Source organism: Mytilus galloprovincialis, chromosome 14 (assembly GCF_965363235.1).
Source record: "Mytilus galloprovincialis chromosome 14, xbMytGall1.hap1.1, whole genome shotgun sequence".
Classification (NCBI taxonomy): domain Eukaryota; kingdom Metazoa; phylum Mollusca; class Bivalvia; order Mytilida; family Mytilidae; genus Mytilus; species Mytilus galloprovincialis.
This window is the reverse complement of record NC_134851.1, coordinates 33,029,157-33,173,335: the sequence shown is the minus strand read 5'-3', so window position 1 is coordinate 33,173,335 and position 144,179 is coordinate 33,029,157. Positions and strand designations below refer to the sequence as shown.

Sequence of the window (144,179 nt, the reverse complement as noted above, 5' to 3'; positions counted from 1 at the left end):
AAATTAGGTCAAGGACATTGGACATGTGACTGACGGAATCTTCGTAACATGAAGCATCTATATACAAAGTATGAAGCATCCAGGTGTTCCAACTTCTAAAATATAAAGCTTTAAAGAAGTTAGCTAACGCCGCCGTCGGATCACTATCCCTTTGTCGAGCTCGACAAAAACCAGTTGTTTGCATGACACGGGTTGTGTTCTTTTCATATATGTTATGATGGTATGATACTTAAAACCTAACGGGCAGGGTTGCGCCTGATATTCATATGATGAAGACATAATCTTTCATCAGTTTATTTGAAGTTTGGCCTGTCCCAAGTCAGCCTTTGATAGTCTTGTATTATTTTTAATTTTAGTTTCTTGTGTACAATTTGGAGTTTATTATGGTGTTCATTATCACTTAACTAGTATATATATTCGTTTAGGGGCAAGTTGAAGGGCTTGAAGGACGCCTCCGGGTGCGGATATTTCTCGCTCTATTGAAGACCTGTTGGTGACCTTCTGCTGTTGTCGGTTATGTGGTCGGGTTGTTGTCTCTTAGACACATTCCCCGTTTACATTCTCAATTTTATTATTTATTAGTTTCATTTCTGTTTAAGTTAGGACTGTTGCCCACAACTGATTTAAATCAAAAGAATTGATAAACAAAACGCTATATACAAACCACATGCTACCTGCTATGACATTTCTAGTCTTAACGTAATAAAACATCATAAACTGAAAAACGTCATAAGCTATAAACATAAGGTTAAATTGTGTAAGGGGATTTACACTAAGTCTTATGTTTCTATGTATAGTTCAAGTTTTGGATGCTTTTTGCCATGACATATACATTTCATGTATACATGTAGCTAAAACTTGAGAACTTATCATTCACGTCATGAAAAACATATTGGACATTTGGTATCATTTCCAAAAATAGGTTTTTGGTAATGGAAGAAAAAAGTATGATTGCCAATGACTCAATAGTTAACACACCAGAGTTAATATTAAAGGGAGTGGAAGAAATCAATTTCTTGAATCAAAAGATTTTACACAGCGAAATGTATCCCGTTTTGTAATTTTGATAATGTAAATGTTGAAATTAACTAGAGGCTCTAAAGAGCCTGTGTCGCTCACCTTGGTATATGTGAATATTCAACAAAGGACACAGATGGATTCATGACAAAATTGTGTTTTGGTGATGGTGATGTGTTTGTAGATCTTACTTTACTGAACATTCTTGCTGTGTACAATTATCCCTATCTATAATGATTGGCCCAGTAGTTTCAGTGGAAAATGTTAGTAAAAATTTATAAACTTTATGAAAATTGTTAAAAATTGACTATAAAGGGCAATAACTCCTTAGTGGGTCAATTGACCATTTTGGTCATGTTGACTTATTTTTAGGACTTACTTTGCTGTAAATTATTGCTGTTTACAGTTTTTCTCTATCTATAATAATATTCAAGATAATAACAAAAAACAGCAAAATTTCCTTAAAATTACCAATTCAGGGGCAGCAACATAACAACCAGTTGTCCAATTCATCTGAAACTTTTCGAGCAGATAGATCTTGACCTGATAAACAATATCAACGCCAATCAGATTTGCTCTAAATGCTTTCGTTTTTGAATTATAAACCAAAAACTGCATTTTACCCCTATGTTCTATTTTTAGCCATGGTGGCCATCTTGGTTTATTGGCCGGGTCACCGGACACAATTTTTAAACTAGATACCCCAATGATGATTGTGGCCAAGTATGATTTTATTTGACCAAGTAGTTTCAGGGGAGAATATTTTTGTAAAAGATAACTAAGACTTACAAAAAATTGTAAAAAAATGACTATAAAGAGCAATAACTCCTAAAGTGGTCAACTGACCATTTTGGTCCTGTTGACTTATTTGTAAATCTTACTTTGCTGAAAATTTTTGCGGTTTACAGTTTATCTTACAGGACCAGACAAAATACCAGCACAAATTCTTAAACAACTTGCACCAGAATTTGCACCACATCTCGCTTTCATTTTTAACACATCTTTCTTGAAAGGAGATGTACCAACAGACTGGAGACAGGTAAATGTGATCCCTTTCTTTAAAAAAGGCGAAAAATACCTAGCCAGTAACTACAGACCTGTCTCCCTAACCTGCATTTGCTGCAAACTGCTTGAACACATTGTTGTAAGTTACATACTAAAACATCTGGACACACATAACATCCTTGTGGATAATCAGCATGGCTTCAGCATTGTTCAGATCAAAACGCAGCTGTGAAACACAGCTACTTACTTTAAATCATGAACTACTTAGTAACCTGCATAATGGTGTACAAATTGATCTTATTATTTTAGACTTTTCCAGGGCATTTGACAAGGTACCTCACAAAAGGTTATTAAGGAAGATGGATAACTATGGCATAAGGGGAAATACCTAGAATTGGGTATCAGCCTTCCTTAGTAACAGAACGCAACAGGTTGCCCTTGACGGAGAGGTATCTAGTCAAATGCCTGTGGTAAGTGGGGTGCCCCAAGGTTCAGTTTTGGGTCCACTACTTTTTCTCATCTTCATTAATGACCTACCTGCAGCAGTAACATCAAAAACACGCTTGTTTGCAGATGATTGTATCCTATACAGAAACATAACAAATCAACAAGATTGTACATACTACAAAATGAACTAAACTGCCTAGCCCATTGGGAACAAACTTAGGGTATGCAATTCCATCCAGAAAAATGCAACTCTCTCACTGTGACAAGATCACAGTCACCATTCAAACATGACTATGTATTAAAAGGCCACATCTTAGAATCCGTCAGCACTGCAAAATATCTCGGTATCACCCTTTCTCACAACATGTCTTGGGATACACATATAAATAATATTACTGCAAAAGCAAATAAGATCTTAGGCTTTCTAAAAAGAAACTTAAAAATAAACCAGGAAGAAACTAAAAGTTTGGCATATAAATCCATGGTACGTTCGAATTTAGAATACTGCTCTTCAGTTTGGTCACCTCACACCCAAAAAAAAAAAAAAAAACAACATTGAAAAAGTACAAAGAAGGGCATCACGCTATGTGACCAACAGATACCACAACACCAGTAGTATCACTTCCATGATTGACCGTCTTCAATGGAAGTCACTTGAAACTCGCAGAAACATCAACGGAGTTACTATGCTGTACAAAATCTCACACAATCTCATTGCAGTAGATCCACACCTTTACCTTTTACCACAGCCAGTCAAAAACACCAGATTCACTAATTCATTACAATACCAAACATTTAGCACAAGAACAGACTACTTCAAGTACAGCTTTTTCCCATTTACAGTTGTACTATGGAACTCACTCCCACAAAAAAAGTCATCAGTGTTAACTCCCTGAATCAGTTTAAAATACTGATCCAGAGTCAGTATATTTAGATATCTAACCTGTTTGTAAATAATGTAAATGCGTTAATTTTTGTTTTGTTTTTGCACAAAATTGGCCTTGAATTATTGCACAAAATTAGTTATATTTTATTAATTGTCTGTTTTCGATGCGCCGACGTATATTCATCAATGTGCCGATGGATCGTCGTATGATGTAGATGTAGATGTAGATCTCTATCTATAATAATATTCAAGATAATAACAAAAAACGGCAAAATTTCTTTAAAAATACCAATTCAGGGGCAGCAACCTGACAATCAGTTGTCCAATTCAACTGAAAATTTCAGGGCAGATAGATCTGTACCTGATAAACAATTTCACCCCTGTCAGATTTGCTCTAAATGCTTTTGTTTTTGAGTTATAAGACAAAAACTGCATTTTACCCCTTTCTTCTATTTTTAGCCATTGCGGCCATCTTGGTTGGATCACCGGACACAAGTTTTAAACTTGATACCCCAATGATGATTGTGGCCAAGTTTGATTTTATTTGGCCCAGTAGTTTCAGAGGAGAAGATTTTTGTAAAAGTTAACGACGACGGACGACAGACGACGGGCGACGACGGGCCAGGTGAGCTAAAAAGGAATACTTTAACATGTAATTAATGCAAATATTCAAGGTTAATGAACCATGACTGAAGATACATGGCTAAGAAATTCTATGACTTTACCTAGAAATTAGATGAGTCATTGGTAATACAACTGAATAACAAATATCATTGACCTATCATTAGAAGTCCACCTTTAACTAATCAATAGTCAATAGACCATAAGATGGAAGTGAGATATCCTGATCATTATAAAACTGCATACCAATAACATTGACCTACCACTAGTGATGCCCTTTAAACTGACCTTATTACATATCACAAACTAATAAATGTAAACTAAGCAAATGTTTCAAAGTCAATAGACCACGACTGAGAGGACATGACCAAATTAATTAATATCCGTCGAAATAAGATGTGACAATGCCAATTCAACTACATTCTTATTATAATTGAAATAACACAAGTGGTTCACAACAAACTAGGCCTAATCACAAACTAATACATGTTTGTTTTCAAATATAAGCATTGTATTCTATATATGTTTTTTAATAAATCTCATGCCTTGTACTTAATATTTTCATTTAAACACACACATCTGCGTATTCAATTTTTCACTTCTATTCAACATAAATATACACTTGAAGCATGTTTTTTCATCTAGTTAAGAGTTTGAAATCCTGTATACAGTTTTCATTTTCTCATATCGATAATGGCTAACTTAATAGACAAACAAACGCATTTAATGAATATTAGTATGATGTCTATTCTAAAAAAATATATTCTACAAAATGCTTATTCAGAAATTATTGCGAAGTTATTTTAATGCAATAGACAACTTTCGAGTTCGATGCATTTCCGTCAAAAACTCTGGTTTAGTGAACATCGTGCATGCGTTTAGGAGCATCGTCACTCCTGATCCAATGCTGAGTGAGTGGTTGGAAAACTATAATTAATGCTATATTTCACGAATTTTTCAGCAAATTAAATTCTCATAATTGACAATCAGCACTGCTGTCATTGTGATTAAGTACTTACAAATTACAATAAAACTTTATTTCTAGTTAATTCTGCACAATGAAGACCACTAAGACGCTTGATAAACATAAGAGATCATAAGAAGTGCAGGAATAAGGACAATCCCCTCTATCTAGTAAATGACGTCATAAAGGAGTGCATAATTGACGAGTTTTTCACGGTGACGGATGAACTCAAAAGTGGTCTATTAACGCGACTAGGTGAGCAGCTCAATACTAAGATTTGCATTCTTATACATTGTGTCTCATGCATGTAATGTAATAAAATTTACACTGAAATCGCAATTACTAATCTCCTATTTCAGTTCGTTCTTTAAATTTCGAACGAATTTCTTAATTTAAAGAACTTAAGGGAGTTCGCTTCTCAGTTTCAAAGTAATTAACTTTTCAAAAGACTAGTTTATTTTGATAGGGGGTTAATAAAGGAATCCATAGAGCAAAAAAAAAAAAAATTACAATACAAACTTTATTTCTAGTTAATTCTGCACAATGAAGACCACTAAGACGCTTGATAAATATGCAAATACAGTAAATATCTCTGTCAACCGTGAAGGATTAATCTTTAATCGTGAAAAGAAGTCAGTGAGGTCAAGCTGGAACCGATTATATTTCTTTGACAAAACCACTGCTAAACTTGATTTATCTTTCTTTATCACGTCACCATTAACGTCTTTTGTTTTCAATAAAGCAACATGATATCAAACAGAAAAACAAAGGATATGTGGTATGATCCATCAATAACAAAAACAAATTATTTCCTGCACAGCAAAAAAATTAAAAATTATACCGCTGTTCAATAGTCAAAAATCTTCAAGGAACCAATTACTTACAAAAATGGGTTCGTTCTGGTTAAAACACACTAAAAGCAAAGTAACAGCGTTGTTATTCTTGTTCTTCATCTTAAATCTAAGAACACAAAAAGCAAACAAACAGCGCTGTTATTCTTATTCTTCGTCTAAAATCACAGTGAGGCCTTCAACACGGAGTAAAACACTCTCACATTACTGCAAGTTAATAACGACCCATAGCACCAGCTTGACCGGAAAAAATAATTCGGATATGCTTTGTTAGATGCAAAACCACCAACTCTGGCCGGAGTAAAAAAAAATACTGAAAAGTAATACACATGTATAACAAAATAGTTCCTCCGCATAGGTGTATACTTATCCAACTATGTATTTCAAGTTCATTCCATACTTTAAACAAGTGCTCGAAATGTAAGTTAAAAAATTAGTAGTAGTATTATACAGAGTGAGCTCAATTTTTGAAACGGGAATTTTTCATTAAAATATTACTTTATTGTTATTTTGAAAATAGTAAGACCGTGCAATACAGGATTTAAAAAGGTCAACAAATAATATTCATAAATCAAATACATCCGAAGCCCTTTTCTGGATTCAGATTCATTAGATAAGCTACAACTAAAAAAAAGTCAATGCTGTATTGACGCTTAAAAACTTAAAAGGAAGTATATTCTAAATAATTCAAATAAGGCCGTTGTGACCATGTTAACCTTTTACGAAAACTACAAGACGTTTAATATCTGATCATAATCTTACCTTTCAATATTTAGGACATTTCTTATCAAGCTATATAAGTTCTATAAAAAGATATGTAATCAAACACATGTGACAGGACTTTTAAATTACATAATTAACTATCATGACTATAATTTTATTATAAGTGTATTTATAGCAATTACTTTAAAATATTGAGTTTTTGTTGTAAAAGTATTTATCATATACTTAGACTAAATAACATATAAATTTCACCGTATGATAATAGCATTAAATTGACGTAAATTCCATATTTTTCGAATTGGTGCTTAGCGGGCTGATATGAAAAGTTTATCACATGCTTCGATTGTTATCACATGCCTTTCCGTAACGTTATCACATGGCATTCCGGTAATACTCGGCCAATTCCGGAAAATACACCTTAATGTTACGTTTTCAGTGAAAAACATTACAAAGTAGTGTACAAAACAATTTCTTGAATACTGGAAAGTATATTGTTTAAAATGATAAAAACAAAACAAAAAAACAAAACAAACAAATTATTTAATAAATTCATTGTTTAAGTTTTTCTGAAACATAATTTAGAAAGTTTCTTTAAAAAGTTGACTTTTCCAAACCATGATCATTATGTATATTGTTGACTTATTTTTTTGTCGATTCGTCCATATTAATATGTTTTTTTTTTCTTTCTCTCTTTCTGTTGAGGCATATGATAGAAAGATTTCAGATTGAATGTATCAAATTTTGGGTCCGACGGCCGTGAACTTTTTTACTCTTTAAACTTCGGGAACCACGTAAAAGGATCAATATATGAATCTGTTATTTTTCTCTACTGTTGAAGCATATGATAAAAAGATCATAACATGTCATTTTTCATATCGCATGTATTATCAGCCCTCGGTCAATATCAGCCCTCGAGCCATGCGGCTCTTGGGCTGATATTGAACCTAGGGCTGATAATACATGCGATATGAAAAATGCCATGTAATAATCTGATATTATCACATATTTTGTACTGATATGTACGTTTTTGCATGGCCAATAATAACCGGAAGTCAAGGTTGGTTATCAGCCCTCGGGGCCGATATCGATATCAGCCCTCCAAATCCATATCAAGCCCCCGAGTTTAACTTCCGGTAACCTGTCAATCAAAGACTATTTGTAAACAAGTTGAACACAATGAAAAGAAATTGAGAAAGTTACGAATCTGCTGTAGAAGAAAAAAGTAGAAATCAACAGTGAAAATCACAAAATTGTTCGTAAAACTTTGACGTCATAAAGAATTTAGAAAATATATGAAGCCACACTGGAATGAGTAGCGATTTTAGGATTCTTCTTAAGCAGTTTGTTACATATATTTGCAATTCTTTTATTAATATATTCATTGTTAATTATTTCTGAAACTTTTCACAAAACGTTGTTGACCTACTGTGATACGAACTTTTTTTTAACTCGCAGTGATACATTTTTTATCTTTTTTCGTTAAATATCTTTTTGATTTTTGAAGAAATATCAAACATAATTTGGTGTAAGCTCTTTGTTTTCTCTTGCTTAAAAATATGTGATAAATAGATTATTACATGTCATTTTTCATATGGTATCAGCCAACGACCCATATCAAGCCCTCGGGCTTGATATGGGAGTCTAGGGCTGATACCAGGGCCATATGGAAAATGCCATGTAATAAACTATAAATATATTGCGGTTTTTATCCAACGCACTCATTATTTTGAACGTTGTTTTTAATTAAGACTTGTTTATATATATTAATTATACATATACAGACGCAATATTCAATGTCCGGCAGGATTTCGCAACGTCTTAGATTTTGACTCCTGATTAAGACTTGTTTTCTGTAAAAAAATAACATTTCTTTTCTACTAGATGTTAGTTTTATTTTTAAGGTGTTAATTACTTGATGAATAAATTGTGTAACAGTCTTAGAATTTTTCGAAAAAACTAAGGATTTTCATATCCCAGGAATAGATTACCTTAGCCGTATTTGACACAACTATGACATCTACAGAAACCACCGCAACATGAAACGAGGAGGGGTGTTTATAGCAAAAAATCATGATTATCTAAGCACACTTGTACCTGAGAAACAAAGAATCGCGAGATTGTTTAGCCTAAATCAACTTAGCTGACTTGTATCTTGCCTCAAACTACAACCCCAAAACAGCAAATAAGTAAAGCCTTGGAGAACTTGGGTGAAGTCTTGGAAGAATAAATACTACAAAAAATGTGGCGACTTCAATCTCACAGAGTGGAGTCGGTTAACAAGAACACAGAAACCAGAATCAGCATGTCAGAAAAACCAAAATACGTTTGTAGACATTCTTGACGTCAATAACCTTGTTCAACTAGTGGAGGAACAAGGGCCCTTACAGGCTAGACCTAATGATTACAAACCTAAAACGCTTCACACGAACCAAATTAATACCTGGAGTTTCAGACCAAGACATCGTTTTCAGCGAAATAGACACCAAGCCCTTATCAAGACAACAAAACCCCTGTAATATCCCCTCATACAGAAAGGTAATCTCTGGGAAACCATCAACAACAACGTAAGCCCAATTTTCAAGAAAGGACAGACACAAGGCAGAGAGTTATAGACCAATATCTCTGACATGCATTTGCTGTAAACTCATGAAACACATAATAACATGACATATTTTGAAATTACAAATCTTCACATCATTCTATAACAACACGGATTTAGTAGCAACGGATCATGCGAATGGAATTAAAAACATGAGCGCAGGAAAGCAAACAGATGAATTCATTATGGATTTTTCAAAAGCCTTTGATAAGGTCAGTCACAGTGTCCTGGTGCATAAACTGTAACACTATGGTATCCAAGGAAAGGTCAATAAGTGGATCCTTAGCTCTCTTTCTAATCGAACCAAGCAGTGGTCGTGGATAGAGAAAATTCATCTGATATTGAAATAGAGAATGGAGTACTTGGGCTTTCACTATTCCTGTTTTACATTAACAACATGTCCCACGGAATTTAATGTACAATCCGACTATTTGCCAACGATACAATAGCAAACCATACAATATCATCAGACAACGATTCACATGATTTCAAAAAAAGATCTGGACAAACTTGGTATTTGGGAAACAAAATGAAAAATCTCATTCCACCCTGTTCAATGCAATGTATTCACCATCAGCAGGAAAAACAACACAATTGCAACTTCATACAGCCTACATGGTCATATTCTTACGTCAGTCAACAGTGTAAAATACATAGGCAGTATATTTACATCTAAATCAGAACTCACATTGAATGACCACGTACATAATATATGTAACAGGCCAAATAGAACAATTGGTTTTCTTAAAATAAAATAAAATATAGATCAACTGCAAAAAAGGAGAGTGCATATAAAACATTGGTACGATTGATTGTAGAAATCGCCAGTACAATATGGGACCCGTTCCTTAATCAGATTTAGGAAGTGCCAATGATACAAATCTTCATTCAAGTCACAAATTACAAAAGTAAACCATTATAGGTCAAGGTACGGTCTTCGACACGGAGCCTTGGCTTAATAAAGAGACTGACAGACTTCAGATGAACCTAACAAAAGGAGCTCGCTTCATATCCAACAAAATTTATAAACTCTCTAGCGTTTAATACCACAAAAAAAAGCGGACACGACACATTCCCGACAAATGCTTCGACGTACCATCGGCATCGCAATCACTTATTCTTCCATAGAGCCATCCAAGATTGGAACGCTCTTCCTCCTGATGTCGTATTAGCACCGTCATCTGAGTTTGCTACATGATTTGTTGCATCAGTGACATCTTCCAGACCATGATGGTAATTGAAAGAAAAACAAATTATTTTCAGATATAAAACAAAATCGATGCCTTGTATTCATTACTACCATTAAAATCAAATTACTAAAAGAACTATACTATGGGCCAAATTAAACTTTAAGTTTGTGTTGAGTCTTTATTACACAAAGTTTGTGTTTGAATTACAAACTATCAGATAAAGACAAATCTATCTCTCTTTTAACCAATGATGGTACTCTTGAGATGCAAATCATGACACCCCGCACGACACATAACACTTCAGTGAAAAATTTACTTAAAACAATAAATATTGACTAAGAAGCTGGCATTTGGTTAAATTATATGATCGTAATTTTATTTATATATACACATGGAAAAAAGTATTGCAACATCTTGATTTTTTAAAACTTGAAAAATCAGCCTCTTATTGATAAAATATGTGTAGAATAATATTGAACCGTAGTTAATGATTGACATTGGCATTAAATTGCACAAAAAATGTATGAAAAAAAAAGTATTATCTAACCAAAATGTTTTATTACAAAATGAGTTGTTTTCTGTACAAAAAAAATGCATTTAACAACTTTTACTGTAGTCGAACTGTACATTGTCAGACATTTCAAAATTAATCTTTAGATGCGTGTTCACATCATGGTTGATCGCTATTGGCCAAATAATTAGGACTTTGTGCGCAGTCTCCATTCAAACGGATAACCGCATCTTAACGTCTTCTGATACCTGCCATAAGTCAACTAATGTGTTGCTAAGGTAGCAGCAACCATTCCTGATGAAGGGTATTTTCTATTTCATGACGTGTTTGAACTGAGGTGTCCTTTCGTGCACTTTACGCCCAATAGTAATAATAATAATAATAATATAATAATAATTCTTTATTTAAAGAGGGTTACACAACTTGCTATAAAGCTAATCTTCCCTGAGGCCCTCATGAAATACAATGACATATAACAAACACACATACATACATGAATAATGCAATAAAAAATTGTTATGTAATATACAATTTTCAAAACAGGTAAAAGTTACAAATTCATATATGACATATGTAGTATTGCCATCAACAATATCATAAGTATGAGTAAGTGTGAGAAAATTATAATGCATATACAATCGCACAGCTTCTTAATGTTCCAACAAGAATTTTGTTTATTTTTTTTTAATGAGCTTGTACTTGAGGTTGATTTTTTTTCCAGTGATATTGGTAAGTTATTCCATAAAATAGATCCTGAATATATAAAAGATTTCTTATACAGCTCTGATTTGGCTTTTGGGACTTGTAATTTTTTGCAAGAGGCATTTCTCAAACAATATTGGTTTATTTCTGGCATTTCTTTAAATTTTGCAGTGAGATATACAGGGGCTCCATTCTAAAGGCATTTCTGCTTCAAAACAGATTTGTGGTATGAGATTCTGTTCTATACTGTCATCCATCCAAGCTGTTTAAACAGTGGAGCTGATGATGAAAGTGGATCAGCATCTAAAATAAGTCTTGTAGCCCTTTTCTGTAATTTTATTATTCTGACTAGCTCATTTTTAGCACAACCACTCCAAATAATACAACAATAATCTATCAGTGCCCGATATGGTTCAAATTCGGGCTACGATCGGACCAAGGAAGATAAACAGAATTCCATTGGAACAATGGATCTGCCTCCACGATGCTAATTTCCAACTTTGGCGAGCTCTGCACTTTATTGTAATCGGGCAACTGTGTGTCTGTTCGTAGGCAAAGGTCCCCGAAATGGTCTTTACTTATCGCACGATAACCAGTAGCGATGAGCCGACCTCGAACATTTCTTGTTTAAAGGCTCATGATGTTATAAGGGGTCTTCTTGATCTCGGAAGGTCTTTAACATTGTTTGTTGCCTGATTTGTATTCTTAAAACGACTTATAGTGGAATGGTGATGACCAACAATACGTGCAATTGTCACAGCGACATACCTGATTCTCTCATGCTGGTTATCTGCCATCTTTCTGCAGTTATGAGTTGTTGATGTCCTATTACAAGGTGTCAATCACATAATTTTATAAACTTGGTTATTTAAAGTGTTGAAAACAATGAGGATAAAAACATCTGTTTTGTTGTTTACGAGTACAGTAGCTGCATGTGCATATAAGAACTTATCGAGTCGATATTTATTTATTAAACTCAGGTGATATTTAAATAATTTAAACTAGTTCTATTTCAACAAATCATATCACAAAAAAAGAAAGAGTGATTTTTTATTTGAATTTCAATTTGGTGTTGCTATACTTTTTTCCATGTGTTTATAAATCAAAAGAGAAAAAATCGTCAAAAGATTTTATTTATCATGAATCTTGCATATTAACTAAAGTGTTAATAACTGTAACAAAACAAAAATAGGGAAACTTGTTTGATAAAACAGTTCACTTGAAACATCTGCTTCTGTTTGATGGAAATATGTCATGGCTCGGTTCCTTTAGTGGCCCCGTGCAATACATTTTTGATGCCAACGATTCTCAAAAAAAGACATTTTTGGGTTTTGTTTTTTTTTTCCTTAAAAAATATTCTGATTCCCAATTTGACCTCACAAAAAATATTCTGGTCAAGCAGATGACAACAAAACAATATGTTCCTAATACCTAATAGTGTTAAATATTGAAGAAGAAGAAATTGATTGATAGCGTCATAAAAAGTTGAATGAAAACGTTTTCGCGAAAAAAACATCTGACTCCGAAAAAAAAATAACACGAAGATTCTTTACAAACAAAATAAAAATAACTAAAGCTTGCAGCAAGAGAGAGTGTTAAGATATTAAACAGGTCAAATCGTAGGTCACATGAACCTTTTTGGGGCTAAAAACCGGGTTCATATCATCTAGTTTTACTATGCTCAATAAGGAGTCTAGGTTAACATTTTTATCACAATTACCTGGTTGTGGTCAGTGACACAACAATTTCCAATTATACACCATCTTGCTTAGTTAGTTTTGTCAATCTTAGTTATTATATATGGTACATCAGTAATGCTAAGGGCACGATTCAGACAAAGCTTTCTTTCATAGAGGCCAAAGGTCAAGTTCACAGTCACGTAGCCTTCGCGTGATGCATCAGCATATCAAGTTCGGTTAAAACTCAAGTTCTACGTTGCAACAGCCATGCCCCAGACACAACACAAAATCGGATGGACAGACATAATCGTATATATATGTACATACATAAAAAACACATAGAAACATTTAGAAAAAAAGTATAAAGAACAAAATGAAAATAAACTACTGATAATAAAAATTCTTACAACATCCCGTTATTTCTTTCAGTGACTGTTAAACGCCATTTTTCAATGTCCACTCTTTATCAAAACCGGAACATTGTCAAACCGATTCGACACAAGCGGTTAATCCGGGTGTTTTGTAGATTTTAGAAGGTACATGTACTCATTACCGACGTCGTTTACCATTACGCATATTCTCTTTCAGTGTACAATTATACTTAAATTTATTTGCAAATTTAAACAATCGTGTAATCTAGCCTGGGACATTCGTTCTGAACATGCATGAAATATTTGCCACTGGACGTTAAACAACCAACAACCAATCAATATATATAGGACATTGTCTTAGTATTTATTTAACAGTTAGCAATACAGCTTATAGGTATATCATAAATATGTACATGTATAAAGCTGGCATTTAAGGTAGCGCCTTCCTCATATTAACCAAAAACAGCAAAATTAACTTAAAATTACCGATTCAGGGGCAGCAACCCAACAACGGGTTGTTCGATTCATTTGAAAATTTCAGGGCAGATAGATCTTGTTCTGATAAACAATTTAACCCAGTCAGATTTGCTCTAAATGCTTTGGTTTTTTAGTTATAAGTCAAAAACTGCATTTTACCCTTATGTTCTATTTTTAGCTGTGTCGGCCATCTTGATTTGATGGCCGGGTCACTGGACACATTTTTTAAACAAGATACCCCAAAGACGATTGTTGCCAAGTTTGGATTAATTTGGCCCAGTAGTTTCAGAGGAGAATATTTTTGTAAAAGATAACTAAGATTTACGAAAAATGGTTAAAAAAAGTTGACTATAAAGTGCAATAACTCCTAAAGGGGTCAACTGACCATTTCGGTCATGTTGACTTATTTGTAAATCTTACTTTGCTGAACATTATTGCTGTTTACAGTTTATCTCTATCTATAATAATATTCAAGGTAATAACCAAAAACAGCAAAATTTCCTTAAAATTACCAATTCAGGGGCAGCAACCCAACAACGGGTTGTCCGATTCGTCTGAAAATTTCAGGGCAGATAGATCTTGACCTGATAAACAAGTATACTGCTGTCAGATTAGCTGTAAATGCTTTGGTTTTTGAGTTATAAGCCAAAAACTGTATTTTACCCCAATGTTTTTTTAATAATAGACACCCCAATGATGATTGTGGTCAAGTTTGGTTTAATTTGGCCCTGTAGTTTCAGAGGAGAAGCTATTCGTAAAAACGGACGACGACGGACGCCGGACGCAAAGTGATGGGAAAAGCTCACTTGGCCCTTTGGACCAGGTGAGCTAAAAAGGAGATGTGTTATGATTTTTAATAAGACAATCATCATCTTAAAGTAAAAAATAGATTTCTACAAGAAAGAGTTGATGTGTTAACCTAATAAGTTTAACAAAATAAATTTACGGACTTTGTTGTTGTATAGACCTCCATGTCATCCTTACTTTTTCCGACATAGTCAGTATAGTTTCGGTTTGTGCCCTTTGAACTTAAGGACGCTTAACTATGGCAACAGAATACGTATGCTCGAAAATCCTTTCTGTGATTGGACAAAATGCTGTCATGGTGGGTGATTTGGTTGTGTTTGAAAAAACGTCTCGTTAATTATATCGTGATGGAAAGCAAGTGAAAAACTATAAATATTTGAACTAGATCTTACAAAGATTTATATTTTTATGAAAATAATTGTTTCTCCAATAGCCCTTTGCATCCATGACAGTTGTTTATTCGGGACAATTATATAATTCCAATGTAAACTTTGTTGTACGAACGTACATGACTTTTAGAACGCAACTACGCATGTGAGATTTCCGCGGGGTTTTGGTGAATGTAAACGATAAGGGGTCAACAGCGTAGTCATCGCTGGGGACGTCATCTCTGAGAACGTTAGTCCACGGAGAGAACGCTAAGGAGAGATAACTGTGTCTGTATCATATATGTGAGATGTGTCATAGTTATCTCGCTTTAAATAAGTTTTAGATTGACTGCTCATAACAAGAACTTTTAACATGTTTAGCGTTAATGAATGAATAGAAAAAGATGTAATGTAATATGAAAATTTTAAAGAAAGAAAACAAATATAAAAATTATATGCTGCATTTTAATTCTTAATTTTTATCAAATTCTATCATTATTATAATAAATAGTAGTGATTGCATAGGGTTGTAAAAGAATAGACCGTACGCACAATTTTAGAATGAAGCGCAACAAAATATACTTCGGTCAAAGCTTTTCCACCCCAATTAATTTACAAAAAGAAGCATTCAATTCTAAAATAAATCCACACTTAGAACCATGGCTTCTATGACCATAAATTGACTTTAGATTTCGTTGGACATTAGAATAAAAGAGGGACGACAGATACAAAAGGTACAGTCAAACTCATAGAACAAAACTAAACTAACCACACCATGGCTTAAACTGAAAAAAGACAAACAGACAATTAATAGTACACATGACACAAAATGGAAAACTAAAGACTAAGCAACACGAACCCCACCAAAAACTGGGGATTATCTCAGTTGCTCTGGAAGGGTAAGCAGATCCTGCTCCATATGTGGCACCCGTCGTGTTGCTCGTGTTATCAAAAACCAGGTAAATAGTCTAATTCGGTAGGTCACATTCATGAAAAGGGAAGAGGATTGTAGTTACGACGTAAGGAATATATCCGATTTCATCTTTGAAACGGTTATTCCATAACGGTCAACCAACTCGTGATGGTGTCGGTAAAACTTGATTACGAAGGGATGATCTCAACTTCACCATTTGGAACTCTTAGTTTAATAGCAGCAACCAACTGCAAAGGAAAATCAAATCATGATAGGAAATTCAAGCATGGAAATATCGTATAAAATATGCAAAGGTACTTGAGGACAGGACAATGTTTTTAACCCTCCCCCTTTTTTCAAAATCCGTTATTTTTTTCGTTTTCTACTAATATCAACTATTTTCTCGTTTTTTAATATTAAAATATAATGATACACTTATAATACAGAAAAACGCGAAAATAATTGAAATCAGTAGAAGACAGGGAAAATAACCCGGATTTTGGAAAAAAGGGAAAGGGCAACAAAAAAATGTCCTAACCCCTAGTACATGTGTTAATGTTCTCCATGCTTTCTTTGAATGTACCTAACAACATTAATGTAATTTTTGGTTTCAATCATGTTTACAAAGAAAAATATTTTTCTATAAATAGAAACTTTTATTAAAACCGTTACATTAATTAATACTTTTTGATATTGCAATAATCATGTTCCCGTAGAAATTTCTGTAATTGTTCAAATCAGGTTTTCATTATCTCTCGCCCATGCAATTAAATTAATAAATGCTTCCCTCAATTTTTAAGTTCGCGTATATATATATTTATATATATTTGGATAAGAACTATAGCTAGATCTAAATTGTTTTTACAGAAATAATTTAATTGCGAATTATCAAGATTGTGGTAGGCAAGATAACTCACCTATAAACACGATGATTAATAGACATTTGCGGAAACTAGGTCTATACCTAGGATTACACTTCAGACTTACGATTACAGGTGACAAAAACAAGGGGTCATCTTAAAATACAAAAACAAACCAACAATACAGATACAAAATAGCAAATGGTGTCTTCTATAAAAATTAAAAAAAAAGATTTAAACAACACGTTAAAATTTCATGTGTCCGAAGCACTTTACTGGATTTACCTTCAGGACCGCACAAAGCTGAATATTTGAAGACAATGATTTATAAGGACCGAAGGTGAAGCCAGGGGTAATAGATTTCCCCCGCGAAACGGTACATTTAATGCAATGGTTAGTATACTAAGACCAACAAACATATTATTCAGAGGGTACTGTACAAAATGTTTCATTTAAAATAGTTATATTGGTGTCGTTTTTGTTATGCACGATTACAACTTTGTATCAGCAACTGTTGCCTTGCCGACATAATCAGATTGTGATTTTTTTTAACAATTTCTTTTTGCCTGCTACACTTTTGCATTTTTTTTATCCCTAACAATCAGTTGAATAGATTTGCGTATAAACTTTGTGTGAGATGAACAACGTCGCAGTGAGAGATTACGGGCTGGTCGGGGGCTGGAACACCCCTTTTCTTGCCGATCAATGCTTTTGAATAGGGACATATGGTCGCCCCCTTTTATCTTGGGTTGGAACCCCCGTTTGAAAATGGCTGGATCGACTACTACGTCGTCATTGCATATATATTACAATTTCATGGAAAAAAGTACCATTCTCGGAACAGGGGTGAAATCTCATGTTGAGAGCATACCATTTCCACCCATGTTCTTAGGGGATAATTATCGACATTGCGAAAAAAAAAACGTCCATACTGAATGATTCCCAAGATCTCCATTATAATACTTGCATAAAAGAAAAACAACTTGGAACTTGTTTATCATTTTTTGTTTGTGGCTGTTGAAAACATAGATAGCAAAGTTTTAACTATTTGGGTACATTTCAACTGAGTCTGGCGAACAGTGTAAAATATATTTCCGGCATAGAAAAGTTCGTTGATAACTGTTTTTTTTTGGGGGGGGGGGGGGGGGGGGAGGGGGGGTGTTCTCGAATAGTTTTTTTTTATATTGGAACCATAAACGTAGACAAAAGTGTGTGTCCTATTTAGGAAAAATAAAAGATTGTAAAGTTATACCGAACGGCAAGTGGAATTTCATGAAGAATACATAGCTCAAAAACACCCGTCCGCTGTATTTCACCATTCTCTTTGAAACAAAATAAAAGAGAAAATAAAGTCTGAGCATAAACATGCTAGCATACTCTATGGTTGATTGCACCTTTCCTAACACAAAGTATTCATTGTCGAATTTTTTCAGCAATTGTCCAAATCTAGCTACTGCAACGACAATTGCGATAATTTGTGTGACTCATGTTAAATTTATTTTTAAAATAATGTTAGTTCATTCTATCCTCCTTCGTACAATTACAGCATTTCCAACCTGGATAACACCGTATACAACAATACATGTTAACACATTTTTGCAAATTTATAAGAACAAAAATCGTTGTTCAACCACAAAAAAAATCACTATTATTACATTGTTTTGGATCGACATTTTTTTTTACACTTTGAGAAAGCCCAAGATTTAAATGCTACCCATAAGTGTAATTGTAATCCTAATCGTAGGTGTATGACAGTTTCCGCAAATGTCTATTAGTAGCAAATCGTTAATTTCTTTATTGAATAGAGTTAGTCACGGACCAATCAAATGATGCTTTGTTGAACGTGCCAGTTGTGGACGTACTATCCGTTGATTGTCCTGATCGGAGATCATTAGGCTGTTGACCATTGTTGATGTAAACAGGAAAGATACGAGGACCGAGAATACTGAACCGTGACAAACAGAGAAAACGTTATTTAAATGGTAAATCGAAATGATAGTTTTAAACATATACTCAAATTAAATACGTAGGATATCTTTTTTAAAGATATCATAGTTCTGGTTTACTTTAGGCTACAGTTTAATGTCCGGGGAAGGAGTCAATAGAAGGCAAACAGAATACTTTTGGAAATGAAAATGCATGCCATGCATGGAGAAATAGTACCATGTTTGAACTTTAGGAAATTTAGGAAAACACCTCTGAATGACATGATACGTATTACAAAAGGGAGGTCGTCTTAACGACTGTTAAGAGACATACATAACAGAAGCTTCCAAATTCCAGCTGCATCACCTGATTACCGGAAGTATTCCTCCTTTCCACGAACCATTAAAATATTGGAACACTCTTACTCATGACGTTGTATTAGCACTTTAAGCCTCGGTGACAAAGCTCAACTAAATGTAAACAATACGGGGGAGGTGTTCATGGCAAAATATTTACAGGGCCATAACTAGGGTTCGAATTCATGGGAGGTAGGGGTTTGGGGGGCGCCGATTGAGGCCCCCAAAGAAGGGTAAAATGGCTAAAAATTATCCTTTTTCCTTCGATTTCCTTACCATGCTTACTTTAACATTAGTACTGCTTGAACCTGAACGCAATTTTTATGCAAAAACAAGCTGAGATTGCTGTTCGGGGTGAGCCAAGGCTCCGTCTTGAAGGCCGTATTTTGACCTATAATTATTAACATTGAATACATTGTGACCGCGGATGTTTTTCTCAATAAAATCAGTGGCTAAAAATTACCCTTTTTCCTTCGATTTTCTTACTTTAAGAAACAATAGTATTGCTGGATCCTGGAAGCAATTTTTATACAAACAATTATTATCTGTATTTAAAAATCTTTTTGTTAGAAATCAAACTGGTAAGTTAAAAAAAACAAAACATAAAACAAGAACATATAACGCAAGATATACTTTTTTATCGAGGACCTTGAATTTCAATATTGTTGAAAGCTGAACAGACATGTATATAATTACAAAGAGGGACTTCCTGTCACAACGAACGGGAGTGTTTAACTACTAAGGCATGGTCCATTATGTTCTCTTACGATCTGGAGCGTGGGTATATGATACAGATTTTGTTTTTTACTAAAATATTTAATTTTCCATATTTACAATACGTATCTATCACTTCTGTGCATGTTTCCCCGAGTTTCGAGTGATTTAAACGAGTATATGGATAGTGATTTTTTTCTTCTTTTTCTCTAAGTCATTTCAATCACTAACATTGAATATTTTTATAAAAGAAAAAATTGTATATCATATACCAAAGCGCCTGTGATCGGGAGACGTTAAAAAAATTATCCAACAGCTGATTCAGCCGGTTACGAATTTCCGATATAAAAAAAGATTCACAATACAAAGGGAACTTCCTCTGCTTAATTGATTCCATTAAAAAAATCTGAACAGTTAAGTTTTATTCAAAATTGTCGAAAAGCATTGCTTCATGTGTGTTCTCGTACGAATACTGAATAACAGACAGACGGCCACACAAAAAATAATCAAATCAAATACTGAAACGTTTCACTATCGATCAAAAATCCGGGAAATGACATATATCACGTATCATGATAACACTGTTAAAACTGTAAACTTGTGTTGTTTATAATATAAATTCCAGATATTCGTGTACATATTGTCAATATTTCATGTTATTACTTCAAACAAAAATTGGTGTAGAAAATTCAGGGCAGCAGTTGCTTCCCCTGCCTCATAGGTAGTTAACGGCCCTGTTTCACTTTGTTGATTGTGCTGTTATATCAGAAGTTCGATAGAAGTAGGAATAGAACATGATTGTGTTCATATTTAAACCAAATTGTCGAAATAGGAGAACATATTAACATCAATGCAAAGTCTGTTTCCCTGGTCAGTGTGCATTGTACAGTGATTTCCTACCTTGAAACCGGATTATGCGGATATCAACGGGAAAGGGAAAGTAACGGGGAAATTGTTACAAACCAAATCAAATAATTTTATTGGCGTTAAATCCAGTATTGGATTGTTTAATACCAAGACAAAACAAACATACTTGTGTAACGTGTACACAGGGTAAGCGTGTCTATTTCTATTTAGAATGTGTTCGTTACCAGTTTGATACTGGATCCAAAATTGTTCTATTTACAAAATATATAACAAACAATCTTTATTTATAAATTAACGTCAATGAACCAAAATATGTACAACTGCTCTTTGCAATCTTTAATAAACTATCTTATAAACTATTCTACTTAGAATATATACACTGGTACAAATTTGTACTATTACAAATTTGTCCTGGGTCAGGAACAAACTTGTCCTCCTGGTACAATAATGCACCCTACAAGTTTACACACTTGTCTTTGTTCCGTTGGTACAATTATGTACTTTACAAGGTGGTCACACAGACTCACACTTGTCCTATACGGTACAATACGGTTCCGCTTGTAAATGTACAAGTCCGTATTTATAACAGGCACCGACCTGTTCTTTATTACACTTAGTAATAATATATAATATATACGAGCGAGCGATCTCGAATATCAACGTACCGTGGTCTTAAGTCTACGAAGACTTCTAACAATCGACCCTGAGCTAGGAATCTCTCCTGCTTATATACCCCGACGGGAGCTGTACCATTCTTGAAGGAGGGGTGTTCTACCGAAGTGTCTCGTTACTCGTATCTGAGTTTCCTTTGGAACACCCCTTCACATTTGACCTGACCCAAAGTTTACCCGCGAAACATCTTACTCTTTTCTATGTTTATTAAAGTATTATACAAATATATACAATAAGGCTTCTGTTGAACTGTAACCAATATAAACAATTTAAACATAGATACAAAATCATCACATAACCCACGCCTCAAAAACACATGCGTCCCGCATGTCTAAAACTATCTTTAACATGTTTCAAACGGATAAAACATAGACATACTATATACACATACTTCAAATAAATGTACAAAATCTATTTAACAACATAATCTGTCATCCAAGCTGGTTTTCGCCTTGGACGGCGCCCTTCATCACTAATTTCCTGAGTTTCTTCAACAGGCAACGTTGACTCGTTTACAACAATGTCTTGAGAATAAGGAGTCTCTATAGTGTCATTTTCAGCTATATCATGTTCACTACCTAATGGGAAAAAAGTGTTATTATCCGATTCTGTCCTTAATGTCTGTTTGTTCTTTTTCTTAAGTCTGTCGATATGTATGACTTGTGGTTTCCCCCTGTATCCACAGTCAACTTTATATGTAAGGTCACCATATTTATCGAGAATTTTGAAAGGACCTTTCCAGAAACTAGTCAATTTTGAAGACATCCCAGGTTTCTTTACTGGGAAAAAGACGTATACCTCATCATCTTTTCTGAAATTTTGGTATGACAATTTGAGGTCATGATAGTGTTTCTGTCTTTGCATTTGCCCTTTAATTTTACCTCTGACAAAACTGTGGGAGTGTTCTAACTTCTCTTTAAGCTCCCAAGCCCATTTATGTGCAGGGATATCTTTAACTGATGGTGGCATTTCATACATGATGTCTAAAGGGGTTGATAGTTCCCTACCTAACATGAGACTATTTGGCGTTTGACCAGTCGTCTCGTGCTCTGATGCCCTATATGCCATCATGACAAAAGGAATGTATTCATCCCAGTCTCTCTGGTTCTGTTCCACAAATGAACTTAACATTGTTGCAAGAGTCTTGTTAAACCTTTCCACCATACCATCAGATTTTGGATGATATGGAGTGGTACGTGTTTTCTTAATGTTTAGAATACAACACATCTCTTGAAACAATAAGCTTTCAAATTGCCTGCCTTGATCTGAATGTATCCAATGAGGAACACCAAATCTCACAATAACTTCTTCAACTATAATCTTAGCCACAGTCTTAGCTTCCATATTTGGCATGGCAAAAGATTCCGTCCACTTTGTGTAGTAGTCAGAAACTACCAAGATATATTTATTACCACTCTCTGTTTCTGGCAACTCACCAAGGATATCTGTAGCTATCCTTTCCATTGGCCCATTAGCTTCAACTAAAGCCATTGGAGCTCTTTTGGACTTTTGTGGACTTTTTTTCTTTGCACATTTGTCACATCCGTTTATGTAAGTCCTGACGTCATTTTGTAACCCAGGCCAATAATAGGATTGTCTAATTTTTGCCAAAGTTTTATGGATACCCAAATGAGCAGAACATTTATCATCATGGGAAAATTGTAATACCTTTTTGCGTTCTGATAAAGGAATGATAGCCTGCATTTTAACAATTTTGGTTGCAGGGTCTTCGAACCGTCTGTAGATAAGTCCGTCTCTTAACTCTAAATTGTTCCATTGATTCCAAAGTGATCTCAAGAAAAATCCCTTATCAGAAATATCTTTGTAATCTGGACGTTCGTCTGTTTCTACCCATTTTGTCACTATTTTCAAGTTATGATCATTTTTCTGAATTTCTATTAGAGACAAATCATGATGTTTACTCTCATCATCTTTGTCATTACTATCATCAAAACGGGTGATAGCATTAACAGTGTCATGTTGGTCTTTAGTCTCAGTAGAAACAGTCTCTTTTTCTAAACCGGTATGATAGCCGCATTGTTTACAAGGAATGCGACTAAGTGCGTCTGCATTCCTATGTTGTACTCCTGGTCGATGTTGAATTTGCATCTCAAATGATCCTAATGTCTCTATCCATCTAGCTATCTGTCCTTCTGGGTTCTTAAAGTTAAGCAACCACTTTAATGATCCGTGATCAGTTCTTACCGTGAATTTTCTACCGTAGAGGTATGGTTTGAAATGTTTAACAAAACAAACCACAGCCAGCAACTCCTTGCGTGTCACACAGTACTTTCGTTCTGATTTTGAAAGTGTACGACTAGCATAAGCCACAACATGTTCAAGCCCTTCATCAGATTTCTGAGTCAAGACAGCTCCGACTGCCAAATTGCTTGCATCAGTATCCAAAATGAATTCTTTATTAAAATCTGGATATGCAAGAACTGGTGCGTTTATTAACTTGCCTTTCAATTGATCAAAAGATTCTTGACATTCTAACTTCCAAACAAATTTTGTTTCTTTCTCTGTTATTTTGTGTAATGGTTTAGCAATGTGGGCAAAGTTTTTGATAAATTTTCTGTAGTACCCACAGAGACCTAAAAAGGAACGAACTTCGGTTATATTTGTAGGGGTGGGCCACTCTTTAACAGCTTTGATCTTGTCAGGGTCGGTTGATATTCCTTCCTCAGAGACAATATGTCCTAAGAAACGAACCTTGGTGGTACACAAGGTGCACTTCTTCGCCTTCAGCTTTAAACCAGCCGATTTAAGCCTAGCAAAAACGTCTCTTAAATTATCAAGCATACCATCTAGTGTTTTTCCAAAAACGATTATATCGTCAATGTAAACCAGACATGTTTCCCACTGCAAACCAGCTAGTATGGTTTCCATCAATCGCTCAAATGTCTGTGCAGCGCAACACAACCCAAACGGCATGACCCGAAATTGAAATAAACCCCTTCGCGTTCCAAAAGCGGTTTTGTGTTTGTCATTTTCGGCCAGCTCCACCTGCCAATATCCTGAACAACAGTCCAGAGTACTATACCATTTATTTCCTGCTAAATGATCTAACGAATCGTCAATCCTCGGTAAAGGATACGCGTCTTTATTAAGGGTCACACTGTTTAAGCGTCTATAATCTACGCAAAAGCGATAACTGTCGTCCTTTTTCTTAACTAAGACTATCCCTGCCGCCCAGGGACTGTGGGATGGTTCAATAATCCCTTTTTGTAACATTTTGTCAAGGTTGTCATTTACTACCTTGTTCAAATGATAAGGTGTACGACGAGGTGGTTCTTTAAATGGCCTTGCGTTTCCCGTATTGATTTCGTGTTTTACAAGATTGGTCCTTCCCAAGTCAACATCAGAAGAAGCAAACAAGTTCTGATTTTCTATCAACAAAGATTTTACTTTTTGTTTATCTTTCGAAGTCAATTCATCTGATGTCCTGTCTAACAGATCTTGTAAATCTTGTCTAAGTCCGTCATGTTTCTGTTCATTTGAACTAATATTACCATCTAGTACTTGTTCAACACCAGACATTTGGGCTATAGTTGTACCAGGATAAATTGTCTTAGGATCTAGTTCTGTGTTCATTAATCTAACAGGGACTTTTTCGCCTGACCTTACCAACGCTCTAGCAGTCAAAATGTAGTCTTTCCCTGCATGCTCATTTGCTTCTAACAAAGCAGTGTCAGCAGGTAATTTTTGACCTTCTGCTAAGCAAACCGTGCCATTAATGACAATTTCTGACCTTGGCGGTATAACAACCGCTTCTGAAGCAACCACTCGGTAACAGCCTATTGATCCCTGAAAACACAAATCTACCTTAAAATCCCCAATACAAAAGTGCCCATTCTTAACATCAATTAAACAATTATGTCGTTTCATGAAGTCCAAACCAAGTATACCGTCAACTTGCAGATCAGTCACAACAGCTTCAGATTGCAACATATTTGGACCGAAATGCAGATTGAACCTCCCTTTTCCACGAAGCTCTAGCTTATTGCCACACACTGACCTAACAGTTGTCTTAACTTCACTTAGATATGATTTATCTAATGGAGTCAACATATCGTATAACTTGGAAGATACTAACGTCAAAGTTGCTCCTGTATCAACCACAAACTTGGCTTCAATGTCTCCTACATTTAGTTTGACATACATACCAGCATCTTCAGATGCTGTTGTAACCGCACCTTCCTTTGTCTTACGGTTATGTTGTTTCCTAGTTTTCATTAATGTTTTGACAGTCCCATCCCCCTTATTTCCATTATAATTGTTCTGATTTCTTCGGGGTAGGCGACAATCCCTTGCTAAATGACCAAATTTGCCACAATTGTAACAACCCTTATTTGTCCTCTTACTTTGGGTATATCTCGTTTTAGCATAATAAGGTCCCTCATTTGTACCACTAGATTTTAATTTTGCTATTTCAGTCGTGAGAGTACTTAGACTTTTCTCCATTGTTTGCATCCATGATGCAATGTCTTTCGTTGGCGAGTCACTTTGTGTAATCTTTTCTTCCCTACCTAACTCGTCATCGTTCAAAGTTTGACGTAAATAACCTCGTCCCTCTCTTGCTTTATTTTCGGCTTTATTGTACGCCTCTAATTCAACGGCAAGTCTCACGGCATCATTTAAACCTTTCGGTCGCGATTGTTTTATTCTAAGCCGCATTTCTGAATCTACGAGCGCGTCAATAAACTGCTCTTTCCCGAGAGTTTCACGTACGTCTAATGGGGCAGTAGGATATGCCAAGTTGGACAATCTCCGAATTGACTGGCCTAATTCGGGCAGTGATTCGCTGGCTTTTTGACGTCTCTCCTTAAACTGAACTCTATATAACTCAGTTTGACTAGAAGGCGCGAATCGCTGTTCAAGTGCGCTGACTAAATCAGAAAAGTTTTGTCTTTTCTCACTTGGTAAATCTCCAAGTACAGCTTGTGCTTGTCCCATTAACGATACCGCCAAATATAACCCTTTTTGGTTTTCCGACCAATTATTAACAAGTGCACACATTTCAAAATGAGACAAATAGTCTGTCCATGATGTGCTACCGTTATAGTGACATGGTTTAATTTTCACACCAGAATTATCTGTGTTACCAGTATGTCGGTACTTTGATTTGTCAGTTTTGTCTATTTCCCTAATGTTACTATTATCTATGGGTAAAGGCAAAGTATCCCCTTCCTTTAAATCAATTTGGGAAAATTTTAAAGTTTTGTGCGTATTCGGGTTGTTGAATGTTGGTAAATCAACTTTCACATTATCTCCCTTTCTTGACAATAAGGACCCTCTTGATTCCAGACCCGAATCATTTCTTTTTATAAAAGTATCTTTTGGACGAACACCCTGATCTTTAGGTGTAGACGAAACAAAACTGTGTCTATACCTTGTCTCTTCCATACCTTCAATTTGTTTTGTCAATTCGTCATCAAAAGACATTTTTGTACTTTAATTTGCGATATAACTATGCATTCACAATATAATAATATCAACACAATGTCATAAATGTACAACGTAATAAATGTCAATCAAAATATTGCCTGTACCACTATCGATCGTTAATCCCTAATGTAAATAATAATCGTAACTTAACCGTGGGAAATTTAAAACGTTAACAGGACAATTTTGATCTGTGTAAAAGTGAACAGTTTGAACAAAAACGATATGTGCAAAAGTGAACAGTAAATTCTCACATGACAGTTTGGATATAAGTTTATTAGATGATCAAATTTGGATTTATAATCTTTCAATATGGATATAAAAATGAACAATTCGGATACCACCGCTAGCCACCAAATTATGTAACGTGTACACAGGGTAAGCGTGTCTATTTCTATTTAGAATGTGTTCGTTACCAGTTTGATACTGGATCCAAAATTGTTCTATTTACAAAATATATAACAAACAATCTTTATTTATAAATTAACGTCAATGAACCAAAATATGTACAACTGCTCTTTGCAATCTTTAATAAACTATCTTATAAACTATTCTACTTAGAATATATACACTGGTACAAATTTGTACTATTACAAATTTGTCCTGGGTCAGGAACAAACTTGTCCTCCTGGTACAATAATGCACCCTACAAGTTTACACACTTGTCTTTGTTCCGTTGGTACAATTATGTACTTTACAAGGTGGTCACACAGACTCACACTTGTCCTATACGGTACAATACGGTTCCGCTTGTAAATGTACAAGTCCGTATTTATAACAGGCACCGACCTGTTCTTTATTACACTTAGTAATAATATATAATATATACGAGCGAGCGATCTCGAATATCAACGTACCGTGGTCTTAAGTCTACGAAGACTTCTAACAATCGACCCTGAGCTAGGAATCTCTCCTGCTTATATACCCCGACGGGAGCTGTACCATTCTTGAAGGAGGGGTGTTCTACCGAAGTGTCTCGTTACTCGTATCTGAGTTTCCTTTGGAACACCCCTTCACATTTGACCTGACCCAAAGTTTACCCGCGAAACATCTTACTCTTTTCTATGTTTATTAAAGTATTATACAAATATATACAATAAGGCTTCTGTTGAACTGTAACCAATATAAACAATTTAAACATAGATACAAAATCATCACACTTGTATCGGCTGCATTAGCCTGCACTTTTTCGAAATCTACAAGGGTGTCTTATTTTTGATAAGATAAGATAAGATAGTTTTATTCCAATTAAAGGGCCCATACAGAGTAAAGTAATTTATTACAATGATTTTTACATCAGAGGCCCCTGAGGGGCCTCGGGTGTATTGCCATCGCCTACTTTTCAAAGATCAAAGAGATGCCTGTATAATTAGTTTTGGAATAATAACCGACATTATAGACCCGCGGACCTATATAGTGCAGAATAAAATTGCGTATCGCTTCTTTTAAATTCATGTTTTCAAAGGATACTCAGTTTTTTTAATTTTTCTTAATGCAAATTTATAATATGAAAATGTTTTGTCGTTAGAAATATTTGTATATTAATCAAACGATCTTCAATATCAATGACGTGTCGAAAAATTGTTGTTGCGGATGAATACCACGAATGCATATTCATCAAGTGGGCAAGAGCGAGCTTGAAGATCAATTCACGCAATTATACACAGAAAGGTAATTATAATTCAATTATTTGATTTGGAGTAACCTGTTTAAACTGTTTGTAGCATATATGTCTATAATATTAACGTAGCAAAATCAGAATGTTTAATCTGACACAATATTAAATTAATTTATCAGGCCGCGTCTCCCGCAGCCATTTTGAAAATATCAGTAGATTGGTAGGAGTAACAAGAACCTGCAAGGCCCTTAAAGACAAGGTTACTTTTTGTGCATTCTTTATTGTAACAATTTGTTTTTTTAAAAGATCTCAACAATTTTTAGAGTTAAATTTCTTTTCTTCGTAAATAACAAGTAGATTGATCACTTGGACACACACGTGGAACTATTTTCTGTTTTTAAGGTACTGTTTCGGATTTTTGCTCCTTCTCCGACTTAGTTTGTTGCATTAGTATATTTGATTAATTATGTCCCTTGACTGGAAAAAACGCGGATTTTGTTAATGAATTTGTAAGTAATTCTAATATATAATTATTGGTTGAAACAAGGATTTGAAATTATTGTATTTTATGTAATATTCAGAGAATCTTCGACTTCTTATTCTTCCAAATTATAGAGTTGGACCCTTTCTAAGTGTGTATAATGACTCTTGCTCGTAAAATCAAGTGTCTTATTTTACACTGAAATGTCAGAATTTGGGTAAATCACAATAAGTGGCGTTGTCCGTACCATTTACAAACCTATAGATATATTGGGAGAATCCTTACAGTTTTGGAGATATAAATATAGAGTAACTGTCTGGGTTTTTTTTTAAGTCTTCCATGTAGTATTGTATAATTTTGACCATACTGTACATGACATGTATTGCCAAAATTATATGATAATTCTATGACATGTGCTAATCATACTCTACAGCATTACTTAAATTGTGTAATGAGGGGGGATAGGACCTTTATCGGGACTCCGGGATCGGGTGTTTTAAGCTCGGGATTTACCCCTTCGGGATCCGGGAATTCTTTTTTTCAAATTACGGGATCCGGGATTTAACTTTATTTAGATTCCGGACCTCGTGATTTCGTGTTTTTAAGCCCGGGATTTCGGTATCAGGACCCCTCCTACCCCCCCTGTAATCATATCCATGTGAAATTTTAGTAATTTGAATTAGACATTTGTTCACGCATACAATGTATACATGAGTACTTGAATTGAGCAAATACAATCAGTTAACTTTCACTACGAGCATCCATGAGATCTTAAATTGACCAAATATGATCACTTACATGTATGAGTAAAATTTGAGCTAGATCTACTCAATTGAGTTAGATATATCAATATTGAGACTAATCTAAATGGTTATTTGAGCACACATGAGGCTATTTATACTAATCAGAGCGATATAGGGATTCTGCATGAGCAAACTTAGCAAATCTTCATTGAGACAAACCTATGAGCCATGACTGCAAGAGATATTTTAAAGGTTTTCCAGAACCCCAGATTAAAAGTTGAACTGCAACATTGCAAAGGGTTAGTGTATTATTTTATTTTATCAAAATGTTAAATGTTTAAAATGTTTAAAGTTTTTTGTTTATTTATTATTTTGTGGAAATTTAAATCTCAAGAATCTTTCTGTGAGTTTGCATGAATAATTCCATGTTTTTTAAAATTTGTATCAGAAGCCCAAGTCACGCATATTAAGTTAACAGGGATTTAAAATGTCCACGATCAAAACCACATGTACATACATGTATATTCTAGATAATTTAAACAAAATGTTCAGCAACATTTAAAGAAACCTATCTATTTTTAATTCCCAAACATAACTGTTCTTACTTAAGCAACCTTGTTAACAGTCTAGATTTCTATCAAATCGGATGAGAATCCAGGAGTTTTAAAGGGGGAGGGGTCTACCCAGTCAACATTTCGGGTAAAACTATATAAAAAAAGGACTACGCATTTACCATACATGAAGCTCCTTGAAAAGGGCGTGCCTTCAGCTCCCTCCTCCCCAAAAAAATCTGCCTCAGCAATTTAAAACCCTCTTACGCTGTATATTCACGTAGCTGTACAGTGGACCCTATGGGACTACAATCTATGTAGACATCTGAATCACCGAAAATCAACCGATATTTTCATGTATAATTTGATAATTAAATTTTAACACATTTATACATTTTTTTAAATTTGATCTTGACAATTTTTTGTTCATTTAAAAATATAGGGACAACATATATACGTACAGAGTTGGTGTATGTGGGTTCGATTCCCACCCTAGGCATTCATTTATATTGGCTGGTGCAAAGCGGGCAGTTTAGCTTAGTGGCCCCACACTGACTCTGTTGTTCATATGTCACTTAAAAAAACCAGGCAGCCTCCTTCAGGTCTTGCCATCTTTATTTTTCTTTTTGTAAATCATACACAACAAAACCATTGAATAATTGTGAAAATTATACCACAGATAACTATGGTAAAATTTAATTGTTCTTGGCATAATTAACCTTGGCTGCCATCCAAGATCCAAAAAGTTTTTATATTGATGAATTCTATCAGATTTGGATTCTTTTGGTCACAAAACATTTTGGATGGTAGCTATAGGTGACGGCCAAATCTTTATTCCTAAAGGCTTAATTTCGGGTCTGAAAATTGCCCAAAATCATCTTCTTTTGACAAAATTTGGAACATAAAATGTACTTTTATGAAAAGAACTGATTTATTGAGCGTTAAGACTTTTGAAATAGACCCATTTACGGAACCAAATTGTGAACTTTTTGAAGCTTTATGTTAAAGTTTATATTTAAGGCCATTTTGGGCAATAAGTGAAACTTGTCCTTTGAATCAGTGGTTTCACAATAACCATTATATACTAAGTATCTGTTAGAAGATAGCTCTTTCACAGTACATTGTTCACGTTAAACTTAAAGATAAATATATACCAACAATGACCAATATCAATGATGGAATGAGATTATACATGTATATACTGTTTTATATTGTTACATGTATAGTACATACATAAATGAAAATTAACACCAAACTGTTGTCATTATTCATAAAAAAAGAAGCGAAAAGGGAGGTATGATTGGTAATCAGACATCAGCTCTATACAAAATGATGAAAAAGAAATAGTGCTTACCATACAACACTTTTACAATCAGAAAAAAACTATACATACATCAGTAAGAAAAAGCCATGAAATGACAAATGTTAAACAATATATACAAGAAAACTAACGGCCAAATCAATGTACAAACGGAAAATCAAGATATACACAAAAAATTGGTGGGGTTCGTGTTGCTTGGTCTTAAGTTTTCTATGTTGTTTCTAGTGTTCTTTTATTTGTTTGCATGTCTTTTTTAGTTTTAGTCATGGAATTGTAAGTTTATTTTCGATTTATGAGTTTGCTGTTCATCTGGTATCTTTAGCTCCAATATTACAATTTATCTGTTTCAATATGATTATCTTGAACATCTTTATTATAGTTCAGTGAGTGACTACAAGGCCAAAAATAAAATATTGTTTGTTTCCCCTCACACGACCGACCCGGTAAAATCACCGCGACCCGAAAATTTTTATTGGCCATTCTTGTCCACTATTTTTTTTTTTGCTATGTTGGTTATTGGTGTTATCTTTCCGGCGCTGTAGTCAACGAGCGTTGGTTTTTGGGGATACCTTTCCGATGCTGTAGTCAACGAGCGTTTTAAATCAAGGAAGTTTGCAAGGAAGCGCCTACATGATACGGAATCAAGGAAACAAGCAAAATGCTTTACCACACGATTTGTTTGCAAGGGTCATCTCTTTTGAAAATAAAAAAAAAAACCTGAAGCATCTTTTAACCCGCTAAGTGTATCTTGATTTGCTTTGTGTCTAACCTCTGTTCCTGTTCGAAGACTTTGAGGAAAAATGGTCTGAATCGTGCTTTAAAATGTATCTACTTTGTCTTTGAACAGGTTGGGCACAAGTCAGGAAATGTGGGATACATGTAGGTGTCAGACCACCAATTACTCCCTCCAATTTAGAACGTAAAAGTAGTCCTACTTTGACACAAAATAGTTCTTTTGATGTCATTGTTTACTTAAACTAACCAACAAATTTGCAGAAATGAAACTTTTGGTGAAAGGGAAATATATTTAGACCATTTTGAGCCAAAATTCACTTGTCTATGAGTTTGCATTAAAAATTCAGGATTAATGCGCTACATAGTACACTAATTTAAGATTTCCAGAAAACCGGGAGTTATTTTGGTAGTACCTGTCTTTTCAAAATCAGAAATTTGTTACAAGACTTTAAACATTGGTTGAAAATCGGTATGTAGGAAGGTGATACATGTACGATTCAGGATATACCTGGTTTCCTTGAAGTTAAACTTAAGGTGAAATATTTAGAAAGCTGTGAAAATTGCAAAATTTGGTTGAACAGATAGGGATTTTTAATTGGTGGTCTGACACCTGTAGTCCCTGCTTTCAGGGAACGTCCCTGTTTTCTGGTGTAAAAAAAACCAGTTTAAATGGGATTTCCTTTTTCAATTTATGGCATGAAAATTACAAAAGGGCAAGTTTTAATGTTATAACTGCATCAGTAGAATTCGTAAATACTTATTAAAAGTATTTTAGGAGCCTTGTTTCTTCTAGAACTCGAAAAAAAACATACAAATCTTTGTTTAGGAATCAATTGACCAAGCTACATGATCCAGGTGTAACTGAACATAACTAAATTATGTTCACTTCTATCATGTCTATTGAAAATTTTTATTCATTGAATTTTAATTCCCAAGTGATTATCATACATGTATCTTTTTGTCATCTCATAATTGATGATCAAGGTATGAATTGGTGAACAAAGGAACTGTTTTGTTGTGAGTTAATTATGCATCAAATTAACTAAGACTTGAAATAAGCTTCATTTTTTAACTTAAAAAATACTTGCTATCATTAAGCATTGTTACATGTATCACAAGTAGAATGTGCGCTTTTGTAAATTTCATTTCATTGAATGAATAGGAAAATAAGGAGGTCCCTGTATACTGGTTGGTTTTTTTTTAACACCAGAAAACTGGGGTGTACACTGAATTAGAATACAGGGAATACCCCACTTTTCTTGACTTGAGCCTTACCTGTTGAATTTTATACATATTCAATATAGAAAACCATATCAAGGAATAAAATAAAATAATTTGCCTACCTACCTACCCATACCCTAACAACCTCAGTCGGGTGAGGGGAAACAAAGATATTTTTAATGTTGGCCCAATGTATATAGCTACTCGAAGAATTGTTTGCTAAATTGATTCTCTATTATAAGTTATATGCTAACTATTTTTGTATGTGTGCAACTATATGGTCATACTGCCAATCTAACAGTTCTCATTTGACCACATAATCATTGATAATTCACAAAGTTAAGTTTCCTAGTTCAAGTCAGTATCTCAGATATGATATATATATATATATATATATAGCAAATTATATTATTTGTACTATATTGTAAGATGAACATATCTGTCCGGCAGGTATAATATAAACACCTGTCATTTATCAATAATTGAACATAACTTGAGGTCCTCTGATGTTCAGTACTTCAGTACTTTGATTATGATTGTTACAATATTAATGTTGACATAAATCATAAATATGAATTTAGCTATTTCAATTCTTAGATGTTAAACCACAGCCAGATCAGAGTCATACCCATAACAAGGCATACCAATATATCTATTATTAACAGGCAAATATTCTCAACGTCTCAAATAAAACAATATCAATACTATTTTGATAGTTTTCTAAGTTCCAAACATTTATTAATATAAATAGCAATATTTTTCATTACCTCTAGGTTTTCTTGAATAAAAAGCCAATAAAATTTGGCACTTGTGATTAACTTTTCAAAATTTTTACAACCTATTAAAATATTATCATAATTTTGTTTTCTTAAAAAGTTATAAAGAGGACACTGACATATAAAATATTCTTCATCCTCAACTTTTTCAAAGGGGCATTTGTAACATACAAATTTAATCTTTGTGATTTATCTATATAGGTTTTGGCATATCTACCTATCTCTACTTTGAGAGGGGTGCACTTCTTCTGATATTGCACAGTGCCTGTCTTTCTTTAAATTCTTTAAATTGCAGATATTTTTTCTGTACCAAAAAAAAAGTTAATTGAAAAATAGGTCAAGAATTTACCTCTACCTGATTTAACAGTATTTTCTTTAAATTCTTTCCAATGATTATGCAAACTTGTACATAATTTATTCTTAACTATAGTACATAAACAGCCAACACTTACATTTAAGTTTGGTAAGTCTAGTTCTTTCATTAAATAGTCAATACTAGAAAACCATGTAGTTATATTGTTTGCATGTAACTTTTTATTACAAATAAATGCATCGTATAATAAACCATCCTTTGTGTTCTCTAACCTATGACCATATTTTAACATTGCCAATAAAATTGAAAAATATTCAGGAAATCTTCCTAATTCAGACATAAATGTTTTTGCACCTGTCCTAAGTCAGGAATCTGATGTACAGTAGTTGTCGTTTGTTTATGTAATATATACGTGTTTCTCGTTTCTCGTTATGTTTATATAGATTAGACCGTTGGTTTTCCCGTTTGAATGGTTTTACACTAGTAATTTTGGGGCCCTTTATAGCTTGTTGTTCGGTGTGAGCCAAGGCTCCGTGTTGAAGGCCGTACTTTAACCTATAATGGTTTACTCTTTAAATTGTTATTTGTATGGAGAGTTGTCTCATTGGCACTCACACCACATCTTCCTATATCTATAAATGTTAACAGCAAAATCACTTGCTTTTCTGTTAACCCCAAGAATATACTTCATGAATTTTGTGTGCGACTTTTCAGATATGTTTTTTGAATAAACTTTTTCTAAAATATAATCGTTATTCTTCTTACGTGCCACTGAGGCCTAAATTAAAATATTGTTTGTTTGCCCTTTTCCGACCCTATGTTTTGAAACAGGGTAGGTAGGTAGGTAAAATATTTTATTTTTTTCCCCAAAAAAATAACTTGGCTCGGTATATTATTTGTCATGGGTAGGCAGGTAGGTATAATATTTTATTTTATAGATACAAACTCTGCAATATGTTATTTGTGTCCGTTTTGTTTTTGCAAATAAGTTTTCTGGGACTATTAGTTTAAAAAAAATATCACGTAGAATGTGAAGCTAATTCATATGCACTACTATTTTGTTTTCAAATATAAAAAAAATAGAGCTGTGCCGCATATCTTCAACACGTTTATATGCCTGGAACTTTGAAGAGTTTGGAAATTAGTTTGAACTTGCACTTTTATTCTGTACTACGTACCTTGTATGCTTACCTTAAGATTTTCTGTAAAAGATAACTTTGTACTGATAAGATATATCCGGGCAGACATACATTACTAGTAGAAAAAGTCCCTAGAGTGTTAAAAACATCGTGTGTGCCTTTGTTTCCAATAAAAATGCTACAAGACTTTAAAAAACTCTGACAATTGTCACGTATTTTACATCGCATTCATAAATGATCTGTATGGACAACTTGGCGATTTTACTGCCAGATATTCTCCACTTTACAGGGTTTTGTCACTTTTGGTTCATGTCAGATATAAATAATATAGCGGCATCGTTAACATAATCATCCTGATCTGCGGATAACAAAAGGCCATCCCTACATAGAATACAACATCCGTTACAAATTAGTTTGTACACACGTTGATAATTTTCTATCAAACGAACTTTTTTGAAAATGAACCCTGCTCTTTAAGTATAAAGGTACAGAGAAGCGTTCACATGCTGAACATCGATTTCAAACAAATGCTTTGAAACTTCAAATGCAAGTGTTCATGTCAAACGCTCAGGTGATAGCAAACGGACTGGACCTTATACGTTGAAGATAAAACCCGAGAATTCCGGATAAAATAGTTTTGAGCGGGAAATACAAATATAAGATTTTTGGTAGGAACGAAAAAATAAAATAAAATAAAATCTTGCTGGTAAATACAAATAAAAGATTTTCAGGCGCAACGAATTTATAGGGTCGGTCGGTAAAGGGCAAACAATCAATATTTTAATTTAAGCCTGAAGTGGTTGAAAACACTCCCCATATTTCACTGCCATACACAAAAATAGGTTTAATTGTATGGTCATAAAGGTGCATTAAAGTTGTGACACTGGGATTTGATGATGCTAGGCATTGTTGTAATCCAAAACAAGCTTTTATAGATTTTTTGTATAGCTCATCTTTACACTGTGTAAATTTACCACTAGATATAAAACTAATTCCAAGGTACTTATAACATTTTACACTTTCAAGCTGGTGCCCATTCATTCCGGATTTGTTAAAAATTAACACCACGGCTCGTTTGCATGGTATAAGCAACAATGTGTACCTTACGGAATTAATACCATATTTTTTTTCTTTCTAAACATTATAGAATTTCGACTTAACTTATTATATTACTATATGAATATATTAACCTCATACGTTAAATCTGTAATTAAGCAATACTTGTGACAAAATGAATTAAACAAAATAGTAATGTTGTGCAGTTTGTAATCACTAGAACACACCCGCGAAATCGCGGGCATTCAGAGCGTAGTTTAAAGTATGTAAAGTGTTGTTGGAAGAATTTTGTAAAATATTGAATGACTGGAGAATTTCAGCAAAAGTATCATAAGTCATAGGTTATTGGGGACAGGAAAATGCTTTTTTTATCCCTCCTCCTTTATTTCCAATATTCCAATTTTTTGGTTTTCTATCAATTTCAATATGAACATACATTTAGTATGTTAAAGGAGCCTGTAATTCAGTGGTTGTTGTTTGTTAATGTGTTACATATTTGTTTTTCGTTCATTTTTTTTTTTTTACATAAGGCCGCTAGTTTTCTGGTTTGAATTGTTTTACATTGTCAGTTCGGGGCCTTTTAAAGCTGGGTATGCGGTATGGACTTTGCTCGTTGTTGAAGGTCGTACGGTAACCTATAATTGTTAATATATTTGTCATATTGGTCTCTTGTGGAGTGTTGTCTCAACATGGCAATCCTACCACATCTTCTTTTTTTGTAATCAATGAATTTTGTAAAAGATAAAATGACTGGAGAATTTCAGAAAAGGTATCAAAGTTCACATTAATATTTTTAGCGCTATATAAATCTGTATATTACACTGTGTCTAAACCACACCGGCAAAATTTGCTCGGACTCGATGGTATCTAACATCCGGCACAATGACGGAACACCAATAGACAAAATAAAGGTAGGTTTCTCCTTATTTTTTTATTTTTTTTATGATATCGAAGAATATATATACATATACAACTATTTTCTATTGTGAGATGCAATATTTTCTACAACCGTTCTATATTAACGGAGAAATAAGTCAAAATGCATGTCAAAATGACGAATTGAGTGAACCTTGCCTCGAAATTGTTTAATTTCTCGTTAAATTGTTCACATTGTATGGAAAGAAAGGTACGGGAAGATAGATATTGACACGGAGATTGCAAATTTAGTTATTATGAGCATCTCAATAATTGTATTTCTGTGTATGGAACGAAAGAAAAGGGTCATGTCAAATTAAAATAAACCGGTTTCGTCAATGTTGTTACTTCACAATCACCCGGTTTCGTCTATATATATCACCCGGTTTTTTTTTTTTTTTTTTTTAACAAACAATTTATGAAAAGAAACTTTGGCACGGATCTGAACATTGTCTTTCGAGAATTTAAATATATATTTATTGTAAAGTAAACTTGGCGTGTTAAAATCTATTTTAAACGGGCACTTTTGGACATAGTTAATTATGATAATACACATTTTCCTAATGAAAGGCGTATCCCTTATTTCACTTAACTTCAAACTAATTTTAAATGGAATATAAATACTGAATAGCAAACACTGGTATCTAATTATTTTGTAACATTATTATATTTTCTTTGTTTATAATAGTAGTATGTAAAGATGAAAAATAAAAGGATTTGTTTTGATTGTGCCATAATTTTAATTTACTATACTAGTACTATATTATATACACTTAGTTTACAATATTTACTATCAATTATTAATACATTTATGCATTCAATCATTGACGAACAGTCCCAAACCGACTATAGTCTATACTGTTCTGCACAAATTAATCATGCATGCAGTCCTGCCAGATTTTCTGGTACTATATATACTGTGTTACTTGCGCACTAAAGCGAGTTTTCACACTCAAGCATCCATAACATAGCAGTGAGATTTGTAACTTTCTCCCCGTTTCTGGTAGGTACATTTATTTTCATAGGCATGTTTTTCACATTATTTTTACAGTTCAAATTCATTTTTTGTACAGTTCAAATTCAATTGAAACTTTAAGATAACTTTCGAAAACAATATCTGACAGTTTTGTATTTTCAATGTGAATAAAAGTTGGTTTGCAAAACATGACCGTCATTTATATCTAGGTCTTATTAAGAAGAAGTGACGGTAACCACTTATCCCATAAACATTGACAATGAGACAACTTTCTTTTAGACACAAAAATTATGTTGAATTAATCAAGTTTAGGTCAGCGTATGCCTTAAACAATGAGAAAAACACACAAACTGCATGAAAGCAAGCTACAACAGGGCCCTATATTATAAATGTAAAACAATTCAAACAAGAAAACTACCTGCCTATTTTATGTTCAAAAGGCATATGGTATAAAGCAACCAAAGACACCCATGGAATTACAAGCGTGTGATTCGGGAATGGACTGAGTCAAAGTGTTGTCGCTGACACAAACAGTACAACAAAAGTACAAATAATAACAAATGATGAAAAAACCTTAACTCGTCCGATGACAGAGCCTGTATAGTAAATGCGCAATGTGTGCCAAAACTTGTGTCGTAGTTAAAATTATCCCTTAACTATAATAAATATACATGTATTCGCAGTTTACTATGAAGTCCACTATCACTGAACTAGTATAAATATTTATTAAGGGGCCAGCTAAAGTACGCCACCGGATGCGGGAGTTTCTCGCTTCATTGAAGACCCATTGTGGCCTTCGGCTGTTTTCTGCTCTATGGTCGGGTTGTTGTCGCTTGGAATTTGTATGAACTTTTCATGTTAATAGACATTTTTAAATAATCTGTTGTTTTTTTTATTATTTCAGATGACAGAAAACGTTACAATTGAGACATTAGATGAGTCATTTCATGAACTTATCAATGAAAACTCATCAGCTGTTTCAACTGCAGTCAACAGGACCGATGATCAAAATGTGTTTGTTTGCTGTTTTTGTGGGAAAAAATTAAAAACAAAAAGTGGCCACAGACGTCATGAAATAGGTCACTCTGACACTGAGTAAATTAAAATATTTGTGTTCTATAAGAGTAGAAAAAAAGTTTTTGCTTATTATTTATTTGAATCTGAGACTCATATAAATAATAAGCCGTTGTCCGGTGAACGAACTTGTTTTCCAACGACCCACAAAACTCCTTTTGAACGCTGAAGTTAAATTATCAATTATAATGTAATGCGATTATGATTTTTTTTATTTGACCAAACCGGGTTATGCATTTTGAAATCTATGACGAAACCGGGTTGTATACATTGACGAAACCGGCCAGTTCCATTTTGACATGACCCATTTCTTTCGTTCCATACACAGAGATACAATTATGGAGATGCTCATAATAACTAAATTTGCAATCTCTGTGTCAATATCTATCTTCCCGTACCTTTCTTTCCGTACAATATGAACAATTTAACGAGAAATTAAACAATTTCGAGGCAAGGTTCACTCAATTCGTCATTTTGACATGCATTTTGACTTATTTCTCCATTAATATAGAACGGTTGTAGAAAATATTGCATCTCACACTAGAAAATAGTTGTATATGTATATATATTCTTCGATATCATAAAAAAAATAAAAAAATAAGGAGAAACCTACCTTTATTTTGTCTATTGGTGTTCCGTCATTGTGCCGGACGTTAGATACCATCGAGTCCGAGCAAATTTTGCCGGTGTGGTTTAGACACAGTGTATTATGAACATTCATTACTATATAAATATAGTGTATTTACTTTCAATTCTAAGTTTACTAATCGATCCATAGTGGTCATTGATATAGTATACAGTCCCTCTCTATTTAATTAACTCTGTGACTGTCGTGGATAGTACAACTTGAAAATGATAGCAGATATAATTCTGAAAATACACTTTATTCTTTGTACATATGTATGTTCAAAGTATACAGAAAAACGCAAACCGGAAGTCTAATTTGACTTAAAATTTCGTCCAATGACGGGACAATATCCGGATGTCTTTTTTCTCGTTTTTGTCCAAAAATAACTCAATCTGAATAATCATATGAATGGATGACAAATGGCACTATGCACTGTACTTATAGGACACAGAGGCGTGTTGATCAATTAATTGTGGAAAGAAGAGAAGCGACACCCAAAATGAGGTCTTCTCGTTTAATAGTATACATGTAGATAACGATATACCTACATTTGTAGTACGATCGCCGCTTCTTGGTTGAGTTCGTGTTGTTCAGACTCTAGCTTCCTCTGTTGTGTTTTGTATACTGTTTTTGTTTGCCATGGCGTTATTTGTTTTTGTCATTTCAATATCTACTTATGAGTTTGAACGTCCTTTTGATATATTTCGCCTCTCTTTTACAGAATATCTCCGGGTTATTTCTTTGTCTTACAAAATATTGTTGATTCAGTAATTATAGATACATGTATTCTTCGCATATCGTTTTTTTTTTTTCTTAGGGCTGTGAATTTCTTCGTTAAAGAAGAGATTAAAAAGTGTGGGACTGTGGTGGTACTGTCGGCTTGTTTCAATCCTCTTTCAATGGAAAAAAACCCACTTTATTTTGAAGATGATTAAATAAAGCGTTGTTTCATTATTTGAAATATAAATTACTAATGTTTCCCCCACAAATCTTTGCTAATGTATATCACATTCCTTATAAGACATGTGAGTTTCTTAGATGTGCAAATAATTGTATCTGTCTTACAAATACGAATGCTTGCTATGTGTATAAAAGAAGCCATTTAACATACATTTTGTATGCAAAGATGTTACATGTAAATTGACAATAATAGTGTATTGACTTGAATAACATACATGTACATGTATCAACGATATAAGCAGTGGTGGAACCAGAACGTTTCCTAAGGGGGGCCCTCTGACTGACCTAAAAGAGGGGGGCGGCTCCAGTCATGCTTCAGTGATTCCCTAAATAATCAACCAAATTTTTCCCACAAAAGGGGGGGGGGCGGGCCCCCAACCCCAACCCTGGATCCGCCTATGATAAGGATGACGCTTATAAACGGCAGAGCTCCGCCAGAGGAACATAGCAATCGTTAAACGCGCGTTGCATAAGTTTGAAGTACGTCGAAGTATTACGTTTTACGCTTGGTGACATTTTTAAGCAGCATATGCACGTATGCGTGTGTGCTTGTAACAAACACCCCATAATAGAACGCTCAAGATACGACTGGGACGCGTCTCAAATACGTTCAAGAAACTGTTTTCCTTCGTAGCGTGCATTCCATCTTCGATAGACAAACCCCAGGCATACGCCAACATACTGTTTTAAACCCCGACAAACGCTTCGGTACGCTTATCGTACGCCAAATACACGCTTACAGCTCGTTGTGCACACGTTACAGCTATGACTGACAGGTTGAATGCATCCACAATTAGCATGTTTTTACACGCCCGGCGTATGTCGGAGCTATACCCTGATGTGTGAGGCTAATATATAAGCCTCATCCTAATATCGTTGATATGTCAAGTCAATCCACTATTGTTGTCTTTATAGTTTCGGCTCCTGCCATTAAAATATTCATGAGGCAAAGTGTTATTGGGTCAGTGACTGTATATGACATAGAAATATACAGTCTGAGTCAACGCATTTTGACTGCTAAAATAGAAATAGTGCAGTATAAAGTTGATTTCGTTGGCCAGCTATTAACCCCCCCGTCCCCAAACCACCACCTCACACACACACTTTTTTTAATGGAGGCAGTTGTATGTTTGTTTAAGTTCAAACTGTTTTAAGGTAAAGCATTATACATGTACGACCTTCAAAGAACATTCATAGACATACATGTACATATACAAAAAGATGTGATATGGTAGTAAATGAGACAACTCTCGACAATAGACCAAATGACACATAAAATAACTACGACAGGTCACCGTACGGCCGTCAAAAATGAACAAGACCCATACCACATAGTCAACTATAAAAGGCCCCGAAATGACTAATGCAAAACAATTCAAACAAGAAAACTAACGGCTGAATTTAAAAATATTATAACGTACTGGAGAAACAATCAACCCTTTTTCACTTTTTCAGGGGGAGGGGATAATCAATATAATCACCAAAGATATGGAAAGTTCTTCAAAGGCCATGCGCGAAAATTAAATCTAATGACAAACATACAACATCAAGAAGTCATGCACCATCAATACATATCGTGCACTGATATATTGTACATTCTGTATCTGCTAATACTATAAAAATGCCCCATCTCCAAAAACAATCTTCAATATTTCTATTTTTTAACTTGAGTTGTGTCTTTGTCAGTTTGAGGTTTTGAACCTACATGTATGAAGCTCTGGGGGATAAATCCAATACTAACACGTAACAAATACAATACTTTTGTATGAATAAAAAGAGATAGAATTTTAAATATCTCAATGAGACAGCATCCTGAAGAATCCATGGTACAGAGATATTATAAACATTTATAATATAACATGTAAGTCAGAATTAATACAAACGTGTAATCTTATCGAAACAACAATGTCAGCTTATATACAAACACATAATGTATGTATACAATATGATATAAAAGTTCATATGATATAAACCCATGTTTTCCGTAAGAATTCAGTTGTTTATGATTTATAAGTCTCATAAACTTGCACATTCAAATGGTTCAGCGATTTGATGTTTCTAGTAAAGCGCCACTTTTCAAAACACTATATGACAAAATAGAGACTTGGAGACATAAACGAAATTTTAATATACGTACAATATCAGGAAAACTTTACCATCTGCCCAGATGTTAAAGGCTCTTTCAACACGATATTTGCATAACTTACTAGAACAAAAATGAAACAAATTTAACGCTTACATGAACTAATCATTTCAAAAATTTTGGTTGACCCTATTGATAGTTGACAGTGTTAACAACCTTCTTAGTCCATTGTTTTCCACAATATGGTTTTACCGACTAGTTCTATTTGAAGTGATGATGTAATGGTGGAATTTAAATGCGACTACTGTAAATAGTCTACCGACCCATTAGATTCTAGCAAAGGTCACACTGAATATAGCCTATTGACATTGGTGATATCGAAAAAGACAAAAACTATCATTACTTAAAAGAAAAAAAAATCATTCAAACAATCCAATCCAATACTATTTACATTTACACTTGACAATGAATATTCAAAGAGAAAAATAAATATTTTTAACAAAGAAAAATGTACAAACGCTGATGTCCCGAACTTCGAAGATCCCAAATGAGCAGTATAACATGTACAGTATAAATTTAACGATTTCAGACATCACGGATGAAAAATCTTGTCGAACAGGAGATGTATTTATTATTAATACAGAAAAAAATATTGAGAAGGAAAACAGTTCTTGTTGGATATCAAAGACTTGAATTATGTCTTAAAACTGATGATTAACATACAATGCTACTAACATTGACATACATTTTGTTACAAAAACACTACCATTATATTAAAAGTGTCGCATTGATGATGTAAGATATGGAAAGCCAACGGGGTCAAAATTCTTAATTCGTAACTTGTCAATCAGAAAATGCATAACACTTAAAATTTTACACGGACATACGCTCTTGCTTTTGATTAACTGTTGAATGTATATTTAGACCGTTAACTGTTGTTTATATTTGAAAGTTACAATATGTTTTAAAGATCGGATTTTTTCGTTTCCGAAAACAACTTTTTCCGCATGGAGTGTCTGCATATTTAGAATTCATATTAGACAATATCGCTGTTTGATATTAGAAACTTTTGTGCGATTCGCTTCTTCCATAGACTGATTTAGTCAGCATCTAAATAGAAATAAATTCGAGATAAGACAGAAAAAAAGATTCGATTAAATGTGAACAGTGCATGTAATACACATCATATAGCCGAAAGGGTGATAGAGCAGATTGTTACCCCGAGAAAACATTGTCAACCGCGACAAAGCCAAGGTTGATAATGCTTTGTCGGGGGGTATACCAATCTATCTCTATCACCCTCTCAGCTATGTGTTATTTAATTTATTATACTGAATGTCCTATCATTAGTGTCTGTTACAGATGAATTTTATGTAAAAGTACTTTCTATGACGTCACGTACATAGGGTATTAAAAAAAGAACAATTGTGACAAGATGATGTGAAGCAAGAAGTTTTTTTTTATATTTGATATTAAAGTCAAATAATAGAATCTGAGCCAAAATGTAGAACTTACACCTTGTCTTTCATAACTTAGTGGAAATTCAACTCATTGTGATCTAAATTACCGATTTTTGATTGGTCTTGACGAGAGGGTGACATTCACCAGCTTAGCCATGATATAGAGTAAATTAATACCCTCGTATAAGCCAATCAAAATATATATCATGGCATTTTAACGTGAAGTATAATAAACAGAGTTATTCCTCTTTGTATACTGTATCAGTTCTCATGGTTCATGTTTCTATAGTAAGATTATTTTCAATCAATTTTATATAATGATAACTAGTATATTTTGACGATCATGTATTATATTTTGGAATACCGTGCGAAATATGTGATTAATATTGATTGATATGCTTTACAAGGGCCCTTCAATGAAAATCATAATAAGTTAGGCTAGTACCAAATTATGTTTGTCATTACTTTTGACTACTTTCTATGATTGCCAGTATGTTGTACAGACGTATATATTCGACAATTTGATTTAGTTAAAGAGATGTGTAAGTCGGATTTATATATATATATTACAAATACACGGTTTTCCCGAAGAAAGCAGATACGATCATGACTTTCAAAAGCGACTTACATTGAGATCAGAAAAATTATTAAGTATGACCTAATGTCAAGTGGCGGATATTACAACAATGACATATCAAATGCATGGTTATTAATTAACACAATAGGCGAGGAAAATTTGTTTATACTGCCTTTTTTAGAAACTGAACAAATTAACCTATATTCTGTCCACAAATCAAAATGCAAGTTGGATATTTTTAAGTGTTTGTATTACTATTGTTTTTTAAGGGAAGGAAACGGGAGGGTTTTGAGTGGTAATTAAAATATATTTATTTTAATTGAATAAAAGAAGATTTGTGATAGTCATTAATTGGACAATAACCCAACACTAAAAGTAATTGAAGACACTTTCAGGGCAGCATGAAGTCTGTTTATACAATATCCAAAGATGTCAATAATCTATTTATATTATACATGTATACGAGATACTTATTAATTTTACAGAAACTGTCATAAAACTCCAATCTTCAAAAATTAAAACAATTGAGGTGTTTGAAGTTCCTCACCTGGTGTCACTCACATAAAATGTGGCGGGACTAAACATTTTTAACCGAATTTCCGAAGAAAAAAATCGGTTTTTGTTTTGGGGATGAACAGTTGGTGATAATATGGGCGTGCACCTGCCTAGAATATTCGTGCATTTACTCATGAACCGTTCAACCAAAGCTCTTCAAATTCTATTATGTTGTTTACAGATGACAAAATGAAAGTTTGATAGTGACGTTTTTCACTATCACTGGTCAGGAGTTGTGGTTCTTGATATATATATAAAAAAAAGAGAAAAATTCCAGACGTGTCCGTGCTTTAACTCATAGAATGGTCAAGTTTGATAATTGTTACTTTTACCGATGGGGAGTAACACGGAGGAAAATTCAAAACATTATTAATAAAAGCAGCCTCGTTGAATGTTTGCAATTACTACGGAATCCATAAAAGTAGGAGATACATGTAGTTGTAAATCAGTATTCAAATTTCTGGTACATGTATTTCTCTTAACATTTATTTTTTTAATTGACACATTAGGAAACTTTTTTTTCGTTTTTTATTACTCATATAAAACGGTTGTTTGAAGTAGAGAGAAATAAAACTATGAATACATACACGCGTTATGAATTGCAAAGTTGAGATTACGACACATTTGGCTTTCTGTCAGGAGGTTGTTATTTTTCTTCATTGTTGACATGCATGAAATAATGTACATGTTTCCAATACTTCCATACTGTTTCAATAGATATTACATAAAGATCTAAAAGAATTGTTTTGGTTTTTACAAAATGTTTATTATTTTCGGGAATTCCATTTTGTTTGCGGTTATAATAATCTGTAGTAGATCAGTGTATATAAAGTGCGAATCCAGCTAGTTCATTTTCACTGTCATATGCGGGTATGTCTATTGTAAAATAAAGGATCATGGGAAAACTGTATTTGTTTACGTTTTGAAAATACCAAATTAATTGATTTGAAGGAAAGTTTTTACATATTTTCATTGTGATATGTCTATATTATGTACAAACATAGCATTAAAGTTCAAATAAGTGTTATAAAAGCAACATAATATAGCATATCGATTATTGAAAGCGATCCATTTTAACTATAGATGCGATGAATTATCACTGTTAGTGCAGTCATTTCTGATGTGGAATTTTCGAAGATGCGAGGAATTTTTATTGTAGAATTATGTGATAAATACACTTGAAACAAATAAAAAAACTTAGTTGATGACTTTAGAATTTATGATAAATGTATTTTCAAATTGAAATACAAACTCCTCATTCATTCTTTATCAAATATATAGCTTTTCAAACTTGTAACAAAAACGCTTCTCAAAATGTCATATTGTATTCTTCAAATTACGTTTTTCCTTGATTTATAAAAAAAAATTTAAAAGATATTTCTGTATTTTTTTTTTAAGTCAAAGATTAATATGGCGGAGTTTAAGTACAGTCTGTGTAAAATAGAGACGAGTACATTTGAGGACGTTATCTTCCACGCAATACATACACTTGCGAAATATGCATCTTGAAACGCAATGGTGAAAGAAAAGCTTATAAAAGATTAACTTTCCCAGTTGTACCCTCAACTGCTTCAATTTCCATATTCTGAAAAAGACAGTTTTTGGTAGAATAAATGTTCTTGACTCGATTGTTGCTTGCATGATTTTTACTGTATAAGGTGAAACGGTATGTGACATAAATTATCCAGTCATTAAAACATGAAATGTAAGGTGTGTGGGCGAACTTTTTTGTTTGCATTGGTACGTGACGTAGAGCACCCTTGATACAAAAAAAAAGATCCGTAATGCACAGCTCGATACCAGATGAGGATTTAGGGGGGACAGGGGGTTGCCCCCATTTTGGGAAAACATTTGGTTACTTGTATATGGAATCACTGGAGCGGGCCCCCTCTTAGGCAGTCATTGGTCCCTACTTTTGAAAATTTCTAGATCCGCGAGTGGATACTACCACAGAGGTCAAACAATGCACATTTGGGTAATTGTACACGACATGCATGCTACAATTCATGTTTAATGATCTTAGACCCTTTGGACCTCTATGTGGGCTATTTCGGTAACTTGGCAAAAAATCCCCAAACTGGATACACGGTTAGATTCAGCATGTCAAAGAACCCCAAATATCCATAAGGACTTTTGTCTATAAATTTGGAGACCACAAACTTGAAAAAGGGACCAAAAAATATAAAAATGCATGCATGGGATACATTTGTTTATGAAGGCATGACTGTAACAATAGGATGAAGAAGAATAACTATCGTATTCTGGGGTCTCATTAGGGGGGAGGGGTTTGATACCTGATCCCGCTTACTGCTTTGTCAGATTCCCGTATCCCGCTTATACTCTGCAGTTCTAATTTTTGAAATTTTCCGTGTCCCGCTATACTTTATTTCTCGTTTTCACGACACAATCATTTGACTTTCACATGTCACGCTTACAAAAAAATCGGCAATTTCGCGTCACGCTTATACCTCAACGCGACCCACTATTCTACGCTTTTCTGACTCATATTAAGCCCATTATAAATATATTAAAAAATGTGGTTTTTATCCCTTTTTATCCCGTCTCGTTTCGGTTTGAGCCATAGATAGATAAGATGTCATATGTGACAATGAGACAACTCTCCATCCGAGTCACAATTTATAAAAGTATTCCTTTACACGTCAAAATACAGTCTTCAACATGAAGTCTTGGCTCACACCGAACAGCAAGTTATAAAGGGCCCCAGCGTAAAACCTTTTAAACGGGAAAACCAACGATTCAATCTATATCAAGATGTACGTAATTAGTGGTGAAGTGTCATTGAAATGGATAAAAAAACCAAGGATATGGAAATGGATAAAAAAAACAAGGATAAAGATCCCTATACGATTTATAAGAAATTAAATGGAATACATTTGAAATAAATGTTATTTCTATTGAATTTATTTTATAGTGTTTTAAAACCAAACTTTCCTCCGTAAGTTAAATTTTATCAAATCCGTCACTAACTTTATCTATTGTTTGAGCAAGTCGGCTAAATTAAGGCTTTACAGCTAATTTCCTAATGCATGTAAAGCAAAACTTTGGTTGACTTGCTTGCTTTGTTTGTATAATTGTTTATACAATATTTGTAAATAAGATTGACATCTTTAAACAATATGTATCGGCATAGTTTAACCTGTATTTATATAATTATTATATTTGAATTAAATTGGGTGTTATCATAATGATTGTACAATAAAAAAAAAAACCAAAGCAAGCACGCTAACTAAAGTCTTGCTTTACATGCTTAAAAAAATACGCTGTAATAGATAAAAAAAAATAAAAGAATAATACAGTGAAAATGTTCCGCATATACAATACTAATGAATCGCTCTACAGTGAAAATGAAAGAATAGTATCATGATTCGACAGTAAACATGACTCGCATAAAGAAAGCATCATAGTGGAATTCAGTTCAATATGAAGAAACTGAATGACAAAACCTATTCTACGTTATACAACTTTAATAATTGTGTTGAAATGAATATTCTTGCTGCAACAACATCTTACCTGTTAGTTATAAAACAACTGCACGATCTGTTCATGAAATGTCCTAAATATTAACCTATTTTGGTATATATTTCACAGCTATTTGGTATTAGGCGCGAAAAAACCCGTTTGCATCTCTTACTTTGTTCTATTAGTATTATGTGTTTCTTAACATATACATTTTAACTCATTTTCTTCATTTTCTTCAAAAATAAAAAAAAAAGTCGTCTGCTTATTTATCATTCTACATCAGAAATTTCTGGCATATACAGTGAAAATGATATTTTAGGATCCGCACTTTACATACACTGTAGATGAAGGTATTTTATTTTAACTTGATTACAATGTTATGAAAATTTAATAGCACACGCATACAGTTTTTTTTTCATGTTATCTAATTCCTGTGCCTCCACCATATTATTGTCCTTTCGATTTTTTTTTAAATCTAAGACTTGGAATTGAGTTAAAGGTAACATTCATATCTCTGAATTGAGAAATCAAGTTGAGATAAAGTTATGTGACGAACGTCACAAACAACAAAACAGACGAGCAATCCAGAAAAGGGTGACATGTCAACGTTGAACGAAACAGCAAATCAACAATGAAATGTTTCTGAAAGACATACATGTACATGTAAGAGACAATTACAGAAAAAAAACCGGATATAGACGTACAAACCTTTCCCTTCAATATCACATTCCTATATGATGATAGGCAAAATACAAAGACAGATTAAAAAAACAAGACACAAACAATATTTTAGATGCGAATCAGCAGATAAGAAAAAATGTCCTGTTTATAATATTTTTATGTATATAGCTTGTTGTTCGGTGTGAGCCAAGGCTCCATGTTGAAGGCCGTACATTGACCTATAATGGTTTATTTAAAAAAAATTGTTATTGGGATGGAGAGTTTTCTCATTGGCATGCACACCACATCTTTTTATATCTATGTAAAGTACTACTATCCATGTCATTCCCAGTTTGCACAACATGATATAGTCTTAAGGAGACACAATAACTTAAACTTATATTATATTGTTCTCACTAAGTACACACTCGTTATATATTTTTAAGGAAACACTAAGTACATACTGAGCTCGTCATGTATATTAGTTTTTTTTTATTTGCCAGCACACTATATTCGTCTTTTTCGTAAAATACAGTAGAAACGTTTTCAGTTATGTAGTTATTATACCCCTCACATCATTAAAGTACATTCTTTGCACTTGAACTAGCATCTCTCGTGCTATTACCAATTCTTGCTTTCACAGTTAAAATCGTTGACGGTTTCATCATTTTTTATTGAAAGATTTGTTAAACTTACATAAAAAAGAAGATGTGGTATAATTGCTAATGCAACAACTATCAACAACATATGGTCATTATCTATAAATATGATATCTCTATCAGATGTCACAAAAAATGATATGTCCAATGATTATAATCAGACCAAATCTATATTCACGTTAAACAAATGCCAATCTACACTCTAAAAATTGTGTTTAGAGCTTAAACACTTTCCAATCTAATATGTAGTATAACGTAATCAGAGATCAATATTTTAATTAGATTGAACACTTTCCTAAACACATTTGTGAAACCGATTTTTGACATGTTTTAAAGTGTAGTTCTGAATATGCACAAATAACTTACAATTGAATATTTTATATGCCACAAATATAGGACATCGTTCGGCCTTCCATCATAAGCGAAACTAATACTCCATAGTCAACTGTAAAATGCCCGAAATGACAAACCCAAAACAATTCAGTATCAAAAAAAAATCTAAAATGTTATAAAGCTTACCGTCTTCTTTAGGATTAACATTGTACTAAAAATATTTAGACGTCCTTGAAGCAAAACAACTTAAAGATACTACATAAAGTTATATAGCCATTAACAAAAAAATACCAAGAGCCTGCTTATAGTGCTAATTTGTTTTGATAGTGCATGTGTATGACACCCTCAATAAAATTCACCGTTAATACGCGTAGATACTTTAAGGAAACTAAGTATTTTAAACTATTTTGATTTAAAGTAAGCCTTCAAGTTAGATTTGTTGCAAACCTGCATTACAAAGTCTTATTTCCATATTCAATATTTAAATATGTGTGAACATATGTTTTGGTTATTAGTATTTAGCTAAAAAAATGCCGTGTAATTTCCTGTTTCCGTTATCTATTTTGGCAATTTTACAAATTCAATGTAGTAAAATTATATCCAGGTCAATATCTATAATTGTTATGGTTTTTAAAATCCCCAACTCTCATCAATTACACATTAATTGTTTAAATAAAATACTTCCCGAGTTTTCCATTATTAAAACAAAACATCATTCTTTTTTGTAAAGTCATTTTTTCATGAATAGTTTAGATTGCATCTATTAAAACCACAAGAGCGAAACTAAAGCCAACTATTACATTTCAAAAACTGGCGTTTTTGTGATAAACTGGACAATAAACGTACTAAATATTCAAACAGTCAAAACCGAGAAAATATCTTTTTCTAAGCAACGTTCTGTATTTGATTTAAAGAAACTGGTAATTTAGGTTCACATCTAATGTTTTTCGACCAGTGCATTCCTCAACGATTGACAACTGAGAATATTAAACCTGCAATGTCAAAGATATCAAAGCAAGGTGACCGATAGAAAATAGGTATTCAAACACGGAAACAAACTTAGTGTAAACATACTTTTTCATTGTGGATCGAGAAACAAGTTTTGCAACTTATATTAATCCCTCTCCACTTTGTGGGTGCGAGAGCTGCCTTATAGCGGCATTAGCCTTCTCTTTTTTGAAATCTACAAGGGTGTCTTTAACGTGCAAAAGATATGGTGAAACAAACTTGCAAAGATATGGCAAAACAAAACACGAAAAAAAAAGAAGAACAACGGTACATAAAACACAATATAAAATCATAATGATTTAGGTGGTCTCGGTGGATGACTGGTCTAAGTAGTCGAACTAATGAATCACTAGCCTTTGAATACTGATGTTTTGAATTCGAATACTTCACGGACAGGTGCATTCGACTCCAATCTTAACTAACTAGGATTGTCAGTTTTCCTGGCACACAATGATATCCTTTACAAATATAAGCTGACCTTCACAAATTACACAATAATGTTGAAGGTGGTGTTCAACAACGAATTAATGATTGAGTAACGTAAAATAGTTGTGACGGATTCATATAAGTTGTCCAAACTTGTTTCCGAATCTCATATTTGAACTTTATGTAACATTGTAATATTTTATCTTGTAAATTTTCGTTACTGTTTAAACTAAAATAGTTGCTGATCTAATATGATCTTGAATCGCAGGAAGATTTGTCTTCACATCAGGCATTCACTATCTTGTTTATGTTAGTATCAATTTGTGTTGAATTTGATAGATATAGTGTATGCATTTGATTTAATGCAACATAACACCACTAAACTTATACTTAACTGTAATTTTGATTACAACATTATATGATATTAGACACAGACAGATTGCTTGAAAACTTACAATGTTAACTATATTTAACATGTTGAAGAGTCAATGGGACATTCCAGTTAATTTCTGACAGGTGGGGATGGATGGGGAGATTTTTTTTCAGACGTATCAGAAAAAAAACATAATGAAAAACTACCTATCAGATCTATAAATTAAGACGTATCAGATGTAGAGTTTCTGTTCATATTGGGTGGATGGCTTTCATGGGAAAAAAATGACCTATCAGAATTTTTTACTGCAAGGATTGTACTCATCAGAATTTTAAATACAATACCAGATAATGCATGATACAAAACTGCCTTTATTCCAAAGCACCCCTAAGATCTGACATAGGTATTTTTTGTAACCCCTAAGATGTAACTATTTTTAATCATTTACTGCTGCAAGACACTCGAAAATTTTTGCGTATAAGTGTACGTGTCAGATGAAAAACCCCAAAATTTCACCCAAAGATGTATAAAGTTTTCACCCCTCAGAAAGGACCATCCATCCCCGTTTAGCAGATATTAATTGGCATGACCCAATATACTATAATTACATATGGTTTGATTTTTTGTTTTGTTACGCATTGGTTTATTTGTCATATGATTTCACATATATCTATTTTGACATATTGACTCGACGTTATGAGTCAATACGTTATATATATGAACCTGCTAGATCATATCGAACATCGAACTTCACCTCAGTAAATATAATTCAAACAGGTGTATTGGTCTCATTTTAAGTCCAAAATGAATACACAGTTACTTCAGTACAAGTAATCTTGATGTACAGTTCTAAATATACATATAAAATGTACACCTGTAAAGCTGTATACATATAAACTGTACATCTGTAAAGCTGTATATAAACTATACATCTCTAAATCTGTATTTCAATTGTATAGCTGTAAAGCTGTATATAAACTTTACATCTGTAAAACTGTACATAAACTGTGGATAGATATCGGATTACACAAGATTGAGTGGTAGAACCTATATGTTTAGCCTATACAGATTTAAAAATGTGCAGTTGATGTACATTTTTATAGTTTCAGTTTATATACAGCTTTAAAATTATGCAGTTTTACAGATGTACAGTTTATATACAGCTTAACAGATTTACAGTTTATATACAGCTTTACAGATGTAAAGTATATATACAGCTTAACAGCTGAAAGTTTGATTCCAGCTTTACAGATGTACATTTGATGTGAAGCTTTTAAACTATACATCAAGATAACTTGTACTAAAGTAACTGTGTAAATATGTGACGGGGTTATTATATCTTTCTGAACATTGCATTAGACACCAAAGTGTATAAAATTTATATATTTCATATAACATATTTTAATAGAAACATATATTTATTTTGATACTTATTTACATTTTGATTAAACCAAAAGTACGCATGTGTGTCTATCAGACTCGTCAGTTTTATTAATTTTTTTTCAAGTCAGCTCCTTGCTTCTTTTGTATATAATTACCCAGGGTTTCCTGACGTAATCGACCGAAAGAAGGTCTTCTGTTGTTTTATTCGCTAAACTGTTTGGAAAAATTGTTGTATTTTGATAGTGTTCTGAGACGATTAAACTGTATGAATGCATGTCAATACCTGCAAGATTAATTGGTTCATAAGGATTTTCATAATCTTCATCAGGTGTTTGTCTAAAATCTGACTGCGAACATACAGAGCTTTGATCAGAACTCTCTGTTTCAATACTGATCTGAATATTGTTGTTTTGGGTTATTGCTGATGTGTCGTCAATATTTTCCTCTTCATAATTTGCAGTTGGTTGAAATATCGTATTATTATGGTTTATCGTTCCTATTTCATCGTAAACTTGTCCCGGAAAAATTTCAAGCACCACATTGGATTTCCTCTTGCGTATAAGAACACAAACAATATGTGATCCAATACAACATATTAAAAGTCCTCCAATAACACTGCCAAATATTACCCAGGATGAACCAGCTATGTAACGTAATGTATCAGCACCTGAAAATTTGATGATACAAGAGTGTAAGCAGTTGTTCCTTTATTGTAAACGTAATGATTCAATAATATTAAAATGCAAATTTTAACACAACTGATTGTTCATTATGACAGTTTTCACCATAATGATCTTTTTCAAATTTGACATTTAGACTTAACCATCAGGATTAATATATTTTTTGCAACCTTCTATTATCTTATTCAAAAGAATCTGTAAGTCATTTACATCAGAATAAATATATAGTTTGCATCCCTCAACACTAGATAATCAACCGAATTTTTTTCATAAAAAAGCAAACGACTGACAATGTGATTTTTTAGGGAGGTATTTTGAACAGCAATCATGAACGGTTGTCGTATCTAGGAAAATTTGTCAATTTCTAATTGCAACACATTACAGTCATAATAGATATAGGAAAATGTGTTATGAGTGCCAATAAGAAATCTCTCCATTCAAATAACAATTTATAAAAGTAAACCATTATAGGTCAATGTACGGCCTTCAACACGGAGCCTTGGCTCACACCGAACAACAAGTATAAAGGGCTCCAACATTACAAATGTAAAACCATTCAAACGTGGAAACCAACGGTCTAATCTATATAAAAAACGAGAAACACGTATGAAATACATAAACAAACGACAACTACTGTACATCAGATTCCTGACTTAGGACAGGTGCAAACATTTGCAGCGGCTTTAAACGTTTTAATTATACCACACTTTTTCCCTTTTCTGAAACAATAGAATCACATCACAACATAGAAAAACACACGATAAAATATCAATTGGTAGGCTTAACTCAATCAAAAAACGTAAATTACCACACTATGAACGAATGAATTTGATCTGCGATATCTGAATGCAAATGCACAGTTAATAAAATATTAGGGACAAACATTACAGGCCAATTACGCAAACAAACAAGTCCCAAAAAAGCCATGGCAAGACACCACTGTGAAATATTTCACCCTTTGAAAATAATCACTTTTGAAGAAAAAAACGGTTTTAATAATACAGGTAAATGAAAAATAGTATTGTCGTTTTAGGTATACTACTTATGTATATAAAATTCTTCCAATAATTAGGAATACCAAGAAAGTTCTGTCATATAAATGCAAATTTTAACACTAGACACAAATTGGGTTGAATATCAATAATAAAACTATACAATAAGAGCTACATGTAGCTAAAACTTCCCTGTACAGATTTAAGAAGAATAATCTTGAAGTTCATACAAATGTTGCATGAAGAAGTGAAGTCGAATTAACAAGAAAATACGATTTGAGAGTATTCGCAGTTACTGACAGCTAGTTAAAAGCCAAAAACAATTGATATTAAAAAAAAATCATGCATTAGAGAATAAAATCAACTAAAACACATCCCAGGGATTTAGTATTTTAACGTCATGGACAGTTAGAGAAGACATGCCTTGTGCAATGCCAAAAATAAATGTATCGACAGGTAGGAGGATAGTGAGGAGCGACTTCTACAGAGATAACAATTAACATAATAAATGAATAAGTAACAACATGTGCATCATTTCAGAGTTTTGTGAAGAGTTTTTATGTTAATGAAATAAATTAAATGCATGGCAATTTGATAAAACTCATAATTTTGCAGTAGTCAATATACGCATGTGCAAATGCATTTTATTGGATTTAGAGCATGGTTTATTCACAAAGCGAAAGACGTAAATCATTATAGAATTAAGTATAAAATAGAGAATAAAAAAGGGGAATTTGACAAAGAGACAACAATCCGACCAAAGATAAAAACAACAACACTGACAACCGAAGGCCACTATTTTGTCTTTAACACGGCGACCCGGAAGCGGACTCCAGTTGGCCTATAAAAAGTATGTGCTATTGTTCGACAATGCCCATGGAGAATGATGGACGTCATACTAAGCTCTAAAATATCTGAATGAACTAAAATAAAAATAAACAAACATAAAAGACCAACAGGGGCTCAGGCGCAAACATACGGAGAACTCAAATCTCCCCTAGACCTCTAGCCAATGTGGATTAAAATAAACAACAGCAATACGCAAAGTAAAACTCAGTCCGAGGTCAGAATAGATTACAATAGAAAGTAGGCAAAATGACAATGATACATCAATTAATAACATAGTAGTAGTGGTTAGTACATCGGACTACTAATACAAAGGTTCCTTGTTCGATTCCCGTCTGGGATAAAAATTTCAGAGAATGAATTTTCGGCTCTCCCTTGACACCATTTGCGAGTATGGTCTTCAGGAAACGATGATAGTCCGTCGGAAGGGGACGATAAATGGCTGACCCGTGTTAAGAGAGAGCCTTATCTCTTGCACGTTAAAGACACCCTTGTAGATTTCGAAAAAGAGCAGGCTAATGCCGCTACAAAGCAGCACTCGCATCCGCAAAGTGGAAAGGGATTAATATAAGTTGCAAAACTTGTTTTTCCAATCCACTACGAATAAATATGTTTAAACTAACAATGGACTACCAACAGTTTTTGATATGCCAGCTCCGGCAACTCTTCACTAAAGTCCAAACTACACATACAATTATATGTCATTATACGGTCTTTAACAATGAGCAATGCCCGTAGCGCATAGTCAGCTTTCAAAGGCCATGAAATGACAAATGTAAAACAATTTAAACGGATAAACTATAATGGCCTAGTTAATGTACAAAAATATGAACGTCATAAACAGTTTCAGAAAAAATATGATCTTGTGCAATTTCAGGACAAATTGACAGATTGTAGATCCATGAATGTGCATATGTTTATAACAATAATAGCTCGTTTACTAATAAACAGATCAATATAAGTACCAATAAAACAATATTCAAAGATCTAATTACAGTTTTGGTTTTGTAATATTTATTCTACATTGACTAGGTTTATTAGAAGAAGGGTTGAGACCTGACAAAATATGTTAGACGTAGCCATATTCATGTTGAAGTCAATTCAAGTTATTGGGCAGTCATAGTCCACCTCCGGGTGAGGGATTTTCTCGCTGTGTAGTTGTCTCGAATTGATTTCCTCTCCTTGGTCGAGTTATGATCTCTTCCACATCGGACACATTCACCATTTCTATTCTCAATTCTATTATTATGTAAACTGTGTAATCAAAACACGTATGCCTTATGTGGTCAGTGTTTCTCTCCAGGTACTCCAGCTAACACCACCAATGAAAACTGGCCGCAACGAATTAGCACAATAATGCCAAAAAGCGACATTAAACACCAATTAACCAATAAGTCTTTACCCAATAATTTGATTTTACATACAATTTGTTCACTTTGGGTTTATTGCTACGTTTTTTATACATGAAATGTATTTCAGATCTGCTTTACTTACAATTTCACGCCGGACAATTTATAACAGGTTGATATACGGATAACTCTAACACACTTTTCATATTTTATGTTTTCCCCAGGTGTACATGTGAACCCTATTCATGTAATTCAAAGCTGTGACTTTCGGCCTGATTGATATTTCTTCAAATTAAGACAGTTATGACATCAACATTGACCAAGACATATTAAGAATATGAAATTATCAACAGCTCAAAATTTACCAATTGTCTAATAAACTCATATTCAACTGGTTTGAATATAAATTCGTTTCCTATGTTTACATTTCCATGTTTTCAAATTATATTAACCTTTACTACAGAGGTTGTCGTTGGTTGGCAAGTTTCATATTTGTTTTTCGTTAATGCTATAAGTTATGGTAAATCAGACTGTTTTATTTTTTTGTGAGTTTTTTTGTACTTTGTCATGTCGAGGACTTTTATAACTTATCATACGGTACTGATTTTGATCGGAATAAATACCATACGGTGATAAACAGATACTTACATCTACATGATTTTGTTTCTTGAAGACAGTTGTTTCATTGAAAATTATACCACATCCTCCATTTTATCTACACTATTTAGTAAAAATCTAAAATAATTACCTGATTCCGTTAAAACTACATTGAATACTGTATGGCCAATCTTATTTGTTACATTAAACATGTAAAATGCGAAGTCTTTTCTTGTTAGGTTGAATCTTTGAACTTTGATTTCATATCCAGATAATCTAACTTTCTTATTGAAAATTGTATCCGTAATAGTTAAGTTTTCGGTAAGGACATATCTATCGTTGCCAAAATTGTCGACGCCATTTATCAAAACTTGTATGCTCGTTATCGCTGGAAAACTATAAACATATACTTTTATATCTATGGGATGTCCTAGTCGTCCATATTGGGTAACGCCATTCTGGGAAACGAAGACAGGTTTGTCTGAAATAATATTGGAAAGCTAATACGACACACCTTTAATCAAAGATATACTGCCAATTATTTTAAAGTATTATTTCCAATGTACTTGTGTATTTCATGCATGTAATTCGAACTCTACCTGCAATAAAATGTTCTAGAAGACAAACAATGCCAATTCAAAAATACATGCAATAAAATGTTCTAGAAAACAAACAATGCAAATTCAAAAATACCTGCAATAAATTGTTCTAGAAGATAAACAATGAAAATTCTAGTCGATAGATATATATTGATTGTGTTGGTGAATACATTGCTATTAGTTGGGTTTACAATTATAAAAACAAATGTTAACTTTCGTATAATTTTAGAGGGATTATGAGATTAATTCAGCAAATGTGGCCGATTGAATTATGTTCTTAAATTTCTTAAACTTTAGTTTTTTCTCTGAAGGCAATTTATGCCAATACTTTTTACTTTTACATCAACACTTGATATGGATAATACTACAAAATTGACAAAGAATTATGTAAATTCAGCATTTAAGGTGACAGTTTCAAAGTTTTCTCAATCAAATTAAGAAAACTTAACGAACAACATCAAATGTGAATAGACTAAAAAAGACAGTTTACATTAACATGGTAGCTATCATACTTTCTTAAATGACCGATTCTTTGAATCAACACTTAATTCAAAGGTCACCATCCGGATAAAGTTAAAATCGCTCAATTAACTAATCAAAAGACCATTCTGATATCTAAGACTATGTGGCCTGGGAGTTGATATACAGATATATCGCACCAATTTATCAAATGTATGATTGCGTCCGTAAACTTAAGGTTATTTATTTCGATTGATATTGTTCGTCCTCATAGCTTTGTTGAAACAGCATTAAGCACGACCATAACACTTATCAATTCAGGAATTTAAATGCACTTGACAGTGGAAATATTTTTATTGAAAAATTGAACATAGTTTTAACACCTTAAAATTCTTAAATAACAAGTCTTGGGTTTTTTTTCAATAACCGATGTCATTAAATTGGTTTAGATTTGACTTACCTGCAAAACGAACTTTAAATTCGCCTTCACGAAGTGTCGTCCCATTTATATCTGTCACGCCATTTTCAACTCTACAGATATATACTCCCGTAAACTGGTAATAATTTTTATCGACCAAAAGGTTTAAGTTAGGTGTATTATCAAGTGTACGAACAATTTCTCCAAATTCCGAGCGATGTTCCCAAAAATGGAAAATGTAGTTGTTCGGGTTTCCGTTCGGACGACATTGCAGAACTGTCCCATTTTTGTTTTTCGTAATAGTAACTGACGGTGGGTCTGAAAAAGTGTAAAAGCATTAGTTTTCAATAAATATGACTATGAAATTATGGATCATTGGCCAAAATTACAAGTCCCTACTTTTTTCTTCCATATATGACAAAACACCATTCATGAAATTTTATACTCTCTTTTGGGGTTAGAAAAAGCACTGATAAAGCTTAACCAACCATTTCATGATGTTTTACTGTTCAATTAGACTCGCAATATAATATGGTTTAGATAAAGACAAACAAAGGGGAAAAGTTACCAAACTGTAATCAATGGATCGGTAATAAAACTAAGCAGCCTAGTTAATATTATATTTTCGCTTTTTCACGTTTTTACATAAAATCTATTTTCTACCTTTGTAATATGAAACATCATTTTGTGATTGCGTACTCTTCAATGGTTGTCGAGATGTCAAAATTCCCAAGATGCACTTTTGCATGTATGATCATGCGTACACAAATAGCACTTTATATACGGTAAAAATAAAGAAATCTAAAGTGATATGATACTGTGAATTGTATGTGACTTCGTAAAGACTGTTTGAACACGATTTAACGTACGACAAAGATAAATTGAAGTTACTAAAATATCTATTTTCCATTAGCGATAGTGTCGTAATATGATTTCTGTTTATGAAAATAAACCGATGTTGTTAATGCAAAGATTTTAATATTTAGTATAATTTAAACAATATCTATTCAACAGATTTCTGTTGAAATGTGTAAGGATAATCTATTGTAACCATAGTTTGTAATGACATGCATAAGAGGTGGATGCCATAGTAGGTAGCATTTTTCTATTTCTAGATCGAGTATAATAAATCAGCGCTGCATTCTTCTTACTATATCATGCACATAATATTTCATCTAAAGAAGTGCTACTTACACAACACAATGACAAGCGTTGTCTTTTCCTCTGTTCCAATACTATTTGAAGCCTTGCATCTGTATAGTCCAGCATTTTCTCGATTTATTTCTAAGATTTTCAGTCTACATGTTGGTGCAGCGCAGTGATGTCGGACTTGTTTACTTACATTTTCTATCCACATTCTTTGAACTACAGGATTTCCGTCGGCAGTACATGAAATCGTCAAGTTTTTATATTCTGTCACTTTGATAGGATTTTGATTGTCAATTGATATTAAAGGCTTATCTACAGAAAGTTTACACTATTAAGGCATACAGTATTTGTTATTATTAAGTATTTTTTTATTAAACAATGATCGTAATTAAATGATAACAGTAAATAAGTCTAACCTACTTTGTACTTTGTAATTAAATTAAATAATTCTACACAACGCTGTTCATTACCTCAAACTTTTTTTTTATTGAAATACTTTGATACATTTCACTTATTTTTATACTAAGTATGATCAAAAGAATTCATATAGATTTCCGACTATTAAAACCATCAAATCTTACAATCAGGTCTAATTACTTTGAAAATAGCTTATGTTTTATGTTTGAGCTTCCAGAAAATAATAAACCAGCTAAATATTTAAGTATCAGAACGACTATGCAACACAAAACAAGAAAAAATGCATATGTTATAAGTCTAAATATTTGTCAAACGCTAATGCTCGGTATTTGTTTGTATATATTTTTATAATGAGCTAAGTTCATTAGATTTGAATTATTGTGAAAATATTTCGCACAGATTTGTCGGTTTGTACATTGTAAGTGATGCATTATGGTGTACTTGTTTATGAGATAATGAAATTTGACATTCACTAATATTGAATTCTTTAGGCAATGACGGTATAGACAGTTTTTGTTGTAATGTTTTAACTGATTTATTTTGCCATTTGATTTTTTTTAATATAGATCAACAACTGTACAACTAAATTGTGAACAAACATACATTCAGCTTTACAAATATCGGTACGCTCTTATTTGATTCAACAGAAGACAAGCATGCTATAAAAACATACAACACAAAAAAAGTTGAGGTATCATCATAATCATGTTGCATATATTAATTATTAAAAAAATCACTTACATTTTATATCAAGCGTGATGGATTCCTGTAAGGGTTTTATCAGTGTATAGCTATCAACTTTACACGTATATTGCTTGTTGTGATTGTCCCTCGTTGTAATGATCATTAACGATAAAATTCCTGGCCCGCCAGTTTTAATCTGATTGGAGGAACTATACCAGGTGATTGTCTCAACGGGAATTCCTCTGTGAACAATACATGTCAAGTTCGATAACTTGTTTTCTTCTCCTTCTAAAATTCCGTTCTTAGAGTTAAGGATTTTTATATCTTTTGGAAGAACTGAAAAAAAAAAATCATTTCTATATGCTAAAATATGTTTGTATGCGAACAAAAAGATTACAAAACAGTATAATAAAAAAAGACCCTTTCTTAGGCCATCACGTTATGCTAAAAATACAATTGAAAAAATTGTTGACCATTTTCTGGGAAAGTTTTAAATGCCTCATACTTAAAAACATATAACTTTTCTTAAACGTCTTTAGACATCTGTTTATTCTTCGTATACAATTATTTACATACACATAGAGTATATTAACTTAATCTAATGGTTTTAATATACAAGATAAAATCTACTTTCAATCTAATTCATATAACTTGAATTTGTTCTGGATCCGTTTTCCAGAAAAAAGTATAGCTTACCGAAATTCATACAATCCATTCATATCTTATGGATCATGTAGCATTTCAAATCTGAAGTTTGAAAACCATTTATTATAGCAATTTAGTGTGAAATCGAACGTACATGTATATACTTTTCTAAGCACTATCAGATAATAACAAATAAAACGGATAAACATAGGTGTCATACGATATCGATTGATATCAGCTTTAGTCATTTATAAACGAGCCTTTGACGAGTGTATGATTAATTAAATTACTAGAGGTAAACAATGACATAAAGCAGAATTTTAGGTCAAAAATTTGAGTTTTTTTTTTGTATATAACTGAAGGAATCATACTTGGACGAAAAGTATATAGTCTTTACCTTCTGAAATTTTATTAAATGAACTAACGGATAGCCAATATAATTATTGTAACATTGTCTGATGATACTTAATGAGTAATTCAAATGTTAGCCGTTTAGGTGTCACAGTCTGTGCAGTGTGATACGAGTAATATCTCTTAATGCAAGAAATATGCAGGCCACAACCATTATCTGGGGGAATAATTTTGAGTGACCAAAATGTCGATCATTTTGATTGTTCGCCACACTCCGTTGTATCAAACATTAGTATGGTGATTGTTGAAGATATTATTGAAATATGCGTACCATACTTGACAATAACCCTCTGTAAGATGTCACAATCTAACCGGACAATAGCTACCCAGATTTTGCCCTTAATACTATATACCTCGTGTTTAGTCGACTATCTACAAATGATATATATTGGTATTTGTTTGACTAACCCGGAATCGTCCTCACGACCAAAATTAGTTTTGGCATCTTGAATATCAAATGCTATAATATGTATAGTAAAAGGTTTACCTGTCATTTTCAATGTGATGTTAAACTCCTGTACATCCGTTCCATTTCTTGTTCGAGAGCATATGTAAACTCCCTCGTCGTTAGATGACACATGTTGTATTTGAAGATTATAATCACCTTCATTTATATTGCCAATAATCGCAAGGTTTTGCTCATTAGGTAAACCAGGATTAATCTCCTTACCGTCTGCATAAGGGGTGATTGTCTGGTACTCCTTGCTGTCGTTGGACTCTATTTTATACCATGTCGACTTGTTGTTAGAATAGACTTTGCATTTCAAGATTACAGTTTCTCCTTCCGATGCATACACAGTGTTATTATCCGTGTATACAGCTATAACCGTTAAAAAGGAATAACTGCGTTTAATTTTAAATAATTGGTTACGTTTGCAAAAAAATGTTTTTTACTTAATATGATATAATAATAGCATCTTTCAAGTAGTATCATTATACAACATGTAAGTCGAACATTTTAATGTAGTAAATGAGTAAATATTTTAGAAAGAACGATTACCCTGTATTAACACGATTATTTATAGTGGGCTATGTGTCAAGATTGGAATACACCTCTCTACTGTATTTTATCTTTTTTTTTCAAAATCAAAAGCAAAGATCAGTCTCAAATTCAAAATCGTTGTGTAAAAGGCAGTGTAAAATGTAAATTATATAGAAATGTATTAACGCAGAAAGTTTATTTGTCAAACTGAATAGTCACAAGGGGCTGACTATTTTAATATTTTTTTGTAAACAATGACCAAAAAAAAATCGGTTAACCAACATGTTCATATCAATATTCCATCCACAAGGATTCGAGGAATCTTCAAAGCAAATACTATCAATGAACACTGCCCTTTCCTCGATCTTGATATCTATATCATTTACGGGAAGCTAAAAAAATATGATAAAAAGGATGATTTTTCATTTCCTATCGTTAGTTATCCATTTTTAGATGGTGACGTTTCCTTGTCACCTTCTTATGGTGTTTATATATCTTAACTTGTACGATTCCCTCTTGTATGTAACAAAGTATTGGTTTTTAGCGAGAGCAATTTATGTATTACTGAAAAATTTATTGCACCAGGGTTTTCAATATCACAAACTAGTAAAAATATTTACTAAATTTTATCATCGGTATAAGGAATTCATTCATTAATATGACTCAACATGCAGACATCTTATACATTCAGGTATTTCACATCCAATCTTAAATGATAATATTCTTTACAAAGCACAGACATGTCAGTATTCACCTCAAAAGTTAACCAAAACCTTCAAAATGACTCATTAAGCAGCGATATAGTTCCGATAATGTTGTCAGGTCATAAAAGATTGCATATTTTGGCTTTAATATTGAATCACTTATAGGGTCTTTGCATCGGAATTAAGCACATTTATTCTAAAACCAGTTGTTGGCATGACACGGGTTATGTTCTTCGCATAAATTTCATAATGGTATAATACTAAACCCCTAACAGGAGGGGTTGTGCCTGATATTCATATGATGAAGACATAATCTTTCAATCAGTTTAATTGAGGTCTGGAGCTGGAATGTCAGTAACTATTTGTAGTCTGTTGTTATTCATGTATTATTGTTATTTTGTTTATTTTCTTTTGTTTCATATTCTGGTATCGGACTCGGCCTTCTCTTAAACTGAGTTTTACTGTGCGTATTGCTGTGCGTTTTTGTCAACATTGGCTAGAAGTATAGGGGGAGGGTTGAGATATAAAAAAAACATGTTTAACCCCTCCGCAATTTTGCGCCTGTCCAAAATCAGGAGTCTCTTACCTTTGTTAGTCTTTTTTCGACTCAAAAGTTATATAAATAAATTGGAGGAAGTAAGATAACTTATATAGCTACATGCACTAAGAGTGATTTCCTTTTCAAATGACACGGATTTCTTTTGAAGAAATAAATATGAATGAATCTAATGAGTTTACTGATTTTCATACTCACACTGAACATGATGTGCAAGGATTGAAACTATCCAAATCAAAAGCAGATATTGTTTCATCTATAAAGGGAAAAATACATACATGAATAATCCTTAAAACAATTTTCAAAATATAAATTACTGTATTAGATAGATCATTATTATTTTCTGTGTCAAAAATGTATTGATAGAAGTGTAGATGAAAGAGATAATCCAGATGCAAATAAGAATAAATGTTGTCAAAGATTAATTCATGTTATAACTCAAATAGCAAATACCTTTACGAATAAAATGTAATGGCAGATATCGCTAATGCAATAACTTCCTTAAATGTGATGTTTGATCAACAAGAGGAAGGTTTAAAAATCACATAACGGATATGATAGTTATTTATTATAATTTAATCACATTGACATACGCATTAAAAGCACTTATCCTACTTGCTATGGTTTGATTTCTATTGTTTACCGAAGTCATTCAATAACATCTTTTTGGAGATAGATATTTGTTTAGGGGCCAGCGTGAGGACGCCTCATGGTGCGGGAGTTTCTGGCTTCATTGAAGACCTATCGTTCGCTTGCTGCTGTTGTCTGTTCTATGGTCGGGTTGTTGTCTTTTCGACACATTCCCCATTTCTATTCTCAATTTAATGAAATATTTGACACTGGATGTAAAGCAAGCAAACATTCAATCAAACTTTTAAAATTTGTACGTTTGAAAAGCGTTTGTATGACTGAATTCAAATATACATGCCGATATCTCATAGAGTAAATTCTTCTTTTTTGTTTGCTCACATTCCAAAGATTGTTTATTTGATCAGATGTAATATTTGCTGTTATAGCATTTGATTAACACATTGTTTGTTTATCATGTTTATTGACAAAAAAAAACTAAAAACCTAAAAAAAAAAGAAAAAAAAAGTGTAAATAGACTTTCTTGTATTGCTTATTAATTTATTTCAAGAAATAATTCTTTATATAAGTAAACCCGTGAAAAATCTATCTTATCATATTGCCGAGAGATGTTTTTTTAAATTATCACAGTGCATTGCTACATTTAATTATTTTGTTTCAAATGTTATTCAGCATTTACAATGTAGCGAAACATAAACCAGATTAAAGAAACACTAACCCATGATCGAAAACATTTTATAGCTCTAAGCTGACCAATTATGGTAATACATTCTATTCGTCTAATACAGAATATACTATATTCAAGTCTGAGTATAGTTTGACCATACAGGGAAAAATCCTACGACGCACGCGTACGATTAACTTTTATTTTAACAAATGTTTCTACGCGTTTAAAATGCTAACAGTTACATACATTTTAGATGAATGAAACCTTGTAAAATATTTTTTTCATTGGTTGCAATGATACATCTTTACCGTGTTTTACCTTTTAACAAAAATCGACTCAGGCACAATACGTGTTCACAAGACGTTGTCAATGACGATGAAAGTTAATATAGAACATATTGCAGTTTATTTACGATAAAGGACAATGTAATGAACAGAGTATCTAATCCGGTAATTAAGATTTAGAATATTTGCAACACGTGCCTGAACAACATGAACAACATATGCTATGCATCTTTGTAACACGATTGTCTATAATGAATGAGCAGTGGTGAAGTTGCAATGTTTAAGGACTTTTCATAGGCTCGGTACCGTCTGGTATATACTCTAATTGTAACATTGTATATGACGTTCAAATTGACATGAAGATAAATTAAAATTTAACAATAGCAATATTTTAAGCATATGATTTATTTCATACAAAGCTCCATGTCTAGCCGTATTAGGCACAACTTTTTGGAACTTTTGATCCTCAATGCTCTTCAACTTTGTACTTGTTTTGGCTTCCGTACTTTTGTCATCCGAGCGTCACATGTTAGTCGTGTGTGGACGAAACGCGCCATGGAAACAGTGCGAAAGTTTAACATTGACCATATGAAGAAACACAATAAAAAATTGAAAACACGTTTAATAACGATCAAAGCCAAACATTTGAAATCCGAAGATGTATAAGTACCGAAACCCTTAAATAGCTATATATCAAAAATACCTAAAATAAGTAGCCGAATTCATCTAAAGCCAATTTTGCCTGAGGGAGTTGACACTTTAGTCTCTTAATAATTTCTAAATTTATTAACAGACAATCTTAGTAAAGTTTGTCAAATCATGCCAGTACCGAAATACTGACAACTGAGCTGATGATACCCTTGGGTATTGATAGTCCACCAGCAGAGGTATCGACCCAGTGATGTAAAAATGAAAACAACACGTTTAATAATTTCATACGTCCGAAGCGCTTTTCTGGATTTACCTTCATCAGGAACGCTCAAAGCCGAACATTTAAAATCCGAAGATGTATATGTACCGAAACCTTTGAAGAGCTATATGTCAAAAATACCTAAAATAAATAGCCGAATTCATCTAAAGCCAACTTTGCATGAGGGAGTTGAAACCTTAGTTTCTTAATACAATTTTAGTAAAGTTCGTCAAATCATGTCAGTACCAAAATATTGACTACTAAGATGATGCTACACTCGAGGACTGATAGTCCTACAGCAGAGGTATCGACCCAGTAATTTTAAAAATTGAAAACAACACGTTTAATAATTTATTGCGTCCGAAGCGCTTTTCTGGATTAACCTTCATCAGGAACGCTCAAGCCAAACATTTGAAATCCGAAGATATATAAGTACCGAAACCCTTGAAGAGCTATATGTCAAAAAAACCTAAAATAAATAGCCGAATTCATCTAAAGCCAATTTTGCCTGACGGAGTTGAAACCTTAGTTTCTTAATTATTTCTTAATTTATTAACAGACAATCTAAGTAAAGTTTGTAAAATCATACCAGTACAGACATACTGTCTACTGAGCTGATGATACCCTCTGGTACTGATAGTCCACCAGCAGAGGTATCGACCCAGTGACGTAAAAAAATTGAAAACAACACGTTAAATAATTTCATACGTCCGAAGCGCTTTTCTGGATTTACCTTCATCAGTAACGCTCAAAGCCAAACATTTAAAATCCGAAGATGTTAAGTTACCTTTGAAGAGCTATATGTCAAACATACCTAAAATAAATAGCCGAATTCATCTAAAGCCAACTTTGCCTGAGCTCGAGGGAGTTGAAACCACACTTTCTTGATTATCTCTTAATTTATTTACAGACAATTTTAGTAAAGTTTGTCAAATCATGTCAGTACCAAAATACTTACTACTGAGATGATGATACACTTGGGGACTGATAGTCCACCAGCAGAGGTATCGACCCAGTAATTTGAAAAATTGAAAACAACACGTTTAATGATTTCTTTACGTCCGAAGCGCAATTCTGGATTTACCTTCATCAGGAACGCTCAAAGCCAAGCATTTGAATTCCGAAGATAGATAAGTACAGAAACCCTTGAAAAGATATATGTCAAAAATACAAAATATGAATAGCCGATTTCATCTAAAGTCAACTATGTCTGAGGGAGTTGACACCTTAGTTTCTTAATAATTTCTTAAATTTATTAACATACAATTTTAGTAAAGTTTGTCAAATCATGTCAGTACCGAAATACTGACTACTGCGCTGATGATACTCTCGGGGACTAATAGTCCACCAGCAGAGGTATAGACCAAGTGATTTAAAAAATTGAAAATAATAAATTTATTAATTTCTTGCGTCCGAAGCGCTAACTTTGGAATTCGAAGATGTAAAAGTTCTGAAATCCTTGAAGAGTTATATGTCAAAAATACCTAAAATAAAAAGCCGAATTCATCATAAGTCAACTTTGACTGAGGGAGTTGAAACCTTAGTTTCTTAATAATTTTTGAATTTATTAACAGACAATTTAAGTAAAGTTTGTCCAATCAGGTCAGTACCGAAATACTGACTTCTGAGCTGCTGATACCCTCGGGGACTGATAGTCCACTAGCAGAGGTATCGACCCAGTGATGTAAAAAAAATTGAAAACAACTTGCGTACGAAGCGCTTTTCTGGATTCAAGCTACTTTTTCCTTAAGAATAATAACACTGAACCATAAATACTTAATGCGTACGGAACATGTAATGATTAAAAGTTGCATCTGTTTTTGGAATTTTGAAAATGGCTATCGTTACCATGGAAACTACAAAAATTTCAAAATGCACCAAACTTTATGAAAATTCACCAAAATGTTGACTGGCATGTGCAGAGTTGATACATGGTTTTGAAATTTTCAAAATGGCTATATTTCTCAAATCATGTAGGTATGTTCATCCAAAGGTTGGAAATGAAGAAAAAAAAAATGAAATTTTGAGTAAAGCTATGAGATTTCGATCGCATTGATCTTTAAATGCCGATAATGAAGGTATTTTGTTATTACATGCTTGAATTAGCTAGGTGGAAAGCAGCTTGTATGTAAATGTTCGTGAAAAAAACACGGTAGGACCAAGACTGTATCAAAAACCCTTAGAGTAACACGGTACCAAAGGCATATCTCCCTATCTCTAAAATGTGTTGCAATTTTGCTTGAATTCGTGTTACAACAGAATATGATATAAGAAATGGGAGTCACCGCTTTCATTTTTGAAATTAATATAAGAAAAAAATCAAATTTGATTTGATTTTCAACGCATAGATTTCTTTTTTTTACGCAGAAAGACTAAAACAACTTACAAAGTACCCGGGATTGTTTATTTAATCCGTATTTTTCTACATTGGCTAGGTACAGGGGTTGAGATCTTAGAAAACAACCGATAAGTCTTATGTAGACGTAACGCGCGTCTTACGTATTTAGTTATAATCCTTGTATCCCCGCATCAAATTTGCATCTGTCCCAAATCAGGAGCCTCTGACCTTTGTTTATCTTATATGATTTTTATATATTTCGGAGTTTAGTTTGACCTCTTCTTCTGTTAAGTGCAGACCAACATTACTTAAGGTTGCAGTCTTGTAATTGACTGCTCCATAGGCTTACATGCAAAACAGCTAATCTTTGAAAATAAAAAAATAAAAAATGCTACATAGAAATTTTTGTTCATGTCATATCATGTATGTACTAATGTGAAATTGTGATTTAATCGAAAAAAAAGTGGGTCTTGCCACGAGGAATAAAAAGTTACGTAATCCTGAAGTGAAAACATTTTTTTTCTACTTTCTGTTTGCTGTTTTTACTAGGCCGCACCACTTCCAGTAAACATGATATCCTTCCACTTTCCTGGATTGATATCCTCCAAAAGATGCAAGATTTTTTTAAAGTCTATATATATGTTTCAATTCAGCATAAACCTTTAATCAAGCAGAAAAAATTGAGTTCAGAAAAAAATTCAGAAAAAAATGCACTATTTTGTTTCCCTCCATGTTTTGACATGCACAGGAAACTGGAGTTGTAATACAAGACTGGTGCCTTAAAGTAAACGCACGTTAACGCCGCGTGCACATGTTTCCTTAAATAAGTTCAAATTTCGCGTTTACTATAATTACGTGAACGCAGCCAAAACGAATATTATTCATGTCTTCCGGAGTAAACGGGCGTTTACATATTTCGTTAAATAAGTTCAAATTTCCCTAAACCTATGTCCGTTTAGTCAGAAGTAAACGGGCGTTTCACAAGTTTATTTTAGCGTATACTTGAGCCTAAACGTGCTGTTTTTTTCGCGTTAACTGATTGTGTGAATTAAAAAACAAACTTCGTTTTCATTTGTACATATTTTATTTTTTTTATCAAAACGACTTTTATCTTAATATTTAACGTGTTTATTTAATGTGTTTCAAATCAGAACATCTCAAAAACACTTTTAATGGTTAACTTATTATAATTACTACAAATCAAGAAAAACGAATTTTGATAGTTGAAAACGATTAATGAATATAAAAAGAGAATATTGAATGCTGGAAACGAATATTGAATATTGAAAACGAATGTTGAATGTTAAACACAAATGTTTAAAGTTAAAATTGAATGTTGAATGTTGAGAACGAATGTGGAAAGTTGAAAATCGAATGTTGAATGTTGAAATCGAATGTTGGAAGTTGAAGATCGAATGTTGAATGTTAAGAACGAATATTGAACATTGTTAAATGTGACAACGAATGTTGAAAGTTGAAAATCGAATTTTGAAAACGAATGTTTAATGTCACTACATACCAGTAAAAGTCTGAAATGGCCTATATCTGTACTCGACTGTACTTATTTTTACTCTCCTTGACAGTCTGAGTCGACGGCGGCGTCCACCAATATTCACTCTTTGGTTAAAGTTTGAGGAATTTAACAGCTTTCTTAACATGCTTAAACTGGCCTGGATTTAAAACAAACTTGGACAGAAGATTGATTTTGATCATAAGATAGTATCCAGAAGTGCATTTTGTAAAAATAAAATTTCTTTTTACTGCATTTTACTTATATATGGACTTAGTTTATTAGTTTTTCTGCCAGGAAACATTACATTCACTCTGTGGTTAAAGTTATTAAAATTTTGATAACTTTTTAAAGTAGCCTGGATTTGTTCCGAACTTGGACACAAGCATGTTTGTGATCGAAAACTAGTATCTAAAAGGAACTTTCGTTAAAATTTTGTATCTATTTATCCGTATTTTGCCTCAAAATGAACTTAGTTTTAGCTTTTCTTCCAATAAACCTTACATACAGTCTGCAGTTTATAAACTATCCTGGGTTTTTACCAAACTTGGACTCACAATCTAAAGATAGTATCGAGTGCATTATCTTTTTTCCTCATTTTTGTTGAGCCTGCGATAAGCAGCAAGAGTAGGCGAGACACTTGGTTCAACGGAACCCTTACTAGTATGTTATACATAAATTAGGCCGTTAGTTTTCTCGTTTGAACTGTTTTACATTTTCATTACGGGGCCTTTTATAGCTGACTTTGCGGTATGGGCTTTGCTCATTGATGAACTATAGTTGTTAATTTCTGTGTCATTTTGGTCTCTTGTGGAGGGTTGTCTCATTGGCAATCACACCACTTCATCTTTTTTATATCATGGTTTACCTTGCTTCGTTCCCCCTTTTGAAATGTCTCTTCTTAAGTATAACTTTGTGCATTTAATACATGAATTATGCATTAAATGAATGGAAGTCAGCAAAGACCCATCGAAACAACATCTGATACACAAATTTGGTAATTCTTTTAGATATTTAAATGATATTGTGGCTCTCAATAATAACGACTTCAGTATGTATATTATAGAAATCTATCCTATTGAACTTACTTTAAATAAAGCTAATACTAACAATGACCACTGCCTTTTCCTCGATCTTGATATCTATATCATTAACAGAAAGTTTAATACTAAAATTTATGATAAACGAGATGATTTCTCATTTCCTATCGCTAATTATCCATTTTTAGATGGTGACGTTCCCTTGTCATCATCTTACGGTGTTTATATATCTCAACTTGTCCGATTCGCTCGTGTATGTTACAATGTTTTAGATTTTAACGAGAGAAATTTATGTATAACTGAAAAATTATTTCACGAGTGTTTTCGATATCACAAAGTATCAAAACATTTACTAAATTTTTTAGGCGGTATAAGGACATCATTCGCACATATACCTCAATATGCAGACTTCTCATACGTTCAGATATTTCACATCTAATATTTTTATTGAAATATTCTTTATAAAGCACAAAAATGTCAGTATTCAGCTCAGAAGCTAACAAAACCTTTAAACAAACTCATTAAGAAGGGATATAGTTACGATACAGTTGTCAGGTCATTAAAGATTGCATATCTCGGCGTTAATATTGATTCACTTATAGGGTCTTTGCATCGGAACTAAACACATTTATTTAAAAACCAGTTGTTGGCATTACACTGGTTATGTTCTTCTCATATATGTTTTGATTGTATGATACTTAACCCCTAACGGGAAGGATAGTGCCTGATATTCATATGACGAAGACATAATCTTTCAATCAGTTTAATTAACGTCTGGAGCTGGCATGTCAGTTTACTGCTAGTAGTCTGTTTTTATTCATTTATTATTGTCATTTTGTTTATTTTCTTTGGTTACATCATCTGACATCAGACTCGGACTTCACTTGAACTGAATTCTAATGTGCGTATTGTTATGAGTTTCATTGGCTAGAGGTATAGGAGGGATTGAGATCTCATAAACATGTTTAACCCCGCTGCATTTTTGCGCCTGTCCCAAGTCAGGAGCCTATTGCCTTTGTTAGTCTTATATTATTTTTAATTTTAGTTTATTGTGTACAATTTGGAGTTTAGTATGGCGTTCATTAACACTTAACTAGTATATATATTTGTTTAGGGGCCAGCTGAAGGACGCCTCCGGGTTCGGGAAATTCGCGCTGCATTGAAGAACTGTTGGTGACCTACTGCTGTTGTCTGCCCTATTGTCGGGTTGTTGTCTCTTTGACACAGTCCCCATTTCCATTCTCAATTTTATTAATTGTTTGCCTTGGTTTTGCATGATTTAAGATTCTGTTTTGCCAAGTATTCAGACGAAAATTGTACAGTGTTAATAAAGAGATATTATTACATTTTTGTATAAGTTCTGTATATTCATCTGTACCATCTCGTCAATTTAGACAGACTTATCCATAACGTTAATTATTGATATCTGGAACGTCCGAAAAATATACTCGATCTGAACATAAATGAAATATTTGCCCCTGAACGTAAGGCTACCAACAAAATCAATCAACCGACATGATATATTAACAGTATACTATTTAAAGAAGAGAACTTTTCATTATAAAGTAAATGAATCAGTCAGGTCAGTGTTGGAGGATGCCTTTATATAGTTTTGTTTTAAATACAAACCATCACGAACTATTACGAACTACTTTAGTGAAGGTTAATTATTAAGGATACAGAGAGGAAATGATGGGACTCTAAATTGATGTGCACAACATTTCGTAGTCATTGTGTTCCAATATTGCTATCATCTTTATTAAACAAACCGTCCTGACATTGAAATATGACTTATTTAAGTGTCCGGCCTTACATGATAAAGCGTAAATATTGTCAGTTTTGGTTGAGGCGGACAAATAGTATACGTCCCATCCTGAGGTATCAAAACTACTGAAAAATAATTTGAATAAAAAGAGGACATGTTGGAACTCTAAATTAATGCAGGAAAATGTTTTGTAAGCATTGCTATCCAAAATTGCTGTCATGTGTATCATACAGTCCCTCCTGACTAAAAAAATATTATTGATGTACTAAACGGCCATATATATTTACATAATAAAGAGCAAATATGGTCAGTTTCGGTTGATACGGACAACTAATTATGTAATACGAGTCAGTATGAGGTATGAAAACTTTTGATATTTGTCTACGATTTAATATTTGGAATGAAAAAGAGGACATGCTGTCACTTTAAGTTGATGCAAAAAAAAAATGTGTAGTCATTGTGCTCCAACATTGCTGTCATTAATGTAATTTACAGTTCCTCCTGACATCAAAATATAACTGATTTACTATTCATCTATAACATGATAAAGTGCAAATATGGTCCGTTTTAGTTATTGAATCAAATAGTTTTGATTTACGAGACATGCTGAGTCAGCCAGTCTAATATTTGAAAACTTTTGGATTTTCGTGATGATTCAATTGTTTGAATAAAAGTAAAACATGACTGAACTGTTTATTTATGATGAAAAATAATCGTAAGCACTATAACAACAAACAAATATGTAACAAAAAAGCACAAAAAGGCATATACACAGCTATTTTGCATAGGTACTCTTTATGTACCAAAAATCTGTAGTACTGGAAATCTACTTTTAATATTCAGTACTATTTTGTTACTTATGAATTATTCTAATATTTAGGTACCTGTATTTTACAGTACTTGATTTGTACTTGAAATTTAAGTACTACAGATTTTTGGTTGCACGGTTACATATTCAGTATTTTGAGTGTTTGTCTTTTTCAAATCTCATTAAGTTATGATGTTCAAACATAGAATACTGTTATCATTTTTGGTATTTGTTTTACCAATATTTTAAGTACAAATCAAGTACTGGAAAATACAAGTACCTAAATATTACAATAACTCTAAAGTAAAGAAATAGTATTGAATATTACAAGTAAGTTTCCAGTGCTACAGATTTTAAGTACAGAAATAGTACCTATGCAAAAGTAGCTGTGTGGACAAAGCACATTAGCATAAATGAAAATGAGAATACAAAAATTTACAAAAGCATAATTGCACAATAACATAATGGCATGATGTATAAGTACAGAGCCACGTCATATGTATCAAAGTAACACAAAAAGACATATAGGCAAAGCACATTGTAAAAATTAAACACAAGGATTCAAAATTATCATAGAACAATAACACAATGACGGGGAATATGAACACTGACCATGAGCCACGTCATGTGTATTGAAGTAACACAAAAAAGGCATATAGACAAAAAAGATTTGCAAAAATGAAAGACAAGATTATTAAAATTATCTAAGAACAATAACAAAATGACGGGATATTTATGATTTTGTAGATTAGTGGTTAAGACCACTGGCTACAGTGTTGAAGGACTAATGTGCTCCGTAAACTAAAGGAATCTACGTAAATACATACATACACAGTCACTTCTAATTGATATCACTTAAACACACTAAACAGTAAAAGTAATATTCATAAAGACAAATAAAAGAATAATATAACACACTATTAAGACAACTTCAAGTAAGATATGCTGACATTAACATGACTAATATCAATATGATCAAGACAAATGACGAATGTACCAGTGGAAATAACAGCGTTTTTTTTCTCATCTTGTTGTACAATGATACATGTACTACTTGAATCAGCTTTGGTGAAAACAAATGTAAACGATTAATGACTAGCTTTAATGAAAACAAATGTAAACGATTAATGACAAGCTTTGGTGAAAACTAATGTAAATGATTAATGACTAGCTTTGGTGAAAACAAATGTGAACGATTAATGACTATTAAAACCATACTTTTTCGAAAAGTGAAGTTAACATTACACCTAGAAGCGATAAATATTTCCCTGCTTAGCAGAATTAATACCAGATAAAACTGATGTTATCGAGTTTTGAACAAAGTATATAACAAAAATTAAACATGATGAAGAATTTAAATACAAAATAGCCATCTATAAGTATCAAAATACATGTACGTCATGTATAGAATCTATAAAGAAATATATTGACGATAAGTCTTTACAAAGTATTACCGTTGTTGTCCTCTGGCCGTTGGTGTCCTATGGCAGTTGTGGTCCTGTGGCCGATTCATCTTTTCGGGGTATGATCGATACATCTTATGGCTGTCATGGCAGTATAGCCCTTACGTTCTGCATCACTTTCGAGGCAGTTTAGATTGCTTTCAATTTTTGACAGGATTCGTATTGCTCAAACTTTTGTTGTGATTTGCAGGGTGGTGTTTGCATTTTTGGTTGTTTTGCATTTTTTGCCATATCTCTGCTAATTATATTCCTTTGGTATTGCGCACCTCTTTTCTGAAGCATGTGCACGTATTCTAAATGCAGAAGTTGAATATTATAAACTTCATTTGTATCCACTTCTTCGTACAATAGAATATAAATGTTTCCCTGTAATACAAAAGTAGCACGCTCTTAAAAACTGAAGCTGTCAACCATTGAAATAAAAAAAAGACCAGTTATTGATATTGTGTACCAATATACGTAAAAGCCCACGTATCTCACAAAACACACGTAGAATAATGCTTTGGTCCATAGATACCAGATTAGTCATTCCAATAAAATGTTGTTTGGTTCAAGCTTTTCTATAAACAGTTGACTGTTTACCTAGTTTTCAACCGTTTTTAATAGCGACATAATTTTTTTAATCTTTATAATGTATCAATCGTGATATGGAAATACATTGATGTTTTGAATTACTACTTCTTAACAGTTGTAAATCGAACATAACAGCTAAATATTTATTGTGCTTCTTATCAAGTAAACTGTATCTTAACGTGTATTTCTGTACAGGTAAAAAATCCTAGTATCCTAAATCATATCGCAATCACGAACTTCTGTTTTTCGTTTTGCACGCGTCCTTGCTATGTTCATGCATTTTTTTTCAGTATTCAAACTAGATATAAACAATGCATAATGTGTTGTAAATGATGATCGAAGCTTTAATACCGATATTTATAAATCAAGTATTATTAGATTTTATCTAGTTTTACGTAACCTCGATTACATTTGGTTTTTTTCTTTATGTCAATTTGGGTTAGTCCATCCGTTTTCATCTGTTCGAAAGGGATTAGTTTAAAGCTGACTTGACGGGTTTTGTTGTCTTTCTTGCTGATTACCAAATATCAAGCAATAATGATTGACTCCAAAATATTTGGTTGATAGGCGTATTATTAAAGAATCATACCCTAACATTGTATTTTATAAAATTACTAAATTAAATGGAATACTTACAAGTGTTTGAAGACCTTTTCAAAACATACAATACAGCTATAACAAGTAATGCAAAAAGCAGTGCAATTGTAATACACACTGTTATGATGATCGGGATTCTATGTTCCTCATCCATCTGTAAATCTGAAAACAAACATAATATAAAGTAAACAATTATAGTTGTGTTCAACAAACCTGACATGTTTTATCAAATCATGGTGAATTAATCAAAAATATTTTTATCATTTAAAACATATTTAAGATCATGGGTGGTGGTTTAGATTAACAACGACGTATATCATCAGTCATGCAATGTAACAAAAAGAAAACGTTCCAGGTTCGTCATTCATCGTACAGTTATTCTTTAAATCAAAACATAAATGTGTTTTCTACGCCTTTAAAAACATACAACTCACTCTTGCACACAAATGTGTGTTCTGCAGTAAATGAATGTGTCGTTTTCCCTACTAAACATTCAATCTTAATAGGCTTCAAACAATTATGAAGTGGTTCATCAGATTCAAGTCCATACGTAACATTCAATAGAACACGAGACTTTGACTCATTCGTAGCAGTCAAATTTCTATTAGCTCCCTGAAAAATATAACATGCGAATAAAAACAAAACTCTATTAATGCTCTGCAAAAATGTACTGTGTCTAGCATTTTACATTCGAAACACACAATTGAATCCTGTTATATATATAATGAGTTTATCTAATCTATTCTGAAAAAAATATTGACTGAATGATAAATAAATCTTCATGCCATTTAAAAAGACTTGAAAAATAAAACAAATAAAACTTCAAATTAAAATTCAAAACAGTAAATCTTCATCAAATGTCAAAAAATGAAGCACACACGTCTCAAACCATTGGAAAACAACTCGTATATTCCGGATTATATATCAAAAATATTGTTATTGTAATTAAATACATCAAATACCATTATTTGAAACCTAATCTTGAACTATGTCTAATTTTTAGAAGTATATCTAATTTTTTGAAGTATATCTTATTTTAGAAATACATCTGATTTTTAAAAATATGTATATATTTTTTAAGAAATTTACCTGTGGCTTCAAAGGAGTATGTTCGATAAGGTCCTAAAATGGCCCCCTTTTTAGCGTAAATTTCAAATTCGGATTTATTTACCAATATCACGATAAATTATAGCTAAAACTTTGACTAGGATGTAAGCCATTTTATTGAACATTTTACGTTTCATTCATGAGTTGTACTCATATTGATTTTTCACGAAAAAGCAATGAAAATGGGTAGTGTTTCATAGATTATTGGACAGGAAACATAGAGAGCATACGTCGACAACAAAGATCTTTTAAAATAATGTTTGTGAAGACATTTTACATGTCTTATTTGAATATTAAGCTTGTAAAAATCAACGTGTTAGAATTAAACTTTGACAAAAACAGTTCTCTTTGACTTTCTCACATGTCTTTAAGGCAACTTAACACATTTGTTGTCTTGTTACTATGAACTTTATAATTGGGGCCAAATATGGCCCTTACCGAACTTACTCGTCGATTCAGTCGATTCAGACAATGCATTGTTCTATTGTGCTGTTTTATTTGCTGACCTTAGTTGTTTTACGTGTTCACACGTAGTCACAACGTCGGTCTCAACATCAATATCAATTATATGGTAATTTCTATAACTGTTTAAACATGTTTGCAAAAGTATGAACAATTCTAAATACTAAGGATTCCCTATCCCAGGCATAGATAACCTTAACCGTATTTGACACATCTCTTTAAAATTTTGGGTCATTAATACTCTTTATCTTTGTTTGGCTTTATTTACTATTTTATATCAGCATCACAGATGAGTCTTATGAAGCCGAAACAGGCGTCTGTCGTATCAAATTATAAGTCAGGTACCTTTGATAAATATTAGCATGTCTAAATGTTCTATTGTTTATTTGTGTTTTACTCAATCCTGAGTGGTCTTTGATTTTTTTGTACTGTAGTCCTGTCATACTATGTTGTCATTTTAGTGTTATAGTTTACATTGCCAGAAAAGCACGAGGTTTCACCGGCCACAAAAATAGGTTAAATCCACATTTTGTTCATAAAAAGCGCTGTACCAAGTCAAACAAGAATGTGTCAATTGTACACGGATGGCCAACTTGCACTATCATTTTCCATGTAATGGACCGTGAAATTGGGGTCAAACTTTAATATTGCAAATGAATAAGAAAGATCATAGTATAGGAACATGTGTACTCAGTTTAAAGTTGATTGTTCTTCAACTTCATAAAAAACTACTGCATGTACTTTGACCAAAAACTTTAACCAAAGACTCAAAACTGAACTTTGCTCGATCATTTTCTATGTAAAGTGGACCGTGAAATTGGGGTCGAAACTCTAATTTTGCATTAAAATTTGAATGATCATATAATGGGAAACATGTGTACAAAGTGTCAGGTTGATTGGACTTCAACTTAATCAAAAACTACCTTGACCAAAAACTTTAATCTGAAGCGGGACAGACAAAGGAACGGACGAACAGACCACAAAACATGATGCCCCTTTACTATTGTAGGTTGCCTGGACATACAAATGACAGTTATTATCTTATAGTTCGTTTTTATGTGTTGCGTTTTCCGTTGGCTTTACGTTCTACTTTTTCGTTGTTTGTTTGTTATAGTATATGTGTATCCATCAGTTTTAGTTAGTAACCCGAATCTGTTTTCTCTAAATCAACATATAATGGTTTACCTTTTTTAAATTGTTATTTGGATGGAGAGTTGTCTCATTGGCACTCACACCACATCTTCCTATATCTATATATGACTTTCGAACAGCGGTATACTATTGTTGCCTTAGTCAACCTTATGTATTTTGTCTCTAAAGTGTTTATATGTCATTTGGTGTTTATTCTTTTAAATTGATACGTGTTTCTTTTACTGACTAAAATAGAACACCATGTTGACTGTTGTTCCCTAATCTCTGATAATTGTGCCTTTTACATCTGTTTGTTTTGCTCACACATTATTGTGTATAATACTATCATACATGTACCATGACTGCTTTTGCAAGATATGAAACTAGGATGAATCCAAAATTTACTACAGGACAAAATGCCTGTACCAATTCTGAAATTTTCAAAGAGGCTTTATTGTCTGATAACATTCGAAAATATACAAATTACAATCTCTGTTTTTAAGTGCGATGAAAAAATGTGGTAGAATTGTTGATAAACTTTATCATATTTCACAGAAAACTACATAAACAGAAGATTCAAGTATAATAAATAAATTTATCATATATTGATTGCCTTATTATTGGTGGTTTAACGCCATTTGTAATTGCAACTTTTGTGCTATATAACGTGGCGGCCACTTTTTTCTGAAAGAAGCTGGAGTGTTTAGAGAAAACCATTAAAGCATTTGTCAAAGAGTAAAATACTAATAGTGATTCAATTATTTGTTTTCCTCATGTTTTAAATAACGATAACACTCGAAACATACACTTGCTATTCTCTAGTATTTGTAAGTCTTTCTTACTGATGACAAAAAAGGAAAAAGATACCATAAGGATATTTAAAGAAATCAAACTGACAATCCAATGACAAAATATTCAAACACAAACGCAAGCTGCTCAATTCTGAGGTAATTTTTCTTATGAAGTCATTCTGGATACTTACTTTTATGATAACCTTACAAAGTGGTTTTGGAAAGACTTTCTGCAGTTCGAAACTCAGTATAAATGTTCCATTTTGTTGTTGGTAGACAATATCAGTTGCATTTTTATCAGGCATATCTGTGAATAAATAGTCACACAGTTTTCATTTTTAAGTATTGTAATACATTGTATACTCAAACAAAGATATATACATATACTGCTTGGAAAACCGTGCTACCATGCATTATGTATATTTAGGGGACGGTGTTTGGAAAAGTTCTGATATAGATCAATGAAGATTAAACAGGTTCTGAAAATAGCACATTATTATACTTTTTTTAAAACTTATACAAACTTCAGAAGATTTAAAATACGCGAATATTTAAAACAACACTTTAAACTTGTCAATGATACAACTAGTTTTTTTCAGCACAGTCCGTCATGATAATGATTTATATCGATTGCCTCAAATAACTGGTTAAAACTGTACAGCTATGTCAACTATTCACAGTTTCAAGGCAACTTATTTGCATGTTAAGGTAGATAGATTTTTTTGTAGTTTATATCATGCTTTTAAAAAAAAAATACAATAATAAAAAAACTGTGTCACCTGGCTTATTTAATGCTACGCGGTGTTCAAAATTGACAGATTTTTTTTTATAGATTATGCATGGAAAACCCAATTTTCGGCAATAAAGTGTTAACTACACCATAGAATTTTTAGATAACATATGAGAAGATAGCTTTGATAGTATGCTTTCAGTTAAGAAGAAGAAAAAAGGGGTCACCGTACCCGTTTTCTTGTTACATAATAAAATAGGTAAACTTCTTACACATTGTATTGTACCTTTACCTGAATTATCTGCCCTTCCATTTGAGTTGCCTGCCCTTATGTGGCAAAGTTGCAAAAAATTAATCAAACAAAAGTTTTCTGTTTTTTGGTAAAATACAAACTATAAATATGATAAAACAAGTCATTTTCTATGTTGGAATGAAATTTCTTACACATGAATTTCATACTACTGTCAAAATTTGCACAATCTATTAAAGATCTAGACACCCTATCTAAATTGTACTGTAGTGAAATTATTATAACAAATCAGCTAGTAGTAGAATGGTTTAGAATAGGGTATATATTTCTGTGACACATGATGAAACTTTACAAAGACTGAACAGATATGGTATTCTGATTTAAGGTAGTTTCACCCGACTTTATTAACTATGATTCACAGCTGTTTCATCATGTCAAGGGGAAATATAAAATTCCGTTCATGTAACACACTGTTTTACCCTTTGTTATTTGCCAACTTATTTTAACGAAGTTTTGAAGAATTTGTGACAGTTTATTTGCTTACTAATATTATCACAACACAGGTTATGACCAAGCCGTAAGTAATTTCTTGAAGTTTGCACTTTTAATATAAAGCCAACGACAATTATAGGATCAATAATAACATTTATGAGATTATTAGACTGTTAACGGCCACAACAGATATTTTGAAACACAAGTACAATCTAAAACAACAACTTACGAATGAAATTCTTTTCGTTTATGTCTAGAAATTTCTGATCGATGTCAAATCCAAATCGACAAGCATATTGACACTGTAAGTCATTTTCCGATATGTTTTTAACCGTAAGTTCATAAGTAGTTGTTGATATCATTTCTTCCTTATATTTCTGTGGATCCACCGTTACGCCATCGTAGCATAACAGTTTATTGTCTTTACCACCTATCCACTGTCTGCTTTTATGTGAAGGAATGACTTTGAGGGTTGTGCATTTTAATTTAAGTTCTTTCCCTAATTCTATCATGTCACCTGGTAGTTCTAACATAACTGAAAATACACAAAAAATTACATATGAATCTTAGATCGGGAATTTCTTAAGCTTTATAATACCATATTTTGAGTGATATCGATTTATCTGTTTCGTTTTGTGTCAATGCTTATATCATACATTTTGTTAATAATACTGCTACATTGTAAATTGAAAACCAAATTGAAACATGTGAAAGATATGTTTTGTGTTTGGATTTCATATGATGCTGTCATGTGACTGCTTTCATCTGTTAGATTTGTGACAGAGTGTTGTGTTTAGACAGAATAATTTAAAATCACATTTGTAGCACAAAGCATCTCACTCTTCATAACAAAATGTGACTGTAACCAAATATGTTTCATTTTGAATGATGTTTGTTAAGTTCTATAAATATAAATCCCGTTTGCTTGGTTTAGATATCTGAAACTATTTTCTATGTGGGTTTCTTTTTGTGTTTATCATTACGTCTGTGCACATTTCTGCATACATACTCACATTTATTTTTTTAATCTCATTTTTTTTAAAAGATCAACAGCCAATAATACAGCTAAAGCTTACACAACAAAAAGACAATGCCGAAAAAACTTAACTTCGCATTAGAGATATTGTGTCTTATTTGTAATACAAATGTTTGATGAAAAAATATAAAAAAAAATCAAAATGATTTTAGGAAAGAAGTGAAACATATGCATGTCCAAAGAATTTTAAATGTACAACGCCTCACCTAAATTTTGAAAAGAAACATTCGGTTTTAAATGGTTTTTTTTTAAAAAGTGATATTTGACAAAACAAAATGTTCTTAGGAAAGAAGTTCAACATATAGGAATATTTTTTTTAATATTAATGTATAGCATCTTTACTTAAAAGGTAGTCAAGAAAAAAACATAGGGTTTTATATTCAGTAGTATTTGATGAGAAAATTTTACAATCCAATACCTTTTGCTGTTGCAATGTGTATCAGGAAAATACATGTTGATATAACTGCTTCAGTCATTTTCATTTTGGTTTTAATTTTTCAATACCTGAAACGTAAAGTTCAGCCAATATATATTTTCATCTCAATTATAAAACAAAAGGATACACACTGGAAAAAAGAATGTTCATAAATTAATTGACAAGTGTTGTATTTTGAGAAGATAAACTAATAAAAAATAGTAGCATGTCCGCCTATGTATCAATTTATCTATATTTGTAAAATGTATGTTTTGCATGTACGTGATTTTCTCGCTCTCTTTTTGTTGCATTGAAGCAGCAGTATTTACTACTATAGTGCTTAACAAGATTTTGTGATTTAGACGAAATTGACATTAAAACGATCGTTTTGACTGTCGATGCCCGAAATAAGCAGATAGCACATATTTTAACTTTATTTACTGAATACATAAGTAGCCGTGTGTAAAATGTATTTCGTCATATTTCTTAAAAAAAAACATAAAGAAATCATACGTCTTATTCGTAATTCATGGCGAAGTTTGACGACTCTTAATAATCAAATACACCGTATCAACTATAGCGTTTGTACCACCTTCAGTTTAAAAAAAAAACACTTCTTGATCTGGTAGAATTGAATATATCTGACACCGATTATTATTTCCTTTTTACTTGTTGTCAATAATGTGCATGATGTGAAGTGTTTCAAGTTGAAATGATTAAACAAGTTACTCTTACTATCACGTATACATTGAGTACATTCACATTGGTTTGCGTTTTCTAATTTTTGAGTTAGCATTTCGGAGGATGCAAATTCAGATGTAGGTCTACACAATATTGGAACAAAAATGAAATAATAAAGTAAATCGTAAAATTTAAATGTATTACTGATTTAAAGTGACAGTTACAAACATATATACTAATTATGTTTCTGTAAGATATTGGCCCGAGCTGAGAGCCAATTTCTAATTAATTTTATGTTTTTAGGATTATCAATAGCAATCAATATACTAGACAATTGATCTGTCAAATTAATTACCACGACGACAATTTCTAATAGAACAATAACTATTTAATAATTTCATTACAAATTTATATCAAATCTATCAAATTTGAAAAAATTCCGGTTAACCGGTTTGCGTTTTTGGTATTCGGTAGTCGGTCGTTCGACCGGTTAACCGGTTAACCGTTGACAACATTATTGTTTTGAAATAACAAATACAAATGTTTTTTCAACCAAAAAATTTGCTATAATTACATAAACATGTCGTTCTGCATTGGTATAGTTATTGGATCTTTCATTTGCATATTTTTAGGCTTTGGAAAGTTTGGGCTTCAAAAGTCTACATAATTATTGGGTTTATACAGAAAATCCCCATTTTAAAACATTGAATGTTTCACAAGTAATACGCGACAACAAAGTAAAATCATTTCTCAAAACACTACAAAAATATAATTTTAATTGGTATAGTGATATTGTCATTATTTACATCGGAATACTATGGTATTAATGAATGGGTGTTTTTATAATGGCCCTGTTATATGTCCAAGGTCTGTAATAATGGTCGAGGAAGTCTATAATGGCCCGAGGCAACGCCGAGGGCTATTACAGACATCCGAGGCCATTATTACTGACCAAGGACATATAACAGGGCCATTATAAAAACACCCATTTCTTAATACATTTATTAATCAACTGAACAAAAGTGTATGTGTTGCTGCTAACTTGATGTACTGTCTTACTCTTTTAATGACATTTTAGTTTGAACAAAACAATTTGTACTTCACCATTATAAAGCTTTTAATATACAAAAATATCCCAGATATTAAGTAGAAAGAGATATGTGTTAAAAAACAGGATAAACAGTGATCCCTTTATATGGTTTTTTAATGTTGGTTGCTGGTTACTAAATTGAATAAAATACAAAAAGGTATTTTACTCTTAACAACTTAGTTTTATTAACTTTATCAAAAACCCAAACATGGCTTAATACAGACAAACTGGGCATTAGTACAGGGCCATTACAGAAAATCAGGGCCATTACAGAAAAAAACAGGGCCATTACAGATAAACAGGGCCATTACAGAAAAAACAGGGCCATTACAGAAAAAAACAGGGCCATTACAGAAAAAACAGGGCCATTACAGAAAAACAGGGCCATTACAGAAAAAACATGGCCATTACAGAAAAATAGGGCCATTACAGAAAATATGTAATTTTTAATAAACAGTCAATTTTGGCAATAATGCACTTAGTTGGTTAATAAACAGTGGTACAGCAAATATCGAATTCCCTAAAAAAATGTTATCACACAATTACAAAATATCATCACACACTATAGTGTGAATACATTAAATCATACACACTAAATAGTACAAAACTTAAAATACAGGTATAACAATTACTTGGTTTTAGTTTCCTTGATAGTTTTAACACAAATAGAAGTACTATGATGACTAAATGAACCACAAAGAGAAATCAACAGAATTTCTCGCAGTAACAAATGACATGGCTGATTTTAGAAAACAAAAATAGTACAAAACTTTAAATACAAATATAACAATTACTTGTTTTTAGTTTTCTTGATAGCTTTAACACAAATAGAAGTGCTATGATGACTTAATAAACCACAAAGAGAAATAAACAGAATTTCTCTCAGTTACAATGACATGGCTTATTTTAGAATAGCTATAAATTTTGTAGAAAAATAGACCAAAACACACAAGTAAATGAGGCAGTCTAGATTGATGAATAGACATATCTGTAAAAATCGCCAAATTGTTTGGCAAATTGTTATTTAACCCTTAACAAAATAACTAAACATAATCATCAATTTATAATCCAAGAAAAATGTATTTCAATTTGTTGCCAAGTATTTATAGTGAGAGAATTTTAATAACACAGTTATGCATATACCACTTAGCCTGGTAGTACTGATTCACATGTAACGGTTTTTGAATTCCAAAGACACAATTTTAACACAAGTAATACAATTAAGTGTGTTGTACTTTCAAGAATATTTATGACATGTGGCAATTTGTTTGATCATAAAATGTTATCAAAGGCACCAGGATTATAATTTAGTACGCCAGACGCGCGTTTCGTCTACATAAGACTCATCAGTGACGCTCATATCAAAATATTGTAGCGCGCAAGGGGTTTTGATGATAGAGGGTATCAATGACCACCAAAATCTCCAAACACTATTAGACCATGAAACTATTCCAGAACTGACCAAAAGAACCACTGACCAAATAATTAATGAACACCGAAAAATAATATAATCTAGGTCTGCTGTCTATATAAGTCTATGTTAATAGAAATGGATACGTTTCAAGTTTCAATACTTTATTTCAACATTTTGCTAAGGCAGAATGTTCATTCAAAAATTCAATATATTACTCAATTTGACAAACATTAAAATGCTAGATTGACTGTACCAGAGCTATTTCATGAGCTATCTTAAATAAAATATTTAGTTTTTCTCCAGATGCACAGATACTGAGATCACAATACATATATATACATGTAAATATATAAGGTACAGTTTGCTAAGGTGTTTGGTCACTAAAAGGGGTAATTTTTAATAACATTCATACTGGAGACATTACCAGTAACGTATATTTGAAGTCTTTACAAATAATGAAAGTCCAAAATAGAGGACAAGGGTACTAGAAACTTACTAGTAATGGGTCACAAAATAACCTATAAGCAAACTGTACAGGTTATTATAACTATACTTATAATAATAAAGGTGTATCTGAGTATTTCCCTAAGTGTTTAGAATCTAAACACATACGATGTAATGTTTAACCAGTTTACTCTGTCAATCTTCTATGTATAGAAAACTTAAATAAATAATAATCTTTCTGACTCTGAATCTTTATTTATTTGTTCTAAAGTTTAAATTTTACAGGACTCTGTTAAACAACTTTTCTAAAAGTTTTTATTGCTTTTCTAAATAATTGTTCCTTGCCGTGAACGTGAATTTAAACATTTTTATAATTTCCAAATAGAATATCTAAATTTAGTAAAGCATTGTTATTAATGCACTTTTCATTTAAAAGTTCCAAAAAGGAATAAAATAACGTTTCCTATAAGAGATAAACGTTAACGTTAAATATTTTCTATATAAAATAACTGGTCTTACTTTTCTTTGGAATAAATTTGACAGAGTCCTTCCTTATGCCAAAATGGGAAAAGTGACGTCGAAGTAGCGTTTTCGGGCCCTTTTTATACTACCCGCGCCGCACATTTCACCCCTTTTAGGTCAACTGTGCATTTGCAGATCGATAACCAATCAAATCATCTGCACAAGTACACCGTTGACCTTACGAGAGTTCAAATGTGCGCTAGTGTGCTACAGTGCTACTGACACAGCAGAATCGAACATTTGATTATTAAAACATATTTTAAAATAAGTTTCACATATATATTCTTGTATGTACATAAAAATGGTATATTGTACAAAGTTATTTTAATAAAAGAATAAAAATAAAGAATTTTAGTTTTCCCAGCCAATCGAATCGCAGACCGTACTTGTTAACAATGGCGGATTGCGAGGATGGCAGAAGTTACAGTGACACGATGTTTGACAGATTAAGCCGTAATTTACAACTTCTCACTGATCTTATATGAATTCTGAAAGTCAATTCGACTTCAGGAAAATACTTGTGTAAGTAATTTTAGCTGACATGGCCCAATTATTACTAAAAGTCCGTGTGAATGAACGTCTTCTGCAACTTTTACAACGAGGGAAAATCTCAAAATATATAGACGGCCTGAAAAACATATTTCAGGTAAAACTACATCAATATTCTAAAAGCATACCCTGACTACTATAGTTATACACAGTTATTATACCCAGAAAGTCTTAGAAGCAATATGTGAGAGCCCCAAGCTATAAATAGAAATTGTTGAACATGTTCAAAACATAAACAAAAAAATGTCAACAATGAAACTTCAGAAACATTACAGAATCTCATATGTAAACAATTATAAGATATTTATAAAGCCAATTTTGTTTTGGCCAGCTGTCTATACCACAGTATATAACTCTTGTCATAAAACAGCATTACACCTACAAATAAAATACTCTTTGTTGTTTACAAAAACAAAAGAGGGGAGGGGTGTTCTTACCAAAAATAAAGAGGATGGGGGTACCTTGCTACAATATCTATAAAGCCAAACAATTACAAAGTTGAAGAGCATTGAGAATCCAAAATTCCAAAACGTTGTGCAAAATACGGCTAAGGTAATTTATGTCTGGGATAAGAAAGTCCTTAGTTTCTCGAAAATTCAAAGTTTTTGTAAACAGGAAATTTATAAAAATGACCACATTATTGATATTCATGTCAACACCAAAATGTTGACTACTGGGCTGGTGATACCCTTGGGGATGAAACGTCCACCAGCAGTGGCATCGACCCAGTGGTGTAAAATGTTATCAAAGGTACCAGGATTATAATTTGGTACGCCAGACGCGCGTTTCGTCTACATAAGACTCATCAGTGACGCTCATATCAAATATTTATAAAGCCAAACAATTACAAAGTTGAAGAGCATTGAATATACTGCATAAAACCCGTGCAGTCATCTTTCTGACCATAAACTATCGCTAAAGCCTTAAGAAGACCCACGTGTATAAGATACCAGTCTTGTATTACAATTTCAATTTCCAGGGCAAAAATCGTGCATGTCAAAAAATTGAGTGAAATCAATAGTCACAATTTTTCTGATTTTTTTTCTGCACTGCCTATAAATGTTTTACAAACTACTCACTATATATTTAGTGAACAATAAAGACTTAATTGTGCCCCTAGTGTGTTTAGTTTAACATGTATTAAATCATATGATAAATAATCGTGCAAAAGATTCATTTTCTATGGGGCGAAAACGCGAAATCACGAAGTCGAAAACGCAAAAACGCGAATTGGAAAACGCGAAAATACAAAATATCTTTTCTTTTCGATTTCCCGTTTTGACTTCGCTATTTCACGTTTTAGACTTTGTGTTTTCGCGTTTTTCGCGTTTTCGCAATTTCGCGTTTTCGCCTTTTCTCGATATACATGTTATTATAACATAACATTTTAAATATAATTGTAGACAAGACTACAAAGTATAAGTCATTGCAATGATTGTCATATAAATTTCATATCTGTGTCGTATTTTAAATATTTTCATAAATTATACAATCTTTTTAGCTTTTTTGTTGACAATATCTGAACAAATTTAAAACCAGATGCATTTGTATAAAATGCCTTTGAATATACATTTGCTTGAAGATATATTTTAGACATTTTTAAAATAAATGAAACTAATCATTAATAGTATGTTACTTCAAATACATAATCTTTCACATTTCATTTCATGCTCTTTTTGTGAATCTCAAATTTTCAATATTTGAATAATCTTGTGTGAAAAAGTAAAACAAATAATAAATTGTGGCGATAAGATTTTTGTCAAATAAAACTTGGGACTGTTTCTCGAAGCTATCATACGACCTGTCATAAGATACTAGAATATCTTATGACACGTTTTATGATCCTCTGACTATAAAGGCAACAGTAGTATACCGCTGTTCAAACTCATAAATCCATGGACAAAAAACAAAATCGGGGTAACAAACTAAAACTGAGGGAAGCGCATTAGATATAAGAGGAAAACAACGACACAACACTACAATGTAATACACACAGAAACGGACCAAGCATCAGACAAAATCCCACGAGAATAACAAATATAACATCAAAACCAAATACATGAATTTGGGATAAACAAGTACCGTGACACGTCTTATAGCAATGTCAATTTACACTCAAAAATAAGAGAAAATAAACGACGCAACATTAAATTGTAACACACACAGAAACGATATCCCAGACTACGCCTCAAAACTGTCGTATGTTGCAAAGATATCCTAAACGTGTCGCAAGGTCTTTTAATTGAAACAAAAAGTAACCTGGATTTGTGTAAATGTAGTATGTGTTTCCCATATATTACTTTTACGCATTGATTAATATTTCAAATTCTCAAAGATGGATACTTGTTCATCTACAGGACACACCAAGGGACACGTATATACTGTTGAACAGGTTCGACAATAAAAACAATCCCCCTGTAACAGAACCAGATGAACAAACTTGAATAAATTGAGAAACTGAATCCGGTCAATTAACATATATTTTAAAATGTCAAAAATATGATTTCAAGCAAATTGTATATTTAAATGCATTTTATACAAATGCATCTGTTTTTAAATATGATCAGTCAAAAAAGTATGTAAAGGAATTGTCTAATTTACGAAAATATCTAGAGTACGCCAGAGATATGAAATTTATATGACATATACTTTGTAGTCTTGTCTCAAATCATATTAAAATGTTGAATTATAATAACATGTATATCGTGAAATCGCGAAAACGCGAAATTGAGAAAATGCAAAAGAAAAAATATTTCGCCTTTTCGCCCTATAGAATATGGAGGGCGAAAAAGCGAAAACGCAAAAACGCGAAATGGCTTTATCCGGCCACCATATGTATTGGTTGTTTCACAGGCGCTTAGGTAAATGATACATATAGTTTTTTTTTTTATTTTTTGTTGTTGATTTAAATGTTAAATTTTCTATTTTCATACTGCATATCTATCCCCAATTCAACCATCTTAAAAATTGTTTCTTTATTATATACCTTAGTTGTTGTGCTATGTTTTATTTATTTTTCTTTTAACAGGACAGTGCAACATTTCTCAGTTTGCGAATTCAAATCAACAGTTAACCGGATGTAAATAAACAGTCGGGGCACTTAGCGAACTCCATAATATTATGGAATTCCGTAATTTTTGTGGAAAATTAAAGTTGTCTCCCTTTGACTAACAGGCTAAATTTAAGATGGGAGATAACTATATTTTGAAACTGATTCTCTTTTTAAAAAAAAAAAGGGAGACAAATGAAATCTATTTATTGTTTTCTTAACTACAATGGAAAAAAATATATAATAACATGAAGGGAAGTTACTTCGGTGAAGAGTACTCGCTCGGTAAAACATTTACAAAATGGAAACACAAAATTATATCCATTTTATGTATTGTGGGTCGTTGTCTTTTCATTGTTTTATATATATGTAAACTGTATATTATGTATAATGTTTTAAGCCATTGGCTCATACTGAGGGCTCATATGGGCGTATAGTGCTTTTCAATAAAGAATTTAAGGACTTATAAACGTAAAACCCTCAACATTATAACAATGGACTAGATAATATGAATTATATACCATATAAATCATAATTAAAAGCTTATTTAATACATGACATACATGTTCTTATTTTATTATGTAAACAGACAATTTTCTAATCCAGTAATAAAGTGATATCTATAGAAAAATTATTACTCAAACAACAGTATTAAGGGACCGTAAAAAACACATTTTTAAAATAATCAACAAAGGGGTGATGTTTGAACTAACTGATGATCACTGATGACTTTAATAATTTTCTGAGGATCGACATAAGGTGCATTGAATTTGTCTGATCTAAAAGTAGTATCTTGACAACTGTGCCTGGGATGAGGCTAATTCTCAACTTTATTTGTAACTAACAGTCCTGCTGATGAAAATATATGCTCTGACGGTATAAATGGAGAGGGAATGACTTAGATTAGCTTAAAGTGTAAGATTTTGAAAACTGATCTTGTTCATGGCATACCTCTGTTTGGGAGAATTTTAAATGAGAGCTAAGCGGAAATATTCGATTCGTATTTTAATTATCGAAAAATATTAGATAGTATAATTGCAGGACATAAATACAACTATTGACAAATTGTTGATGCAATCACATTGACGTATGCGTATCTGTTTCCATATGTGTGCTATAAATACATTATAATCTGCAGAGATATATAAACTGTGTAATTATAAATCGTCTAAGCTACAAAATATTGTGTTTTATCAATGAAGTGAAATACGATACTAATACATCTGTGTACTGTAAGCTACAGTAACAAGGTATTTGATTTTTAATGGCTCAAGTGCATCAGGAAACCTCATTATAACTAATGATAGTTCAACGATTAGACATTTCTCTTAAGCTAGAGGTCACATTGGTACGCTGATCCCTCAAATTGCACTTGCCACTTTAATATATACTATTTTGTGATAAAATTTTAGAGATTTATAATCGCCAACTTTGAAAACAGACAACGCATCATAATACACAAGCGTAGATATTAGTTATAAATTATTATTTTTGTTTTAACTTTAATTGTTAATATGCTTCTGAAGGAAAACAAACTAATCGACGACACAAAATAAAATAAAACTAAATTAATCATTTGAAAAAGTCTATATAATAGAAAAACACTCGCAACAAATTTATGAGTTTGTTTGAATGTTAAATTCGTTTTTTTTTCGTATGTTCTAACTTTCACGGACTTCAACGTGAAAGGTTGCTGGAATTTAAATTAAATTTATAATCAATGCTAAAAGCTTGTGAAATACTAGAACTCTTTTCTTCTCGCGTTTGTTTGAATTATATGACTAATGTTATGGCATATTCAACTAAACTTGGAAGCAGCGCTGTATTTTGTTTACGTGCTAATGTACATGTAGATTTAAATAGTCAACAAAACTTAATATGACTCCGCGAGCACCACAGTCTTTCCTCTGACATATAATACAGGGGCGGATCTAGCCATATTAAAAGCTTTAAGGGGGGGGGGTCCCAATTCAGGACAAAAGGGGGGGGGGGGGTCCAACTATATGTTCCCATTCAAATGCATTGATCGGCCAAAAAGAGGAGGGTTCAAACACTCGGACCCCCTCCCCCTGGATCCGCTAATGTAATAGTTCTTATTAATTGCCTCGAAAAATATCACTCATACGAAAGATGTCTATGCCAGCACGAAACTGACGGGTCGGTTTGAACATGACATGACACATTTAATTATATTGCAATACATGTATTGTAATCTTTCTTTTAACATAAGCAGTATTGTTCATATGTTCAATTAATTTATTAAACTTTTCTAGGAGTTTTTGCTTAATTTCATTCTAATAATACGGTAGAGAATTAATATTTCCTGCAGGAAAAAAATGAGTAACAAGTCGACCTTCAATATTATTGCATTCATCACACAAAAGAACTACAAACAAGCTGTCCCAAGTAGGGATCATGTAATTCAGTGGTTGTCGTTTGTTGATGTATTACATATTTGTTTTTCGTTCATTTTTGTACGTAATTTAGGTTTGCATTGTTTTATATTTGTCATTTCGGAACCTATTATAGCTGACTATGTGGTATGGGTTTTGCTCATTGTTGAAGACCGTACGGTGACCTATAATTGTTAGTTTCTATGTCATTTGGTCTCTTGTGGAGAGTTGTCTCATTGGCAATCATACAACATATTTTTTATAAGATAAAGTTTAGTTCATGATTTCTGAAATCTTTCAACATCAAGAATCACTTACACAGTGAAAATTGTTTTTCTTGAACTTGAGGTGAGTGATATTTTCCCCATATCGAAGTCCTAACTAATATTTCATGTCGAGTTTTTAGCATTGCATACTGAAAGAGGAAAAAAGGAATATTGCAGCTAGACAAAGTCTTTCAATTGCAGCTAGACAAAGTCTTTCAATTTTATTTATTCATTCATTGTCTGCACTGTAATGAAAGATTCGAATTACCTCTATTTTCACTACTGTCCCGGAATATTGTGCGAGTTAAAACAACACAAAAAAACGCCAGTTTAATAACAGGAGGCTCAAAATAGCCTGTGTTGCTCATCTTGGTCTATATCATATTAGACAAAGACACACTTCAACATTGTAGACGAGAATATCTTATTTAGGACTAAATGCTTAAGTTTCAGAGATATAAATCAAACACTGCATCCCCGCTTATTTACTATTTAGCCATTCTGCCATCTTGGTTGATGTTTGGTCAATGGGTACATTTTTTTGAACTAGATACCATAGGGATTGTTTATGCAAAGTTTGTTTTAATTTGGACAAGTAGTTTCAGAGGAGAATTTTTTGGCAAAGGATTACCGAAATGTAAGACAAATTGTGGGAAATTAACTGTAAAAGGCAATAACTACTTTTTGTAGACCTTGTTTTGCTGAAAAAGTTTGCTGTCAACAGTTTTTCTTCATGCATGGTAATATTCAGGATGATAGCCAAAAACTGCAAAATTTTCTTTCAACTATCAGTTCAAGGGGAAACAACACAACAACGGGTTGTCTACTGCATTGGCAGATAACTTTTGACTGAACGAACATAAGATTTGCTATAAATGCTTTAGTTTCAGAGATTTATACGCCAAAAACTGCATTTTACCCCGATGTTCTGTTTTTAGCGATGACTGCCATCTCGGTGCACAAGCGTGGTCATATGCATCGGAATGAATTTTTTATCTACATACCCTAATAATGATTTAGGCCGAAATTGGTTTTATTTGGCCCAGCAGATTCAGAGTGGAATATCTTTGTAAAAGCTATCAGACGACAACGACGGACGAAGGACGACAATTGATAAGAAAAGTTTAATAAATAATCGCACTTTGTCACTTTTGGCCTGGTGAGCTTAAAAGGAGATATTGGCAATTTGTACAAATTTATATACACAGTTATACATATTTTCTTGGATTGAAAAAAAACCAAACTAATCATAATGCATCTCGTTTGAATTGTTTTATCATTTGTAATTTCGGGGCCTTTCATATAGCAGACTATGCTGCACGAATTTTACTCATAGTTGAAAGTCGTATCATGACCTTTATAGATATAAGGAGATAACATATGATTGCCAATGAGACAACTCTCCATTAAAGTCATAATTTTTAAAGATAAACCATTGAAGGTCAAAGTACAGTCTTATATGTACAATTTACTAGTTTTCTGGATCTTGAGTTGATTAAGAGAGCATGAAACTAAAAAGACTCAATGTGTCAGTGGCAACTCAGGTGCGGATCCAGAGGGGGGAGGGGGTCCGGGGGTTTGTTGGACGAACAATGCATTTGAATGGGGACATGTAATTGGACCCCCCCCCCCCTTTGTCCTGGGTTAGGACCCCCTCCCCCTTTTTTAAAATGGCTGGATCCGCCCCTGCAACTATTTGATACCCTTTGATCATTTGATTCACTTCATGTCAAACCACCTTTTAAAAAGTCACACTTACAATTTTGTAAATATACACGTGGCTTAAGCATAGTTTCATCAAATTTATACCGTTGGTTTTCCCGTTTGAATGGTTTTACACTAGTAATTTTGAGCCCTTTATAGCTTGTTGATCGGTGTGAGCCAAGGCTCCGTGTTGAAGGCCGTACATTGACCTATAATGGTTTACTTTTTTTTTAAATTGTTATTTGGATGGAGAGTTGTCTCATTGGCACTGCACACCACATCTTCCTATATCTAAGAGCTGGTCTTGAGAGACTTCCCCTGGAACTACATATTAAATTTCAATCTATATTGTATGGTATACGTTTATATTCTCATGCCATTTATCCTCTTGTAAAGGAATAATTTTTTTTGTCTCAAAGCTTAGACTCTGTGCGAATTTATTCTTCAGTTGGTTCTCATTTGTAAAAAATGTATCAGAAGAAACTGGTATGGATTTAGACACTTTCAAGAAATATTCCTCTCATAAGATAAATAAAACTATTAGAGAACAAATAAAATTAAAATTGAAGGATTTTTATGAAAAGAGAGTAAATGATAAGATATGAAGGATAACAGCAAACTCACTATTTATAATCTTGTAAGACTAAATAATACAAATGAAAAATATTTAACTTACTCAAAATTTTAATTTAGAAAACTAATAACAAAACTAGAATAAGAGATCATAATTTATTAATAGAAAAAGGAAGATATCTTAGAAATGTAGAATGCCAATATATATAGAAGAAAGATTAACTGCAACCAATTTGAAGATGAAATTCATTTCTTTTCTATTTTGTAATAGTAACAGTAATAATAGAAAAGTGTCTTTTTATTTAAAACCCAATCCAAGATCACACATTCAGGTAAATATAACAGGTGTTTTCGTCTTTCCTGTTATTTTTAGATTTCGGAGATAAAGCCACTGGCTAAAATCAAAACAGCTATAAGTTAAGCTTTACGATGTTTTATATTATATAACTTCCTCAATAGTGCAAAAGAATTACAATGAAAGTTCAATGGTAATGTTCCAAAAAGACAGAATAGATAGTTATTTCAGTAAATGGTCAATACTAAATATACAATGTATACATGTATCAATGTAAATGCACGGCATCTCTTCAGCTTGCCCGCTGTTATTTTATGAACAAGTCACACTAGACCACGATCGCACCACGCTCAGCACGATCTAAAAAGTATTCAGATCGTGTTGAGGTCGCGGTATGGGCGGCATGAAAATGTAAATTTTGGATGAGTTCACGATGCTACTACGACCTCATTACTTTTCTACAACGATTCCGCCAAGAATAGACCCCGTTTTCACCACGCTTGTTCTGCGACCTCACTACGATAATCACGATCTTGCTACGCTCATCACGTTCTTACTACGATTATATCACACTTTATCCGATTAAAAAACGATCTTAGCACGTTTCTTCTGCGATTAAAGAACGATTTTATCACGATCATTCTACGATCTTACCATGTTCATATGGCGATTTTACTACGCTCTCGGTAATAAAATAACGTCAATATCATGTTGTCGGAGTCAATATAAATACTGTTCCATTCCTCCTTATTTTCATTTATACGTAAAATTCTCGATAACAACACAGACAGGCCACCAAAATCTACAATGTTTTGTATCTGTGCATGCTATGGATAGAGGTAGAGTCAGTGGGGCCTCTGATACGAATCCTGATCCAGATGAGATGTCGGATTAACCTATCACAACGTATATTGCTGATCTATCAAGATCAAATGAAGATATTTTATTGAACAATTAATAGTGGGATGATACAAATGTGTCAAGCATGGCTGAGCTGTTGGAGACTAGCGACATTAGGTCCAAATTATATACAGACGAATAAAACCTGGAGAGCTTTTACATGCTTTATTTGACAATGAGAATGAGCCCGAGCATGGCTATAAGTAACAAGAATGTGTCCTCAGTACACGAATGCCCCACTCGCACTATCATTTTCCATGTTCAGTGGACCGTGAAATTGGGGTAAAAACTCTAATTTGGCATTAAAATTAGAAAGATCATATCATAGGGGACATGTGTACTAAGTTTGAAGTCGATTGGACTTAAACTTCATCAAAAACTACCTTGACCAAAAACTTTAACCTGAAGCGGGACAGACGGACGGACGAACGGACAGACGGACGGACGGACGCACAGACCAGAAAACATAATGCCCCTCTACTATCGTAGGTGGGGCATAAAATGGTGGTAATATGAACGTAGTAAGGTCGTAAGACGTGCGTGATTAGGACGGCATGAGCGTGCTAGAATCGTTCTATGATCTTTAAAGCGGGGTTTACACAGGACGATTATTGCTCCCGTTTGAGATCAGACTGCGCTTAGACTCGAAAAGTTAAAAAGTCGGATTACTATCCTCAATGATATGGAATGTCCTGTTATTGCCTGAACGCTGTAGTATACGTTCGTAACACTCGGACTCCTACGGATCGGAGAGTTTGGACAAGCACCCCGACAGTAAGGTGCGTCCCTTAACATTCGGGAAGTCTCAATCAATTTTGTCTAGTCGAATTACAATCGTTATTATGTCGTGACAAATTCTCTAGTATCGCGATGATCAAAATCGTAACATTGATCTGTGACTAAGAATTTAATTATCCCAGGAATTGATCACCTTAGCCGTATTTGGCACAACTTTTTGGAATTGTTGGTCCTCAATGCTCTTCTTCTTTGTACTTGTTTGGCTTAATAACTATTTTGGAACTTAACGTCACTGATCAGTCTTATGTAGACGAAACGCGCGTCTGCCTTAAAAAACTATAATCCTTGTGTCTTTGATAACTATTTTCTGGACAGTGTCATGTGGAACGGGCATGATCTAGAAAGATTTACCATGATTGCTGTTGTTTTGCCGATTGAGTCCAGATTGCATCCCGAATGCGAACAGTCCAAGATACGACTGAGTCCAGCATGCCGTCTTATGACGGCAATTGATATATGAGGTTTGAAAATTTTCAAAACTTTGTACTACAATGACGCACTGGGTCAGTTTATTAAGCGTGCTAGTTCACAAGGCAAATATAGAAAAAAGAAGAAATGGTATGATTGCCAATGCATCAACTCTTCACAAACGACCAAAAATGGCACAGAAATTAATAACTATAGGTCAACATACCGCAAAGTCAGCTATAAAAGACCCCAAAATGATAATATAAAACAATTTAAACGAGAAAAATAACGGCCTAATTTATGTACCAAAAAATGAACGAAAAACAAATATGTAACAGAAACAAACGACAGCCACTGAATTACAGGCTCCAGATTTGGGAGAGACACATACATACTGGATGTGGCGGGGTCAAACATGTTTGCGTGATCGCAACCCACTCCCTTACATGAAACAGTGGTGTAATAGTACAACATAAGAACGATCTATAAAAATCAGTTGAAAGTCTTAACTCGACAGATGATTTAAGATACAAATACTACATGAAATTACACGTGGACGTGTCCGGGTACTTGTACATCCCAAACAAAACCAAATAGACACTAAGTACAAATATGAGAGTACTCACAGTAAGCCTAATAAACTCATCGTAGATACAAGGATTTAAATTTTGTATTTGAGCCAGACGCGCGTTTCGTCTACAAAAGGCTCATCAGTGACGATCGAATAAAGTTCGAAATTGCAGAGTTTCTACTCGAATACATTATTCTGACTCCTGGTAGACAAGATTTTCTTTTACACCTGTCAAGCAGCAAATACTGATTTTAAATTTATATGTTTGATCAGGCACAAGTCTTAATCCACGATCTTTTTCCCCCAGAAAAAATCTATAACTTTCAGAATAAATCATGGTAGAGCTAAACAATTAATTTTTTGTGAGAGATGCATTCATCTGTTTACTTTTCTGTTGTTTGTTTTGTAGGTGTTTTGTTACTCAGTATTTAATGTTGTTTTGTGTACTCTTTGTCTTTTTGTAGTTTTGCAACATTTCAGTACTAGGGTTTATTTCCGTTGGGCAGCCTCTTCGTGGGTGTGTTACATGCGATACGTTTTTCGTGCAGTTTTGCAACATTCAGACATTTGAATGTGTCCCTGTCGAGCTGACACAATCACAATAGCCGCCTTTCGAACGTGTCTTAAAATATTCTTGTGTTACCTATTCTAAGATCGGTTCCGGACTTCTTTTTACTTTGCATATTGCTGTGTGTTTGTTGATTCCACATAGGATAGATGTATACATGGGGGGGGGGGGGGGGGGGGTAAGATTTCACTAAACAAGTTATATATAAATTGAGGTCTAGCAGGACGGCAACAGTGCAGGCGATTGGGTGTCCCGGCGAGGGAAGAACAAAAAATTTGCGAAAGCAAGTTTACAGATCTAACATTGTTGGGTTGATGTTAAGACGAGTTTTATATATATAATTATATATATTTATACGAGTCTAAATTGAAAACTACGTTCAAACCTATGATTGCGTTGGATAAAAACCGCAATTATTATACTCGTGCATGTAAACCAAATTTCGTTGTAGAAGGGTCTAAAAACAGCACAAACAACATTTTCCAAAAGACCGAAATAGTGAAAAAGTATATTTAAACAAAACGCATTTGACTAACAGGTCGAACAACTGATGTTCTTTAACCCTGCTGACTGCCATTATATATATACATGCCGCATTTGTGCGGCTATTCTAAGTCGGGATTCTCTGGCCTATGTTAGTTTAGTATGGGGGTTTTTTACTACTTATTTTGGTTCCTTTATATGTTTCGGAGATTTTTTTTTTTATTAGATTTCATATTTGCTGAACTTGGATACAAACATACTGTTTAGATGCAAGCAAAACCTCACTTGTGGGATTTCCTCACTGTGTCGAACAATTGGTGGCCCTGTGCTGTTTTCTGCTCTTTGGACGGGTTACTGTCTCTTTGACACATTCCCAATTTTCATTCCCAATTTTAAGTTCTAAAGTTTCCAATGAGAATAATGTCATGCTTTATACTATTCTAATATTGATAGACATTATATTTGTCAATATCTAAATGGTCAAGAGTCAGAATTATTTCACAACAATTAAAATCGTGATGTTTAAACTCCATACAGTTGCATAAAGGACCTACATGTTGTACTTATGATTTATCTGTTCTTGTCTTGAACATGTTCGAAATATTTGTGACTGGACGTAAAGAAAATAACAATCAATTACAGCGAATCAGTTAAAAGTAATATGTAGTAATATAATAATGTTTTAGAAAAAAAATGTATAAAGCTAGTTCTTTATACAGCCTCACCCTACACCTGGCTACACTAGTATTATAATACTAAAATGAAACTCGCATTTTATAACGTCCAACACATGCATTTCTTCTTTATATAGCGGATAATTATTTCGACAGGAAATCTCAATTGTTGACAGTTTAGTTGGAGCGTTTGTATGAGATTTATTATCGGAACTCCCAGCCTGTTTATTCTAATTAGCAACAAGCCTAACTTTAACCTCAGACTTTAACATTCCTATCTTGTTTGATAATCACATTTGATTGTTTCAACAACGCGCCTTTTTCTATCTGCGGTAAATATTGGTGAACTTTGATATATATTTTCAAGGTTGTATAAAATATGTTGTTTTAAAATGCTACACAATAAATTTGCAATGAAACCTAACATAACGTATACTTGAGAGGCGGATCCAGCCATTTAAAAAAAGGGGGGTCCAACATATGTCCCAATTCAAATGCAATAATAGTTAAGAAAAAAAAGGGGGGTTCAACCCCTAGAACCTCACCCACCTCCACTCCGGAATCCCCAAACTGTAGTAAAATTTTAATTTACAAATCTACAAAAGTTACTTGCATGAAAATTGTTTTCCATTTTGTTTATAAAACTTGAGGAAGTCATAAAATTGAGAAAGGAAATGGGGAATTTGTCAAAGAGACAACTACCCGACCATAGAAAAGACAACAGCAGAAGGTCACCAACATGTCTTCAACGTAGCGAGAAATTCCCGCACCTGGTCCTGGTCCTGGTCCCTATTAAATAAATATATACTAGTTCAGTGATAATGAACACCATACTAAACTCCAAATTGTACACAAGAAACTAAAATTAAAAATAATACAAGACTAACAAAGGCCAGAGGCAGCTGACTTGGGACAGGCGCAAAAATGTGGCGGGGGTAAACATGTTTATGTTTATAACATACATGTATGTACATGTTTATATAAAATCTGCTATTTTCGGTAGTTAAATTATTTATAAAAAATACGTTTGGCGTTACAGAAAAGAGGGATGATTCCTACTTTCAATTTTCTAAAGCTGGGGTCACACATTCACGATTTTTACTGCCGTCCTTGACAGGACCATTCCCGATTAAAATTTGTCAAAAGTCTGATCAAGATCCTGTGAATCGTGGATGGAAATTCGATTTGTATCTTTCGCCAGGTAAAATTCGACCGAGTCTGTCACGACTGCGTCCCGATTCTACCGAATGTAATCCGACAGAGATCAGATAGTGACAAGACAGTGAACCGACGCTGACGGAAGTTATCCGTTCGAAAACTGTCGGCATAATCGGGATGATCAGGTACTGTCGGAACGTAATCCTATCACGGTCCGCTCTATCGCATTGCAAACGGCTTTGTCTGGTCTCAGTCGTATTGTATTCTGTTATTGTCGGGACTTCTCCAGATCATTCCCGTTCCACAGGACACCGTCCCGAATACACAGAACATTGTTAGGAATTCGATCCGATACAGCAGAATCTGTCACGACATAGGCACGATTGTAATCCGACTAGACAAAATCGGCTGAAATTCCCCGAATGTTACGGGACGCACCTAACTGTCGGGGTGCTTTGCCGAACTATTCGGACCCTTCCCGACCAGTAGGAATCTGTTACGAACTAAAACGACTGCGTTCAGACAATAATAGGACATTCCAGATAATTGAGGATACTAATCCGACTTTTTCACTTTTCGTGTCGTATCTCTGTCTGATCTCAAACGGGAGCAATAATCGGCAATGTGTGAACCCCGCATTAACCCCTATACGAAAATCCGTCAAATCATTTTCACCAGAATATCACATCTTTTACCTCTGCTCTTCATCCAGTTCCTAATCCCTTGACCCCAACTGCCCGCCCGCTAACCCCCGCTTCCCTTCCCATGTTCCTTTATCTCTGTCCGTCTCTCAGGAAATAACGGGTTATGTGGGATCGCTTCATTTTTAAGTGATACATGTATGTGTTTACCATAAATATGTGTCTTTTAAAAGGTGTGTGGGTTCCCTAGATAATTATTTACCAAACTGTAACTTGTACAATGTAAATGTGTTCTTAGTGTAATATTTCTATGTTCCCCTAACAGAACACTTCAATGGTGAAAATTGGCATATTTCACTTGAAGACCATTTAATATAAAATCCTCAAAGAAACATTGTATTCAATGTTAAGTTGATGTGTTTTCCTATATGCAAATTTATATATGTTCCTCCCAATATTGTTTCGCTAAATAATAATTTTATTAGGTGTTCCACATGGAATATTTCACTAAATGATGTATTTGTAATTCTTGTTTGATATTTTTTATTCATCTTGTTTTTGGTAATCAGTTTTTCTATTTATATAGTATACATATATATAGGAAGATGTGGCATGTGCTAGTGCCAATGAGACAACTCTCTATCCAAGTATCAATTTATAAAAGTAAACCATTATAGGTCAAGGTACGACCTGTATAATCCATACAAAATGTGTCATTTTGTCCCGTCCTGTAGCTTGAGAAAATGCGCGTTGACTTATCATTTTTATTATATTTTTCGACATGTATCAATAGATACTACGTTTTGGCAAAGTAACGAACAAATTTTATCATTTTTATTTAGACTCCCATACCACCTTAAGTATTTTCTAGACTGATTTAACTCATTTCTGTACAATAGTTAGTACAATCAGGGAGAATACATGAAATGTGAAAAGGGAGTGTAAATCCCAAAAAGGCAATTCATACTGGCGAGAGGAGCTAGGTGAAGGACTACTTTATCCTTTAGATACATATAACTGTGAGAACCATACTATTTTCTGTCTATTTCGATGAAAGGAGGGGGTGAACATCTTGCACACGCCCTATCATAGATCGCCACTGGCAATGACAAGACGCGATTCTTTTATGATTAAGTGGTAAAGTTGTTAAAAAAAACCTTAAAACATCAATTCTTAAATTTCTACACAAATATATTTGAACAAAAATTTGAAAAAATAAATAAAAAAAGTAAATTGTATTTATATAAAAGTTTAAAGCAAAATTTAGAAATGGAAAACTACTTAAACTGTAAATCTTTTGAAAAGAGAAGTAACATAACAAAAATGAGAATTAGCGATCATAATTTAATGATAGAAAAAGGCAGACATTTAAAAATACCTAGAGAAAAAAGACTATGCGCATCCTGTAATACAATGGAGGATGAAGCCCATTTTATTTTATACTGCAAAAAAATTGCTAAACTAAGAGAGAACTTTATAGGAAATGTAATTAAACATATGCCAGATTTTATGTCCTGGCAAGAAAATGAAAAAAATACATATCTTCTTTGTCCATCAACCTCAAAAGAAGTAGAAAGCTTAGGGTCCTATTTTAAACAGGCATTAGAACTGAGGACAGGGGACTCTTGATTTATTTATAAAATATATATTTATATATCATATAGATAGATTGTTTTGCTTTTTTGCTTTTTTTGTTTTCATGGTTTTGTTTGTTAAATGTATTTTGTGTATGTTTATATTATTTGTCACAAACTTATTGTTCAGAGTTTATATGACAATAAATATTTGAATTGAATTGATAAAAGATATGACATGGGTATAATCTGTTCTAATCTTCATAAGTAGAGTTTGAATATTGATTATATTTTTTAGTAAGACTAGACATCGTGGTTTCGTCCTTGAATCAAAGTACCTAGTATGCTTATTTTTAGACTGGACTTTAAGTACACGTATTGACGACTAATAAACCCATGCTGATCTTAAGGTGTACAGTTATCTTTGATTTCAAAACCTTTCTGTTTGAACCCGTCTTTGTTTTCTTGATACATTACACTTACAATAAACGAAATTTAACTTTTCAACTTATTAACCAAAATCGAGTGATGTTATGGTGGGAGAGGACTGACATGTAAGAATGGTGTACCAAAGATTAACATAGATATAAAATAACTACTGGAAGAAGTCCATAATTAATAATAAATTACGTCTTGTGTGCATAGAGGAGCTTTGATACTACAGTTTATAAAAAAAATATTACATGTAATTAGTCATTTGATATAAACAAGCTTCAATCGATTTATATATACTAGTCAACAAAGGAAACGATTTGATTGGACTCCAGTGGCAAATAGTTCATGAATGGTTCCGGACGAACACAAGAAACAATACAAGGCAATGTATATCATTAAATTGAATACACTGTAATAAGGAAAATAATAGGCCAATTGGTCCTATATTTACAAAGTGTTATGTTCTTATTAAAACTATTGAAGACAAATACGCGATTTCTGTTGTTGTAATAATTGATATTTCAAAAATTTTATTTTCACCAAAAAAATTCATGAATCGATTTTGAACTGAAAACTTCCAACTTAATCAAAGTACTGAAGTACTAAACATCGGATGACTCAAGTTCTTGTGGATGGTCAAAAGCAGATGTCACAGAAAAAGATCACACCTCTGTACATTTGCTATACCTGAAACTGAGTTTAATGTACAGAGTATTTTTTTTTCTGAGACAAGTTCTTGCGTGGATGATGAATAAATGACAGGAAATTCAACCGCACCGTAATAACTATGATATTGTTGAGATACAAATCAGTTTACTTGGGACTATTATACTAATATGGGGACGAAGTCCCCAATAACAGTAGAAAATTCAATAAAAAAAAAAATTCGGGAAAATTTCCCGAATTTTTCATTGTATACTAATGAACTCAAAATCGTTCAAATTTTTTTTGTCGTGTTTTGAAATCCCGGACCGGCGCAGAAATGTACAATGTACTTCCTTTTTCCGGTCTCGTTTGTATGAAACTTTGAGTAAAATATATATTTATCAGTCTAGTATTAAATAGGAAGGAACGCGCAATACCAATTTCATTTTTAATAATTCCTTGATATGAAAAAAACGTTACCTGATGATAGCGTTTCTTTGCTTACATTGCATATGACGTCATAATTTAAATAACGTCACAACTAAAATCCCGAACAACAGAACCAAAATCGGAAACGTTACGGTATTTCCGTATCTTTTTTTTTAACAAAAATTTAAAATACAAAAAAAATAATTTAAACAAACTTCGTCCCCATTCACAGGTAATGCCTGCCTCATATTATAATAAACGTCACAGAGTATGTACTGGTTTGTTGTTATTTTATTATTAATATAACAGTTACATGTACAGTCCTTGGATGGTGTAAACTTCCCACTAACACCATACACCATTACACCATACACCTTACAGCATTACACCATACATCTTGTACCATTACACCATACACGTTACACCTTTGCACCATACACCTTACACATTACACCATGCACCATTCCCCATTCTATCTACACGATCCGAAATTACCCATAATGCAATTAAATTTCAAATATTAAGATTATTATTATTGAGTATGTTTACAACTCGAAAAAATAAAATAAAAAGAAATTCGTTTCAACCAATGAGATGTCGTACACCATCATTCACACCATTCCCGATCGCTAGTTACACAATCACACCATTTCTCAAACACCATTACACCATTCCCCTAACACCATACACCACAACACCATACACCACAGCACCATACACCTTACACCATTACACCATTACACCAGTACACTATACAATTTTTTGGAAAGTTAACACCATCCAAGGGCTGTATATATAATTTCCACATTATTGTCCCAAGTCAGGAGCCTGTAATTCAGTGGTTGTCGTTTGTTCAAGTGTTACAAATTTGTTTTTCGTTCATTTTTTAAACATAAATAAGGCCGTTAGTTTTCTCGTTTGAATTGTTTTACATTGTCTTATCGGGGCCTTTTATAGCTGACTACGCGGTATGGGTTTTGCTCATTGTTGAAGGCCTTACGGTGACCTATAATTGTTAATGTTTGTGTCATTTTGGTCTTTTGTGGATAGTTGTCTCATTGCAATCATACCATGCACATCTTCTTTTTTTATATTTCATCCATTTGTATATCAATATATTCTACTATGCTTTTAATAGTGCAGTGTAAGTGCATGGTGGACACTCTTTTGTAAGAAATCGATTTTTCTGAAAGATTAGATATGAGAAGCCATTCACATTTTCCCGCAAAAAAATACAGAGTTACCGGTCCTTATCGGGAGTGTCGTAAAACGTTTTTGAGATATTCTTCCGCAAGCTTTAACACAATTTACAACTTCAAACGTTTAATGTTTTGCATGTTATTTTCTGTAATAAAGCACTAGCATGAATTTTATTAAATGGCGTGCATATATATTTCCAATTTCCTTACTATTTCCTATACCTTTCCTAAGATTATAAATATAAGGCGATGTTGTATGATTGCCAATGAGACAACTTTCCACCAAAGTTCATATTTAGTAGATGTTAGCAATAAGAGGTAACGGTACGACTTTCAACAATGACAAAAGCCGATACCTTAAAGTCGATTATGAAAGGCCAAGACATAAATAAAAAGTGAAACAAATAAATTGAGAAAAATAACGGCATAATTCACAAATCAATTGGGGAAAACAAAAATTAATGACATGAACCATTACAACCACTAAATTGCAGGTTCTATACAAAAGACAGGCGCATACATAATGTGGCGGGTTTAAACATGTTTGTGAGCGCTCAACCTTCTAACATATGAACAAACTATAGAAGCCAGTTGAAAATGGCTTGTCTCATCAGATCGATACAAACAGAAAAAAAACTAACTAAAACATAGACCGGACGTGACAGAGTATTTATACATCTCTTACAACAAAATATAAAAAGTAGAGACCTAAGACTATATATATTGATGTTTCAACTCATGATGGGGTTCAACTTGATTTCTTAGACTTAGCCTTTTGAATATATGTTTAGGCTACAACAGTGAACTAATGGAAGAAATAAATGTCTAAAAAAACCGAATGATATAAACATACAACAAAAGTGCCTAACTATATAAGTTTAACATAGAAAAGTATACGACGCATAATTGATTTTAAGACCGAGAAATATTTTCCAGTTAACAAACATATATACATAAGTACGTGTACGTACAATTGAAATTAAAATGAGATTTATAGAATAAATTATCGAAGAATCAAAAAAGAAATATATTCAACGAGTGACCGAACAACACATGAATTTGCTAATGCGCGCAGCCTATTTGAATTCTTTGATTCGTTATTCTTTTTATTACATTGGCAAATGGCTTATTTTTTTAAGTAAAAAGGGTAAGAAACTAACATGTATATCTAAATGAGATTTAAATTTCACACACATTATTTGATAAGAAGATACCAAGTCAATAGCTGATAAAGAAATTAAGAAAACAAATGGCACACATACAGGTGAACTCGTTTGGACCCTGCAAGATGATTGACCAAAAGGAAAAATGTAAATCCTATAATGCACTGGTCATTAGTCATTTCTCTGCATGTCTTCTGCCATAATCATAACAGACTAAATGCACTGATCCAGGGTTTGGTGTTTGAAGGCTCTACCAATGTTGGGAGTTAAAGAACCATATTTTACCCCAAAAAAATGGATGCAGTCTAATCTATGAAATATATTCATTTCTTAAAAAAAAGGGGGGTGGGGTAAAATTGAAGAAAAGAAAATAATAAGCAACTGCGCATCCAATTTAGGATTTCAAGCATGTCAGTCATTGTGATTACAATTTCTAAAACATATCATTTATTCATTTTTTTTTCTAATATATTTTTCGGTGTTAAAGAAGTTATCTTGTCCTCCCCTGAGTGCTCCGTATAAAAACATTTTGGGGGGAAAACACAGATACATTGGATTTGACAGTTTGACACCACCATTTATTTGTTTTCATGCTGCTACTCGTTACTCGACACGTTACTAGGATAACCTTGGGGTGATATGTATAAAACTACTTATCCGAAAGGACGGATTTTTTTCTACATGTCCTACGATAAATAAATAATACGATAAGATCTGTCCTACTAAAAAGCGCTTGGGAACGCCCGAGAGCGCCCGAGAAAAGAAAAAGCGCCCGAGGAAGAAAAAAAGGCCCGGGAGAATAAGTGATTTCCTGAATGAAAAAAAAACATTGCGTGTTTCACCCGTATAAATGGGGATATTAACGATGCTAAATCTAAAGTGTTTAGATAGTGTTGTTGCACTTTTACATTTTAGATTTAAAAATTGTATATAAGTTGGTAAATATAAGTATATAGAAGAATCATGAACGATATTGTCCTCGGTCAAAACGTATATTTAGTTAGTTTAAAAAAATTCAGTTCCCGAGGTCTAATATTCGCAACTGCATGGTGAACACTTGTTCAATTACTTTTACCGTTCTTAAATAATGTGCAACTCTTTTAATTTTACAAAATTAATATTTATCTGGGAAATTTGAGAAACGTATCTGTCGGTGTTTAACGATTTATAAATCTTCAGCATAAACTGTGATCCATTATTAGCTTTTCGAAATAGTATTCATATATTATTGTTAAAATTGAAACATTCATCTCTATATATTTTCCCCGGGCGCTAATTTTTTTTCCACGGGCGCTTTTTCTTCATCCGGGCGCTCCCGACGCTTTTTAGTAGGACCCGATTAGATATCTTAACTTAAATAGTTTTAAATTATTGAAAAACAATAGTTAATAGTTTTAAATAGTTTTAAGGAGTATGATTGAATTTAAGTAGAGTAGAACTCGTTTTTATAGTTTTACTTATAATTTTGCAAGTTAAATTAATCTAATCGTTATTTTTCAGTACAATATGAATTATGTTGAAACAAAGTTACAATTTCTTTTAAAAATAACAGTATTTTTTAAATAGTTTATTACAGTGTAGAAAGTTGAACGTTAATCTTTACGGGATTCCTAAATGTTATGACACCTTCAGTAGGTCAGTCTAGTCATTAAGAGTTCAAATAATAGTCGTCTGCAAATGCAGCTGGTGGATATTTAATTACATTGTTTTTATCATCTCTGGGAATCAGGTTAACTTAGTGTGAAATTTTCTGTCTAATGTTGCAGACGTAAACAGTTCGCTTTTATTACAGCGAAAACAATGTTGTGAAATTATAATAAATGTTGTAAATATTGGATAAAAAATATTAGTTATAAGAAAACATTCGATGTCACTGCTTTAGAGGAGATGATACTTTTGCAAATTTAAATGTGAAATTACAAAAAATCCTAATGCAATTGTTATAAAATATATCATATAACAAATACTATGAGAAAAATATAAAAATATTCATAACTGTCATACAAGCGCGGAATATAGTTTCAATTGGGAGATATATTCTCCGTAACACATGCGAATATCAACCAGAATACAGGTGCGCCTATACATGCGATTTCTTTATAATAAATAACTAGAGGCTCTAAAGTACGAAGCCCTGTTGGTCTCACACAGATTATAAAGTGTCTTTTAAAGTCCTGCGCTGATGATGTGTAAAGTCTAGCGCTGGAGATATAGAGTCTAGCGATAGAGATGTAAAGTCTAGCGCTGGATATGTAAAGTTCAGCGCTGAAGATGTAATGTCTAGCGCTGGAGATGTAAAGTCCAGCGCTGGAGATCTAAAGTCTAGCGCTGAATATGTAAAGTCAAGCGCTGAAGATGTAAAGTCTAGCGCTGGGGATGTAAAGTCTAGCACTGGAGATGTGTAAAATCTAGCGCTGGAGATATGCAAAGTCTAGCGCTGGAGATGTAAAGTCAAGCGCTGCAGATGTAAAACCAAGCGTTGGAGATGTAAAGTCTAGCGCTGAAGATGTAAAGTCTAGCGCTGAAGATGTACTATCAAGCGCTTGAGATGTAAAGTTAAGCGCTGGAGATCTAGATGTAAAGTCAAGCGCTGGAGATATAAAGTATAGCGCTGGAGATGTAAAGTCAAGCGCTGGAAATGTAGACTCCAGCGCTGGAGATGTAAAGTCCAGCGCTGGAGATCTAAAGTCTAGAGCTGGATATGTAAAGTCAAGCGCTGTAGATGTAAAGTCTAGCGTTGGGGATGTAAAGTCTAGCGTTGGGGATGTAAAGTCTAGCGCTGGAGATGTGTAATATCTAGCGCTAGAGATATGCAAAGTCTAGCGCTCAAGATGTAAAGTTAAGCGCTGGAGATGTAAAATCAAGCGCTGAAGATGTAAAGTCTGGCGCTGAAGATGTAAAATCAAGCGCTGGAGATGTAAAGTTAAGCGCTGGAGATCTAGATGTAAAGTCAAGCGCTGGAGATATAAAGTCTAGCGCTTGAGATGTAAAGTCAAGCGCTGGAAATGTAGAGTCCAGCGCTGAAAATGTAAAGTCTAGCGCTGAAGATATAATAAAATTAACGGTATCAATTTTCTTGCACCAGATGCGCATTTCGACAATACATGTCTCTTCAGTGATGCTCGTGGCCAAAATATTTGAAATCCAAAGCTTATAAAAAAGATGAAGAGCTATAACCCAAAAGGTCCAAAAATTATAGCCAAATCTGTGAAAGGAATCAGAGCTTTGCATGAGGGAGATACATTCCTTAATTTATAACAATTTCTATCATTTTGTAATAAAAAAAAGAAAATGCGATCAAAAGTGAGATCTTCTTAATTATCATCCTAAGCCAGATAGTATCTGTAATTCCTAGCGTTGCTATTAAAAGATTCGAAGCTATACACATGAATGAAAATTCTCCCAAAACATTTATGAGAAAAAGTACACCTTAGTCGAAAACATTTCAGTAAAACGTGCAATCATTTTTTTTTGTCGCATCGACTCATTTAACAAAACGTTTTATCAGAGAAATACTTGTATGTCATAAACATTTCAGTATAGCTAACGATAATTTTTTATCTACTGTGAGTAGAACAATTCCTAGTCATCTACCTACCAATATGTGTTTGAAAAATAAGGTTATTACATTTAGAAGTAGTGTGGCAGAATGAAGATTATTTTCTCGAATCTCCAACAGAATTGCCTGGTACATAGGCATGTGATGAAACTAGTATATTGAAATTGAAACTGTTCTCTTACCATAATTGAGAAAGAACGAAAGAGAGAGAGTGAGAGAGTAGTTATCCGACATATATGATGGATAGCACACAAACATGTAGCAGCCAGCTCCAAGGTATTAATTTATAGACACTCCCAACTCATTCTAAAAAAAAAATCAACCAATCAATCTGCGGTGTAAAGTAGATTTTAGGGCCAAGTGAGCTATTCCCATCACTTTGCGTCCGGCGTCCGTCGTCGTCGTCCGTCGTCCGTCGTCCGTCGTCGTTAACTTTTACAAAAATCTTCTCCTCTGAAACTACTGGGCCAAATTTAACCAAACTTGACCAAAATCATCATTGGGGTATCTAGTTTAAAAAATGTGTGGCGTGACCCGGTCAACCAACCAAGATGGCCGCCACGGCTAAAAATAGAACATAGGGGTAAAATGCAGTTTTTGGCTTATAACTCAAAAACCAAAGCATTTAGAGCAAATCTGACATGGGGTAAATATGTTTATCAGGTCAAGATCTATCTGCCCTGAAATTTTCAGATGAATCGGTCAACCCGTTGTTGGGTTGCTGCCCCTGAATTGGTCATTTTGAGGAAATTTTGCTGTTTTTGGTTATTATCTTGAATATTATTATAGATAGAGATAAGCTGTAAACAGCAATAATGTTTGGCAAAGTTAGATTTACAAGTAAGTCAACATGACCGAAATGGTCAGTTGACCCCTTTAGGAGTTATTGCCCTTTATAGTCAATTTTTAACCATTTTTCATAAATCTAAGTAATCTTTTACAAAAATCTTCTCCTCTGAAACTACTGGGCCAAATTAATCCAAACTTGGCCACAATCATCTTTGGGGTATCTAGTTTAAAAAATGTGTGGCGTGACCCGGTCAACCAACCAAGATGGCCGCCACGGCTAAAAATAGAACATAGGGGTAAAATGCAGTTTTTGGCTTATAACTCAAAAACCAAAGCATTTAGAGCAAATCTGATGTGGGGTAAAAATGTTTATCAGGTCAAGATCTATCTGCCCTGAAATTTTCAGATGAATCGGTCAACCTGTTGTTGGGTTGCTGCCCCTGAATTGGTCATTTTGAGGAAATTTTGCCGTTTTTGGTTATTATCTTGAATATTATTATAGATAGAGATAAACTGTAAACAGCAATAATGTTCAGCAAAGTAAGATTTACAAATAAGTCAACATGACGGAAATGGTCAGTTGACCCCTTTAGGAGTTATTGCCCTTTATAGTCAATTTTTAACCATTTTTCGTAAATCTTAGTTATCTTTTACAAAAATCTTCTCCTCTGAAACTACTGGGCCAAATTAATTCAAACTTGGCCACAATCATCTTTGAGGTACCTTGTTTGAAAAATGTGTCCGATGACCTGGCCATCCAACCAAGATGGCCACCACGGCTAAAAATAGAACAGGGGTAAAATGTAGTTTTTTGCTTACAACTCTGAAACCAAATCATTTAGAGGAAATCTGACAAGGAGTTTAATTGTTAATCAAGTCAATATATATCTGCCCTGAAATATTCAAATGAATTGGACAACCTGTTGTTGGGTTGCTGCCATCCAATTGGTAATTTTTAAAGAAATTTTGCTGTTTTTGGTTATTATCTTGAATACTATTATAGATAGCGATAAACTGTAAACAGCGATAATGTTCATCAAAGTAAGATCTACAAATAAGTCCACATGACCTAAATGGTCAATTGACCCCTTAAGGAGTTATTGCCCTTTATAGTCAATTTTTAACAATTTTCATTAATTTGGTAAATTTATGTAAATTTTTACCAAATATTTTTCTCTGTTACTAATGGGCAAAGTTCATTATAGATATAATTGTAAGAAGCAAGAATGTTCAGTAAAGTAAGAACTTCAAACACATCACCATCACCAAAATACAATTTTGTCATGAATCCATTTGTGTCCTTTGTTAAATATGCACATAGACCAAGGTGAGCGACACAGGCTCTTTAGAGCCTCTAGTTTTTTTATCTTCGCAGAACGCCACATAGCTTGAATTTTAATTTTTACATCGCGATGACCGTGAGGGCATTCCGATGTATTGTTGCCATAGAGATTTGACTTTCGTTTTTGACTGGTAACCGATCGTTTAAATACGCGGATATCATCGAGTGCAAAATAACATTTCTTATCGCTTGTTATAAATTCACTTCTTCAATGAATACTCATAAGAACAGAAATTTATAATACGCAAATATTATGTCGTTACAAATATTTATATGCATTAAAAAATGCACACGTACAGAAAAATTGTGTTAACGCATGCGGAAGAATATCACAAGAAAGTTTTTTTGGGAAAATATGAATGTCTTCTCAAATCCAATCTATTGGAAAAATCGAATTGTTATAGAAGAGTGTCCACCATGCACTTGTACTGCACTTGTATTAGAATCGTAGAATAGAATTATATACAATTAGATGAAAATTATACATACATGTAACTGCTATATACAATTATAAATATAATATATAACCACAAACAAGAGTATACGTATTTGTATCACCACAATATAATAGATATTAAAGCAGTGAAGCTGAATTCCTTGTCATTTATTCATCATCCACGCACGAACTTGTCTCAGAAAAAAATACATCTCTGTACATCAACCTCAGTTTTACGGTAAAGCAATGTGATTTTTTTTCTGAGACAAGTGCTTGTGGCCATCCACAAGAACTTGCGGTCATCCGAGGTTCAGTACTTCAGTACTTTGATTATACTTTTAAAACAATGTAAATACGAAACCAAAAAGATTGTAACCGAAAACATAAAAATAATCAGATGAATGTCAAAGAAGATTTTGTGTAAACCGATACTCAGTTATATGTTGAAAATGGAAGCGCGGAACCAAAAATATTGTATAGTATAAAAAATGCATGAAATGCATTCCCGACGGTCCGTAGTTGTTCGCTTGAGAAAAAACTGAACTATGCAAACATGCACGTATAGCAGTTACTTAAAAAAATCACATCTAGTAAAAAAAAAAAGTTGTATTATTCAAAATCGGATTTCGAACTGCTGGTAATCTGTGATGTAGTATTGGTCTGTGTAAAAGTATTCCATACTTTGCCAAATTCTAATATTTAAAAAAAAAAAATATTGATTGCCGACCCTTTTTTTGAAGCTTGAGTTTGTGAAAAAATATCAGATGAAAGGATAGCTTGCAAAATATGTTTCCGAAAGCAAAAACAATACAATACAGAATCACGGTTCTCATTTTCACAATAAAGTAGAAGATGTGGCCGTATAAAACCAATTAATAATTTCTATATGCAAACAACAATGAGCAAAACCCGTACCTTAAAGTCAGCTATGAAAAGCCCCGAAATGACAAATGTAAAACAATTCAAACGAGAAAACTAACGGCCTGATTTATGTGCAAAATGTGTAAATTCCTACATAACATGAATTTTTTTAATTATTTCCCTGGTAAAACAATCCTGATTTAAAAAATTTAATCAATGAAAACGTTTTCTTTTAAAAAAAAATAATTTAGACCCCGACCAACTTTAAATTATTGAAAGTTGGCAACGGCAGCATAAGAGCACGTATTTAACAAACTATTTACAACAACCTTGATTCATATTTTAATTATATTACACACTATAAATTATTGGTCTTTCAATAATGCAACGATTTTGGTTTTGTGAATTTTGGCCAGGGACAAGATAGCGATCCTTTCCCTATCTAAATAAAGTTTAATGGGTATTCTAAATTAGTAAAAGAGAATGAACAGGAAAATCTACATATCAAGGCGACAATACTTTCCCGATGTTAAAATATTGTAAATCGACCATTTGCAAATTCCAAAACTTTAAACGAAATGTTGGTTAATAAAATGGTACTGATAATGAAGCTTTATTATTTTTACCACTCTGAAATTTTTGGAAACACAAATAAATGAAGATATTTCGTCTTATCAAGTTACAATGTTTGCACAAATCAAATTAAAAATTGAATTAAACCATGTCTCTGGGCTCAGTTTTTAATGTGATTTATATATATATATATATATATGATACTAACAATCTTTAGGCAACAACACCAATTTACCTTTGAATGTACCGTAAATGAACATTATAATAGTATAAAATTCAAATTTTGACAATGAATTCCAAAGAAAAAACAGGTGGTGTTTCTACAGTTAACATCTTAGCAAGGAACAAAAGAACTGCATCTGCCAATTCCATGAATTCAGAGAGAAGAAAAAAGATAATAAAATGTTCTACTTACAATGTAGCGTAAGGCATGTTCTACATTCCAACAAATCAATGTATTTTGACTTATAACAATAATGTACAATATGTTTAAAGTCAATAGTAAGAACGTGAAGTGGTAAAATGATTACTGGTCGAACAATTAGTATGATATTGGTTACGGATCATTTGCCCCGTTACATGTAGCTTATATCAATTTTAATGTTCTTACGTTATTGCAAAATAAGCAACTAAAGCATCTCTTCTGAAATTGTAAGAATGAAATGATATAGACAGTTAAATCATGAATGAAATGATATAGACATTTAAATCATGAATTACAATTGATAATTGTTCATTCATGATTTAAATGTCCAGGCCGTTTCATTCTAAGACTTACAATTTCAAAAGAGATATTTTCATTTAGTATTACGTTACCGTTTTTTTTAAATAAGATACTTAAAAAAGATATTGAAATCTTTTGAAACAAATATTCGTATTGAGAAAATATAGGAATTTTGTTTGATAAGTTATCAATCTTCCCATTCATCTGGAGAAATTTAATTAAATTATTATCTGTGTTTTCTCAACAATAATCTCAACGGATTCAGAAATAAGTTAAGATAAGATAGTTTATTTAAGGAATAATTTTATTGTGTATAAAAATTATGGTTAAACCAAATTTTTAAAATAAATGGTTGTTTTGGTGTTGATTGTCAAAGACAATTTTATTAAACAATTAGGTATAACGCTTTCCATCTTCAGAAAACAGTCTTTTTTAAAACAGTATTGATCAAATTATTCAGATACGTAAATTATACCTCTCCCTGGCAATGCAAAGGTATATCTGAGTATAATTCATGTCCTTATTTGTTATAAAGCCGACTCCTCAAGTATTTATACATCTTAGGTTTTCAACATTTTGGCTTTAAAGATCATATTGAAGGTAATTCAGAGAGCACTTCGGATATCCAAAAGTCAGAAAGTTTCTTTTATTGCTTATTTACCATTTATGAAGTAGCAATTTTATTTGATCTTTGTATAGTTTTCTGAAAGTGTTTGAATCAATTTTTAATTGAGACTTTTAATAATCTTTTATCTCGTTCATATTAGTTTCAACTTCCCGTTGTATATATGCATGCACTAAGCTATGCTTTGATAAATTTATTGCATTACAATACGAGAAACTATAGCTAAATCAAAGTTTATTGGCGCAAGTCGAGGGGATTCGACTTTTTTTTTTATTTTGAAATCTTTAACTGTCTACTTAATCTTAAAGTCGTTCAAACATGAGACAGTAGAAACCACAGAAACAAAACAATGTGAAGCTAACGCATAGAAATCTTGTTTAAACTGAACTTCACGGTCGCTTAGATTTTTGTTGTACACCTTTTATTGATTTACGTACTTTAATCCAATTGAAAATATTGGTTCAAGCCGTTTTCGTCAGTGTTTGAATGTGATTTATTCCACTTAAATATGGGGCCTCTGATTTGATGTGGAATATTTTTAAAATTTAAATTAAAATATGTATATATATATATATATATATATATATATATGAATAGGCTTTGCATAAGATTATTGAGTCTTTACACCCATTTTATTTGTTACCGTACCCTTAAAAAAGTTTCTTTTATATTTGATCTCAAATTTATTTGATTATTTAATACAATTATTTTTTGTGGACGTTTTTAAGTATCCCATTACAGTTTAGATAATGATTAAATAACTAATCTTGATTTAGACGTTTCGCCGCAAAATTTTGAGATGATTTACTTTTCTCCGCGGCATACTGTGTTAATTTACACATATGATCTTAACTCTGTTGAAATTTTAACTGATTCGAAATATGTATGAATACTGCATGTATATATTGGATTTAGGTACATTGTTTAAGCGGTTACAATCCTCAATGTGAACTTAAAATACGATATCATACCTAATATAATCCTTGTATCTTATGGTACTCGAAGTTTCCGTGAGTAGGAACGATTTAAGGTGTTTCATTTCCATATACATAGATAATATCCAGTGGAAGTTTAAAAAATCCTTTAAATTTGAAAATGAACTTGTTAATTTTCCTTGGTATGCATATTATAAACAACAGAACTTGGTGCTATTTTACTGAGAATGATATACAGTACGATATTAGAAAAAACTCTAGGAATCAGATGAAATAATATCGTAAAGACATTTTGCAAATATTTCGACACTATAAACAGCCTTCGTCATTGTCGATCTTTACTGAACAGGAAATGATTTCATAAGAACTGTCTTTTGTATATTCTTATACATGATCATATGCTATCCAATCATTTTGATCGTATTTATATATATATATGTATCATATTTTCCCTCCGGTTTATATGATCCGTTCATCCTATATTGACTCTTAAAATTCAAGAGTCTATTAACAACTTATGTTTGTGGCATAACATCGTGGTCACAAGTTAATTGTTTTCTGTTTAGTATTAGATTTATACTAAGATCCATTTTGTTACATCTTGTAATCAATTTTATTTGGCAATCGCCAATGGCAGTCAGCAGGGTCAAAGGACATCAGTTGTTCGACCTGCTAGTCAAATGCATTTTGTTTAAATATACTTGTTCACCTTTTTTGTCTTTTGGAAAATGCTGTTTGTGCTGTATTTAGACCCTTCTACAACGAAATTTGTTTTACATGCACACGTATAAAAATTGCTGTTTTTATCCAACGCAATCGTAGGTTTGAACGTAGTTTTCAATTTAGACTCGTTTATATTTTTTCGTTTGGGCTTGTATCATATTTTCCCTCCGGTTTATATGATCCGTTCATCCTATATTGACTCTTAAAATTCAAGAGTCTATCTAAAAATGAGGGTACATTTTATATGGCCTTCCAAATACCGTTTCGATCCCTAACATCACTGAAGAGACATTTATTGTCGAAATCCGGATCTGGTGTACAAAAAATATTAACACCTTTTTTGTCTTTTGGAAAATGTTGTTTGTGCTATATTTAGACCCTTCTACAACGAAATTTGTTTTACATGCACACGTAAACAAATTGCGGTTTTTATCCAACGCAATCATAGGTTTGAACGTAGTTTACAATTTAGACTCGTTCATGCTATCAATTTGTTATTTACATAATCTTATTAATATTATAATAAAGTAAAACTCCCAAACAACATTAAAAGGGATTGATACGCTTTCAGGGTTATTAAAACTTCATGGCGTGTATTTAAACGGACTTATTGTTGTCTTGGAATGTTGGGTTCTCACTGACGTTTCTATAAACCTTTTCGTTCTTTAAACAATCAACGGTTTTTGTATCGGACCGTTCTTCGTGAAAAATACTGTTGCATGGTTTTTTTTCAATATGATAGATAATTTCTAATACGTATTTTAAAAGCATTTTTAGTGACAGGCCTCTGCACTTCAAATTCTTATTAGAAACTTATTTAATTTAATGCTAGAAGTAAAAATTATCACAGGTGATAAAAAAGGAGTTGCTTTATCTAAACCCCACCCGACAACACCTTAAAAGTTATTTCAACTTTGAAATACAATAAAGTTAAAATTTAGAAGAAGAAAAATGCGTTTATAATAGTTCGCTGTTTAGTTTGCAAATATCCTCTGAAAGTAAGTGCACTTATTTTATTACAAATATTTATCATATGTCAGTATTATGTTTTGTAATTTAGTTCAATTTATTTTTATTTGGGGATATCAGACTGGCTTTTCATATTTTCTTTTGACAGATGTCTGGAGTGTTCATGTGTAATTAAAACATATGTAAAACTTGCAAATAAACTTACCTAAGTTGAAATAAAATAAATTGTAAATTAATCCATTTCGAAAATATGATTTTATCCCAAAGTAGGTATCAAATGTATCCAAAACAATAAAAGTCTATCCAGTTAAAAAAAATCACAAACATGAAAATTGACGGATTTGTTTAAAATCGATTCATAGTTATTGCCAACCCAGTTATTTCCAAACGAATGAATCTTCATGATTCTCTACCCTTTTCCTTAATAGAAAATATGTTTTCAAAAATCTATTTGATGTATAGATAACTACTCAGGTAAAAATGTTATTAAATATGCAAAGTACTGTTCACTTTATTTATTTCGGACCATTGCAAATAAACACTGATATAAAAGATTAGAAGTGGATATCGTATTTGCAAATCGAATACCATTCACCCGTAAAAACTTATTTACAGTTTATTTAAAATTTCATTGAATGACTCGAGTCTGCATGAACGTCAAGCTGTAGGTCAAGTTACGTTATTTTGTATGTTCAAGACAACAAGGAGTTGGTGGAAATTCTAGGCAAATTATAGTATTGAAGCGGCACTAGCTTCAAGATATATAAAAAAATCTTAAATATGATAATTTTTCGTTCAATCATTAATGAAAGTGAAATAGTGAAACAATAATTCGCTTTAAGCAGCCAGACTGCTTGAATTTTGTTAAGATAAGATAATAAACATCGATGATGAATTATTCACTTGTAAGTGAATAATTCTACCTCATTGAATCCGTATTCATGTGAACTTCGGTTTAACCCCTTAGCTGGAGATGGATAACGCATGAATTGTCCGTATAAAGTTATTTAAATGAAAAGAATATCAACTTTGGAAGTGAAACATAGGTAAATCATTTGATTAACTGACTCAATGGGCGCATGACATTTTAGCGAAAAAAAATTACTAGTAGACATTTTATTGTCAACATTACAGCCCATTTTAGCGCTGGATTAATCAGTTCATTTGCATTTTCTATAGTCTATAATGGCGTTTAACTAACAAGCACCTTTTCTATAACATGAACAGTAATTTATACTGGTTTAGTGTAGAAGTTGTTTATAAGTTCATCATGAATATACAAGTTGTTGAAACAAACAGAGGAAAGAAAGGTGTAATATGAGATGGATACGGATAAAGGATAGACAAAATATTGTAAGACTTAGAAATAGCATGAAGATTTGTTGAATTCGCAGATTATCTGACCGAATACTATGTAACGGGAGATTCTATGTTACAACCTGAGCTTTGGGCCGAAGTTCCGTGTAATTCACAAGTTTCTGTCCTAGTTTGGTACAGATTAAGGATAGTTTAAGAAATTTATTAAAATTTCAAAAACTTTAACCACAGAGTGAATATTTGTGACAACGACGACGCCGAGGACGCCGACGACGGAATGTAGAATCGCTAGGTCTCGCTTTTTCGACAAAAGCCGAAGGCTCGACAGAAATCCTGATCTGAAATTAATTATTTACTTTTTTTAAATTAAATACAATGTTCAATAATAATATAATACACTTATCCGAAATTGATTATCTAGTATACATGTATGTTCAACTCGTTTATCAATTGCATGATTTAAGTGCAACATGTGGAGCAGGATCTGCCTACCCTTCCGGAGCACCTGAGATTACCCCTCCTTTTTGGTGGGGTTCGTGTTCTTTAGTTTTCTATGTTGTGTCATGTGTACTATTATTTGTCTGTTTATCTTTTTTTTCATTTTTAGCCATTGCTTTGTCAGTTTATTTTCGATTTATGAGTTTGACTGTCTCCCTGGTATCTTTCGTCCCTCTTTAAAGTGTTAGGAATATCGATATTCTTGGTCGGATGGTTTACCTTGTGAAAAGGTGAGAGCATGCTTTTTATTTGAAATTATTGTTGAATGTGGCGATTTTATATCTAATTCTACTTGGATTTTAAACTTATGAGTTGAGTAATTTATAAATTTATATAGTTAAGGTGTCTTAAAAATATTTAAAGTGATTAGCTTTTTGGAGAAAACAGAATTCTGTTAAATTACATTTTTATACACTTGGACTTTAGTTTATTCTTTATGCAGATTGTAGAATCTTACGTATTCGTCAAATTCAGATTTAAAGAGAATGAATACATAAGTAGATTTATATCTTTAATTGGATACAAAGTACGATTTGTAGATAACAAATCCTATAATTTTCAGAATTATATACAATCCGATATACTCGCTATTTGTTATTTTGTAGCTTATTACGATATCTTTAAATTTGATTTTTTTTTTATTAAAATTCGTTTGAGATAAAATTTTATTTTTAATTTCCTAAAATTCTTTTACAACTTGAATTCAACAAAAAAGTTATGATATATGTCTTTAAGTTGACAAAGATGACAATATGGACTAGTTTCGATTTTTCATTTATAGAGATTCTCTCTATTTGGTAAAATGCATCTTATGAATTTCCAACTAAATCCAACCTTTAATTATTTATAAGTAACAATTGTAAAATATCCTTGGTTCTTTAAGGTTTGATTCTTTAAATTCAGTCTACAAATGAAAACATTTCCCCTAATATATTTCAAAATAGCTTTATTATCAATGTCCATTTTTTTTTTGCCTGTAGCAATCTAGCGACCCATCTTCTTTTAAGAGAGGAGAAGGAGATTTTTATGTCGGTCATATTTAGCCCTCCCTGGTTGTAATCTGCTACCAAAGTATGTCTTTTAACTTTGTCTTTTTTGCCATTTCATACAACACAAATGATTTCTTTTTCTACCATGTTAATTTAAATGAAAGTTACTGAAAGAACTACAGGATAGATATTACACTTCATTTAGAATGCAAAGGATTAATGATCAGAAATTTTGTATTGTGTGAACTATAATATAAAGTAATGTTAAATATGAAATGGAACTTGTTTGGCATGTATTACAAAAAAAAACAGAAAAGTGGAACACACCTTCATGTTGTGTCGATTCTCCATAGTTTAGATGTTATAGTTCGAAAACTACTAAAATAGTCTTAAAGATTGTGGGTTTTTCTGTATCATAATACCTCCAATGTGTTTGAAGTTTTGCTGAATATTCCTGGGACTATAATAGTGTAAATTTGGATGCTATATTGTCTACCCCTTCTTCTAAACAGAATGTTCCTATTCGATGGAAGATACAAGGTCATGATTTTCTCAAACTGTTTATGATGTCCTCAATTATAATCGGCTGGATGTTTACTTTTGAACATGACAACCCGTACCATAGATAAGTCAGTACTTTTGTCTTTGAGAACATGATTTATTTATCAATAGCAATTGGCTTTCAACTAGATTTTTATTACTGATAGTTTTTTTTATTGATTATTATTGCTTTTCATTTGTATATATGTAGTGCTTTATGAGGACATACTAAGGTAACTTCAATTCAACTGATATACTTGTTTTGCTACTGTAAAAGATTGAGGGTTAATCGCTTCTAAACATATTGAACCCCCCTTATTGTCATTATTCGGTTATTCAATGGTGGTAAATTGTTTCTGTCTATCATATTCGGTGTTTTTATTCTATGTGGTGAACATTAATCAGACCATGTTTGCTTTACATTTCAAAATGTTGATTATAGTTGAAATAAATCCACAAATGATTTCACAAAAAGCCCTATCGGACTTTCTTCACGCTTGCAATTGAGATTATTTATAATAAAAAAAGGTATTCTTCCATGACGTAAGTTTTCTTCGGACACATCACAAACAAAACGGTCAAAGACCAAGAATTTTTTTAGGAGATTGCAAACCTTAGAAAAACCGAGAATACAAATGCTGTAAACAGCGCGATCAAAATTGAAAAGCAATCTTCCATTACAATATTAAATACAGAAGTATGACTAATAGATATTTGTTTATAAGCTAGCTACCTACAAAAACTGTGAAACAACTTTAAAAAAATATTTTTCAAACAGAGATCCGAACAAACAATAGCATTTTATTCGAAGAGGTACACATGTTCATGAAAAGAGGTTTAAATAGAAAGCAAAGAATAATTTCTCGACTCATATGCAGATATCAACTAGAAAATGTGCTAAGCCCTGCGTATCGAAGGAAAGGACAAATCAAAATAGAAATTGAAAAGAAAAGTAGATGCTTTAAAGTGCCAATTATAATACCTAGTACCGTGTGCAGCTTCGAAATTTAAGACTCACGGGCGTTTGGACAAAATGACACAATATCCGTTTTGTTAATTTTGTTTTGGTAATCATTTTTTATCTTTAGAGTTTATCTCTATCTTCTTATTGATAATAAGCTATGGTATTATTAGTTTATATACTACATTTATTTTATTTAAGTTACTAGTTATCTATTTTTTTTTTATTTATTGCAACCACGGTTTATATCACAAAACTCGCTATTGGAGTAATAACTCGAGCTAAATGAAGTTGTTAATCTCAAACTGATCTAATGACAAACATCACAATGTAAATAATAAAACGCATACATGCATAGACAATGCACCATATTTGATAAGGGATAAAAACTATATCCATCGATCAATTGTTAATACATCGGAATTCCAAATAGCATTGACTAACCACTTGTAGTCCCGCTTAAACTGACTTAATAACAAAAATAATACATGTAAGGAGTCAGACCAAAATATTCTCCATGTTAAAGGGATTAGAAATGCGTTTACAGCAACATCATTAGTATTATAGACCTACCACCAATAATGATTACCAGTAAACTGATTTTATCACAAATTTATACATATAAACATAGTAAAAGTTTTAAAGTCAGAAAACCAGAGCTGAGTTATAGTGCCGAAGAAAGCTAAGAAGGCAGTCAAATACTTTTATAAATTTGCTCGAATTATATACAGTATATCATTACATCGTAATTTGGCTTTAATCGTATTAGCTATATACAAAGTATTCTTACCTCATGTAGATACAGTTGTTCTATAAATGTGGTTCAGAAATGAACTAACGTCTTTCGATATCTAAATACGGTGCATTATGAACATACATCCAGTTATAGAAATCCATGCAAAATCTAGATTTACATTTTGAATAATTCTCTAAATTCCAACTGAAAATATTATAATCCTGCTACACAAACACTGGGTTCACATTCAGGTATATTTTGAATTATACACTAGTAATTAGGTTTTGGAGTAAACGTCACATTATTTTCTGTGAATAGATAATTATAAACATAATAAACACATTAAAAGATACACTAGATTTTGTTTACGATATTCAAAATACTTTGACGATTATTATCTGATCTCTTAAATATTTGTTTAACAAATAATAATGGTATAATGATCACAAATCTATCAGTTAGAAATGAAGTTTGTGGATTTAGTTTATTGATTTCAATGAAAATATACCCATTAATTATATATATTATCTATATGTATATGTCTTCGAAGAAGGAAATGAAATGATTTGTGTTTTGTGGAATACAAAATTGTGGCACTGCTTGATTGTTCATATTTCTGTGTAAATTAAAGTTTGAAAATTTAGTGTGACATGTTCAAGCGCATATCATACAAAAAATGTTTATTTCAATTTTCAAACCATATCTTCACATCAATTTGATAAATCACGGAAATAGAAAGATATATTTACCCTAAATAAAATTGCACATAGCAGTAAAAGGGGTATATAGATAATTATACTACTTATAAATATAACATGTGTCAAATGTATGTATAATTCTGTAATTTATTTTTTTTTAATTTTTTTTACATTTAGGTCAGATATCATTACAAAGTAATTGAAATTAAGAAATTTGTTTTTTTGAAATATTAAGAAATAGACTAGGACACACTTGAACTTTAAAGCAGAACACATGAAGACGGTTGTGCAAGGTCAATAAACATGATAAAGGTCAACAGTTTTCTCACGGCGATAACAAAGACCACTAGATAATTGTACACATAAAACAAACTGATGAAGCTTTAGCTCAAATCGACATTGATAAATAGTACCTTTTCATTTTATATTTCAAATGCAAAACAAGTTGCCATATCTTACTCATGTGTTACCATCTCATTCTTCTATCCAAAATAAAAAGTAAAACTGAAATGCTAACAATTTCTGTTTCCTATAATAAACCCCAAATTGATTTCAAATACATCTGATAGATACTATATACGCTTTTGAAATATTGTTGTTCTATAAACTTTGTAACGAAACATTTACAGCATCGGGATTAATAAAAATAATGACATGCTTTGTAATATTTACCTCGTATTGATACAAATTGCTTCATATATTTCCTACAGCATAACGACATCGTATCTTCTTTTCCTGTACCCTTCTTTGTTATTTCTACATTGTTGACTCTGATACTATATACTTTTAGTTTCTGGCAACATTTTGAATTTCCAGATCTCTTTTTTCATTTTGCGTTATTTTTGTTAATCTCTGCAGCCGGTTTTTTTCTATGGGTGTCGTTTGGATTCGCATCTTTTTCTTCAGTGGTATCAATTTCTTCGCTTTGTTTCTTAAGCAAATTCATTTCACCTCTGAGTTATTTTCGATAGTTTCCAGGAAAATAGCTTTTCCTTCGTTTTTCAATCTTTTCCTCTAATTTTACATTTTTCTACGTAGATGTAAGCATATGGATCATCAGAAATTCCATGGTATCCATTGGCAGTAACTTTGCCTTCGACCTTTCCAAACACGTAACGATGGAACATTAGTTAGAAAAACAACCTTAAACAAAAGTGTTTTTTTTCATTATTTTTATTATTAAGGTCAAGGAAAATTGGTTACTAGAAATTAATAAAAAATTGAAAACAACACGTTTAATAATCTGTTGCGTCCGACGCGCTTTTCTTGAATAACCTTCGATAGGATCGCTGAACGCCAAACATTTGAAATTCTAAGATGTATAAGTACCGAAAATCATTGACGTTTGCCATATATTACCATCTCATTCAATCCATAAAGAGTCAGAGTGATATTTTATTTCCAGAGTGCCTACTTTCACTCCAGTATTTGGTTCGTACTGGTTGGCCTGTCATTTTCTATGTTGCGTTTTGTGTACTATTGATTGTTTGTCTCTTTAGTTTCAAACCATTAAATTGTCAATTTATATTCGACTTATAAGTTTGGAAGTCTTTCCGGTATGTTCTTTTTTTTTAAAGATTTCGAAAACATTGTTTATGTGTGGCGTCACATTCATCACAGTGTATAAAAATGCGATTTATAAAACAAATTTACGCTATCTTTTTGAATGCAACAGAGTTAGTATTGACTTGATATTTGAAATATAAAAGTAATATGTGTTTACAAATTCTCAAGGAATATGTTTCAATAACAAAACTACATAATTACATTGTACTTCGTTTTAGACTGCATTTGCAATTTGTCATTGTACTTCTGGCAATAAGTTGAATAACATAAGTAGAATACAATATTAGTTTGTTGATATCCTTGACTAAAATTTAAATATTAATGGATAAGAATAAATAAGCTGGTATGTCTTTACAGTTACAACCTAACATTGTTATTTTGAAATATTAGGAAATAGACTAGGAAACACTTTAACTCTACAACAGAACACACGTAGAAGGTTGTGCTGAGACTATCAAAATAATAAAGGTGAACAGTTTACTCGAGGCGATAGTACCAGACCACTACATAATTGTGCCAAAAAAATGAATGAAGCTTTATCGAAATTAAACAAAAAATCATTTCAGATTTCAAAAGCAAACCAATTTACCATTCATATCTTTTCACTCTTCTTTCTAAAATAACAGGTATAACTAGAAGGGTAGGAGATTATGTCTTCTTTAACATGTTTAATAAACCCCCAAAAACTTGATTTCAAGTACCTCTTTTACATATCATATACGCTTTTGAAATACTGTTATTCTATGAACTGTGTAACGAAACATTTAAAGCATCGAGATCAATAAAAATAATGAAGTTCTTCGTAATATTTACCTCGTATTGAATTAATTGCTTGATATAGTTCCTTCAGCATAACAACATCGAATTTTCTTTTCCAGTACTATTCTTTGTTATTTCTGTTGTTGACTCCGATACTGTACACTCTTAGTTTCTGGCATCATTTTTTTTTTACAGATCTCTTTTTTCCTTTTGAGGTGTTTTTTTTTTTTTTAATTTCGCAAGCAGTTTTTTTCCACTGGTGTCGGTTTCCATGGCATTGTGTTCTGCAGTGGTGTCAATATCTTCTAATTTTTGTTTCTTCTCAAATTCATGTCACTCCCGAGTTAATTTTGTTAGTTTCGGCGAAAAACAAATTAATTTGGTTTCTTAATCTTTTCCTCATATTTAACATTTTTCTTCGTAGATGTAAGCATATGGTTCATCAGAAACTCCGTGGTGTCTATTGGCAATAACTTCGCCTTCGAATTTTCCAAGCACGTAACTATGGGACATTAGTTAGAAAAACAACCTAAAACACAAGTTTTTTTTTTTTTATTAATTAGGTTAAGGAAAATAGGTGACTAGAAATGAAAAAAGAGTGAGTGTGATATTTACTTTCCAGAGTACCTGATTTCACCCCCAGTATTTGGTGGGGCTTGTGCTGATTAGCCTTGACTGTTCTATGTTGCGTTTTGTGTACTAATGTTTGTTGGTCTCTTCAATTTCAAACCACTGTTAGTATCCGACTTATGAATTTAAAAGTATTGCTGGTATTTTCTTGCTTTTAAAAGCTTTTCCAATACATTGTTTATGTGTGGCATCACATTTATCACAAAGTATTATCATTACAATCTGTAAAACAAATTTATGCTTATCTTTTTGTATGCAACAATGTTAGTATTGACTTGATATCTGAAATATAAAATATGTGATATTTATTTACAAATTCTCATGGAATAGGTTTGAATAACAAAACTATATAATTGCATGTTACTATGTTTAAGACCGCCATTTACAATTTGACATTGTACTTCTGGCAACAACATAAGTAGAATAAGAATATTAGTTTTATAACTTTTATGAATATTCCTTGACTAATATTTAAATATTAATTTATAAGAACTAATAAGCTGGTATGTCTTGCCAGCTATAATGAGTACTTCTATTGCGAAGACCTCTTATATCCAGGTTTTCTTAGAGGTATGACGTAAACATAACAATATTGATGATCCAAATAAAAAAGTAAATGACTTAACAAAAGGAAATGGTTTACAAGATATTTAACCGACAAGTTAATACATTAACTTTTTCAATTATTTAAATAACACTATCCATGTCATGCAGCTAAATCCCACCATACTCCAATGACACCATTAATAATATTTTAATAAAATAGTAATCTAAACTACTGACCATATTTGAGAACATTCCTTGTAGGGTTGTACACTGAGGAGAAAATTAAGTATATTCTTTCAGACTTTTTTTCAAGTAACTTTTGTATTTTAATACACATATCTTAAATTCAAGATATTTGAACTAAAACAATTAAACGGATGTTGTCATTCAATTGATAATAAACAGACTATAACAAATATATATATATTAAATTAGAAAGAAAATATCAAACCAAACATTAGGTCAACAGTTTATATAAATATATTATACATCAAACTTTGATTGTAATAGTGTTATGTGAAATGAAGTTATTTCTTTAAATGACCGATGTCAATTGTCGATTTTGGTTAATGCCATTTTCAGTCGTGAATTATTGTATGTTACTATTGTATGAGAATTTTATGAGAATGGCTTAGTGAAATGTTTGTGAATCTTGAATTCATTTTCGATTAATAATATTAATAGATATTAATATATATATATATATATAAGTACGTCTGAGTCAGTGACAACTCTACAACAGATGTATCCATCGGATCGCCATCAATGATGGTGATACATGGCTGTGTACATAATGTATATACAACTCGTCTAAACATCAACCCAACAATGTTAGATCTGTAAATTTGCTTTCGCAAATTTTTGGTTCTTCCCTCGCCGGGATTCGAACCCATGCTACTTTAACACCAAATCGCCTGCACTGCAGCCGTCCCGCTAGACCACACGACCACCTGGGCTCTCAAAACAAGAGCTATTAATTATTAACATCTTCATGCCTTATATAGCATGTACTGTAGTACGCCGAAAGATTAAAACTGACGAGGAAAGTTAACACACGGCCAGCGAAAGCTCTTTTTTTGAAAGCCCAGGTGGTCGTGTGGTCTAGCGGGACGGCTGCAGTGCAGGCGATTTGGTGTCACGATATCACAGTAGCATGAGTTCGAATCCCGGCGAGGGAAGAACCAAACATTTGCGAAAGCAAATTTACAGATCTAACATTGTTGGGTTGATGTTTAGACGAGTTGTATATATATATATATTATATATATATATATATATATATATATATATATATATTATAACTTTACACTATAAATTGGCTCTGTCATATAAGATAAAGCATTTTATTAAATCGAACTTTAATATTGCATGAATATCTGTAAAATATGTTCAGCAATTAACTTTATGCAGTAAAAAAACAAACAAAATGCTACTTAAAAAGTAAATGTACATTAATGATAAGATCAGTGAACTAAAAGAGCTTTGGGAATAAAATTAATGCTTTCAAATATATATATCATGGAATAGTAATTAAGCATAATCAAATTGTGTATTTTTGCACGGGACAGCTTCTATTTCATCATGTATTTAATCATTGATGTGACTTCCCAAATGATGTAGATGGAGATTTGACTCCAATATAAAATCTTAATAAAGAAAACCAACACAAATACGAAGGTTAGTGTGCGCAATGACATTATGTTAATTTGCATTCTTCTGTTTCATCTTCATATCATAGTTACATGTATGAAAATGTAAATAATCATTTTCCATATATAAAAGCAGGCAAAACTATTTAATGAAATCGGTCATCTAGTTTGACTTTTAAATGTTAATTTTCTGGTGATATTCCTTAAAATAACCAACCATATGTGTAAATGGTCTACAATTGAAGTCACACAGTAGGTCACGTTCATTCAGATCTAAATGGGAATGATAACTATTTCTGTTGTTAGACTTCCTGTATATAGGTCAACTAAGGTGACTACTTAACCTTGAAACACTGATGAATTGAAGCATGTGATCTGATGGATATCTTTATATTTAATAGTACAATACCAACAATAACAAATTAAATTATTAATTGCAACATCGCATAGGATGTTTAAAACATAATTAAATACTTACTTACCCTCGTTTTTACTAAACGCTCATGAGTATGAAGGTAAAATCCGATAAAAACTACCACACATGTTAACAATGCATTTAAGACCCGTTTATATACGACCTTGACGATTCTACCTATGATTAGAATTACACGTATATTTACAGGTAGCATTTAAACATTGGAGCGTTTCAAAGTGTAAATATAAAACGTAGGTTCATAACAAATACTAACACTTCTAATGATTGTATTTACTTAACAAAAATTTTTTTTTTTTAATAATAAATATGGCGGACAGTGGTCAGTAGTGAATTGGTAGTGAGAATGAAATTTCTAGTTTCTGTGTTGAAATATGCGTAGAAAGGGAGTAAGAAGAAGGTCAAACAGAAGCAATAGTAGTGACAATAGTATTGTTAATGACTTAAAAGAAAAAAAGCCATCCAGAAAGAAAAGTAAAAAGAAAGACATACTGATGAGGATACTCAGTTCGACAAATGTAAACAAAGGTGAGCTGTACACATGTGACATAACGAATGTAAACAATCACATATATCCTTCATTTGACGATCCAAGTTTAATGAACAATATGAACCAGCAACGTTTTACTCAAGATACAAACTTCATGTACTCGCCTAGTCCTAACCCGATGTTTCAACTAAAAAATCAGCATTCTCTACTCCAAACTCCGGTGTAATATATCCTATGCAACAGGTACACCATTTATCGCCAACCATGCAATACACACCTCAACAACGTCCAGTCTTGGTTGATGAGTTATTTCAGAGAATGGATATATTTGAAAATAAATTTGATAAACTTAAAAAAGTAAGCTCCTTAGTTACTTCTTTAAATGCCAAGGTTGTAAAACTAGAAGTTAATGCCAAAGTAATGGACGACCGTGTGGAGCAAGTTGAAAAATCGACGCAGCTTATCAGTAACAATTTTGATAAGGTTGAATCTTTTAAGACCGAACTTGATAAAGTATCGAAACAAATGAAATATGTAAGCGGGAACAAACAATCTGTAGGCAAAAAGGGTGAAAAAACACGTCCAATTTGGGTAAAATTCGCAACATTCGAAAGTAGAGATTTGGCGTCTCGGAACATTTGCCTAAATAAATTCAGATACGTAGGAAGAAAAAACTTCCCATACTTAAGGAGTTGCGCGAACAAGAGATAAAGGCGTATTTCGTGAAAGACCGCATATTTGTTGGTGGTAAAGAATATAAACCATAGGACATTTCCAGGGAACTTTCTGAGACATTAAAATGTTTATGTTAGAAAAACCAATGACCTTACATCAGTTTATAATGATAATAACTTTTTGAATTTAATAGACAAGTATAACATTTTATTATTTAGTGAAACTTGGTTACAACAAATAACTTAATAAACATTGAAGGTTATGAAGAAATTTCTTGTCTTTAAATATTTAGAAAAACAAATATTGGTACCAGAAATGAAGGAGGTTTAGCTGTAAATTGTTAACAACACTTATGTAAAGGTATTTTTGTTGAAAAAAAAGTCAACCACGGTATTTTACTTTTAAAATTTGAGCACACGTGTTTCAATACACTTAACGATGTCTTTGTTTGTTTATCTTATATTCACACGAAAAATCGAAATATTATAATATTTGTGATATTTATTTTCATGAGACTATTGAAAGTATTCTTTTGGATTATAGTGAAAAGGGTATTGTTATAATATGCGGAGATTTTAACAGTCGCATTCATTTGGTGAATTGAGTGACGATTTATATAATAAATTAAATAAATTTGTAACGAGTGTAAATCATTTTGAAAACCCCATTATTTCTGATCGAAGCTCAATAAATAAAGTTGTAAACATCTTTGGGCGTAAATTAATACAAGTGTGCTGTAACACGGGATTAACTGTAGCCAACGGAAGACTCGGAAGCGATACGAATGGTAAATTCACGTTTTGTAATAGTAAAGAGACGAGCGTCAACGATTATCTGCTTCTGTCTCCGAACAATTATTGTATTATAAGTGATTTTGAAGTTCTAGAAATGCACGAGTTTTTGGATCATATGCCTTTATTTTTTTAACTTAACTTTCCCACAATATGTCAAAAGAGAACAAATACTACAACACGCAATTACATTAAATGGGAAACAAGAAAAAATGATGAATATGCACAAATGTTACAACCTCATAGAGAACAACTACTCTCAGTTGCGAATGATATTACTTCAAATATCGACAAACATAACGCCGTAAGAGAGATAACTCGTATTATTTATGATAGCTCTTTCAAAGTGTTTGGACACTTAGTTTCTATTTATAAAAACATAGATCGTCAAACTCGTCCGAATAATGAATGGTTCGATGATTTGCAAAAGCGCCCAAAAAACATTTCATGTCACAAAAAACTTGTTTCTACGTCACCAAACGGATGCAAACAGGAGTCAATACGTAATTGCTAGACATTCTTACAATAAAGTGAAACGAAAAGCCAGTACAATTTTAAGAGGAAAAAAGGTCTGGAACTTTGAAATATTGCATTAGCGAATCCAAAGAAATTTTGGTCAACCTTAAAGCCAAAAAACAAAGACATTTCTTGTCTTTAAATATTTAGAAAAAAACATATTGGTACCAGAAATGAAGGAGGTTTAGCTGTATATTGTTAACAACACTTATGTAAAGGTATTTTTGTTGAACAAGAAGTCAACCAAGGTATTTTACTTTTAAAATTTGAGCACACGTGTTTCAATACACTTAACGATGTCTTTGTTTGTTTATCTTATATTCCACACGAAAAATCAAAATATTATAATATTTGTGATATTTATTTTCATGAAACTATTGAAAGTATTCTTTTGGATTATAGTAAAAAGGGTATTGTTATAATATGCGGAGATTTTAACAGCCGCATTGGTGAATTGAGTGACGATTTATATAATGATCAATTAAATAAATTTGTAACGAGTGTAAATCATTTTGAAAACCCCATTATTTCTGATCGAAGCTCAATAAATAAAGTTGTAAACATCTTTGGGCGTAAATTAATACAAGTGTGCTGTAACACGGGATTAACTGTAGCCAACGGTAGACTCGGAAGCAATACGAATGGTAAATTCACGTTTTGTAATAGACCTTTTTAATATCTCTCGACACCGACTAATGACAACTACAGTTTACAGGTAAAATGAATATTTCGTCTCAAAGACAAAAACAATCATGATTATCATTACGTAACATATTGGATTGGCGGTTTTATATTGTTTTGACTATATAGTTTAAGAATAAATATCAACCAAATAAATAAATAAATATATGTATGGTGGCCGGATGCGGCCATTTATTTCGCCTTTTCGCGTTTTCGTGACTTCTCCTTTCATTTAGCAAACGCGAAATTGGGAATTCAAGAAATCGAGAAAGCAAAATCGAGAAATTGAGAAATCGGGAAATCGGGAAATCGAGAAATAGGGAAATTGAGAAATTTGGAAATAGATAAGATCGGGAAATCGAGAAATCGAAAAATCAAGAAAGCAAACACGCCGAAACACGAAAGAGAAAACACGAAAACGCGAAATGAATTCTCGATTTTGCGTTTTTGCTTTCTCTATTTCTTAATTTCCCAATTTCTTGATTTCTCAATTTCTCGATTTCTCAATTTCTCGATTTCGCTTTCTCGATTTCTGGATTTCCCCGGAAACACGAACAGGGGAAACGTCCGCATCCTTCCACCCTACATATGGCTCTGTCATATAATATTCTTATTTCGTATGTATTTGCACGACATTTCATGTTGAATTGATTTAACAATTATTCGAATCATTCAGAATCCTAACCCATTTTCTCTTCACTTTTGTGATTATGTGAGTCTTTCGCCAAATATTTGCCACATGCCAATCACGATTTAATTTGTTGGTGTAAAAGCTTTTGAATTTTTTCAAAAATGAAAAGCTTACTGGACCGTCCGTCCGTCTCACACTTGTGAACACGACCAACTTTGTGTTTTCCACCAATCTTCATCTTAGTTGATGTACATATTCAATTTTTACATAGTTACATATTGATTTTTTAGGTCAAAGGAAAACATCACGATTTTTTTTTTTTGATTTTTTTTTATCAACGACGGTCTTCTCCGCTTCAAGATATCTTGTTCGAGGTAAAGTTTTTCCTTGATGAATTTTGAAAAAAAATATAATTAACCCCTCGTTTCAATGTTACAACATTTAAGCAGTGATTGGTGAATACATAATTCAAGTGGAACACCAAATTGGTGAATTGAAATGATACAAAGTATTGAGTACATTATGGAGGCATCCAAGGCCAAAACTAACAGACATGTGCCGCCCTTGTCAACCGACATAATCATTATTTAATTAAATATCAACTATATACAATAAAACATGATGTGTTCTTTTCGTTTTCCAAATTCAACCAGGACAGCTAGAAGCTAAACGTCTAAAAGATGAAATATGACTTTAAGTCTATCATTTTCTTTATAATAAATTTAAAAAAAAACTATGTCATTTGGACTCTGTAGGAAAGTTTTATCATTGTCAATGATTGAAAGCAATAAAATCAATAATGATCTCAAATTGTTTTTGATTTTTGAGACGACCCTTCACATTTTACCTGTCGTAGTCGATCTCAACTGTAGGTGTCGAGAGATGTTGAAAAGGTCTAGTAGTAAAGAGACGAGCGTCAACGATTATCTGCTTCTGTCTCCGAACAATTATTGTATTATTGGTGATTTTTAAGTTCTAAAAATGAACGAGTTTTTGTATCATATTCCTTTATTTTTTTAACTTAACTTTCCCACAATATGTCAAAAGAGAACAAATACTACAACACGCAATTACATTAAATGGGAAACAAGTAAAAATGATGAATATGCACAAATGTTAAAACCTCATAGAGAAAAACTATTGTCAGTTGTGAATGATATTACTTCAAATATCGACAAACATAACGCCGTAAGAGAGATAACTCGTATTATTTATGATAGCTCTTTCAAAGTGTTTGGACACTCAGTTTCTATTAATAAAAACATAGATCGTCAAACTCGTCCGAATAATGAATGGTTCGATGAAAATTGCAAAAGCGCCCAAAAAACATTTCATGTCACAAGAAACTTGTTTCTACGTCACCAAACGGATGCAAACAGGAGTCAATACGTAACTGCTAGACATACTTACAATAAAGTGAAACGAAAAGCCAGTACAATTTTAAGAGGAAAAAAGGTCTGGAACTTTGAAGTATTCCACAAGCGAATCCAAAGAAATTTTGGTCAACCTTAAAGCCAAAATACAAATCAAAGTGTGTAGCGGACAACGAAGCAATGTTTAGTTATTTTGAAAATGTTCTTGGTATGAACCCACCCGAGCTATCTGATGCAGTGTTAGATCTTTTAAACAACACTTATTTTGATGGTGTAAATATAGACTTATTAGATACAGACATCTCTGAAGACGAAATAATTAAAGCAGTAAAGAGACTTAACTCCGGGAAAAGTGCAGGTAACGATGAAATTGTAGGTAAGATGTTTTTGTCGTGTCCTTCATTTTTCGTACCTATTTCAAAACTCGATATTTGCTATCGAAGTATATCCAGAAAATTGGAATGAATGTTTAGTTATTCCTGTTCCTAAAAGTGGTGATCTTACGAGTCCGATTAATTATAGACCTATAATATTAGTAAGCATCCTGTCAACGTTGTTCACTAGTATTCTAACTGACCGTTTGTTATCGTGGTCCCAGGACGAAAATCATATAATAGACAACCAATTTGGATTGCAGCCAGGACCGTCTACTGTTAACGCTATATTTACACTACATGGAATTATTTCACATACTTTTAGGCATAAATTAAAATTATACTGTGGCTTCGTAGACTTCCGAAGGGCGTTTGATAAGATGGACGGAATAATTTCGATATACAAACTTCTCAAATTTTGAGTAAGCAGTAAATTCGTATCAATGGTTAATTCTATTTATTCATCTGTACCTTTACGTGTGCGGTCTGGTGGAGAACTATCAGAGGCTTTTGATAACCATCTTGGTGTAAAACAAGGCCAGCCATTATCTCCCTCACTTTTCTGATTTTTTATAAATGACATTATTAAAGATATCTCCACTGATGAACGAAGATGTCATATCTTATATATTTAATACCGTTTTATTTGGAAAACACTAACTGTTCTGCAACACTTAATATTTGATAAACTTTTACTTTACTGCAATAAATGGAATATTGAAGTAAACGCTGATAAAACCAAAGTAGTGGTATTTAGAAATGGATTTGGACCAGTAGACACTAATTGGTTCTATGATAACAAGGAACTGCAAGTTGTTCATTCATATGTGTACCTTGGTGTAGCAGTACTAAATAATTGCCACATATTTAATTTTGTCCTTTTTGACCAAACTGAAAGTTAACCGATTAAAATAAATATACATTTTTATGGCACACTTGTTTGATGAGTTTATTGTAATAAATGGTCAATCCTTCCAAATATCCGTTTTAATTTTAGTAAGGATACAACAAATATGTAAGGAATAAAATTAACGTATGTTTGGCCGTGTGCGTTTAATCCAGTAACACTGGTAAACATATGACCATATGCAATGGCATTCGTCAGGATTCTATGTATATGAGAAGGTTACAGACAAAAACTATATATAAAAGGAAAAGAACAAATTGCAAAATATATAAAAGTGCATAGACACAAATTTTCAAAAACGATGGTTTTAAAGTTATACCAAATTTAAAAAACGCACGAATTAAAATGAAATGAAAAGATAGCTGTTGAGGGACTTCTCTTTAAAATACTACATTGTACATAAAGAAATTATAATTGTATTTTGTATTAATTTAACAAGCATGTTTGATTTGTATATTTTGTATTTGTAATTTTTGAGATTGCCACTCTGAAAACAAAAATTTTACGTACCATGTTTACAAAACAAATTTATAGATTTTTATGTTAGTTTATCGCACCTTTCTAAAGGTTACCAAATCATGATAGACTTCTTTTTTATCGATGGAGAAAATTGATATACAAGAAGAGAACCAATGCACTATTGCAGGAAAACTGACAATCTATATCTGTCAAGATTGCAGTCGAACGTGCCTGCCGCCATGGAGGGGGCTGGACATTTCAACCTCAGTATAAACAGACATAAACGGTTATAATTCAGCACATGTACTACAATTTTAAAAAGTAATTGATTAATCAAAAGTCTATTTTAAATGACATATCATAATGAATCAAACAACAATTTAACTGTACCGTTCACACCTATCAACATACATTTACACAACTGATCTATTGGAAGACTACTTTTTTACATTAAACGTTCCAAATTTGAAATCTGTTTTTTTGGACCGATCACCTGCAAGAAAAGTTAAAATCTTCCTTTTTGAAATATTTTCTACAATGTACACTCGTTTTTATCATCATATTTGGTTTGACAGTATGTCATTAAATGATTTGCACTTTACAATGCTTATCTAAATTGTAGAATGATTTTTTTTTGGTCACTACAAACGGTATTTGAACTTATTTATTCCACTACAGATAAAAAAAATAAAAAATGCATATAGACTTGGCACATTAGCAAAAAACGATAGACAAGAAAAAAAATTACAATAGCAGAATGACACATTGACGGTATGCATATGTACCGAGCCACGTCAAATGAATATTACCAAAAATAGACATAACATTATATCATATATGTGTATGGCTATATTCACATCTTATAGGGATAAAACATTGTTTATATTCACATCATATAGGGTTAAAACATTGGTTATTTTTACATCAAATATGCCTAAAACATAGGTAATATATTCACATCTTACAGGGTTAAATCCTTGGTTATATTTACATCGTATAGGGCTATATAGCAATGATTATATTTACATTTAATAGGACTAAAACATTGGTATTCACATCTTACAGGGCTATACCATTGGGTGTATTTACATGATATAGGGCTAACACATGGGTTATATTAACATCTTACAGGGTTATAGCATTGGTCATATGTACATCTAATAGGGCTTAAACATTGGTTATATTCAAATCATATAGGGCTAAAAAAAAAAATGGTTATATTAACATTATTTAGGACTAAAGCATGGGATATATTCACGTTATATACAGTTCTACAAGAGTTAAGCACAATCTAGTTTTAGTGAGTCGAAAATAATTTCATTTAAACAAATTAGTTATTCATTGAAATAATAAAAAAAAATCATTTAACAATTTTTCTAACATATATACCATAAAAAACCATAAACTTAATATTGTTAACTTAGGCAGGTTCTGTGCATTTTAATTTTGCGTTTATAGAAATAGTGCAAATTACAGAAATCAGAAACAGAATTTAAGTTTCACTGTTATTTTATTTTTGTACAACAATAATTCACACACTATCAATAACATTTTCTACAAATATTCCTCGGTTTGTTGGGCAAATTTCATCTGTAACGACCTCTCTACCGGTACAGTTCTTTAACAAGGCGTCTAATACTCTGTACAAGCCTTTTGAGCTTTAGTTATGGAAATCTATTCCATTCATCAAAATTAGCACGCTTAAATATAAAAGATTTTGCAAAGGTGGATCTCTGCAATTGAGATTTCTGCCAATTGCATCCCTGAGCTGTTCGATAGGGTTCATTTTTGGAGACTTGGAAGGCAAAAAAAAAGTGACAATGGCTTCTTGTTCTTTGAACGCGGTTTCAATCCTTATCCTGATTGGTATAGCGTTGCTGTCCATCTACATGGGTCTAGACCAAAGTGGTTGATTATCAAAATAAGGTACTTCAATGTTTCTAATCACCAAATCCATGTTATGTCTGTCTGTTCATATTACCCTGCAGAGTATGCATACCCAGCTTACAACGGTATGAGAAGCAACCCATACTGTAACACCATCAACACCAAATGCAGTCGTTTGGAAAATATTATTGTTGTCATGGGCAGTTTTATTTTCCCGCCAAACTTGTTTTCTGCCGTCTACTCGTCGTAACAGAAACCGATTCTCATCTGAGCAATGATTGCTCTGCAAGCATCTCATGTTCCAGCGTCGCTGGTTATTTGCCCATTGAAACTATACCATGCTTGGCTATTAGGGCAGGTCTCTGGACAATACGAGGTGCTCTTATAAAGCCTCTATTTAGTCGATAGATCAATGTGCGAACACTTACAAGCCTACCTTGAGGCCAGTGGTGTCAAGGCAGGCTGCGAGGAAAGGGTAAATGGTTTGGCCTTAAGACGACAAATAAGCAGTCTGTCATTTATATAACGATTGGTAGTTAAACGAGGTCTTCCGGATCTTGGTCTAACATTTACAGTTCCTGTTTCAATATGGCATTGTAAAAGTTTGACAATGACGGTGCGATTAACATTGAAAGGGTTACCTATGCTCCTTGTACTCCTTCCGATATTTGATATACCAATTGCTGGCCACATATAACGTACGCCTTATCTTATTACACAGTGTATTTGTTAAAGTGCAGATGACCTTCAATTGATAATTGCTTGACGGATTTATCGGAGTTCGATCTTTTTGGTCGTAATGAATTTTCTTAGTGTTTGTTGATGGCTATTCATAGCACCAAACATAAATAATTTGTTTGCAAAAGTTACAAAAATATTGCCAATTATATTTAGGTAGTGATTAAATTTTGGCGGATTACATATAAGGCTAAAGCATTGGTTATATTCACATCTTATAGGGCTAAATCGTTGGTTATATTCACACTTTACAGGGCTATATCATTGGTTATATTCACATCTCATAGCGCAATAACATTGGATATATTCACACCATACAGGGCTATATCAATAGTTATATTCACATCTTATAGGGCCAAAGCATTGCTACATTGTACATTTCAACAGTTCAAACTTGTCATTCATCACAACTGTATACGATGTCATTTTCCTGCTGTAACTGAAGATTATTTATGTATGTGCCTGTCCCAAGTCGGGACCCTGTAATTCAGTGGTTGTCGTTTGTTTATGTGTTACATATTTGTTTTTCGTCCATTTTTTTTAATTGAAATAAGACCGTTATTTTTCACGTTTGAAATGTTTTACATTGTAATATCGAGGCCTTTTATAGCTGATTACGCGGTATGGGCTTTGCTCAATGTTGAAGGACGTACGGTGACCTATAGTTGTTAATGTCTGTGTCATTTTGGTCTCTTGTGGACAGTTTATCTCATTGGCAACCATGACACATCTTCTTTTTTATATAAAATTTTTAATTGTCCTTGTAAGGAAAACAGTGGCATTTATTTATTTTACACAAAAAAATGTAATAAGAGATGGAACATGATTTCCAAATTAGAGATGTAATAAAAGCGTGATGTGTATGCGTATCTTTAGTACGGCGGCTTTGTGAAAAATTGTGCACATCCTGCTACAAGCATGAATTTTGGCATAGACCTTCCTCAACTATTTCTCTTTCATTTAAGATAGGGAGGCATTTGAAAAAAATGTCTCATTTCCGGTAAAATCCAAAATGGCGGACATCATACTTAAATTAGCCCTATATCGAAAGCTAGTATGTGAAAAGGTGTTATTAACATGCTACTATCATAATATGTGGTACAAACCTTTGTTCTGTACTACTTTTGGATATATGATATAGATACGATGTCTTCAAAAAGCCTACTTCCGGTAAAATCCAACATGGCGGATATAATACTAGAATAAGCTTATTTTTAGGGAGGGTAATTGAAATGTGTTTTAAAGTATTGCTACTATCATTATATTGTACAGGAACCTTTCTTTGGTGCTTCTCATGGATACAATGTATAAAACATATGTTTTTGAAACTCTTACTTCCGGTGATATTCAATATGGCGGACATAGAAATATTAATAATTTTTCATTTTCATTTTTTTTTTTAATCATTTTTCCTAATTTAACTAAAATGGTTTTATTTAGCTGTTCATTAAATTTTTGGCTTTACGTCATCCTCAAAACCACTAATTCTATTCAGCTATATATATTAAAATACAAAATAAATACTTCCGGTAAAAAACCAATATGGCGTAAATTACAAAGATGAGTCCTCAATCCATATCTTCGGTGTAGAGATTTGGATAGACTGATTAAAACAAAAATAAAATCTCTTAAGTTTTTAAACATCTTAAGTTTATAATGACTTATTTATGGCCGTAAATACATGTTTATTCAAATTGGGGGAGCTGATTTTCGAAATTTACAAAGATCGTGGGATTGTTTCTTACATCTATAATGTACACGCTCCTGATAAGATGAAGAGGCCTCACAAAGAGTTGTCCAAAAGGTTCCCATGGATCATATTTTTCCCTTCGCCATTCATAAGCGATGGACTAGTTAGCATAGGAACCAATACCAAGCTTGTTACTCATTCGTACCCGCCATGGTATATTGCACGTTTTACTTGCTGAAAAAGACTAGACCGAGTCGTGGGAATAGCCTCAATTAGTATTTCCTCTTCCGAAAACACATTTTTTCTTGCTTCGTTAACCCCATCCCCAAGTTTGTTCGATCTTACAACAAAAGCACGTATCGTTCTATCAATGACATTGTCAAATTCATATCTGGTGATGTTGGCTGATCAATCATCATTCTAAATGATAGAGTCACATCTTTAAACACCATTCATGTCACCAACGCAGTTCCTTTTCCAGCAAACGTGTAATCTCTCAATGCCTAGTGTATTTGGAAGGTCATGGATAGATATATATCTGAAGCTTTTCCCACTTTCAAATG

At 32.7% G+C, this 144,179-nt stretch overlaps 1 protein-coding gene and 2 long non-coding RNA genes across 4 annotated transcripts; 1 reads left to right on the top strand and 2 right to left on the bottom strand.

Moving 5' to 3' along the window:
- Nucleotides 1–54,564: 54,564 nt before the first annotated feature.
- LOC143059217 (uncharacterized) lies at nt 54,565–62,961 on the bottom strand. Its single transcript, XR_012973435.1, has 5 exons — nt 62,723–62,961; nt 61,610–61,876; nt 60,458–60,733; nt 59,091–59,420; nt 54,565–55,142 (listed from the first exon to the last, which is right to left on the bottom strand). It is a non-coding gene; the product is annotated as an uncharacterized LOC143059217 (long non-coding RNA).
- Nucleotides 62,962–75,742: 12,781 nt separating this feature from the next.
- Nucleotides 75,743–130,033, bottom strand: LOC143058911 (uncharacterized). Of its 2 annotated transcripts, XM_076232386.1 has the most exons (9): nt 129,201–130,033; nt 127,494–127,964; nt 126,178–126,431; nt 84,924–85,009; nt 83,699–84,004; nt 82,189–82,304; nt 78,941–79,118; nt 78,546–78,668; nt 75,743–77,702 (listed from the first exon to the last, which is right to left on the bottom strand). In XM_076232386.1, the coding sequence occupies exons 4-9, from the start codon at nt 84,985–84,987 to the stop codon at nt 77,659–77,661; spliced, it is 831 nt and encodes a 276-aa protein (XP_076088501.1). In that variant the 5' UTR covers nt 84,988–85,009; nt 126,178–126,431; nt 127,494–127,964; nt 129,201–130,033; the 3' UTR covers nt 75,743–77,658. The 2 variants fall into 2 exon arrangements, with proteins under 2 accessions (XP_076088501.1, XP_076088502.1); XM_076232387.1 differs by lacking the exons at nt 126,178–126,431; nt 127,494–127,964; nt 129,201–130,033 and having other exon boundaries at nt 84,924–85,340.
- On the top strand, nt 88,063–93,227 carry LOC143058922 (uncharacterized). Its single transcript, XR_012973293.1, has 2 exons — nt 88,063–89,593; nt 92,649–93,227. It is a non-coding gene; the product is annotated as an uncharacterized LOC143058922 (long non-coding RNA).
- Nucleotides 130,034–144,179: the final 14,146 nt, after the last annotated feature.

Excerpts from the sequence above, each read along its gene's own strand:
- LOC143058911 (XM_076232386.1), bottom strand. The coding sequence starts at position 84,987 with ATGAAAATGACTGAAGCAGTTATATCAACATGTATTTTCCTGATACAC. Across the intron at positions 84,005-84,923 it reads ACACATTGCAACAGCAAAAG|TTATGTTAGAACTACCAGGT; the intron begins GTATTGGATTGT and ends GTGTATTTTCAG. Across the intron at positions 78,669-78,940 it reads ACACACATTTGTGTGCAAGA|ATTTACAGATGGATGAGGAA; the intron begins GTGAGTTGTATG and ends GTTTGTTTTCAG.